At 34.7% G+C, this 129,793-nt stretch overlaps 9 protein-coding genes and 1 pseudogene across 13 annotated transcripts; 6 read left to right on the plus strand and 4 right to left on the minus strand.

Annotated features, from left to right (window-relative positions):
• Window positions 1-3,154: 3,154 nt before the first annotated feature.
• On the minus strand, window positions 3,155-4,126 carry LOC126695756 (serine/threonine-protein kinase ZRK1-like). Its single transcript, XM_050392576.1, has one exon. The coding sequence runs from the start codon at window positions 4,124-4,126 to the stop codon at window positions 3,155-3,157; it is 972 nt and encodes a 323-aa protein (XP_050248533.1).
• Window positions 4,127-7,160: 3,034 nt separating this feature from the next.
• Window positions 7,161-8,918, minus strand: LOC126694354 (uncharacterized). Its single transcript, XM_050390588.1, has 2 exons — window positions 8,416-8,918; window positions 7,161-8,262 (listed from the first exon to the last, which is right to left on the minus strand). The coding sequence occupies exon 2, from the start codon at window positions 8,170-8,172 to the stop codon at window positions 7,435-7,437; it is 738 nt and encodes a 245-aa protein (XP_050246545.1). The 5' UTR covers window positions 8,173-8,262; window positions 8,416-8,918; the 3' UTR covers window positions 7,161-7,434.
• Window positions 8,919-14,044: 5,126 nt separating this feature from the next.
• LOC126694355 (uncharacterized) lies at window positions 14,045-17,395 on the plus strand. The gene is made up of 3 exons (XM_050390589.1): window positions 14,045-14,384; window positions 16,759-16,859; window positions 16,964-17,395. The coding sequence occupies exons 1-3, from the start codon at window positions 14,330-14,332 to the stop codon at window positions 17,243-17,245; spliced, it is 438 nt and encodes a 145-aa protein (XP_050246546.1). The 5' UTR covers window positions 14,045-14,329; the 3' UTR covers window positions 17,246-17,395.
• Window positions 17,396-43,982: 26,587 nt separating this feature from the next.
• On the plus strand, window positions 43,983-49,618 carry LOC126694356 (serine/threonine-protein kinase ZRK3-like). Of its 5 annotated transcripts, none has more exons than XR_007645746.1 (4): window positions 43,992-45,346; window positions 45,660-45,876; window positions 48,775-48,832; window positions 49,150-49,224. XR_007645746.1 is itself a non-coding variant. In XM_050390590.1 (3 exons), exons 1-2 carry the CDS (start codon window positions 44,178-44,180, stop codon window positions 45,814-45,816), a joined length of 1,326 nt encoding a protein of 441 aa, XP_050246547.1. In that variant the 5' UTR covers window positions 43,992-44,177; the 3' UTR covers window positions 45,817-45,862; window positions 49,353-49,618. The 5 variants fall into 5 exon arrangements, 2 of the variants coding, with proteins under 2 accessions (XP_050246548.1, XP_050246547.1); XR_007645744.1 differs by having other exon boundaries at window positions 43,993-45,346; window positions 48,769-48,832; XR_007645745.1 differs by lacking the exons at window positions 48,775-48,832; window positions 49,150-49,224 and adding an exon at window positions 49,366-49,618.
• A 2,747-nt stretch (window positions 49,619-52,365) lies between these two features.
• LOC126695757 (cysteine synthase 2-like) lies at window positions 52,366-53,606 on the minus strand (annotated as a pseudogene).
• Window positions 53,607-62,719: 9,113 nt separating this feature from the next.
• Window positions 62,720-67,869, plus strand: LOC126694358 (meiotic recombination protein SPO11-1-like). The gene is made up of 15 exons (XM_050390592.1): window positions 62,720-62,850; window positions 62,967-63,066; window positions 64,273-64,346; window positions 64,450-64,551; window positions 64,957-65,030; window positions 65,266-65,282; window positions 65,917-65,986; window positions 66,058-66,094; window positions 66,297-66,344; window positions 66,433-66,491; window positions 66,555-66,586; window positions 66,707-66,812; window positions 67,011-67,131; window positions 67,214-67,277; window positions 67,367-67,869. Exons 1-15 carry the CDS (start codon window positions 62,796-62,798, stop codon window positions 67,491-67,493), a joined length of 1,086 nt encoding a protein of 361 aa, XP_050246549.1. The 5' UTR covers window positions 62,720-62,795; the 3' UTR covers window positions 67,494-67,869.
• Window positions 67,870-70,877: 3,008 nt separating this feature from the next.
• On the plus strand, window positions 70,878-74,577 carry LOC126695758 (meiotic recombination protein SPO11-1-like). The gene is made up of 15 exons (XM_050392577.1): window positions 70,878-70,882; window positions 71,013-71,086; window positions 71,190-71,291; window positions 71,521-71,601; window positions 71,698-71,771; window positions 72,007-72,023; window positions 72,671-72,740; window positions 72,796-72,847; window positions 73,050-73,097; window positions 73,187-73,245; window positions 73,308-73,339; window positions 73,460-73,565; window positions 73,769-73,889; window positions 73,972-74,035; window positions 74,125-74,577. The coding sequence occupies exons 1-15, from the start codon at window positions 70,878-70,880 to the stop codon at window positions 74,249-74,251; spliced, it is 1,032 nt and encodes a 343-aa protein (XP_050248534.1). The 3' UTR covers window positions 74,252-74,577.
• A 7,088-nt stretch (window positions 74,578-81,665) lies between these two features.
• Window positions 81,666-83,651, plus strand: LOC126694359 (serine/threonine-protein kinase ZRK3-like). Its single transcript, XM_050390593.1, has 2 exons — window positions 81,666-82,981; window positions 83,184-83,651. The coding sequence occupies exons 1-2, from the start codon at window positions 81,840-81,842 to the stop codon at window positions 83,338-83,340; spliced, it is 1,299 nt and encodes a 432-aa protein (XP_050246550.1). The 5' UTR covers window positions 81,666-81,839; the 3' UTR covers window positions 83,341-83,651.
• Window positions 83,652-89,054: 5,403 nt separating this feature from the next.
• Window positions 89,055-90,326, plus strand: LOC126693900 (uncharacterized). Its single transcript, XM_050389960.1, has 2 exons — window positions 89,055-89,204; window positions 89,746-90,326. The coding sequence occupies exons 1-2, from the start codon at window positions 89,180-89,182 to the stop codon at window positions 90,228-90,230; spliced, it is 510 nt and encodes a 169-aa protein (XP_050245917.1). The 5' UTR covers window positions 89,055-89,179; the 3' UTR covers window positions 90,231-90,326.
• Window positions 90,327-99,377: 9,051 nt separating this feature from the next.
• On the minus strand, window positions 99,378-100,398 carry LOC126694360 (uncharacterized). The gene has a single exon (XM_050390595.1). The coding sequence runs from the start codon at window positions 100,252-100,254 to the stop codon at window positions 99,526-99,528; it is 729 nt and encodes a 242-aa protein (XP_050246552.1). The 5' UTR covers window positions 100,255-100,398; the 3' UTR covers window positions 99,378-99,525.
• Between the last annotated feature and the right edge of the window lie 29,395 nt (window positions 100,399-129,793).

Here is a 129,793-nt window from a genome sequence, read left to right on the forward strand (position 1 = left end):
TACAAAATAGGACACTAAATATTACAATTTTTTACTAGAAAAAGTATTGAAATATTGGAGAAAACTAATAACAAAATACACAGCACATAGTAGTAGCCTTCTAAGGAGATTTTTGCCATTGCTAGCTAGCCTTCTTAATCTCCCTCTCCTTCCTTAATAAAAGTTGGGCTAGAAGCTATGATTGTTCCAAGTTATTGCATCAAATTGCAACATTTTTTTAGATATAAACTGTTAACATTTTTTTAGTTATGTTTTCAATTCTTTTGGAGGAAGAGTTACCTTATCAATTGTCTACTTGGTCTTTGTTACATTGTTCATATGAACTCTTACTTTAGAGAATTTTATTTCCTCTAAAGCACATAAAAATAATTCAATATCCATGATTTTAGATATTACAATTTTGAGAGCTATATATTTTTTTAACAAATTTGGATTTAGAATAGGTGCTCTCAACCCAAACATCTTTTTGACTTTTCCCTATATGTAAGTATACAAAAATGGACCGAAGTGGACACAAATGGATCAAATTGGACCAAATAGAATGAAGTGGACCGAATGAACAGCATAGGACCGAATTGGAACAAGGTGAACCGAATTGGACCAAAGTGGACCAAATATGACAAAGTGGACCATATAGGACTAAGGTGGACCGTATAGGATAGAGTGGACTAATGTGAACCGTGAATCGTATAGCACTGAAGTGGACCGGATAGGACCAAATAAGAAAGAATGGATAAATTAGGACCAAAGTAGACATAATAGACTAAATAGGCCCAAATCAAACCAAATAAGACTAAAGTGGACCAAATAGAACCAATGTCAACTGAATAGAACCAAAGTGGGCAAAATGACTAAATAGGACCATAATGTGGACTGAATAGAATCAAAGTGGATAGAATGCACCGAATAGGACCAAATTGGACGGAATAGCCCGAATAGGATTGAAGTGGATTAAAGTATGGACCAAATTGGACTGAAGTGGACAGAATAGGACCAATGTGAACCGAATGAGCTAAATAGGACCACAATGGACCTAAGAGAACCAAAGTGGACCAAAAAGGACAGAATAGACCAAATAGGACCGAAGTGGACTGAATAAAACCAATATAGACCGAATAGAACTTTTGAATATTTATCATTTTATTGCATTTTTAGTACTCATATTTTTAATTTCTAATGTGTTTTTTTTTTTTTTTTTTTTTGTATTTTTAACTAGAAACTAAAGAATTTAGTCCAAATATAATAAAATTTCATACTTTTCAACCCAAAAATTAAGGAAAAATAAAATAAAATTTTGAGTTAAACTTGAATAAGCAACCTACAAAAAGAATCAATTTAATGCTCAATTAGTCCAAAATGAACCAAAGAGACCGACATTGATTGTGTAGATTCAAGTAAACCTAATTAGACTGAAAAGAAATTGCTTAATTTTTAAGGAGAACAAATTATCTTCAAAAAATTTACAAAACAAATAATACATTATATTACAATTACAAAATAATTATTTATTCCTACGCATCACATAGGTCTGCAACTAGTAATAAGTAACAACAAGATCTAATTTTTCCAACGAAACATAAACAGAACCAGCTATTACCCAATTCCAACACAACATTTTGATTAAAATTGAATTCCTAACTCCCTTACAAAACTTAGAAAATTATTAGGTAGTTTGGGAGTATTCTCCCTCCCTCTTACATGGGGCCCACCTCTATGTGAGAGGGAGAGAATATACTCCCAAAGCACTCAATAACAACCACAAAAATCAATACGAGAATTCTAGTTTCAAACACTGCAATATTGCCTCTTCAGATGTTAACATTGCCATTGTGAACTCTTGCACTTCTCTGTTCCAGATGTGATAAACCATAGCAGCCAAAACTAATTTGAGAATAAATTTGGTCCAGAGCTGGTGTTTTACGCCAGCCAATGAGATCACGCCACATCATTATTTCAGTAAAAGCCAAAAACACCTTAACGCAGACGATAACAGCACTCTTAAATCCCAAATCACAAACACTGATCAGACCAAATTGAAAAATCTCCTTCGCAGCTCTGCTTCCTCTTGCCCAAACCTCCACCCCACCACACACCGATGCACACCATCACACAAGTCACCGGATTCATTGCTGGAGCTTGTAAGCATGCCAGAGCTGCTGTGAGCATGGTTTCACGATTCCAAGGTTTGTTTTTCATGATTTGCCATTTTTCCCAGTTTGGATTTCGAATTATTGATGGTTTGGATTTTTTTTGGGACATTAATAACTTGATTTGTTATGGGTTTTTCTATATTTTGGTATTTTGAGCGGCGGAGAAGCTGTGACTACACAACAAAGATAGCGGAATGGATGGAGCTCCAGAAGCGAATGCGGATCTACAAGCTGGGTTCTTTGCCACCACTTTTGTTGGTTTTTACTGGAAACATAGCCCCAGTGGACCACAGGTGGAACCAGCATGGTCTTGGTGGGGACAACTTTCATGGGTTGTGTAGAGATTTGCATCCTGGTCCAGTGGGTCTCTTGCATTAGATTGGGAAAGGCAAGCCATGGGCTCGACTCGATGCTAACCGGCCTTGCCCTTTGGATGCAGTGTGGGCACCTTATGATCTGTTACAAACTCAGTTCGCTCGAGTCTTAGAAATGGTATAATTTTTTTTTGCCTTGGAATCGTGAAACCATGCTCACGGGCACGGCACTGGTTTTAAAAGAAGAATTGAATAAACAAGAAGGAAAGTATTTCAAAAAGCAAAGAAACATTGGCAGACTTGATATTTACATCATTGGAATATTTTTTTTTTTTTTTTAATTTGCAAAAGAAATACTGATTTTATTGAAATAAAGACGTGGCGTGGTCTCATTCTCCGGCCCCAATATATTCTCAACTAATTTACATATCGTTGATAACAAGACCTTGAAACTTCTCACCTTCAAATATCTTATGCCCCGTTACAAGCCCTCACAACAACAGCCTACATTATTTTCCAAGCATAACAGAGCTATCATACAAGACCAAATCCTTTTGGTAAATACGACACGTCAAATATTTGATAGTTGGAAAGGAACTTGGGATCAATCAAGTGAGAAAATAACTTATCATGGAACTAACCTCTCAATCCGCCTGAGTGCTTTGGTGACATCTACCATTGTTGGCCTTTTCATGGGTCTTCCTCTGTACATGTTAAGGCAAGCTGCAGCACAGCTTGTAATTGCAGCTCTAAATTAGCACCTCCTTCTACTGCCAAGATTGTAGGATCCACAATCTTGTTTATGCAATAACCTTCAGCACGGTTATGCATGTAGTCTATTAAACTAGATTTCTTGTCAATTGTCAATCTGTTTATATTATAAGAATCCTCTCCGGTTAAAAGTTCTAGAAGAAGATTACCGAAGTAATATACATCAGTTTTTTCTGTTGCCTTACCTGTTGCTTTAATCTCAGGGGTTTTGAACCTCGAATACCAAACATTGCCATTAGTTTCCACATCAGTTTCACCCTCAGGGATTAATCTAGAAGCCAAAAAGTTGGACAATTTGGGAACATCATGTTCATCTAATAAGATACTATCCATATGTATACCCATGTGAATGACAGGTCTAGAGAAGCCAGTATGGAGATAGGAAATTGCATGAGCAATCTGCCTTCCAATCTTTAACCTGCTTGCCCACGCCATGGACTGATCATGGTATCGTTGAGTGACACGAGAGGCATAAATTCGATCTGAAAGGATACCATTTGCAGCAAATTCATACACTAAAATGGGACATGGAGTGTTGAGACAACACCCTATAGGCTTTAATACATTACTGTGAGCACACATCTTTGCAGAGATTGCTAAATCATTGATGACACAATCGGTCAAAATTTTCGAGTTAGGAAATTGCCTAACGAAAACAACTCTTCCTTCAAGAGAGCCCTTGCACCAACGTATTCCACAATGATTATTGTAGTTGTTGGTAGCTAGGCAGAGCTGTTGAGCGGAGAAGCTACGGACGGGAATAGGCTTGCCATTGCAAGAGACAATCAGCTTCTCCAATAGCTTGCTTCCATTCTCAAAAAACGCTAATCTTTCTCTTTCTTCTCTTTCCTTAATCCTTGTAAAGAAATGATTTCTCAACCAACTCCGCATAGCTATTGAGGGAGGCTCAATGGCCAGTTTTTGAGGATTGGGATAGAGTGCAAGAAGGTTTCGTCCAAACCAAGTGGAGCTTTTCTCAACAGACTTCCTAGATATTACTGTATTGATCGTAGACTGCACTCTTGTTTAGTCCATGGAGAGCCCCACCGATGACAAATGCATTGAATTTACGCGTATCGTGTGGTATACTATATACTTGACTAATTCAAAGTCATATGGGGCCAACGCTTTGACCAAGATTCATTCCAATATCAAGACTTTGTCATCCATGCATGTCCGACTCTCCAATCTCCATGTCGTGAATTAGAGCACTCACATATAATAGGAAAATATCACATTTTCTCCGATTATAAGCCCAAAATTTAACAACATTAGACTATACAAAATTATGTAAAAATATATGTAACTATATAAATTTATATTGGCATTTAATTATTTATTATTTTTTTACATATTTTGAGGAGAGTGAATGGTGGCGATTGTATATAAAGAAAGAAAAATAATTAAAAAATTAATATTTTAATAAAATATAGTGTAAAATAGATAATTTGACATGGAGTGTTTAAAAAAGTGATTATGTAAAACATAAAAAGAAGTAGGTTTTAATTTATACTAAAATAGACATAAATTTTTGCACGAGCTGATATGAATGTTCACATTTCAAATATCAATAGTCACTTTTACAATCTGTTAATGAAATACAGTGTAAAATGAATAATTTGACATGGAGTGTTTAAAAAAGTAAGTATCTAAAAAATAAAAAGTAGGTTTTTATACTAATATAGACATGAATTTTTGCAAGAGCTATTGCAAATGCTCACATTTCAAATATTAATAGTCACTTTAGGGCATTTGTTAATGGATTATTTTAGGAAATTTTTTATACCACTTTTATTGGAAATACAAAAAAATTGTAAAAAAAATATATATTTCTTAGATCAATGCCACAAGCAGAACATTCATTAACTTTTTTTTCATATATCAAACTCATAAAATAATTATTGTATATGAGAGTCACTATCTCATTAAAAAAAAATAGTGTTGTGGATACGTACGTGTGTATGTCTCAAAGTTAACATTACTAACTGTTTCTTATTTTTCTTCTCAAAAAAAAAAAAAAAAAAGCTACTTATTTTTAGTGAGACAAAGGAAAACTAAAAGAATTGTGAGAGAAATAATATGTATTCGAACCCGAGTGTGATAGAGAAGGAAAATGAGAAGAAGAAAAAAATAAAAAATATCCAAAATCCTTTCAGGTCAAATTAAAAGGTCATTTCAGCTTTTTGTTATTGTTAGAATCCGCATTAGTTTGAATGAATATTTGCTGTAATCTAAGAATGGTTAATTCTTGATATTTTGTTAGCATCTAGGGTTTATCATAGAGATGATTGATGTAAACTCATTATTTGATTGTGGAAGTTTTTAATGGATTAAAATGGTTTTCCCTTGTTGTAGAAGGTTTTTCCGCACAAAAAATTAATGTCCTAATTGTGGAATTTTATTGGTTTTTATTTTATTTTGTTTATATATTTTTATTATGCTTGGCTAATTTATTTGGAGTGTCCATTCAATTTGCTTGCACAAAGAGGGATGATGAAATATTTTGTGGCCTTTTGTTTATATTAATTGATTCCTTTTTTTCTCAACAAGTGATATTGTTGAGAAAAAAGGAATCAATTTACAGTTTGGTGTGAATATTTTTGTGTAAATTATACGGAGAAATATTCTAGTACAATGATAAATTTACAGTTTCGAAAAGGCTAGAAGAGAGATTTTTTTATATAAAACAAATTTATAAAGAATTGTTTGAGCCTATTAAGTCGAATGGAATGAAAGTGAAAGCATCAACTAAAACCGGTGATGAATGTGTTTTCCACCATGTGGCCAAAGAAGTTGATACCTATATAATCTTTGGATGAAAAAAAAAAAAGTCTTTATGAGAGCAAGAACGAAAAATAAAGCCTTGATGGTAAGGACTCTGAATATGGAGTATATGAATAGGCAAAGGGTTGCCGAGCACTTAAGTGATTTCAAAGAGGTGTTACATGAGTAGTCTATTATTAAACTTGTGTAGATGATGAGGTAAAAGCATTACTTTTGTTGAGCTTATTGCAAGATAGTCGGAAAAACTTAGTTGTGTATATTACAATTCAGCTCCTAATGGTGTGATAACCGTGAGTATGATAAAATACAACATGTTCAATGAAGAGTTAAGGAAAGAACTAGGTATATATTTAGTTGGAGTTGCCATTATGTAAATAGTGTAATTGGTTCAATCATATAGCAGCTTTGGAACAGCTCAAAAAAGAAAAGGGAAGGTTGTTGCCAACCTTATATGTGATTGAATCAATTACACTATTTATTTCATCAGGGTAATTCCTACTAGAAGATCAGGATTAGATCACTTTCATCTAACAAGTAAAGAACATAGATAATGAAAATGTTTGTGACTAGTGAAAGTAGATTATAAATGTTACACAGTCTCAAGCTTCTTTCAAATGATTCAAGGACCAATTCTGTTTCCAAAGTGTCACTTGCTGGGTAACATGACAAACATACCAACCTCATTTGTCTCAAACACTCATGGTTAATTTCTTCCACTATGTGGCTCACGACATTACATTCTTAATGATAAGCAACTGCATCCAAGATCATAGCCTGGGTCCTTGGTGCCTATGCACATAATGGGAAAGGATATGAAAAAAGTGAAAATGAAAGAACAAAAGAAATTGATACCATTCAAAAGCAAATGCAAGTGGGGCTCCTTGCCTAGCAAAAGTCTCCACAGACAAGATTATTTTGCTTTGTTTATGTCTAGTGTCCGTTTGAAAACAGAGTTTTCTTCTAACATTTTAGCTTATTTATTTATATACAACTTCTTATTTTTAATGTTTCCTAAAAATAAAAATAAAAAAATTCTTATTTTTAAGCTTCACATGTTTATGTATAATTATACTTTAATCTACTTCTAGTAAATAAGCTTTTTGTCAAAAAGCTACTTCCAAAAACTCTAACATATACAACAAATACATAATGAAATGGAATTTTGATATATAAACTTTAAAGGGGTTACAAAAAGGCTGTGGTAGGCATGCTTTACTAATCAGAATTGAAGCCTTCAGAGAAAGCCAAGTTAATGAAAACGCAATATTTTCATAAGGTTCAGCATTAAATAAATAAATAAAAATTAAAAAAAGAAGAGCAACCCTATCCATTAATCTAAGCATCATTCATGGAGATCAAAATTTAGAACATGTTGACCTCTTGAGTCTTGATAATGACAACTCATTCTTCAATCTCTAACCTTGGAACACTTGATTGATGGAGCCCATTGAAAGGTCAATCTCTATCAAATTTTCTTCCTCATTCATCTCATTAATCTCTGCTAGGAGTTCCATTAAGCCTTGCTGCTGAAAAATAGACTCTGGCAAGAGATCTGGCAAATTTGATTGTGCCTTTTGCTTTGGCTCTTCATCTAGGCCACCAGACTTGCTGCCTGGGAGGGAGATTTCAATGAGGCTATCATCATCTTCATCAGAAACTGAACCATCTGAGATTGCTAGATCTTGATCCATATGGTTGGAACACATCAAATTGACCTCAAAATTTTCACCAACTAAGGAATCATTGCTGCTTTCACTGTCTGAAGGAAAAAGAGTATCTGGGGGTGACTCAACTTTGTACTCATGCATCACACCAACTTCATTTTGTTGGGTAACCTCAGGTTGGATTGCTGTTTCTAGAAGTGGCTGTGGTGTCTGAGTCTGACCAACTTCCTTTCCAAGTAGGTGTTTCTGGTCACAGATGTGACCCTCATCTTGGACTGGATTCTCATCCAAAATCACATTTTTCTTTCTGAATGTGACAACAAACAAAGTTGATAGAACCAAAATTGGAATGGTAACAAGGGAGGGATAGAACCCAAAACTGAGAAAGTAAGCAAAGACTGGAACAAGGACTGCAACACATAGCAATGAGGTTCTGGAAAACCACATTAAGGAACAGATTTGATTCTCAGCTGGTTTTTCCATTTTCATATACTCATCAAAGAAGATGAAAGAGAAGGACCTAACCAAGTAGAAACTTTTAGGGGTAGCAAAAGAGACTTTCCAGAGCTAAAAGATTTTCTGGAGCAAAAAAGTAACAAACTTTAATTTTTCTTATAAACTAATATTGTTGCTCATATATCAAGAAATGAGCAACAGAAATGGGAGTGAGTTGAACAATCAATCCCAAGTAGAAAGATGACATGAATATAGAACAAGACCAGCTGCATTTACCTGACTGAGCTTCCAAGGAAAAATGCAAGTAACCCTATGGTAATGAGCTCTGGTAAGACTTTGGCACTGAAATTACTAGCCCCTTTAGTTTCCCTCCCTTGCACAGCCTTTACTTTAAAGACCTAGTAAATATGGTATTTTTTTTGTTTTCTCTTACACCAAACAGTCTGGTCTTATCTGCAACTGATTCTCTTGAAAGAAGCAAAACCCTTGTTTTCCATTATCATTTTACAACCTCAAAGCCTAGGAATTACCAAATCATGTACAACACATCTGTGCTCCCCACATGGCACGATGAGACCCTTCAAAACAAAACCCATTAGCAGAAACGAGATATCCATATACAGTACTTCAAGGTAAATAAATAAAATAATATAAAAAGGAAAATCCTTACTAGTCACTTTAATCTTTTTCACAACCAAACAAAAAAAGTCAATATACTCAAAAGGGTCACTTCAAAGTCAATTTTCCTTAAAGATTACCTTTTGTGTACAACAAATTTTCCCAGTAAACAAACATCAATTAATCAGTTTTTATTTTTTTATTTTTTTGGGGTTTCACAACACTATTCTAAAGCCGGCCAAATATCTGTAGAAATGAAAAATTAGTGCTTGACTCGAAATAATAGCACCCTGCAGTTTTGTCAGAACTCAGAAATCCAATTATAAAAGAGAACTGTGCCCACTGATTATGACCCATTTTCTACTGTCTGCATTAAAAGCCATCAATTGGAGGTACATTTCTATTTCTACTTATCCTCCAAGTTTTTAGTGGAAGCCCATTTCCTTGAAGAGACCTTTCGGCTAGTTTGGTCAGGTTCCACTACTCCTTTGTTCTCACAAGCAAACAGAGCTGATAAAAGGGGCAGGTGCAAAGTATCCGCTGCATTAATTTGAAAATTTCATGCATTCGATAATCTATTTACGAGGTGTCATCTAGTTAGTTTGATACAAATATTCCACTAAATTTCATCCCAAAATATTGCTAAATTGGCTTCACAGAACAAAACAGGAAAAAAGAAAAGAACAGGTTCTCTCAAAATGTGACCAAAACATAATAAACAAAGCAATTCTATGTCATGTTAAGGATAATGTATATATTTCATGCACTTGATATAAGCATCTTTCCTTTTAAAATGACCGAGTTCTGCACAACTATGAAATTCACACACCCTGAAAGGGGAAGAATCCATACATTGAATGCATAAAATAAATATTGCATGTCAAGGTTCCATCTAAGGTCCAAAATATTTTGGAAAGTGACAAAAGAAAAAGGGAAAGTAGATGGGAGAAATGCATAGGAGAAACAAATTTTGACAGCAAAAAGGTTCCACTATAAATGTCATCACATAAAATGTCAAATTTGCTTCTAAAAAAATCTTCATAAAAATATATTTTTTTTATTAAAAAAAAAGGTGCTTTCCAAAATGTGACCATAACAAAGCACTCATAAGCTTATGTTATGTTAAGGATCGCATTTGAAATTGAAAAAATTCTTTAGAAGTTTGAATTGTTTGAAGTGAGTAGGCAAAATTATGGAAAAAGACGAAAGGAAAAGGTAAAAAAAAAAAAAAGTAGATGGGCAAAAACGCATAGCAAAAAGAAAAATTGACAGCAAAAAAGAAGTGTCCCTATTAGATTTTTCCACTTTATTTTGTTGAAACATTTCCTCAGCCTAATCATTTTCCCGTGCAAGAAAAGCAATTATGATTATTAAAAATAAAAATAAATAAAAATTCAAAATATATGCTGTCAAAGTCTTGTTAATCCATGTCCAGGTAACAAGGCATCACTAACAACATGGGTGCTTTTTTTTGTGGAGACTTGGGTGCATTTTAACTGTGACTCTCTTAACGCAATGACAAAAGCTAGTGGAAGGTGACATTACCCTAGTTTAAAGATAAATTAAAAAGGTATGCACTCTAATATTTATGTTCCAATTAAGATTCCTCTTCGTTTCTCAAAAAATAAATAAATAAATAAATAAATAAGATTCCTCTTCATTTATGAGAAACTGAGAAGAATATGTTTTTGATATTATAAAATAGGCTAAATTACAAATTAGAACCCTTGACTTTGAGTGGTTTTAGGTTTTTAGAGTCAATTTTTTAAGTTTCATATTTTTTATTCTAGTCCTTTAATTTCTATTCTTTCTTTCTTTCTTTTTTTTTTCTTTCTTTTTTCCTTTTTTCTTTTTGGTTACGTAACTTGTATTCATTTTCAATATAGTCTTTTCATCCAATCCGCCCTAGCTATTACATCCACTAAAACGACATATTTTAAAGTAAAAATTACTAAAACTAACGGCAAATAGAACTAGATAGAATAATTAAATTAAAAAAAATTAAAATTAAAGAACTAAAATGAAAATAAAATAAACTTAAAAAACTGAATTAAAAATATTTCATAATTAGAGGAGGTAATTTGTAATTTAATCTATAAAATATTGTCCTAATTTGGGGGATAGTGTAAAATACTATTGAATTACCAAAAAAAAAAAAAAATTGTTCATGATGTTAACTAAAACGCCTCACGTCACTAAGGACAATATAAAGTAAGATGAGGCAGCAGCATTTGTGGACATTTTAATATGTCATTCATAATGTAATAATAGTATTTTTCCTTATAGTTTTACTCTTGTCATTTCAAGCAAAAAACAGCAGTAATGATCCATTAGATGAATTTTTACCACTCAGAACAATTTGCTTGACTCATGCTGCATTCTCAAGTTTATGATTATAGAATATGCAAAAGAGAAATCCTAATAGGGACAAGATAATGACTTTAATTATTACCATGCGTAACAAGGAATAATACTATAGAAATCTAACCCACTTTTTAACACACTTTTTTATATATAAGATTAGCTTCTTCTTCTCTTTCTTTTAATCTTTTTATACTATGGGTGCATTTTGGGTTAGGATTAAAAATTAAAATTATTTCACTATTCAGATTATTTTGTTACTATTCAGGGGTTTCAGTGCACTTTTTAGTACTATTTATAGGTCTCACTATACTATTTCAACTAACTTTTATCTTTATCTATAGTATTTTTAGCAATAATTTTTTAATTTTAGTAAAATAAATGGTATTTAAGCACACACTATATATAAGATTAACTTGATTCCTGTTCGAGTCAGGTTAAGATATCTTTAAAAAACAATTGAATCTTTAACGTGTCGGTGGCCACACAATTAATTTACTCGAAACTCACATTCCTTATTTTCCACCGAAGGAATTAAAGTAGTGAGAATCACTAGGTCCCACTTAGATATTGACCTCCACTGAGGTTTCATTATCAACTTTTTTTTTGAGAATCTGGTTTCATTATCAACTTCATCTTCTTAATCTACTCTATTATAATTTGAGTAACATTAATTAATGCTTACTTCTTAAATATCTTATACTAAAACAGCTCCTAACGATTTAGGGTTTGGCAATTCTATGTGCTCTGACTTTGTCACTTGGGACTGATCGTCAGTATTTCTGCATTATGTTCTAAGGGTTGGGAATTTAGGATGTTTACTTGTTTAGAGTTTACCCATTAAAAATTTAAAACTGTACTAAATTGGGTTTAAACGTCATGACATAGATTTGAGGCGAGTTTAGATTGTTAAAAGTCTTAAGTCTTGTACCTCAACAATTGGTTGTAAATAAAAAACATTTGTTTATGTTCTACCAATTATTTTGCTGATAACAAATGTTGGGTAGTCAAGTCCCTTCTTTTTCTTTTTTCTTTTTTGTCGAGGAAAATCAAGTCCAATTAAAATGATTACTCTTTCTTTTTCTCTTTCTTTTTTTTGATAAGTAAATGAGTACTCAATACCACAGTTAAAAAAATAAAACATAAACTTTAATTTAATAAATAATAGTGTGTACGCATCAAGGGAAAATGAAGTATCCAAATAGATAATTCAGCTAAGATAATTAAATGAGGATATTTATCCCATATTGGTTGTGTGTATTTAGTGTCCGTTGTTTATAATCATAGTCTACAACTACAAAGGTTAAACTTTTTGTAGTTGTACTCTGGTTATGTAATGTATTATAAATTTTGTTTAAAACACTATTATTAGTATTTTCGTGTGTGTTCTAATAAGCATTACTGTTTACTAAAAAAAAAAAAACTAAGGTAATTAAATATTGAAATATAAAATCAACATAAATATTATTTTAAAATTTGATATTAGTATGCATTGAGATTAGTTTTTTGTTGATCTGATGAAAGTGATAGTTGTAACTAAAAATAATGAGAATTTAAAAGGTTATACTTAAACAAATAAGTTAAAAATTGAAAAAAAAAAAATTAATCTAATTCAAATGACCATTTATTTTGATCAAAAAAACCTTGAATTGTATCGCATAGACAATACACCGTGTTTAGTATGTCTACTCTTGGTAAAATTTAGAATTTTGATAAAGAATAATGTCAAGAGTTAAAAAATTTTACAAGATTTTTTTTGTAACTTGTTAAGGATACAAGTTTTGATTGGTTCACCACTTTTACATGATTCCACAATTGAAATTAATTATATTATGCACCAATCACAAAAAAGGCACATCATCAACTTTATGAAAAAAAATTATAGAAATTTGGCTAAAATTCAATTTAGTACATTGACTTGTACTTCAATTGTCAAAATAGTTCTTAAGGTTTAATTTTTGTCAATTTAGTTTCTTACTTTGTTAAAAATAATTAATCTAGCTATTTTGCCCAAATCTATTAGCAAATAAAATCATTTAAATTTTTTTATTATAAATTTAAAATAAAGATATTTATGAAATTCATCATTTAATAAATCTCTTTTTTTATGAGTATTTAAAAAAAAAATAGAAAAGAAAAAAATAAATTAACCTTATCATATAGACCATAAACTACACTTAACATGTCTACTCGTACTTAAATCTAAAATTTACTTGTTAAGAGCTTTATTAGTTAACTAGTTGGCATCTTCAGATGTTTTTAATAAGGATATTCAAGATTCAAATTCTCCCACTCTAACTATCAAATTATAAAATTAAAAAAAAAATCTAAATTATGATAAAGAAAAACATTTTTTTTTTAAATTTAGAAAACAATATTATATAATTAAAAAAAGAATGTTATGAACACAATATTTTGCACAACTTGTTAGTTTTGATTGATGCATCATCATTCTCATAGGTTATTTTATTTAGAATTTTTTTTAATATACATCAATCACACTAAATTACCTAAACAATTTTGAAAACAAAAATAATAAAACAAACATCTTGTGTTGCTGATTTACTTTATGGGTTATGTTAATCGATATCCTTAAAGTAATAATTAATAAACCATTTTAGAAAAATTTTAATATCACTTTTATTAAAAATATAAAAATCATATTTTTTTCTTTTTCCATAAAAAGTTTTTAAAAATGTTTTTTAAACTAATGTACTTAAAATATCCGTTAACACTTCCCTTGCTGTATTAAATTAATCTCCATGCAGATGTATCAATGCCAGGTGCTCCATATTCTCTCATCAAGCCCAAATCACCACCACTAATCAAGCATAAAAAAACCAAGTCAACTAAATTCCAGCAATCCCTGAAATGACGAAATCACCCTCAGTGCCTTCCAACAACGTAAACCAAAACTATAGGGGCATATTCGGTGATAAGAAATTAAAATCCAAATTGGGACTAGTAGGAGCAATCTAGGGTTAGGGTTTAAAATCGAATTAGTACAAAGCTTCCAAATTTGGGGTTGGGAGTGATTGATTCTTTGGGGTTTTTCACTATAAAGCTCTGAACTTTGCGTTGTGTAGTGAATCGGACGGCTCAGAAGCTCGCTCTGAGGTTTTTTGGTTTCTTATTGGGCGTGAGATTGTGATTCTCTCTCTGGGCTTTAGCGCCCTGAGGCACCGTTGAAATCCATGATCATCAGCGTCTCATGGATCCGTCTACAGTGCCAACCACTCCTCCAGTTGAAGAAGAAGATGAGTGGGGTATCACTTTTTTTTTTTTTTTTTTAATTTTTTTTTAAAAGATTTTGTCACTAACCCATTATTTGGTTGCTGAGAAAATGTGGGAAAGAAGAGGAAAGTTTTTGTATTTTGGGTTTTCTGGATTTATGTCTACATGTCTTGACGTAATTATTCAATTATGCTATTGTGTTATGAGTGTAGTATTTCATTTGAAAATTGTTGGTTTCACTATGCTTTTTTTTTTATTACACTAACACGCCACAACCAAAACTGCATGCAACAGTTAGTTTCACTATGCATGGTTTTTGGTGATGGCGTTGCAATTGGATGTGTTAGTGTATAGTTGTTGATGCGCAGGGCTTGTGATTTGGATTTGGATTTGTGGGTCTTATTGATTTTTATTGGTGGAGTTATGAGTTTGGTGTTGCATGAATATTTGGAATTGGGCATGTTTGTATTGTGTGATTTCTCAGTTTTGGACTGCATTGTGTTAAAGTTTTTCTTTTTAACCCATCAGTGTTAAATTGGGTATGTGTGGGCATTAGAGGTTTTTTTTTAAAAAAAATGTATTTAGTATTTGACTTTGTCTCAGGAGCTGTCTGCACATTTCAAATTGCAGAAAAGTTTTGTTCTGACAAGAATTGTAGATAAGTTGAAATACTTTAAGGGGTTTTCTTTAGACATTAGAGTTGAAGAGATTAAATTGTTGTATTAGAAAGATGACCATCTCTAATGTGTCAAAAATGTCTTTTACTTGGCCAATAAATAATTTCTTATCTATTGATATAGCTAAATCATGGAACCTGGGAAAGAAATAGGGACCTGAAATCAGAAGTTATATATTACCTAAAATTTATGAAGGGAATGAGTATATGCCTAAAAAGTTGTTTATTCATTGTCACGAAAAAGAAATTGAGAATATGTGGCCTACTGATTTGATATCTTTCATTCCTGATGTTATTATGTTTATTTGATGGGAATAAATATAATACTGTTAAATAAGTTTCCATTCTAATGAACATGGGTGAATATAGTTAGCTGAGGATTAAGTTGTTAGTGTGAGGGAAACATCATAAATGCAATGTTTCTTGCTTACATGCATGCGCTGAGCTATAGTTGGCACTATATTACACATAAATGTCAGATCATCTGTTAATATATGGTTTTTTGCAATGCAATTATGCTTGAGTTTCCTGTCAAAGTGGAGGCTGTTATGTCCCCGGAAGAGTTTATTATTGTTTCAATGGGCCGTTTCCACATATTTTTACTAACTCATGTCCTGTAGTTCATTTAGTGGGTTTAGTAGATTGACCATAAATTAGACTTAGTGATCTTTAAGCTTTGTTTGCACATACATCTTACATTAGGATGATTGGAACTCCATGTGTATGAGCTTGGTCCTTTGAAGTTTATAACTACCTAATGTTCATAACTCTAACGTATGATTCTGAATTTGTTTGTTGTGTCTTGGGGTCACACATGATGATTATTATGTGATTAATCATTGACGGGCTAATCTTTTCACAAGGACAATTTGTATCATCCATTCCTGTGCTTTTTCGCTTTCACTTTTTCCTAAGCAATTAAATGAATTATTCATTATTTACTATATATGTATATGTTGTTTCCCATTTTCATTTTTTTCTTTTTTTTTGTTGATATGGCTATGCAGTCTCTGTCTTTCCATCTTTTAGAAGACATAGTAAGAATATGAGTAATTATTCAGTAGAGAATGTTATGAGTAGAGGATTCAGCATAGAACATAATGCCTTTCATGTGGCACTTGATAAATTTGGAGTCTTTGTAATCTTTGAATTGCTCTAATTTGTAGTTGAGTTTGATATTTTTTTAATTGTTAAAATCTCATTTATCCTGTTTACCAATTGAAGTATAGTAAATATTAAGTTTCTTTCTTTGGCGTTAAGTATTGTTCATTTAGATGGGAGTAATATGCAGCCTTCTCACAGGCCATACCTGATGAATTGACATGTAACTAATTAGGTGGACCGTTTGTGGTCTGCAAGAGTGGAAGGTGTAACATCTATCACTGTCTCAAGGAACAATGTCTTTAGTAGTGTCATTACTTGTTACATCATTAGTAATTATCATATTGGAGAGAGAGAGTGTTTTCATCTTGTTATAATATCCCTTGTAGTTTGTATTCACAGATTGATTTGGTAGTTTAACCTTATATGTTAGTGTAATAGTGAGTAGATGTGATGGTAACTGTGATCATGATGAATATGTTCTTTCACTTTTCAGTGACCTTTTTTTGTGACTAATCAATTTTTAAAAAAATTGGGTTTGTGTGGGTGTCATCAGCTTTAACATCTCTAAATTTTTTAAGGTGTCTCTTATTGTGCTGACATTAATCTATGGCCTTTATATGCATCAGACACTGATGGATTCGTGATTCCAAGCTTGGAAATAGGAGACTTAGATCGGAGTAAAACTGATGTTTCAGAAGTAGAAGCCTCAAAACCTCCTTCTCCAAAGGTCATCCTACACTATTCATTACCAAAGAAAAGAAAAAAAATATTGTCTATAGATTATGTATTTAAGTCTGTATTTTAAAATCTGTGTTTTGTTCACTTTTGCAGGCCAAAAAAGAAGAGAATATCTACCTAGGTCCACACGGAGCACCTCCTTCGCAGTCAAAGCAGCAAGAGCCAAATTCTGCTGGTCGTAAGCAGCGGTTCAAGCAAAAATTGAAGGAAGCAGATGAGAGGACCAGTGGGACAGGTCGGGAGAATAAGTTAGAGAGTCTCAGAGAACTTGTGGGTGGTGGCAAAGCCACCGGCAACATGACAAAGGGCTCTACCAGGGATTGGCTGGACCCACATTGTCATGAGTCTCAGTTTGAGAAGTGGAATCCCCAGTGAGTGGAATATTTGAGAGCTTTTTAAACTTGGTACACAGGGTTATCTTTGGAGACTGAATTTATATAAGGTTATGTATTTTGACAATAAATTTTCAACTAGGCCTTTGAGATTTGCGTTTGCTGCAAAAGATTCTTTCGGTAGCATTTCCGATGTTTGGGTTGTATTTGCTGCAGTTGGTGTTCAGCCCTTCTCTTATTTTGGGCTCCTTCCACTTTGAGTTTGGATCACTGTTGGATCTTGAAAAAAAAAATGATGATAATAACCTCAAGCGGAATTTTGCTTGTTCTTTAAAACCCCAGGATTATGGCTTGAAAACCTTGAATGAGGTGGCCCATGTGTGGTAATGTCCAAATGTAGTCAGTTAGCAAAGCTGAAGCCAACTATACTTTGAATTAAATCTTGAGTAAAAGCTTAATTGACTGGCACCCTCTTGCCTCTAACTATCAAATTATCAAAACTTTCACCTAAAGCTTATGCTGACCTTGTGGTGCGGACACCACATGATGGCACATCTATGGAGGTTATCTTTATCATTTATATTATTTTTATTTGGGTTTATCTTGAGTATTTGAGATTGTTAGGATTATCGTATTAGTATTTGAGATTGTTTAGGATTTGTTTAGAAGAGTTTATCTTTATCATTATGATTCCTGGAAGCTGTATATAAAGCTCCAGATGGTTCCTTTTGTATTTTACAGACTATTATTATCATTATTGAGATTATTTGCATTGATTTGTTTGGTGGTGATTCCAAACACCTTAGGTGGGAAGCCTAAGGTTTTACGATAGGACTAATCTAGGTGAGAAGCCTAGGTTGTCTTGCATCAACTTGGTATCAGAGCCAAACCTGATCTTCCCTTTCAGCAACCAAAATCATGACTGACATCCCACACCCACACTCACCATCAACAAACAAATCAACCTCCAAACATGCCATTACTCAAATACTTACCCCCATGAGATTTGCAAACCAAAGCAACCCAAGTCCCTGCCTCACGAGATCTGCAAACCAGAACTTGAACCAATCTATACCATATACCCGCTTTGGCCACAAGAATTCTTCATCCCAAAACCAACAGAGAAACCCACTACTCCCTCCAAGCCTGTGACCCCCATTCGTGCCCGACTTTAGGACCACCACCGGAAAAAAAATAAATAAATAAATAAATTAGATCCACAACTTCAAACTGCTAGATTGAGAACAAGAAAGTTGAAAGCCACCACCAAGTCGCTGATCCCATCAACGGAATGACGCCATCACACAACCCGCCATCGACACGCTGTCACCTTCGCTCCCACCATGCCGCTTCACGGGTTCTGAGATCTGACTCACTAGTTCCGATCTCCACCTTCGAGTGCCGCTGACAGTCATCGCCGACAAGCCCAGCCGCCTCTTCGCTGTCAACTCCAAAGATGTTTTGTGTTTGCTCCGCTATCTCTTTTAGTTTTCCGTTGTTTCTATTTTCTCTAGTTTCAGTGTTTAGTTTTGTTTGAACTTGGCAGATAAGGACTTTAGCTTTATATTCTAGTTCTTTCTTTATTGTATTATTATATTTAAAAATAAAATTTAAAAAAAAAAATATATATATATATATATATATTCAAGTCAGGTCAAGCAGAAGCTTCAAGAAAGTCCCAGTGAAGACCAACAAGCCAAATTTCCACTTCCACTACACTACACGTGAGGCCCAATTTCCCTATTGATTAGTAGTGTGACCCACTGTCCAGTGAGGCCCAGATTGTTAAGTCAGCCCAACCAAGGTGTGGACTTTCCAAACTTAATGGATTGAAATGCACTTTCAGATTTAATATCATTATGTTTACTATGTGCCTCAACTTTACCTTAACATGCTACTGCCTTTGTCCTTTGTTTTGCTTAAATTTTCACATGAATTTATTATTTTAGCTGCTGGTTTATTTTCTTTCAACATTTTATTTTAGCCAAAAAAAAAAATTCCACAAAAAAAAAATATATATATCCTTTAAAGTAATTACTTCTCAGTATTAGTGGTTGAACTAGCCTAATCACATTGTCATAATTAGGTCCTTTTTAATTTAATTCTTGTTGAAGCTAGTACTGCTTGAATGCAACAACCTATGGAATTCATGACTTCTCTTCACATATAATTTAACTTGAGTATTATCCTTACTATTCACTTGCTGGAATTAGTTTGTTGATCTCTTTGCATGCATTTGCGTAGTAGTCGTCTAGTAACTAGTTCTGAAGAACAATCTAATTCCAAATCAGAGTCTAGTTCTGAATCCCAGTCTGGTCCACAATCCCGCCTAAACATGGATCCTCCTCCCCAAGATGAATTAAAACAAGCCATTGCAGAGTTTACTGCCTGTCTAGGCCACTTAAAGGCTAGGTATGATGAGGAAAATGCACATAATGACAGAAATAATAATAGGCATGGCCCTTACCCCAGGCAAGACCATAGAGACAATGAAGATAACTCCGTTAAGCATATCAAAGTAGAGGCTCCTACCTTCGATGGTGTTAGGAACCCTCTGGTCTACAATGATTGGGTGCAAGAGATGGAGCATTTTTTTGAGTGGTATGACCTGTCTGAGGATAGAAAGGTTAGGTTTGCCAAAATGAAACTTGTAGGAAGAGCAAAACTCCATTGGGATAGTGTTGTCAACCACCTCCGTAAGACCCGCCAATCACCCATAACTCTTTGGGAAGAAATGAAGGCCAAGCTCAATGAAAAGTACTTCCCAGTCTCTCATCAAGGCAACTTGTTGGATCAATGGCATGATTTGAGACAAGACAATAGGTCTGCTATTGAGTACGTAGAATAATTTGAAGAGTACAGGATACGTAGCAATGCAACTGAGGATGAGCCAATTACCTTGAGTAGATTTAGGAAAGGTCTCAATTATGATCTTCAAAGAGAATTGGTGGCTCGACAAATCTCAACTCTTGATGATGCTTATACCTTAGTGCAAGATTTAAAGCTGATCCTTAGGCCCCAAGGTGGAAGGAGATTTGACAATCGCATGTTGCCTCGCAACAATTTTGATGGTCCCCAAGGTAGATACCTTCAAGGTACCTAAAATAGGCCTTATCTCAACAACAGACCCTTACACTTAGAAGAAAATCCTCAGGGTAAATACCAACTAGGTCCTCAAACTAGACCCAATCCCAACAATAGGCCCTTACGCCCAGAAGACAAAGGGAAGAGTGTGGTTAGAGAGACATTTAGGCCAAATTCTAGAATCCAGTGCTTTAAGTGTCAAGGCTTTGGTCATATGGCTACCCAATGTCCTAATAAGACTTTGTTGATTGAAGAATTAGATGGAGAGGAAGAGGTAGAAGAAGTAGTCTATGAGCCTAACACTGAAGACATTGTAGAAATAGGAGAGGATGATTCCACCCAATTAGCTTCATTAGAGCCCTACCATCTTTTGATAACCTCAATGAAGGTAGTCTTGATACTCCTATAATGAGTGTTGTTAGGTGTGCTCTAGCACAGTTCGAAGAAAGTGATGATTGGAAAAGAAATACTATCTTCCAAACCTTTGTCAAGTGTGGAACCACAAATTGCAAGGTTATCATTGATAGTGGAAGTTGCATTAATGCAGTTTCTTCTAAACTTGTCTCCCTCCTAGGTTTGAAGTTAGTTGCCCATCCTAAGCCCTATAAGGTTTGTTGGGTAGATGATTCATCTATCACCATCAAGGATAGGTGTCTTGTTCCTATTCATATCCTTTCATACAAGGCTCAGATTTCATGTGATGTGATTCCAATGGATGTAGGACACATTTTTGGGACGACCATGGGTCTATGATTTAGATGTCACTCTTTATGGTCGCTCGAACTCTTGTTCCTTCATGCACAATGGACAAAGGATTAAGCTTAACCCAGTCAAAACTAAGTTTGTTAGTGCAAGTAAGGCTAGAGAAGAGCCCAAAAGGCAAAGTATGAACCTCATTAGTCCAAAAGAACTTGAAAGAGCTGTCAATCAAGACTCCATCATCTTTGCTATGGTTGTTAAGGAAATTGCACTAGATAACTTTGAAGAACCAAGAAAAGAAGTATGGTCAATGCTTCAAGAGTTCCAAGATGTTTTCCCTAAGGAGCTTCCAAATCAATTGCCTCCTATGCATGATATTCAACACGCCATAGGTCTTGTCTCGAGAGCAGCACTCCCAAATTTGCCCCACTATAGAATGAGCCCTCCTCAACATGATGAGATGGTTAGACAAGTGGATGAGCTTTTGCACAAAGGATTTGTGCGTGAAAGCTTAAGCCCATGTGCAATCCCTGCACTCTTGACCCCAAAGAAAGATGGATCCTGGAGAATGTGCGTGGATAGTCGCGCAATCAATAAGATTACTGTGAAGTATCGTTTTCCTATCCCTAGGTTAGATGATATGTTTGATATGATGTCAGGAGCCACAATCTTTTCGAAAATTGATTTGAAAAGTGGATACCACCAGATTAGGATTCGCCCAGGTGATGAATGGAAGACTGCTTTTAAGACAAAGGATGTTCTATATGAGTGGTTGTGATGCCTTTTGGGTTATCAAATGCTCCTAGTACTTTTATGAGAATGATGACACGAGTACTAAGGCTTTCATGTGCAAATTTGTGGTAGTGTACTTTGATGACATCCTCATTTATAGTAACTCAAAAGAGCAACGTTTGGACCATCTTAAACAAGTTTGTTCCACTTTGAGGAGAGAAAACTTGTATGCCAACCTAAAGAAATGCTCTTTCTTCATTGATAGTGTCATTTTCTTAGGTTTTGTGGTTTCATCTAAAGGAGTTTCTGCTGACCCACAAAAGGTCAAGGCCATAATGGATTGGCCCGAACCCAAGAACATTAATGAGGTTCGCAGTTTTCATGGGCTTGCAACTTTCTATCGCTGCTTCATACGTGGATTTAGTACAATCATGGCACCAATCACTAATTGTATGAAGCAAGGCGAATTCCAATGATCAAATGTTGCTGGTAAAGCATTTCAAGAAATCAAGAAGAAGAAGACAGAAGCACCGGTGATGCGCCTACCAGACTTTGATAAGGTCTTTGAAGTGGAATGTGATGCGTCTGGTGTAGGCATAGGAGGAGTTCTTAGCCAAGATTGTCACCCTATAGCTTACTTTATTGAGAAATTAAATGATGCTAAGAAAAAGTATTCAACATATGACAAAGAACTTTATGCTGTGGTACAAGCTTTAAGATATTGGAGCCATTATTTGACAACCCATGAGTTTGTCATTTATTCGGATCATGATGCTCTCCGCCACATCAATTCCCAAAAGAAATTAAATGCTTGACACGTCCCTTGGGTTGAGTTTTTGCAAAGATTCTCTTTTGTTTTGAGACATAAATCTGGTGTTGAGAATAAGGTAGTTGACGCTTTGAGTCGCCGAGTCACCTTACTTTCTGTGATGAGCACAAAAGTCATAGGGTTTGAAAAGTTGCAAGAGGAGTATGAATCTTGCCCAGATTTTGGAGAAGTGTACACTACACTTAAGACTGAGCATCTTCAGGTTGTTGATGATTTTATCCTCCGAGATGGCTACTTCTTTAAAGCTAATAAGCTTTGTATCCCCCGCACATTAGTTAGAGACTTTTTGGTTTGGGAAGTGCACGCGGGAGGACTTTCAGGACATTTTGGATGTGATAAGACAATTGAAGAGGTAGAGAGGCAATTCTATTGGCCAAGTCTTAAGAGGGATGTTGCCAAGATAATTGGTCAATGTCGTCAATGTCAATTGGCTAAGCATTGCAAGCAAAATACTGGCCTTTACACTCCTTTACCAGTTCCATACCGTCCTTGGGAGGATATTAGCATGGACTTTATACTAGGTCTTCCCCGTACCCTTAGGAAGTTTGATTCCATCCTTGTAGTGATAGACCGGTTCTCTAAGATGGCTCACTTTCTTCCATGCTCTAAGACTTCTGATGCATCCAAGGTAGCCAAGATTTTCTTTGATGAGATTGTTAAGTTGTATGGGTTGCCTAAATCAATTGTGTCAAATAGGGATGTTAAATTCATAAGCTATTTTTGGAAGACCCTTTGGCACATGATGGGAACAAAGTTGAAATTCTCCACAGCATACCATCCTCAAACTGATGGTCAAACTAAGGTTGTCAATAGGAGTCTAGGAAATCTTTTAAGGTGTCTCATAGGTGAGAATGGTAAGACTTGGGAATCTATACTCCCTGTAGCCCAATTTGCTTACAATAACTCAATCAATAGGTCCATAGGTATGAGCCCATTTGAAGTTGTTCATGGTTATACACCTAGGAGACCTTTAGACCTTCTCCCAATGTCTTTACATGATAGGGTTTCTGTGTCTGCAGTAGAGTTTGCTAGTCACATGCATGAGTTGCATAAAGAGATCAACAAACGAATTCATGCTAGTAATCTTAAGTATAAGACTCAGGCTGATTTACATCGACATCATGTAGACTTTGATGTAGGAGATTATGTTATGATTCATATCAGGCCTGAACGGTATCCTTCAGGAACCATTAAGAAACTGCAGGCCCGCAGTGTTGGCCCATTCAAGGTATTAAAGAAACTTGGACCTAATGCTTATGTGATTGATATACCTTCAGATTATGGTATTAATTCTACTTTTAATATTGCTGATTTACTTGCTTTTAAAGGTCCAGTAGTTATTCCCTATGACCCTTTTGATGATCCTTTCTCTTCTTCTTTGGCTAACCCTGTCCCTAGCCCTACACCATCTTGTTTCCAAAAGGCACATAAAGATATTATTGATGTTATTTTGGATGAGCAGTCTCTTTTCACTAGGGATGGAACAGTTTAGCGCTTCTTGGTTCACTGGCGAGGACAGCCTGATTCTGACTGTACATGGATCACTAGAGAGGAGTTGCAGCAGCTTGATCCCGCTCTTTTGGAGGCTTACTTGGATACACTTGCTACCACCTCATCTCTACCTCTTATCACTCGCACATATGAGCGTCGATGGAAACGCCATGCTGATCCAGTGAGCTTGTGGCTTGATGGAGTTTATTTTGATGTCACTTGATCCTTATAGGCTTTACTCGACGGGGTCAAGTTTCTCCCACCCCAGGGGAGTTAGTGCGGACACCACATGATGGCACATCTGTGGAGATTATCTTTATCATTTATGTTATCTTTATTTGGGTTTATCATATTTGAGATTGTTAGGATTATCGTATTAGTATTTGAGATTGTTTAGGATTTGTTTAGGAGAGTTTATCTTTATCATTATGATTCCTGGAAGTTGTATATAAAGCTCCAGATGGTTCCTTTTGTATTTTACAGACTATTATTATCATTATTGAGATTATTTGCATTGATTTGTTTGGTGGTGATTCCAAACACCTTAGGTGGGAAGCCTAAGGTTTACGGTAGGACTAATCTAGGTGGGAAGCCTAGGTTGTCCTACATCACCTTGGAATATCAAAGCATCTTCAATAGGCTCTCTAAGAGCATCTCCAATGGTGTAGCTAAATACATAAAAATCTCTATAATAGCGAATGGCACCATAAAAATAGTCTCCAATGGACTCGTTATACTCGAAATTTTTTTTTTTGGCTCATAAATAGTAGCTCATCAAGTTTGACGGGCTATTGTTCATTCTTCAAATGTTTTTTTTTTTTAATTACAATAATCAGGTATTGAATAAAAAAATGTTGAAAAATGTGTAGTTAAAAAATAATTAAATAATGAATGAAGAAATAATATTTAAATGAAATTGAGAATGGGAAAGAGAATTTGTTGGAAAGTGTATTTGAAAAAATGAGTAGTTAAAAAGTAAAAGTCACTGTTTATTCTCCAAATAGTACCAAAATTTGCTTAATCTGCTGGAAATGCTCTAAAACTAGTTTTGGAGAGCAAACACACAAAGAGACCTCAAACAGCCTCCCCCAACGCCAAATTTATTTTTAGAGTTGCTATAGTACCTCCTTGAGTCTTGACCTGGAGAGCACTGTACCTACTCCAAACCATTTTTTCCTATTAAAAAAAATATCCCACTGAATAAAAGAATGATTCTTTCTCTCTCATCCCTTTCCCTTTCTCTTTTCTCTTCTCTTTATTTCTTCACTCTCTCACTTCTCATCAGAGAACAAGGCAACTCTCTCTCAGAGCCTTGAAGAAAGAAAAACCAAAGACAGTTTTACTCACAAATTGAGAAAACGAGAAAATAAATATCAAAATCTTTCTAATTTTTGTAATGCATGCATTCTCTTATTGAGATCAGAATCAACGGATTTTTTATCCTAGAAAAAATTTTGAAGGCAAAGATCTCTCTCCTCCTCTTCTTAATCAAAACACACCACAATCTTATTCTCATAAAACCAATTAAATTAGAACAACAAAGCTGAAAATCTGAACAAAGAAAAAAAAATTACAAAGAAGACGATCTGACCAAATCCGGTCACATGCACAGAACTAGCAAGTCGAACCATCAGCACATACCTCCACATCTATGAAAACCTTCTCAATCTACCGTTGGAACTAGGACAACTTGACGAAACCAGAGCTCCAAGACTTCAAGATCGATGCGAAAGGCTTTGGGCAAATGGTCCTAGATGCTCTGAAATTATTTTAGATAGAAAATTTTTTACAATCAATACAATGGTATAGAGGCTAAAGAGGAAGAATCGGCTGGAAACAAAAAAAGGAAGGGGGTGGAGAAAAAAAGGAAAATGTGTGGTGTGCGCCTATGTGGTGGTATTGTTTTTAATAATAACCCGTAACGTTGACAATGCAATGCACAGATAATTTTGTGATATCTAGGGTCCGTTTGGATACAGCTAAAAACTGAAAACTGAAAACTGAAAAATATTGTAATAAAATAATTTATAAATATGTGAATAATACCGTGGGACCCATTTTTAATGAAAAAGTGACTGAAAAGTGAAATTTGTGAGTCCGTGAACAGTGCATAATGTGTACTGTTCATGGGAAAAGTCAAACTTTTCGGCTGGAAAAAAAAAAATCTGAAATCACCAAAAATGCAAAACATGCATTTGGGAAGCGCAAAACGCGCTTCCCAAACGCACATGTATAGTATTATTTAAGGGGTTTTTCCTGTTTGGATTCCTCATTTTCATAGTTCTAAAATACCCTTATACCATTAACTTACAAGTTTTTAACTAACAAGGATAAATATATAAAACAAAACTTTTTTACATTAATAACTCACAAACCCACGTACATTTTGGCAGTTTACAACCCAATAACATCTACTCTCAATCTCATTCTCCCATAAAAAAAAATTTAAAAAAAAAAAAAAAAAAAAAAAAACATCTACTCTCCTTCTTCAAATTATACAAATTCGGTCTCAACGATACGACCTCTTCTTTCTTCTTTTTCTATTTCCAGATTTGGATTCTAAACGATTCAACATAATTTACACAATTCAAATGGCTTTTCAAGTTCTATCTTCTGCATCTCTAATCTAAATTGCAAGTTGTTCTTTCTTTTATTTTTTTAAATTTTTTTCATCATTGACTATTGTTTGAGTTCTTACCTAGAAAGCACGGACGCGGCTGGGAGAGTGCCGCACCCGAGTTCGATGCGGCATCTGACGTAGTTGCCCGCACGTCAATGCCGCGTCTAAGCTTTTTTTTTTCCTCAGATTTGCGTAGACTCGGCTCAATTCTCGTTGACGCGGCTTGATTCGTGCCGAATCGGGCTGATCCGACCAGAATTGGGCCGTATCGGCCATATCGGGTTGTATCGGCCGGCGACCGAAACGGCCAAAACAAGTCGAAATCGGCCTTGAATCTAGCCGAAACAGCCGAAATTGGCCTTGAATCTAGCCGAAACAGCCGAAATGCTCACCTCAGAGGCATAGTAATGTGTTTCTTGCCTTCTTCTTTCTTTGTTTTGTGAATCAAGGCATAATAATGTATTTTTTAAGAATATTTTAATAGTAAAAATATATACGCTCTGTTTGTTTCAGCATTAACGTTTTCTTGAAAATAGTTCATTTTTCATAGAGCATTTTCTAGAAAACTGTCTTATTTTCTAGTGTTTGGTAACAATCTTGAAAATGCGCTTGAGAATGTTTTCTGGTGTTTGGTATGCAATTTTTTAAAAATATTTATTGTATAATTTAAAACATGTATATTATGTAAACTAACTAATGTAATCATTATTGATAAAAACTAAGAATGAATTTGGTTTTCATGCTAATTAATCTAAAATTTTGACAATAGATACAATCAAAATTAATTAGTTGGCAAATTTTCATGATCTCTACCACTCATCTTGCTCATATATATAGACAGTAACGTACATACACACACACACACACACACACACACACACATATCAACCATTTGTCTACTATAGTCAACCACAAGTCTTCAATATTACTCTAAATTATGTCTTTACATAATGTATTGCATAATATATCATCACTACATAGTATCTTCCAAAAAAAATGTATTTGCCAACAAATGCAATTCTCCTAAACAATTATCATTCATTATATAACAATATTATTAGTCAACAGTAAAGATTGTCCCATGTAAAAGCAATTTAGAGCAATATAGGTACTATGTTTAAAATTTTCATCTTTTACTTTTTTCATTCTTTCTTCTTCTTCTTCTTTTATTATTATTATTTATTTTATTATTATTATTATTTTTTTTTTTGCACTTTATGTACGAAAAAGAAGTAACTTCTGCCGGGAATCCATCAAACCGAAAATTTCTTAGAGAAAAAAGAAAATCGAGCTTGAAATTCAAAGCAAAGAATTGGTATTTTGGTAAAGATGAATGAAATAATTACCACTGTAAATTTATTCTCCTTTGTAAGTCGGAGCTATTGATCGATAAATGAAGTAAAGAAAAATCTAATCAGAGAATTGTGTTACAGAGGGGAAGAGAAACATGAAGAAAAGAGAGAAGAGAGACAGTTAAAGAGAGAGATCTATGGGAAGAGGAGAGACCAGAGTTAGTGATGGTGAGGGTGTGAGGAGAGAAAAAGTAAAGGGAAGAGAGAAAAAGTGAGAAAACTTACCATGAGAGAGAGAAGGCACCAAAAAATTATGTTTCCCACGACTATAGACGAAAATAATATTTATAGGAGATGCAACGCATGAGAGAGAGATTGTTTTCCAAAAAAAAAAATTGGAAAACAGCTTATAGAAAATAAGCCTTATTTTTATTAGAGTTTTCCGTTGACCAAAGATAGTTTTCCATTGACCAGGTTTTTTTTGTGCTACCAAACACTGGAAAATGTGGAAAACTATCTTTACAGAAGGTTTTCCAGCGAAACAAACAGAGCGATAGAAAATATAAATAAAAATATTTTTATCAATTTTTTAATCGCCAAGTCCCGCCGCACCAGCACCCAACTTTTTCAAAAATTGCCGAATCTTGCACTTGCACCCGCACCCGAGTCCCGAAACGCACCCGTGCTTCATAGGTTCTTACCTTCCATGTTATCAATGATTTAGAATTTGAGGTGTACTTACCTATGGGTGAATGAGATTTTTATAGGGATTCAATGCTATTTGACTATTGATTATTACCTACGATTGACTTCAATATCACATGCCTCAAAATCTTTTTTCCTTCTTCTTTTTTGTTCCTTTGCACCAACGTGTATCTGTTTTTCTTTTTCTTTTCTTTTTTTCCTTATCTTTTCCTTCTTCTTTTTGTGGATATTTTCAAACTTTTCAATTTTAAGTTTTAACTCACACAAACTCTTTTTTTTGAAGTTGTCTATACGTCTAATAAAGCCCAAAAGTAATCACTTTGGCATAAAACTCTATTTGAGTGTTTGTTGTATACCTTTGTCATTTGTATCCACGTGTATCAGTTTTTTTCTTCTTTTTTTTTGCTTAACTTTTCCTTTTGTGTGTGGATATTTTCAAACTTTTAAGTCAAACACAAGCTCTTTTTAAAGATTTGAATTTGAGAAGTTTATCAATAACGAATTGATGTTTATCACTTTGTTTTAAATTCAATTATTTTTGTTTACTTGCAAAAAAAAAAAAAAAAAATCAATTATTTTTGTTTGAGATATAAAAAAAAAAAAAAAATTGTGATTTTGAGAGGAGAATTTTTTTTTTTCTTTCTTTCTTTTCTTTAAAGTAACCCAACATACTTCCCTAAAAAAAGAACTAAAAAAAAAAGATTAACCGAACAATTAAGAGTATTTGAGTTTAAAAAAATGAAAAAAAGAAAAAAGAAAAATGAAAAGAAAGTAAGGACCAAGAAGTAACCGAATTCAAATAGAAAATATACTTATCTGCATGTATCAAATCTCTTTTTTTTTCTTTTTTCTTTTTTTGCTTATCTTTTCCTTTTGTGTGTGTATATTTTCAAATTTTTTACTCAAACACAAACTCTTTTTAAAGGTTTTGAATCTAAGAAGTTCATCGATAACAAATTGATGTTTATCACTTTGTTTAAATTCAATTATTTTGTTTGAGATTTAAAAAAATCGTGATTTTGAGAGGAGATTTTTTCTTTTTGGACATTTTTGTTCTTTCTTTTCTTTAAAGTAACCCAACATACTTCCCTAAATGGTTCAAAAAAAAAAAGGTACTTCCCCATAAAAAAGATTTAAAAAAAAAGAGTAAGCGAACCATTAAGAGTATTCGAGTATTTAAAAAAGCAAAAAACAAAAAAAAAATAAAAAAGAAAAGAAAGGAAGGACTAAGAAGTAACCAAATTCAAATAGAAAATGTACTTTCAAATAGGGAAGAAGAGGTTTAGAAAAAAAAAATTTTAAATGTGAGAGTTAATGATATATTTTAGAAGAGGTTGAAATTTAGGATTTGATGAAAAAAAAAGAATAGTTTAATTTTATGTGGGAGTTAATGATATATTTTTGCTGAATTATTCTTAAGTTTTGTTTGTGTTTGAATTCCTATATAAAAATAAAAAGGGAAAACTTTTGAAAATACGTTAGTGAGAGTTTGTGTTTGAATTGCTATTAAAAAAAAACACAAAGTTTAAGTATAAAATTGGTTGTAACCTAAGGTTACAACTATACTCAATAAAATAAACACTAGCCTCTTTGAGACTCTTCTATTTTTTTGAAAAGTTAATAATTTGCATCTATTATAATTTGGAGTTACTACATTTTCCAAGTTTTGTTTAGGGATGTGATGAATATTATGAGTTTGTAGGTGAAATAATTTTTCATCACACCTCTAAGTTTTTTTTGTGATTGGAAAATGTAGTAATCTAAAATTGTAATAGATGTAAATTTTTAACTTTTTTCCAAAAAAATAGAAAAGTCTCTGAGCACGCGCTTGGCTTATTTTATGTAAAACAGTTTTGAATAATGTTGTACATAAATTATAAAGAAAAAATAAACTAAATTAGAGTAAATAAACATGAGTAATTCTACGGTACCCCCTCCAAAAAAATTGGGTACAGTACCCACTAGTAGGTAACCTGCTACACCAGGTTACTTTTTTCTCACATTTGATGATTCCATCCTTACATTGTGTAGTTCTAATATCACATGTGACATTTCTTTTCTCATATTTGGTGGTTCCCTTACTTTTTTCTCACATTTGATGGTTTCATCCTCACATTGTGCGGTTCCAACATCACATACGATAATTCTTTTGTCACATTGGGTGGTTCTCTTACTTTTTTTTCTCACATTTGACGGTTTCATCCTCACATTTTTGTGGTCCGAACATCACATATGACAGTTCTTTTGTCACATTGGGTGGTTCCCTTACTTTTTTCTCACACTTGACGATTCTATCCTCACATTATGCAGTTCCAACATCACATATAACAGTTCTTTTCTCACATTTAGTGGTTCCCTTACTTTTTTATCACATTTGACGGTTTCATCCTCACATTGTGTAGTTCCAACGTCACACGTGACAGTTTTTTTCTCATATTTGGTGGTTCCCTTACTTTTTTTTTTCTCACATTTGACGGTTCTATCCTTACATTGTGCAGTTCCAACGTCACATATGACAGTTCTTTTGTCACATTGGATGGTTCCTTACCTTTTTCTCACACTTGACGGTTCTATCCTCACATTGTGTAATTACAACATCACATGTGATAGTTCTTTTTTCATAGGGATAATTACAGCAAACTCACCTGAGATTTGGCCCGTTTACACTTTACCTACCCGTGGTTTAAAACTTATCACTTTGCCCACCTGAGGTGCATTCCGTTAGAGATCTGTTACCCACCTCTCCCTTTGCCGTTAGAAAAACACATTTTTAGAGAAAAACAAACATAACAAAGATCAAAAAGTTAGGGTTTTTTTTTTGCTTAAGAACTTCTTTTAGAACAAAACACAAACCAACAATATTGCTATTCTCTTGTCCATTGGTTATTCAAACATGTATTCAATCCTTCACCCTTGCATGGAGCTTTGCACCCACCTTTCCTCCCGTAATTTCCACACTACCCTCGTCATTCCCTCCATCTCCGGCACCACCACCACTCATATTTCCTCTTCCTTCTCTCAAAACCCACTCATCTCGGGTCCTCCTATGCACCCTAGATCTAATCCGACCCGCCAGCAATCTGCCCTCGAACTCCAAGCCTATATCACCACCAACCGCTCTCAATCCCAACCTCCCATCATCTGCACCATCGTCAACTTCCAGATCGGGTGGACCAAAGAGGTTTTCCAAAAATTCAACATCCCCATCGTCAGCTTCATCACCTTCGGCGCGTGCGCCGCTGCCATGGAGTTGGGCTCGTGGAAAGCCCAGGCCGGTCAGTTCAACCCAGGCGAGGAGGCCTGACTCATTTTGTCATAACTGGAATCATTTCCTGAGGGAGGTTTGCCCTTAAATTTAGTAACACTTGAAGTCTCTTACTGCAACAAACTATTTTCCCAGGGATTGTAAGATCTACACTCCCTCAGAGAGATCTGGATCCACGGCTTTAATTGCAAAGAAGTGGAGTCCTTTTCGGAGGAAGCATTGCTGCCTTCCACTCTCACAGATATCTATATTCATTATTTTCCAAAGCTAAAATCACTCAAGGGTTTTCAACATCTCACCTCTCTTAAAAAGTTGGATATTTCTGACTGCAATAACCTCCAGTACTTACCAGAAGAGGGCTTTCCCACCTCTCTTGAAAGCTTGTATATTAGTCGCTGCCCTAAGCTCTAGTACTTGCCAGAAGACCGCTTTCCTACCACTCTTTCTTCTCTAATTATTGATAGATGCCCTCTTCTAAAACAACGGTGTGAGAGAGAGAAAGGGGAAGAATGGCCAAAAATTGCGCACATCCCCAACATAGTGATTGACGACGAATTGATCACATAAGCTATGAGTCAACATGCGCTTCAGCCTCTTTATCTCCAACAAGCGCTTGGAGCCGCTTGGAGTTGGGCTCGTGGCTCCTAAGACTCCGACTCCAAGAACTCTCTTTATCTCTCTCTTTTGTCATAACAAATGATAGATTTAGAGTTTAGAGATTACAACACTCACAGAGCTCTCTCTCCTTTTCTTCTTCCTTTGATTTGATTCATAAGAAAGAGAGAGAGTTTGAGTTATGCAGTTTTAAGGCGAAGTTCTTAAGCAATAAAAAACCCTAACTTTTTGATCTTTGTTATGTTTGTTTTTCTCTAAAAATGTGTTTTTCTAACGGCAAAGGGAAAGATGGGTAACAGATCTCTAACGGAAGGCACCTCAGGTGGGCAAAGTGATAAGTTTTAAACCACGGGTAGGTAAAGTATAAACGGGCTAAACCTCAGGTGGGTTTGCTGTAATTATCCCTTTTTCATATTTGATGGTTCCCTTACTTTTTTCCTCACATTTGGCGGTTCCATCCTCACACTATGCAATTCCAACATCACATGTGATAGTTTTTTCTCATATTTGGTGGTTCTCTTACCTTTTTTTTTCTCACGTTTGACGGTTTTATCCTCAAATTGTGCGGTTCCAACATCACATATGATAGTTCTTTTCTCACATTGGGTGGTTCCCTTTACTTTTTTCTCATATTTGACGGTTTCATCCTCACATTGTGCAGTTCCAACATCACATGTAATCGTTTTTTCTCAAATTTGATGGTTCCCTTAATTTTTTTTCTCACATTTGACGATTCCATCCTCACATTGTGCGGTTCCAACATCACATATGACAGTTCTTTTATCACATTAGGTGGTTCCCTTACTTTTTTCTCACACTTGACGGTTCTATCCTTACATTGTGCAGTTCAAACATCACATATGACAGTTCTTTTCTCACATTAGGTGGTTCCCTTACTTTTTTCTCACACTTGACGGTTCTATCCTCACATTGTGCAGTTTTAACATCACATATGACAGTTCTTTTCTTACATTTGGTGGTTCCCTTACTTTTTTTCTCACATTTAACAATTCTATTATCAGATTGTGCAGTTCCAACATCACATGTAATAGTTCTTTTGTCACATTTGGTGATTTCCTTACTCTTTTTCTTTTCGCATTTGATGGTTTCATCCTCATATTGCGTGGTTCTAACATCACATATGATAATTCTTTTGTCACATTGGGTGGTTCCCTTACTTTTTTCTCACAGTTAACAATTCTATCCTCACATTATGTAATTCCAACATCACATGTGATAGTTTTTTCTCACATTTGATGGTTTTCTTACTTTTTTCTCACATTTAACGGTTTTATCCCCACATTGTGCAGTTCCAACATCATATGTGACAGTTCCTTTGTCACATTTGGCAGTTCCCTTACTTTTTTCTCACATTTGACAGTTTCATCCTCACATTGTGCAGTTCCAATATCACATGTGATAGTTCTTTTGTCACATTCGGTGATTCCCTTTTTTTTCTCACATTTGATGGTTTCATCCTCACATTGTGCAGTTCCAACATCACATGTGACAGTTCTTTTGTCACATTTGGTAGTTCCCTTACTTTTTTCTTACTTTTGACGGTTCCATCCTCACATTATATAGTTCCAATATCACGTGACTTTTTTTTTTTTTTTTTTTATATTTAGTGGTTCCCCTTTTTTTTTTCTCACATTTAATGGTTCCTTTCTCACATTGTGCAGTTCCAACATTATACGTGACAGTTTTTTAGTCACATTCGGTGGTTCTTTAGTCATCAATCAAGGCTACTACACCAAGTTTTATGTTTTTTAGGCATCTTCATTAGATTTGACTTTAATATTGTGAATTTTATCTAGGTTCATGTGATTTAGGAGAATGGAATCCCAGAAATTGAAATTTAATTGTTTATTGATTATTTGGGGGGATTGGAATCCTAATTTTTATTTAAATTTTTGTTTAATTGATATTTTCAATTTCGTAATTCAATGTTTTGTATCAAGGATAGGGAATTTTGAGATTAGAATCCTAATGTGCAACATTCATTATTTGTGTTGAGAGTTAGATACTAATGTGCAATATTTATTCACATTCACAAAACTTAATGATAGGTATCCTATGCTTTCTTTCTTTGTGAAAAAATTCAAACCCATTCCATGTGTTTGTCTCATGTTTTTGTTTTGTGCAAGGTTACTAAGTATAAGTAGTAGCTTAAATTCTTATTTCATTGTTAGAATTTTTTTCCCATTTGCTTTGATCGTAGAAAATAAACAATGATTAATTAATAATTCATATTCAATAGTTTTTCAATGTATCGTCACATTCTTATTCCATATTTGTACTTTTTTCACATTCAATGTTTCTAATTTTGTTTACTCACATTTGACAATTCCATCGTCACATTAAGCCATACCAACATTACATATGGGCATAGTCAACCCAACCCAACCCAACCCCACCAAATTACCTAATAATCGACGAATATATATAACAAAAATACTCCTAAAATCTCTAAAATTTTTGAAATACCCTTAAATATACTAAAATTACCAAAACACATCCTAACACTTTAAAATTTCCAAAATAACCCCAAAACTCGCAAAAATTATTGAAATATCCTAAAAACCTAAAAAATGACTTAAATACCCTATAAACCTAAAAAATAATTGAAATACCCTTAGATACTAAAAAAATGTCCTAAATGACCATAAAACCAAAAAAAAATGACTGAAATGACTTTGTAACTTAAAAAGTGACAGTAATGCCCTTAAAACCTAAAAAACGACAGTAATGCACCTTAAACCTAAAAAATGACCGAAATACCCATAAAACCTTAAAAATGACCCAAATGACCCTAAAACCTTGAATAAATTTCAAAAATACCCTTAAAACCTATAAAATGACTGAAATACCCATAGAACCTTGAAAATGACCCAAATGACCCTAAAACCTTGAATAAATTTCAAAAATACCCTTAAAACCTATAAAATTACCAAAATACCTCATCAAACTTAAAAATGACCAAAATACCCTCGAAACCCTCAACAATTACCGGAATACACTTAGAACCTTAAAAATGATCAAAATACCTTTAGAACCTAAAAAAAAAGATTAAAATACCCTTAGGACCTAAAAAATGACAGAATTACCCTAAAATCACACCAACATTACATATGACTGTACTACTATCACATTTGATGATTCCCCTATGTTTTGGTCACATTGGATGGTTCCAACATTAAATTGGCAGTACTAATATCACATGACAGTACCATGACCACATTTGGTAGTCCCTTTTTTTTGTCACATTAGATAGTACTAACATCAAAATGGTTAGTACCAATGTCATATTTGGTAGTTCATTTAATTATTTTTAGTCACATTGGATGGTACCAACTCAATATTCTCTCTCTCTCACATATGTCCTTCTAGCCATCTTTGCATTTGAGATATTTTACAATTTTTTGAAAAAAAAAAATTTCATATTTTGATTAAAAACAAAATTGGATTATATAAAAAGTCTAAGTATGTCCGTCACTCTTACACTCTCCACCTCTCCAAGTAACTCTTTGGAATTGGTGGCTATTCATCAATTTTAATAAAACCCATGACAATGATTTTTTATAAATTCCAAATATCACCATTAATATCTCAGAGTTAGAGAAATGTTTTAGATTATTTTTTTTTTATAATGAAATTAAAGGGAAATGGATCAAAGTACATCATTCTATGCCAGAATAGAAAAATCCTTTAGCAAACACAAGAGATTAAATCAAAATGATATAGAAGATAATTCATGACCTCGCACAACTTGTGAGCTCAACGCGCTTTGATGGTCATTTGAATTAATCTATGTGTAGCAAATGGAAAACTTGATCTACAAGTGGTCATTGGAATCTATTATTTCAATTTTGCATAAAGTTGCAGTTTTTCTAAGGGGAACACATAGGTCATGTCTCTCTTTTTTTTTTTTTTTTTTTTTTTTTTTGAGAATCTAGGCTGAAAGGCCCTTTTTTATTCATTGATGAAATAAATTACAAAGCATCTCTAAAATAGATGAGCTATATCATCAAGAATAGACTCAAACCAAACCTGTAGCTCATTGCCTAACTTAGCACTTTTGGCAAGAAAATGGGCAACGGAGTTGCCTAAGTGTTGGACATGGGTAAAGTTATAGACCCGAAAACCAGAAGCAATAAACAAAACATCTTGGATAACATGGCCATACTCTGGATGAGAGACATCCCTGACCAACAACGATTTGATAATTATCACCATTAGATTTACAATTCAGACAACAAGCATACTTAACCACACCTCTACACAATAGGTTATGTAAAGTTGGAAAAGTCTCACTAGCTGCTCTCCAAATCAGGTGCTTCACCTTGTAAGGAGCCTGTAGATGTCATATCTCCTTCCATAACTATGTACTCCTTTCCCCTGATGAGTAGCTTGGCATCGAATTTTTGTCATTCATTGCTAGTAGTTTATAGGCTGACCGAGTGGTGTATTCGCCATGGTTTAAGGGTAACCACACCTGTTTGTACTGTGATTCATAAACACTAAGAGGTATCCCTTTTCAAATCTTTGCTTCATGAGGCAGAAAATTATTGTCAATTAGCTCTACCTTCCACTCATGCTTGTCATGTCTTTAAAAGTGATAAAATCAAAGCTAAAATCAAAATTGACCACATGAGACTTTGAAATGTTGTTCAATGTTTTAATTGTTGAACAACTACAATTAAATAACAAGACATGAAATAGCTAAAACTAGCAATATTTTGAATAACTGATTAAAAGTACTCAACATCCTTGGACTACATTGTCTTTTATCTTAAAAAGAATTTTATAAACACAAAGATAACTTGATTATCTCTCCCTCTTATCTATTTTTGCTCCAGTGCACTATCTGCATCTCTCTGGTAAGGGGGGAAAAGAAGAAACAAGTAAAAACAGCCAAATTTATAAAGAAATAAAACCATAATCAAAATCCGTCAAACTAATTCTTCTTATTTATTCTTGAGCTATTATTTGCTACTCCTTGGAAACCCTAAATAATATGATAATGATTCTAAATTAACTACAAGCCTTTTTCATTTTCTTTGCTTTTAAACCCATGTGTATTTTTAATAGTTGGGGTTTTCTAGGAGTAGCATATAACAGCTCAAGAATAAATGAGGCTAAAAAGGAAACAAAGAATAAGGAACAAGTACTCAGTCAAGCACAAAATGAGGCCGAAAAGGAAACAATGAATAAATTATTCATATTGATAAGCTGAGTTATCTTGATAGGAAAAATGAAATGGTTATATATAAGCTAAGTTATTAAAATTAGATATTACTTTAAAAAACATGTTATAAGTGTTTGGACCCATTTACAAAAGCAACACACAAAGTAAGCAAATAATTAAACTTATTTAATAAACCCATCAATAAAGGATTAGTCTCTGGTCACACCACTGGATTAGGAGTAGGTTCTTAGAAATAACTTATAAATGGGGTAGATTTTTTATCAAGGAACTTAGTTCATTCCAATTAGGATAGTTTCAAATTTAACCCACCAAAACAAAGCTATTGAATGGTATGTTTCACAAGGTTTTCAGTTCAATACTGTTAGGATAGTTTCAAAAGCAAATGAATGGTAATGGCTACAAATTTTTCACAACTTCAATAGTCATCCCTCTACTCCCTTGCAACTTTCCCTGCTCCTTGACTCAAGCTAAGGCATACTTTACAGCTAGCATTTCAGTAGATAATTAGAAATTCCTCCATTTCTCAATATCAGACAGATAAACAAGTTCATAATCTATTGCATTTCACAAATCATCCCCTAAAGGTCTTCTATCACTATTGCTTAATTAATTTAACTTAAAAAAAAAAAAAAAAAAACACATTTTTTCCTGGTGAAATTAGCATAGTTCCATAGATAAATGTCATCCAAATACCCCAAACAAACCACATGGTTAGGTAGGATGAAATATAAGCAAAACTAGCTTTCTGTATGAAAAATGAAACAAAAAGGAAAAGGGCCAAACCATAAGTGAAGAACGGCTCTTTATGTAGTCTCACTTTACCTTAAACCCCAATATTCACCGTCAGTGATTCATTTCTTAACTCAATCATCGATCAAATGGGCATCTAATAATCCACAATTCAGAGCCAACAAATTATTGCTATTTACTCGTGCAAACAAAAGGCATAACCAAATTCTAGAGACAAAAACAAAACAAAACAAATTTTCAACTTGAATTAAGATAAGGAAAAAAAAAAACATACCCAGAATTGAAATGATATTGAAAAAGCTAAAAAAACCCAAAAATTTAGAGTCAAAATGAGAAAGAAAAAAAAAAGAAAAAGAAAAGAGAGACCCAATATCGAATACAAATTGATAAGACTAAAAAAAATATTAAGAGTAAAGAGAATTGAAGAAATCTCACAGGTCGATGATAGATATCCATTTGAGAGTGGAGTAGACAAAATCTAGGTCATTAGGTTTGAATGAGTTATTGACGAAGCACACGACCCGAGAGAATGAGTCCTTCTCTCTCTTGGGCCATTGGTGGTGAAGCCAAGCATTGCAAAGATGCATCGTTTAGTATTTTTAAGTAAAAGAAGGATCACCCACTAGGTTTTCAGTTTGAGAGAGAAGACACGAGAGAGAGAACATTAGTTTGTTTGTCTGTGTATTCTTGCTTTTATATATTACCTACTTAACCGGTAACTGGTTTTTCATTAAAAATAAATAAACAGTCAGGATACAAATGTGCAAAATCTATGGCTAAAGAGGGTACCGTTCCCTCCTAAAAATACAGGGGTACGGTAGAATGACCCAATATATTATGAGATATTAAAAATTGGTTTAATAGCTTCACTGCAAATTTGTAGCCTTCTTAAGGTGAGATTATTATTATTATTTTAAATCATGAAACCAAAAATAAATGCAAAATAGTAACGGGACCATGAAAATCAACTAATTTGTGCTGTGTTCATATATTTCATACTATGAAATAAAAGTATACTCAACTCTCTGATTGTCTTCCACTCATCGATAGTGCAACGTTAAGACATAGTGTGGGCAAGTGTATATGCATGTGTCTTATAGATGATTTAAAATTAAACCATGGTAGAATATGACTTTATATTGCGCACCAAATATTCTCTCTACTTATATACCAAAAACAAAAACTAACTAACAAAATTACCTAAACCTAAATCATATTTAAGCCCCTAATTTAAAAAGAAAAAATGATTACCTGTAGGGGTTTTGGTGTCTTGATGGTGGTGGGAGGCTAATATAACGAAGGTGGTGACCCCTCAGATTCCTCCTTTTCTCTCTTTCAAATGTTTTGTTAATTTCAGGTCTTTTATTTTGGTAATATATAGTGAAATGGTGCCTTTTATTTAACAATCTACAAAATTTTTGTGTCTCCCTGTCTCTCTCTAGAGTCTTATCTTGTTAGTTATTACTATTAGTCCTTACTCTTTCTTTTTCTTTTTTTAAATAAATATTAAAACAGTGGATATGCTAAAAGACATGAAGAATAGTGAAATGTGTGGTGTAAGCTTAGACAATTAATGAGATATTAATGAGATAACAGTAAAATAAGATAATGTGAACTTTTGGGTAACAATTAAAAAAAAAAAAAAAAAGCTTAATGAAAGAGGTAAAAAAAGGCTAAATGCAAAATTTGAGTGCCACTTGGCAGGACCTCATGCACTCTCGCATGAGGTCTTTGAGAGAGACATTTTGTAACAACTTTTATTCTACAATATTCCTCCAAAAAAAAATTTTTTACTCATTTCTTGAACTAAATAATTATAATGGTTATGTATGTGTGCAATTTATAATTGTTGTTTCACTACATATTTAAAGCCTTCTCAAGGTAAGATTATTATTTTTTTAAAAAAAATTATAAAACCAAAAAAAAATGCAAAAGAGTAACATGACCATGAAAATCAAATAATTTGTGTTGTGTTCACATATTAAATACTATGAAATAAAAGTATGCCATTTTGGATATACACCACTGTAAGTTTCTTTAAAAAAACCTTCTCTCCTCTCCTCGTGTGTGTGTGTGTGTGTTAAAAATATTTAGTATTCTCAAAAGAAAAAATAGTGGGTTAATCTCACATTGGAAAATGAGTGTGAGTAAAAGAGGTTTAAAGCCTGTGCTGTGTATCCAAGAGTTAGGCCCTTTTGGATATACATCACTGTCAGTTTCTTTAAAAAAACCTTCTCCCCTCTCCCCATGTGTGTGTGTATGTGTTAAAAATACTTAGTATTCTAAAAAAAAAAAAAAAAAAAAAAAAAAAAAAAAACCTCTCTTATTGTCTTCCACTCATTGATAGTGCGACATTAAAACATGGTGTGGGCAAGTGTGTATGCACGTGTCTTATAGATGGTTTAAAATCATGGTAGAATATGGCTTTACATTGTGCACCAAATATTCTTTCTACTTATATACCCAAAACAAAAATTATCCAACCAAACTACCCAAACCTAAATCATATTTAATCCTCTAATTTAAAAAAGAAAAAAAAAACCCGTAGGGGTTTCGGCGTTTTGATGGTGGTGGGAGGTCAATATGATGGAGGCAACAACCCCTTAGATTTCTCTTTTTCTCTCTTTCAAATGTTTTGTCAGTGTCAAGTCTTTTATAGTGAAACAATGCATTTTGATTTTGTAGTGAAATAATGCATTTTATTTAACAATCCACAATATTTTTGTGACTCCCTATCTCCCTCCAAGGCCTTATCTGGTTAGTAATTACTATTAGTCCTTAATTATTATTTTTTTTCTTTTTTTAAAAAATATTAAAATGGTGGGTATGCTAAAAGACATGAAAAAGAGAGAAATGTGTGATGTAATCTTAAGCAATTATTGAGAGACTAATGAGATAACAGTAAAATAAGTTAATGTAAACTTTTGGGTAACAGTAAAAAAATGCTAAATGCAAAATTAGAGCTCACTTGGCAAAACCTCATGCACTCCCGCATGAGATCTTTGCTTATATATATATATTGATGATTATTCCTTTATAACTCCTAATCACTAATCAACATGAGTCTCAAAAAACTTTATGATAGGACTTTATCATACATACAAAATAAGCACAGATTTTTTTTATTATTATTATTTTTTAAGGATATTGCTATTGTGTTCATCCTTATAAGAATATAAGCATAGATTAAATTTTCATTATTTTTGACATTTTTTCTTTGATTCCTTTATAATTTATATATTGTGTTAGTTTAAATGAATTTTTTTCTCAAGCTTTCAGAGGATGGACTTTAGATAAGATGTTCAACTTTTATACGCCAAGCATTGATTGTAAGTCTTGTACATGGAACAAATAGAGATAAGAAATTAAGAATATGGTCCATTTTGGTTGGCCTTAATTAGCTTGATTTGTCTAGACATCAATTTTCTCTCTTACCAAAAGTCCGACTTATTTTAGGCGGAAGTTTCCTTGATTATTACTTGTATACAAAATTCCAAGATCAGTAAATTGGAATAGGTCTTTACTAACCTAACCAATTGGAATAAGATGAAATTTCTTCCCATTCACACTAAACGTTGTGTACACTCCAAATTTTTTTTGTATCTCATAATGATATGTTGTTGATAGGTGTCATCCAAGTCCAACATGATTGAGAGTTGTAATTGAGACTATGGTCCAGAAGCTTTACTATTCAATACTTTGCAAGAAAAATTAAACACTCATTTGATGTAACAGGAGACTATGGAATTTGACAATGTATACATTGGGGTTTGTTCTTGATGTTGTGAAATTGCTATAGGTACTAAAAACTCTAGTTTGATTAGTTGGCAAGTCATGTTCTTTAATCGTGAAAAGTTTACAATGAAAAACTTTTATATTCCTACAATAAAAGTTTTGGAGAGAAAATTGTTAGCCCCCTCATCCCATGGACCCCCCCCCCCCCCCTATTTATAAAAAGAAAAAATGGTCCAATATTCCTAAGTGTGACTTAGTTACATGGAATTTTTGTGCAATTGTGCCTAGATTTCTTTTAAAAATTTAATTATAATTTTAAACTCTAATTTGGTGATTTTTATATGATTTTTGTAGTTTGATTTTGATTCAGTAAAAACATATTAGCCAAAAGAAACGAAGGTAGAGCTATTAAAGAAATTTGTACTTTTAGTTTTGCAATTACAAATGGCTAATACTGCATTGTCATTTGTGGTTGTGGTATGAATAAGCAGTATGTTGTTTGGGCGACTGATTGAGGCAAAACAATTAACCATATTAAAAGGGATTAGCAACTTTTTCTTTCTCCTTTACCATTTGTGGTATGTATATGCATTTTTCACATATGCTCAAGTGAAGTACCCATTAGGATTTCCCTTAATTATGATAAACATATTAATGAAAGAATATATTTACTTATGCATTTTATGAGTTTTATTTTATATAAATGTATTTCATAAAATTAACAAAATCTATCATAAAACCCTTCATTGTATTTTTTAAAATCACTACATAAAAATGAAAGAATATATTTACTACCAAACAGGCCTATTTATTTTTCAAGTTTGTAAAATATAAAGTTAATAAGAGATGAATAATTATTTATTATATAAAATGATAGTTTGGATTTTCTCTATTTTGAGATATTTTGCACTTTTAAATTATTCACTCGACAGAGGTTATGATCTATAATAAATGATAGTCAATTAACTCAAAGTTTGGCTTTCATGTTAAAAACTTTAAATTTTGGCGTTCATATTAAAAATAAACAGAGTGTGTAATTCAATAAAGAGATTTGCAATGTATTAATTCAACAAATGTTTATATATATATATATATATATATATGGGATTTGAGACCAAAAAAAAAAAAAAAAAAAAGCAAACAAACAAACAAATTTTTTGAGGACAATACCTTTTCGATTTCGATATTTTGATCGTATTTAAAATTTATTCTTTTAAGTTTTTATGACTTCATTTTGGTCTATATATTTTTTAAACTTCTTGTCATTTTGGTCTTTATTATCATCTCACTTACAAAAAATGCCTAAATAATAAATGAATTACTACTAGTTTAAATTACTTTTTTTTTAAAGTGAAATGCTGTCAGGATCAAAATATTGGTAAGTTTAAAAAATATAAGAACCATAATAAAATTATTAAAAAAATTGAGAACCAAATTTAAAACATGACCAAAATAGAGTCAAAAAAGGTATTTTCAACCCAAAAAAAAAAAAAAAAAAAGGCAAATCTGAAATCTCATAGAAGCCGGTGGCGGTCTCCCAAGTCGACAAAGTGACATGCTGTCAGGATCAAAATATTGGTAAGTTTAAAAAATATAAGAACCATAATAAAATTATTAAAAAAATTGAGAACCAAATTTAAAACATGACCAAAATAGAGGCAAAAAAGGTATTTTCAACCCAAAAAAAAAAAAGAAAAAAAAAAGGCAAATCTGAAATATCATAGAAGCCGGTGTCCCAAGTCAACAATCGCTATGTTTGGCATTGAAAGGCTAATGTGAAAAGCAAAAGCTGCACTTTCCTTTTGAAATTCCCAAAAAAAAAAAAAAAAAATGCAAATAGAGGAAGGACGTTCCATCCCTCGCTAGCAGTAGCAGAGTAGTAGTATTAGATTTAGAGCAGAAACAAAAGAGAGCAAGGAAGGACGTTCCACATTCAAGCTATTAATATTATGCGCTGGAGTTGGTTCACCGATCATTTCTTTAATAAAAGAAAGCAAAGAGAGGAAAGAGCGTTTTATGAGAATGGAAGCCTGTTACTTGAGAAGCTGATTGCCTCTTGCAATGCCAAGCCTATTCCCATCCGTACCTTCTCCCCTCAACAGCTCCGCCAAGCAACCAACAACTTTTCTTCTGAAAAGCTGGTATTGGAGTTCTCTATTTGGTACGAGGGTTCTCTTGAAGGAGGAATTGTTCTCATTAAGTGTTCTTTTGTTCGCAATGCCAAGCCTTTTCCCATCCGTACCTTCTCCCCTCAACAACTCCGCCAAGCAACCAACAATTATCCTGCTCAACATCTGGGAATTTATTGGTACAAGGGTTCTCTTGAAGGACGAATTGTTCTCATTAAGCGTTTAGGTTTTTGGACCGATAAAGCCATCAATGCTTTAGTGATTTCTGCACAAATGAGTGGTCACAGCAATGTATTAAAGCCCATAGGTTGTTGTCTCCACACTCGAATCCCCATTTTGGTGTTTGAATTTGCCGCCAATGGTTTCCTTTCTGATCGAATTTATGTCTCCCGTGTTACTGAACTACAACATCAGCCGATGGAGTGGGAGAGAAGGTTAAAGATTGCAAGGCAGATTGCTCATGCTCTTTCTTATCTCCATACTGCCTTCCCTAGACCTGTCATCCACATGGGTATACGAATGCACAGTATCTTATTAGATGAAAATGATGTTCCCAAATTGTCCAGCTTTTATTATTCTGTATCAATTCCCGAAGGTGAAGCTGACGTGGAAGGTTTTGATGGCATTCGATATCTAGGTTTCTGCGCCCCCGAGTTTATAGCAACAGGCAAGGTAACTGAGAAAGCTGATGTATATGATTTTGGTCGGTTTCTTCTAGAACTTTTAACTGGAGAGGATTCTTATAAAATATCCCGATTGACAATTGGTAAAGATTCTAGTTTAGTAGCATACATACATAACAGTGCTCAAGGTAGTTGCATAAACGAGATTGTGGACCCTGCAATCTTGGCTGAAGATGGGGATGGATGTGCTAGTTTAGAGCATCAATTACAAGCTGTGGTGGACCTTGCCTTGACATGTACAGAGGAAGATCCACAAACAAGGCCAACTATGGTTGATGTCACCAAACAACTCAGACGGATTGAGAGGTTCGTTCCGTCAGTAATTATTTACTCACTTGATTTCATCCAATCATATGTTATAGATAAACAGATTCACATTATTGCATATCCAATTGTTTTAGGCATGACAACAAACAAAATTTACTCACTTGATTTTCAAACAAATGGCCATGGATGGAATTTAGAAAAGTTAAAAAAGCTAATTTGATGGAGAGCCATTTAATGACATTATTAAATCCCCATTGCTACTAAGAAGCAGGCCTAATAAACTGGTATGCATCTTAAGTAATAAAGGAGAATTCTAAATGAGATCAGCTAATGGTATTTTGCAATCACACAGGTTCACACAAACGGGTGAAGAGCTTGGGGGAAATTTGCAGAATTTAAAGCTTCTTGAGAGTGTTGAAGAGCATGGTTCTGCATCATTGAAAAGGAACGCTTCTAGTGATGAAATCCAAGCAGTGAACGAAGCCTCTGAAAGGCCTCTTGAAGTTTAATTGTGATGCAACTGAATGATGACAAAGCTTGTATGGCAGTTTTAACCTGTCATTGGGAAGGTAAATTAAAAGTTTGGTGGGCCATGAAAATTCTGTGGGTTTCACCCATAGCAGTAGTAGTTCAGGCTATTTTTTTGGAGCATTTAATCCTATGTGGTTCACTCTATGGTTATTGCTTTAAATCATGGCAAACTCACCCTTAATTTTATGTCATTGGCTCTATGGTAGTTGCCTTTTATCATCAAACCAAGACATCAATGGATGCCTTTTTGGTGAAGAGAGGATTCGATTCCAGTCCCCTATTCGATAACAAGAGACTTTACCAATCGAGTCAATTGGAACCCACATTTTCTTTTTATTTGAATGGCTATGGTTTTAGGGACGTGGGTGATGATGGGTGTGGTGGGGTTTTTGATGATCTAACTCAGAGTGCAAAATGGGTTATAATTAAAGACTTTAGCTTTAATATATTTTTTACACATTTGGCTATGTTATTTGTCAAGTGAGGAACTAAATCAAGTACATGTGTTTAAGGTTTCGTGGGTTCAAAAACATTGGGTACATGTGTAACTTACCAATAAAAAGAAAAATAAAAGTGTTAAAGATTTAGATACTCTTGTTGATTTCTGGGGATTTATTGTGTGATAGTGATGTACCATTGGCTCTTTGACTTTACTTCTTTTGTTCGCACTTGGAATCTCCCAGGATTTGTTTATAGTTTTGTATGCCTTTTAGAATTTTGTAGAACTTTTCCAAAGTCTTATTTGCAACATTTTATAGAGAGAGGTGAATAATTTCATAAGTGGTAGGTTGCTGTATGTGGTTGTGGATGGGCATACATGACTTGGTGCTTGTGCTCATTAGCAATGCTAGTAGTGGAGGCAGTGAGTGTAGTCTTGTCATATCTCTATGGATTGATGGTGTATCAACTATTCTTATAATGGTTAGGATGTACATTCTGTGGAGCAGTGATGGTACCATGGCACATGGAGCATTGTCTGGTGGTGGTTGATATGAATTTGTATATGATAGGCATCATGAATTTGAACTTGCTTATGGATTATTATTGTGGGCTAAATCATGTTTCGTAGAAGCATTAAGGGATTGGATTTTGGTACCTTGTTTGTTGATTCAGACATGGTTCTTGTGACTTCTCACCTATCTGCAGGTTACATGGAGCTGCTTGCAGTAAGGAGTGATGGTATAGAAGTGAAGAGAAGTTCAGATGGTATGCCATGTATGGCAGGGGGATGGGTAGTGTTGATGTTGGTAGTGGCAGGGTTATAGCAGCAGTTATTGTGCTCTGATGGCTGGCTTCATTTAGGAAACTTAATGAATAAACTATTTTAGGTTAAACTTTAGTACGGACTAATGTGCCCAACAACAATTTATTACAAACTAAAATGTGCTTATTATTTTGATAAGAACCTACGTCTAGAGGGAACTTGCTTGTACTCTACTGTTCTGATCCTTACAGCAGTGGCTGGCAGCTATTTAGGCTTGCCTTCATATGTACAAGCTCAGGAATTCCCTAACTAGATAACTAATCTACTAACAGCTAGCCTAATTGATCACATGGTAAATGCTATTGAGCACACGGGTTCTAACTAACATTACTTAGGCAACTATACAAGAGAGTTACAACCAATAGGCTAGTGTATCAAGGCCACAAGACTAACTACCAACTAACATAACTAGTGCTGCACTGGCATGCTTGCTGTTACTGCCTAAGCTTTACTTCTGCAGTCTCTAGACACTACTGTCTGCTGCTTCCAGCTGCTTGATAGACTACCCTAACTGATTAGTTGAGCTCTTCACTGTTACTATACTGAGTGAGATAGCTGCTTAGTTGCTAATTACATAGTTCACTGCGTATCTTGATAAGCCACATAACTCTTGTCAATGCATACCCTGCTGCTGCATCCCTCAAGGCTTCTACTGAAGGCTTCTGTATAACAACTACCAGCAGCACCAATATTAAGTAGGCAGGGTAGACAGGGTCTTAACATATTTGGGACTATTATGGCTGTTCAAGCCTACTTCAGAAATGCCTTTTTTTTTTTCTTTTTTCTTTTTTTTAAGCCAACTTCAGAAATTGGTCCTCAAGTTGATGTTATTAATAAGTTGGGTTTTGGATACAAAAAAAATGCAGTCTCTTTTTGGTAGATTCAATTGGTTGGATGTTTTTCATTTCACTCATCAAATTTCCTTGATGATCCTGATTCTGTTCTTATTAATTGGTAATCCGTCGAAGATTATTTTTTGATAGGTAGCAGAGCTGTTCTATTAATATTAAATAAACAATTTATGTTCACAATGTTGAAACGCAAAGGATCGACAAAGTACAAGAATATCATGTGAAAGATCTAAGAGAAGCTAGGAACTCAAAAACGGAAGAACATTGTGTTAGACCCCAAGCTTTGGACCAATCAAAAAGAGTGATCTTTTAAAGATGTCTTACTATTTGTTTGTATAAGAATTATTTTATTATATTGGGCACTGTTCAGCCTTACTAGTACTTCATCTATTTTGTGGGAGGAAGAGATGCCATTTGTGCTAGGCTCATTGGCTAATTCGTGAATGTAGTTCTAAGTTACAGTTGACAAGATGTTGAGCCAATTGTAGAATAACAGCCATTGAAGTGGAAAAAATTGATGCCCTCTCAGAAAGAATAAAACTCAGTGATTACTAAATATATAAGTGCAACTTAAATATAGAACTCTGTTACTAATTTTTATAATAATACATGCATATTTATTTCTACTTCATTTCTTTAATGAAGCAGTCTTCTCTTAATACAGTTTTTCCTACTTATAAAAAAATACATACATACTGGTTATTAAACTTGTAGCTGCGATACTTTTCTTATGAAATAGACTTGATGATGTATGTTGCACTGCATGTTACCAATACTATCAACTTATATATCTAATCATGCCTTAACATGTACAGAGGAAGATCCACAAAGAAGGCCAACCATGGTGGATGTCACCAAACAACTCAGGCGGATTGAGAGGTTCGTTCCATCACTAATTATTTACTCACTTGATTTCATCCAATCATATGTTATAGATAAACAGATTCACATTATTGCATATCCAATTGTTTTAGGCATGACAACAAACAAAATTTACTTGATTTTCAAACTAATGGCCATGGATGGAATTTAGAAAAGTTAAAAAAAAAAAAAAGCTAATTTGATGGAGAGCCATTTAATGACATTATGAAATCCCCATTGCTACTAAGAAGCAGGCCTAAAAAACTGGTATGCATCTTAAGTAATAAAGGAGAATTCTCTATGAGATCAGCTAATGGTATTTCTCAATCACACAGGTTCGCACAAACAGGAGAAGTGCTTGTGGTAAATTTGCAGAATTTAAAGCTTCATGAGAGTTTTGACGAGCATGCTTCTGCATCATTGAAAAGGAATGCTTCTAGTGATGAAATCCAAGCAGTGAACATAGCCTCTGAAAGGCCTCTTGAAGTTTAATTGTGATGCAACTGAATGATGACAGAGCTTGTATGGCAGTTTTAACCTGTCATGGGAAGTTATCATTATGGCAGACCCTTAAGGTATGTATTGATGCTATAAGAACTGGAGGATAGGTTGTTATTGGCAAAGGAGTTTGATAACTGTTCTTTTGTTTGAATAAAAGGAATGCAAACTAAGCAGTTCATGGTCTTAGTAACTGGCTATGTATAGTGGTTTGGTGAGGGAAAAAAAAGACTTTTGTATTGTTTAGTTGGTTTGTAAATTTTCTATTTCCAGAATATATATGATTTCTCAATTTAGTTTGGCAAACCTTTTTCTTTTTGCAAAATAGTCTAAAATTTTAATCATTCATGTGAATTTGGGTCGAAAATTCATTAAATAACTTATTGCTCCACAATTGATCTTCTAATTGGTATAATTTCAGTTAACACCTTCCCTTTGAATGAGATAAATATTGTTGTCCTAAAAAGTATGAAACAAAAATGTCATTATCCTAACAAACAGAGATGTGCTTAATCCTTCTCTACTTTTACTGCTCCAGTTCATTTTTATCCTCTTAAATTCAAAAGGCACCTTCTGATGGAACTCTGCTGGAGAAATATAGTTGCATAGGGCTGTTTAAACTTAGTACCATAGTGGAGAGAAACATCAAAGACAAAACTCTGGGTCACACACCCACACTAACTCATTTGATGTGCAAAAACTCTAATCCAATTGCCTTAGGTATCAATCTATGCTAAGACAGATATTTGGCATTGAAAAACATATCCAGATGCCTTGTCCCACAATCACAAAGGGTAGTCACAATAGCACCAATACAGTTTGCCAAAAAAGCAAGTGTTGTTGGTGCAAACACTAGGCCCCTTGATGATGGAGGATTGATAATAGGTTTTATTTGATTTGGTTTGAATTCTGATTTTATTTCTGAATTATGTGTAATTGACTGTTTTGTTTCTTTCCTTCTTGATTCTTGCTTTGGAGGTCCTACTTCAAAGGCTCCAAAAAAGAAAAAAAGGCAAATCATTTTGGCATGGTGAATTTGATAATAGATAATATTGAATTGAAATTTTTCTCTAACTTGGTGGTGATTTCAAGCAGCCTTAAGTGGTGAAGCCCTATGTTTGTTATGGTCTTTCTTTATAAATCCCTAGACAAGTTTACGAATCTTGTACTGCATCAAATACGGTAGCAGAGCAAAATTTGATCCATGTACTGAAATTCACAACCCAAAATGACCACAACTTTATGCAGCTTTGGAAACCAAACTCATCGAAGCATTCAAAAACTACCACCCTCCTCAGTCAATCATACTAATCCACATTAGGATCTCATCTAAAACACCATTGCCAAGTCCAAATCAAGTTGTATTGTTCCTTGCCTTGACATGTACTAAGGAAGATATAGAGAAAACGCTAACAATGATAGATGTTACCAAAGATTTGGGGCAGATTGAGGGACTCGTTCCGTGGTTGATTATTTCTAATTTTGTTCATCAAAGTACCTTTCCAACTAGAATAGCCTCTTATTTAAGCATTGAAAATTCAAATTTTACTATTAAATCAAAGTTTCCAAAAACACAATTTCAATGTAAAATGTATTTATACTGAAGTTGATTTTTCAATTTAGATTGGCAAGCCTTGTTCTCTTTACAAAATAGTCTTAAATTTTAATCATTCATGTGAATTTGGGTCAAAAATTCATTAAATAACTTATTGCCCCACAATTGATCATCTAACCAAAATAATTGTAGTCAACACCTTCCCTTTTGAATGAGATAAATATTGTTGTCCTGAAAAATATGAAATCAAAATATCATTATCCTAACAAACAGAGATGTGCTTAGTCCTTCTCTAGTGTTTCTGCTCTAGTTCATTGCTATCCTCTTAAATTTAGAAGGCACCTTCTAAGGAAACTTTGCTGGAGAAATATAGTTGCATAGGGCTGCTTGAACATTGGATAGAAGTGGCGAGAAACAGCCAAGCCAAGACTCTAGATCACACAAACTCATTTGATGCCCAAAAACTCTAATCCAACCTTGGGTATCAATCTACGCTAGCTGAGACAGATATTTGGCATTGCAATACATACACAGATGTCTCATACCACTATCACAGAGGACAGTCACAAACAATAGCATGAACACACACACACACACACAGAGTTTAGTTGTTGTGGACACTAGGCCATTGGATGATGGAGAATCAAGGGTGGACATTAAGAACCACACTAACGAGTTTTATTTTTGAATTATTATATGTGTGTGATTATAACAATATTCTCAATGTTGAAAAATTCAACTTGCTTTCGCCAATTGCTTAATAACAACGTAAATTTTGGTTGGTATGTTCATTTAGCCATGCAAAAGCATTGTGTCCTTTGTCTTGTCCATTAAAGATGATTTGCATTTGATGAATAATAGGAGAGTGGGACCAGTTAATAATAAACATATTCACATTATCGCATATCCAAATGTTTCAGGCATGCCAACAGGTTGATTTCAAGTCTTCCTAGTTCACAATGACTCAAAATTTAAGAGATTAAAAGGAAGAGATTAGAGATTAGAAGGCAAAGCCAAGGAAAATAAGTATTCATTGTTAATATCCTTCTACAATGATGCTCTAAGAGTTTTATTCACAATAAAATGAACTAACCACTCAAATTTGTCTGGCAAACTTATTTCCTCATGACATTACCATAGACAATAATAACTGATACATTGGCATTAATTCATTCAACTTCTCTTGAAAAAATTATTTCAATCATCCTTGTACACAACTCTGAATGAATTATATATTGTACACCTCTTAAAGAAAATACATATTGATGTCCCGAATAGAATGAAACAGAAAATTGACAATATCCTAACATAGATGTGTCTTATCCTGCTCAAGTGTTGCTGCTCCAGTGTCTTTTTAACTACAAGAATTCAGATGGATAAACACCAATACGAATTAGAATTAAATACAGAATTTTCTTGGAGAGATATAGTCGCATAGGCCTGCTCAAACTTTGGATGGAAGTAACAATAAACATCTAAGTCAAAGCTCTAGATCACATTAACTCATCTGATGTCCAAGAGGCTCTAATCCAGTAGCCTTGGGTGTCAATCCATGCTGAAACAGATATTAAGCACTGTAAAACTTACTCAAATGACTCATCCCACCATCACAAATTATAGTCACGATTCACAGTAGTCACAAATTATAGTCACGACTCACAGTAGTGTGACCTGGGCCTATGGATTGTGTCATCAATCGTCTGACGGCTCTGACACAATTCATGGCCGATGAACTTCCAAGAAAGAGCCCATCATTCTTCAAAAGAAACCTGATAAAAGTTCAAGAAGCATAGCATTAAAACACAAAGTATTTATGTTCCAGCAAAGGAAAATGGGTGAAAGAATGGATTTTTATTTTTTATGTTTCATCATCTGACAAATATTAATGGTGGACCAAAAAGGGAAGAAATCCGCAGTAGAATCAACAAAACAACAAACTGGTAGAATTGACAGAATCTTTTTCCCATTGGTTTTATTCTCATCCTATCAGAAAAATATATCACTTTAAAAAAACAAAGGCATGCTCTAACCAAGACATTTCAACACCTTTCAAATCTGTGCCTCTGAAAGTCCCATCAAGTTTTTCCATCATGAAATTCTATGCTAACCTATATTTTCCAAGACCTTCTGTTATTGTGTCAAATGGATTCTTCAATCGTCGTCCTTCAGCATCGTCTCTAGTCGTCAACCCCCCCCCCCCCCTTGTAACCTTTTTGATTAAACTAGAACCGAGAGGATCTATCAAGAAGCACTTAATGTTTGGATTATTTCCTGTTGAACACATACGGTCATATGCTAAGGGATTCATTGACTAATCTAATATGAATGTTTAAATTAATGGAGGGAAAATAAATTGACCTGGAGAAACCTGGAAAGACCAGCCACTGTCCATCCTGTGCCTGCAGCTACAAAAATGCATCTAAACCACCCTGTCTGTTGCCAAATCTCAGCCCCAGTACCATCATAGTGTGCTCAGAAGTTTGCTAGATTTTCAAAATGATCAGCAAAGAAGCCACCTTTACAATTATGTGGTAGAGCCAAACTTTGATTCTCTTCACCAGTTGTGTAATCAATGGTTTGCTCCAGGGGTTTTCGATTCACTTAATCAGCTTCTCTATGCTTTGATGCTGCCTCATTTTCTTCCAGTGCCTTTTTCTGTGCAATACTGGCAAAGTGGTCCGTGTCTATGATTGAGACAGGTCTCAACCTTTCAAAAATAGCTCCAAGGGGTTCAAGTATTTGAGACAGACAAATTTGCAATGAGAAAAAAAATCAAGTAGGTTGCAGTACATAATAGAGGGACAGAGAAAGCTAAGGGGGAAAACAGAGGCTATGTCATATTTGAGTACTTAGAAAGGCAATCATTGATATCCTGCAGCTTTCCTCACGAAGCCAACATTTTTGTAATCTAAAATTCTTCACTGTTCAGTCTTCAAACACGTACAATTACTGGATCCTACCTCTCAAAAATGGATGTGAAAAACTGGCTACAAAAATAATCCTAGAGATGATAAAAGACAATTGTTGCTTTATCTTGCTTTAGGCCTTATCTAACAACTAAATTGCATATGGAGTGGTCAGTGTGGATATTCTTGTGCAAGAGGTTAAAGCTAAAGAAATGGTTTAAGCATGTTGAACTGGAAGCAAGACATAATCATCATTTTCAAAAAGCTTTATATATTTCAAGAATCAAGTTTATACAAGAATCATCATTTTCTATTTCATTTATCAATAATATTCTCTTATTACCTATGAAAAAAAAAAGGTTTGATATTTCTTAAATGTTAAAATCTGATTATTCTATTTATTTGGTATCAGTTTCCTATTGATATTGAAGCATAGTAAATATTAGTCGCTAACCCGTGCGATGCATGGACAAATTTGAATATAATGTTTTACTAATTTCTTCCTAATGCAGTTTTTGAAATAGAGTTGCAGCATTTTCCCCGTAATCAAATATTTTCTTTACTGTTCTAGCATTTTTGCAGTAAAGGTTATTTATGAATTTCAACCTGTTTGTTTTGTAACACCCAATTTTGCTATTATTAGTAAAAATCTTAACAACCCAAGAGATTCAATAGAAACAATTATAAAACAACATTCTTCTCAATGAGTTTATAACCAGACATATCTACCTATATCTATCATAGAAGCAAGCATATATGATGTTCTGGACATCAAATCGATAACCTTCCTCATGGAGGTGCAAGGCCCTAGTTTTTTGGGTTTTACATGTTGCTAAATATATAAATATTCTTAAGGATGATAGAGATAAATCATTATGACTTTTTGAAATTTAGAATCACTAGGAAGTGACTGTTTCTTACATTGAATTTAAAAATCATAAAATTATACATAGATAGATTGGATATTGCACTTCCTTGCGGACATCTATCAGTTTCACTAATACAAATCTGCAATCAAACAACAGGACAAAGTGTTATCATACAACCACGATTAAAAGATAGACAAACTAGTATGTTGTGTCCCAAGATGTATAAGTGTAGTCAAGAACTCATCACAAAAGATAAAGGGATGTCCGTATATCACACATACATCTCTGCTATTCAATATTTATAGTTTAGTTCCATGGAAAAATAGAAAGAGAACTGAGATGAGATACCTTTGAGGGCATGAGTTCAAATTGTTTTGTTTTTTTTTTTTTTAAGAGAGATTCAACCTATGACATCAGCTTCTAATAATAGCTCTTTATCATCAGATCAAGACACCAATCGGTTTTTTATGTAGGCATGAATTAAACTTTAGATCTCTGGAAAATTATTAAATACTCCGAGAGTACCATAAATTAGGGGTGTCAATGTTTGATCCAACCCGCGAACACGACACGAACCCAACACGGGTTTTTCCGGGTTAGGGTTGGGCCTTAATGGGTTTGGGTTATAAACGGGTCAACCCGAAAGCGACACGATAAGAAACGTGTCATAAGCGGGTCAACCCGTGTAACCCGCAATAGACACGTTTGACACGCCAATTTATTTGTATCAACTCGAAATGACCCACTTAACACAACCCGTTTAACTCGTATAACAAATAAATATTCATTTTATTTTAGATTTGTCAAATACCTTTTATATCCAACATATATTTTAAATTTAAAAAGCAGAGTAATTACAAAAATTTACAAGGGATATAATTAGAAATTGAAACTTTTAGATCCTAGAACTACTAATACTTTTTTTTTTTTTTTTTTTTTTTGTGGCATAGAACTTGCACAAATAAAATTGGATGAGCTTGTGGAAGATGTTATGAATTTTGACATCAACAAAGAATCTATGGATGATAATCGTGGTCATAGTCAGGATTAGTCTACTGTTTGCTCAAATTCTTTCAATATTGATACTTAGCATCTGGCGAGTTCCGAGGATATTATATTTTTGTTGAACTATATTATTTTATTTTTGTTAAACTTTATTATTTTGAATTTGAGTTGAAGTGTATGCACCTCTTTTGGAGTGTAAAGAATTTATTTCTAGATAAATGTTATATTTTTGTTGAACTATATTATTTTGAATGTGGGTTGAAGACTTAAGGTGTATGCACTGCTTTTTGGGATGTAAAAAAAAAAATATTTCTAGATGGATGTTATATTTAATATTATGCAGGTTGAAATGGGTTGTGTTACATTCGTGTCAACCCAACACGACTCGTTTATTAAGCATGTCAAATGGGTTGGGTCAGGTCAACCCGCCTTATTAATAGGTCGGGTTAGGGTTGAAGGATCATGACACGATTATTAAATGGGTCGGGTTAGGGTTGAGTCATTTAGTCGAATACCCCTACCTCGACACGACACGAACCCGACACGCTAACCCAAATTGACACCCCTACCATAAATGCATACTCTCCTCTCTCACATGAATTGTGGGTCACACCATAAATTTAATTAGTGAGACCCACAGTTATGTAAGAGGAGGAAGTACGCATTTATGGTACTTTGGGAGTACCCAATAATTACCCCATTACCCAATACTTTTAGGAAAGAACAATTTTTAAAAAGATTGTAAACCCTCTTAATTAGCATGGATTAAACACCTCAATGCCTTTAATATAAATGTAACAAAAACTGGTAGGGTAAAAGATAAATTAAATTAACAATTTACTACCTCAAGATTAAAGCATACCTTGTTGAAAAATCGCCTCATGTCATTTCTAACTCAATCGCTCCAGGAGTCACAATTGTAATTCCAATATCGTGTCCAACTTCAGTCCTCAATGTCTCAAAAAAGGAAATTTTGGCTGCCTTGCTTGCCTGAAACCATCGTAGATTTACAAGCAATTGGTGGGAAAGAAAATGTGGTAGTAACACATATACGGAGTTTTCTTACATTGTAGAAGCATAATCTTGTAGTACTTAACCATTTTGCAATTGAAGCAATCACAACAATCTTTCCTTTGCTTTTTCTTAAGTGTGGAACCGCATAATAGGTAAGGGTGTGTAGAAAACCCGTCAAAACGGACCCGACCCGACCCAACCCGCCGGGTTTGGTCGGTTTTTAGGGCTTGGTGGGTTGGGTTGGGTTACAAAAATTTTTTTTATAGCGGGTCGGGTTGGGTTTGGATCATAAAATTACAAACCTGCCAAACCCGACCCGACCCACCCATATTTTAATATATGTTTAAAATATATTATATATTTAATAAATTAAAAAAAAAAAAAAACCAGTTGTAGAGCATTTCCTCGATTCCTACTATCATATATAATATAAAATCCTATTAGTTCTTCTAATATATATTTAAATATATTATATAATTAATAAAAAAAATTAAAATTTTAGATTTATTTTGTTTATAATTGAGTTAGGAACTCTTGTATATTTTGTTTCTAAGTGAATTAAATTACTAGTTCATTTATATTTTGATTATCAACTCAGTTGGATACTTAAACATATTTTGTTTACAACTAAGTTGGAATATTAGTTTATATATTAATGTATATTTTGTTTTTAACTCAGGTGGCAAGTGTGATATTTTTTTTTCCACTCAATTTAATAAAAATAGTAATAAAAAAAATTGTTCAACCCATGGGTTCAACCCGATCCAACCCGACCCATGTACACCCCTAATAATGGGTGTTATATACTAATCCCCAAAAATTTATATCATAAAAAAATAAAGTTAAAGCCAGTTAATGCAAGTATATATGCAACTTAAAAATAAGACAAAAAATGAGGTTAATTCTTGGAACTGTATAATGGGTACAGAAAATATGTTGTGTTGCTAATCTATCGTTTGCAAGGAAAAAAAAAAAAAATTAACTCTTTAAGTCTAAGGTTTTCAATTTTGCTAGGTATTTGTGTCTTTAGATGTGAATAGCTAGTGGGATTTAATTTGAACCCCAATGCCTATTTCATACTAACAAACACATCAACACTGGGCCTAGAAATGCAATAATATACCTTATTTTAGTGTTACCATACCCTCAGTGACATTATATAATAAACATTTGTTTTTTAATTCGATTTACAATTATTGTCACAAGCTAGTTACAAAAGTAGGACAGAATGCAATCATGCATGCCGGTTTTATTACCATGAGTGAAACAACATAAGAGAATTGGGCGAAATCTTCAAACATGCGTATTTCTCCAACTCCAGCGTTGTTCACCCCCACCAACCATGATACGAATTACAATTTATTTTTCCACAGAAAGCCATATAAAAATCAAAATATGTTGCACAATTTTCTTCATTTGATATGTTACGCCCATACTCAATAAGTCTTAAATTTATCCTCTACCTTCCTTTTACGAGAAAAAGAAATGTCATTTTAGTTAAAACACACACACACTTACAACGTCCAAAATGGTTCACTGCCTCGGCAACAAATTGCTTACATTCTTCAACCTTAGAAACATCTGCACATACCAAAACAACTTTTGGGGATCCTAGCTTGTGGGCTTTATCCACCACTGTCTAAAGATGGTCCTCTCTTCTTGCAATAAGGGCTAAACGAGCACCTCTCCTAGCATACTCGTAAGCAATATGCTTCAAAGTTCAAATTCCCTAAGTTAATATGTTACATTGTTAATTTTCTTACAAATGATTTACAAGTTTACATGATAATGAATGTAATTAAATCAACATCAATAATGTAATAGATTAAATTTTTTGTTAAAAAATGCTAGCTATCTACGCTTAAATCTTAAAAGAACTAGTCTAGTTATAGTTAGAGCTACTAGTAATTAGTTATATATAACTCAATTTGACTTGGTAAACTACAAACACTTGATCTAGGACTCGTCACATATCCACATAGTTTACATTTATCTAATCCCACACATTTATCCAATTTAATCTTTGTAATCTGGAGTATTACAATTTCCTTATATATATACAAAATGCGCGCGCACACGCACACACATAATAATAATAAATATCAATCTAGACAATAAAATGCCACTTATATTAATATTTTTAATGTTAAATAACCTATAAAAAGATAGTATATAAATTATATTAAGGGTATTTGTTAGGACTTTTTATATGTGAATAAACCATGTTATATTTTTTTCATAGTATAAATTCCACTATAATTCTCATGTAATGGTTTTAAGTAATTTGATAAATATTAATTATAACTTATGACTGCTTTTGTTAATCTCAAAAAATTATTAAATTATAACAATTTACAACCATATAGATATAGTGACTATTTATGCATCTAAAACCCTCGAGATTAGCTTGAAACCAATATCAAATTATTAATGCTATATTATTAACAAATTTATTACAAAACGCTCATTTTTAGGAAAAATAATAAATTATTACCTAAACTATATGTGGTCTTTGCACTTTTTAAAGATAACAATACTTTTTAAATAATTTTCTATTCGATTAAAACATTTGCTTCTTAATTTTTTTTCTTCATTTCTTTTTTTATATCTTTTGAATTTTTAAAAACATTGATAACATAGGATGAGGCTTGACACACAAAAAAGATATTTATAAAAAATATAAAATTTAGTTAGAAAAAAAATAATGAAAAAAACACCTATGATGGGGGTGGGGTTGTTTTGAGTGATAGGGGTGTGCATAGGTTAAATTGAGTGGGTGGAGGGCAATATTTTTAACCAACCCTCTAATGGAAGGTTGGAAAAATTGCAATTCACTGCCGACACCAATCTATAAATACGACGGATCGGTTGAACATCTTTAACAGTTTTAACTTGGTAGGTTGAGCAAATTAGGCAGGTTGACAAATACAATAATCTAAATGAAATTATTTCAATTAAATTGAATAATAGTTTCCCCCCTCAAATAAAAAAGGAATGAAATTTTTTCAAATTTTATTAAAATAATCACAAATACTACATTATTTTTATAAAAATGATTGAAATTTTATCACACTTTAAATTGGACATGTACATAGATTAAGAATAATAATAAAATCTTAGAGAGAGCCACTAGAGTTTATTAGGGAAGATAAATGTGAAAATGAAAAAAAAAAAAAAAAAAAAAAAAAAAAAGAGATAGAGATGAGGGAAATGAAGTGGATGTGTATGTAAGGTAGAATTTTGCAACATAATAAAGTTTTATATATATAGGTGGGCGGGTGGAGTTGTGGCGGGTTAGAAATATCTCAACCCGTTATTCAACCCAACCCACTAAATTATTTGTCAAACCCACCCAACTTGACCCGTCTCACTTAATAAACCTGCATGGATTGAGTTGGGTTGATTCGGGTTGGGCAAGTTAAAAGGTTTATTGCACGGAACTATTTAGAGACTGCAAATTTTTTCACATACATGGTTTGGATCCAATCCTCTTATGCAATGGACTTGTCACATGTCATTATTTTGTCCAATACACGAGAATTGGACCCAATCTTTGCCAATTTCCAACCATTTTGGATTAATGGTCCGAGTATCATAGCCAATCGATGACCTTGTAGTTAAATTGACATCTCCCCATATACTAAGTACTTGGGAGTTGAGGAGAAAAAATGTTCAAACTGCAGCAACATATTATAATTATCTCTATGGAAACCCAAAAAAAAAAAAAAGAAGTCACAAATGATTTGGCAAATAGATATTAAATGGTAATTAATAATTTTGGGGAAAAGAAAGAAAAGAAGACTCTTTTGGTTGGATGGAAATGCCTCAATGCAAATTCTCCATAATCCTTACCTTATATAAGATCTCGAGCGTGTTATGGGATTTTAAAGATTCAGCTTAGGTGAATTTATAGAAAGATGAATATAATCATAACTTTTAATTTATGGAGGGAGAGATTTTAGGACAATCTCAACGCATGACAACTCAATATGGTATTGTATATTTAAGGAATATATTTTCATAGTAACCCTTTTTTTGAAGGTCAAGGCACACAATTTTTGAAGCTTAGTCATAGCTAAAAAATCACTCTCGTTTTCCTTCATTCCAGAAAAACCCATTGGAAAAAAGTTGAAAAAACTCCAACAAAGTTGGTTACAATGGAATACTCCTCCGCAGAAGTGGTTAGATATTAGAAACAAAAACCTTTTTCTCGTCTAATCGTTGTTTTATTTTAATAATTAATAATCTTTATTTTTGGTTTTTGTCTTTTTGTTTAATTTTCTTGGATTGTTGTCTTTGTAGACTTGTGTTCTGAAAGTGAATTCACAGTGTGAGACTTGCAGGAGAAAAGTGATGGAAGTCTTGCAGAATGTCGGTGGTATGTTTTTTTTTGACGAATTTGTTGTACTTATTTGATAATTTATTTTTGATACTCATCTTGTTTAATTTCATAGTGTTTTTTAGTAAATAAATAAAATAGAAAACTACAAGAAAATTGTGTATGAACTTATAATGACAATAATAACAGCACTCATTGACATTAATGGGATGATGGGTGGCCCTTTTTTGTATATAATTCCATAGTCAGTAAAAGGGGAATTTGATCCTTCATCTTTTTTGTTAAAATTTAAAAATAATAGGAAGTTTCAGTTTTTTTTTTTTAATATGAAAAGGAAGTGTCAGTTGAATTATAAAACTCGTGATGATAATATGGCTACTTTAGTTTAAATTACCAAGTTTGTATTAATTTTCAGAACAAATTCTTCACTCATATTTCAATGTTTCTTTTTTTTTTTTTCATTAGAAATAAACCAGAGGTTGGTTTGTTATTGCAGGACAAGTTGCAATTCCTAAACACTTTTCTTTTAAACCTTTTCTATTGTTAGGAGTGTATAATATTTCTATAGATGCTGAGGAAGGGACAGTGAAAGTTACTGGGAGAGTAAATCCGAATACACTATTGAGGGTGCTAGAAAGGTATGGGAGACACATGCAGAGGTCAAATGGATTCGGTTTGATGGTGAGGTTAGGGAAAGAGGTTACTATTATTATGGTGAAAATGGATATGTTCCATCTCCATATGCTCCTGCTCCATATGGGGTGTCATACCATTATCCAGTATCAGCAGGGTATGAATACCCACCATATGGAGGCCTTGATTACCCATGGTATGACAGCTGCCGCCACAATTATTTGGTGATCATTTTTTTCTTTTAATGTTTTCTTTATTTTGTGTAGTCTATAGTTTACACACTAGTTTTTGGACTGAATTTACTCCAATGTGAATTTCCTGACTCAAAAATGCACCACAAGGAGGTTTGCCTTTGATGTCTTGAAAAATGCTACTCTCAAAGCCATAATTGATGGTGCAATTGAACCAATATTGACATCTCCTTTGGAAACATTATGCGAGTAGTGTTACATAGTCACAAGGTGCTTGGCTATTTTGGTTCTTTAGGTCGTTGGTTGTTTACTTAATTCAATTTACGCTTAAGATGTCTCAATTTCTACTTCTTATTATTTAATATTAGTGACCATACCAAGGTTTGCTAGCATTCGTTAAAGTTCAAAACTACAAATTGCACTCTCTAAATTTGGAGTAATTTTTTTTTTCTAAACTTTTAATTTTGTTAATTTCATCATTTGTAAATGTTACTAATGTGGTACTTTCATCCACAATCTTTTTAAAATGTTGTTGCTATAATCCCAAAACGATGTAGTTTAATTATTAAGTTTGATAAAAATTCATTTTAGTTCTTTAATTTTACTTTTATTCAATTGAATCCTCAAAAAAAAATTATAAAAGAAAGAAAATGATGAAATACCTTTTCATTTATATACTTTATAGAGTAAGATATACAATTAAGTTGTATCGTAATTCAATAATAAACGACTAATGTTAGTGATATTATTTTTCATAATTATTCATGATTAAAACAAAATTACTTTCATTTTTTTATTAAAAAAAAGTTGTTGGACTTAGGATAATAATAACAAAATAAGTAACCAAGCTTTAAACCGGGTCGACCTGAAATTTTTACAACATGATTCCGGGTTGGAACCTACCTATAAATATCCAGAAAATGAAAATCTAACATTTGAAAAAATCGTACACACAGTCACAGAAAGAAAAAATGGAGGGAAACCGTGGGAGCTCACAGCGCTGCGCTTTGTTACGAAAAATCAGAGGTCAGAAAATTAAATTTCAAATTCAAAAAAACGCATTGAAATACATTCACATTCTTCAATCACACTCTCATCAACAATTCAAATTCTTATCATTTATGGTTTCTTTGAATTTTCAGAGTTCACTCGAGCTATAGTACAAGATCTGAGCATCGGACGGTCACCGATCGTTCTCATCGATCGGTTCAGAGTTCACTGCACGAATCCTCAAGCAAACTGGTTCGGTTTCTTCTCTTTCAAATTCTTTCAAAAATTCTTGTTCCTTAATTTTTTTTAACGGAAACATGTGCGAAGAAAATGTAGCCATGTAGGTTTGGTTATTACTCGTAGCAAAATAGTAATAATTATTATTAATTAGTAATTTGATTTTTTTTTTTCCATTTGTTTCAATAACATTGACGATCGTATTTAGGTTTTCGAAAATTGATTCGAAAATCAAACACCACTGTTTTGTAGAATTTCTAAAAGCTTCATTAATTTTCAGCGCGTAATTGATTCGCTAAAGACCTTTAATTTTAAAATATTTTTTGCTTTTAAAAAAAAAAATTGTTCATTAGTTTATTTAACGGAATTAGGCTTTATTTATGGTTGAAATGAAAAATGCGTGAAGGAATTGTAGGTTTAGATGGGAATTTGGTTATTGCTCTATAGCAAAATAGTGATTATTAAAATTTAATGAACTTTTATAGTAGGCTAATCACTATCCAACTGTTATTTGGCTATGAAGGCTGGTTATAGCAAATAGTATTGGAACTAAAGGTTTTTTTTTTTTTTTTTTTTTTTTTTTTTTTTTTTTTTTTTTTTTTGTGGAGAAACGGACCTAAGGTGTTAGTTGGAGAAAATAACACATTTAACACTAGGAAGTTGGGAGCACAGGCACCACTAGGAAGTTGTGATTACGGCACTGGACACAAGATGTACACGCCACGTGTCCATCTCTTTACATTCTAGTGTTCATTGAATGCATAGGATTTGGCTTGCATCCAACGCCTTTGTGCAATGGATGTAAGATGGATGCGCCACATGTCCATCTCTTTATATGCGGTGCATCTATTGTTTGTCTATTGCTTGGGATTTGGTTTGGCCTGCATCTAGTGTCTTTGCACATTAGACACAAGATAAACACGCCACATGTCCATCTTTTTATATGTCGCATGCTTCACAAGATTTGGCTTGCGAACATGAGATAGACATGCCATGCGTCCTTCTCTCGTATGCGGTGCATCCAGCACATTGGATGCAAGCCAGACCTTTGAATAAAAATGGGATGTAGTTGAAAATGTTACTAGCATGAGGTAACTAGCGTTTGTCATTAAATTCTTCAAGCATGATTGGGATGGAGTTGAAAATGTTACTATTGTTGTATGCAACTTTGCTGATCCCAAAATTTTGGAACTAAGGTTTAATTTTTATTGTTTTATGCAGCTGTTGCAGCTCTGTATTGCCAAATGGGAAGGAAATTCTCACACTTCAAAGGGAAAACCATATGCATAGGCTCAGTGAGTGGGTTTTGACCTTAATCACTTATGAGAACCTTACAATGAGTCCTCAATTGTATGGAATACTATCCAACTATTGATGAGTTATTGAATTCTATTTCAGATGTCTTGCTAAGAGTGCTATTGATTGTTCAGCAACTTCTGCAAGAAAACCGGCATGGGTCCAAGAGAGATATATATTACATGCATCCATCTGTATTTTCAGGTAAATCTGAATTAAGCTTCAGTCCCAATTTCAAATGATATTTCTTTTTATATTCAAGTTTCCCTATTACTGTGATAGGAATCTGAAAAATGCATGTTCAGTGGAACAAATTTGAGTATCTGCCCTTAATTTATACTTTGCGCAATCACTTTATGTTAAAGAAAGTCACAATCTTGATCATGGGGAGAACTTTATGAGAGATAATTTGATATCTTTGATTGTGCTCAGGTCTCCATTTGTCAACATTGTCAGTTATTTTAAAGGGCATAAGTCAGCACTTAGATATTTCGGAGAAATCTGAACTTAAAAGTTAGATAGTATTAAATTTTCTTCCACAGATTTCAGTCCTCGTCTGCTTGAATGACATTGCTTTCTTAAATATCTTCTGCTTATTCTGCAATCCAGAACAGTCAGTTGTAGACCGGGCAATCAATGACATTTGCACCCTTATGCAATGCAGTCGCCACAATCTAAATGTGGTAGGTGTTTTCCTTATGCTTTCTTTTTCACCTGAATATTGCTAATTCGTTTTTGGTTCTGCTGGAGTGTATAAAGCCTTTGTGGTTTAAACTGAACAAATCAGGGGAAGGCTTAAGAAATTTCCAAGTGCATGGCTGCACTAGCCTCAAATTTTTGTAAAACCTGTGTCACTTTGTTGTCAATTACAAAGAACTTACACTTATTAAGACATTTATATCTTGTCTCTTTTGGCAGGTTTCTGTGGGCAATGGGTAGGTACTTGAGATCACACTCAGACCTTTTAAGATAAGTAGACAATCATTATTTTTTTCTGTCTGAATTCTCTTTCTAAGATTGTACTCAAAGTGTTGTTTGCCAATAGCATATATGTGCTACTGGGTGAATATATCATATCTTTCCATGTCATAGGATTTTTATAGCCACTGAAATGTAATATACGTTTAACTGAATGATTATCAACATGAGTAGTTTATAAATTTTTGGATATATGGCATTCATTAGGCATAGCTAATAATTTCTATATGCTGAACTAATTATTTCCAGTGATCATAAAATTTTCAGATCTACCCTCAGTTTATGTACTTTCCATTGGACTCCAACAAGGCAGACCTTTCTTCAAGTAAAAATAAAAATAAAAATAATAATTAAAAAAAAAACCCTCTTTTGTGACGGGATTAAATAGTCCTTTAGAGGGGGGGGGGCTCTGGATGAGCGATAGTACTTTACTACTTAAATAGTTCTCAAACTCTGTTTTTTCATTTTTGAGTTTTCTCAACTACATAGCTGACCCTTTGACCCATAATATGCTGTGTTGATTTTTCTGTAGCATCCTTAGCCAATGTGCTTAACTGTTAAAATTTGTTGATCCCAATATTTCTGTTACAGGTTGGTGATGGGCTGGATAAGATTCTTAGAAGGTGGAAGGAAGTTTGATTGCATAAATCGTCCTAACACGGTAAGAACAGGAACTGGTATGGTTATTTAATTGTCTTCAATTTATATATGTCTGAACCGGTTCTATTGCAGGCCCACCCCATCCCTGTTCAAGTTGAAGAAGTCAAAGGTATCCAATTACTAAGATAATATGCAGGACAATTTAGGACAATCTATGTTTATAATTGATGCAGGCATTGGCAATAAGATTTATCTATTTTTTTCCTATGCATTAGGTTCAAGGATTTTTTATGGTATTCCTCACTTGGTGTCACATATTGTCTTGAATACAGAGAGTAGATAATTGAAATTTTCCTAATTCTTGCATGTAGACATTGTTAGTGTTGCTGACTACATTCTAGTTGTGGAGAAGGAATCAGGTGAGCAATTATACTGGTAATACCTATAGGAAGCACAACTTCAAGTTCTAAGATTCTTCCTTTTGACTAAATTATTAATGATATGCAGTATTTGAGCGATTAGCTAATGACCAGTTCTGCAATGCAAACCGTTGCATTGTCATCACTGTAAGCTCTTCCTTAGGTCATTAGGCTCATCTCAAAATCCTTTTTGACCATTTTTTTTCACAGGGAAGAGGCTATCCAGATATCCCCACCAGAAGGTGAAAACTTTCACTTTCAATTTACAATGTTTCTCACCGTATTGCCATATAAGTCACTTATCATTTTGTTTTCATGTATCTATTTGGGGTTTCTGTGAATATATGTGTTTGTACCAATAGGTTTTTGCGGCTGCTCATTGAAAAGTTGTGTCTACCTACCTATTGTTTGGTTGATAGTGATCCCTATGGCTTCGACATTCTGACCACATATCGGTTTGGTTCAATGGTTAGGTTTATTAAATTGTTAATGATATTGTTTTTTATTTATCATCCACTTGAGCAAGCTATACAACATATATACTGGCAACTAGGAGTCTAGGAATATGTATATGAAACTCTAAGAACTATGTAAATTTCCAATTTTTTTGAAAAGTTGACAAGTTTTTTTATTTTTTATTTTTCTCTTACACTTCTATTTTGTTAGCAAATGGCCTATGATGCAAAGCAACTGCGTTGCCCAGAGGTATGCTGGCTTGGAGTTTTTCCTTCAGATTCTGAGAAATACTGTCTTCCACAGCAATGTTTCCTTCCTCTGACAGCAGAAGGTGATAGATGGTACTTGTAGTGTTTCAGATAGGCTTTCTTATGTACGTAGTCTTCTGCTAATGTTCCTGATATTCCTGCCAGACCAGAAGAAAGCTGAAGCTATGCTAAATAGATGCTACCTGCAAAGAGAAGTCCCAAGATGGAGGTAAAATTCTGTAAAATAACCTGTCATTTTTCTGTTATCCTTGTTTGCCTGGACTTCACAGATTCTGAAGTTTTACTTCATCATGAAAGGTTGGAACTAGAGTTGATGCTGCAAAGAGGGGTGAAATTTGAGATTGAAGCATTGTCCGTGCATTCACTATCCTTTTTGTCAAAAGAGTACATAACATCTAAGATTCAAGGTGGAGTGCACATTTAACTCGTCTGAAAATTTTCAGTGTACCTGCTACCATCTGGGAGAACATTTATATGATATCTGCAAGATTTAAAAGTTTAAAACATAATCTTTAAACAATGTTCTACAGTCATAGGAAGAAGTCCCGTCAAATAGAGCCCAAGAACTTTCTTTTGGATCCAAGAAATGGCTCTTAGAGATCTTTTTTCCTTTTGGAAGATACAAGAGCAAAACACAGCCTATTGATATTGGAAGAGGCAAAAGTCTTGCAATGTATCATTTTTGGGTCCAGTGAAATTCTTAGATATAGGAAGAAGTCTTATCAAATGGAGATTTTTTCTCGCAACCATCTTCCATTTGTTAATGCAATATATAAGAATCAATGCTAAAAATAGTACTACACTCTTGATCGTGAACTATCAATTTCTTGTTGAACCCTATGAATTGAAAATAAGATGCTTCAAATTTGAGAGTCCAAGAGTTCTACAAAACGTTCTTGATGGGGAAAAGAATGTGAATGAAAGATCCCATTCATAGTTTTGGAGCATCATCTAAAAATGGTCAAGTAAATTGCTAACAACTTTCAAAGGAAAAAAAAAAAAGGATTTTGGAAAGGGTTTGGATGTGGCAAACAGAAATCATTATTTGAGTAAAGCATCGAAAACCTTCAAAAGTTGATGCTAGTAGGCTGCTTGATTTGATTTTTTTTTTTTTAATAATTCAAGAATTGGGGGTGGAGGATTTAAATGCTGGTTGTCTTTGTTGAAACATCATCAGGTGCTAATTAGTTTGAGTTATAAGGCTCTTGACAGTTTGCTAGTTTAAATCAATAAAATAACGTGATCGATCTTTGGTTTAAACCAACTGGTTCATCCAATTGAAAAATGGAATAAGGAATGGGTAAAAAGAAAAAGCAATGGATTTTTTTTTTTTTTCCTTTTTGTGAAAAAAATTATTGGTTTTCATATGGATCCTATTTACATGTTGCTTGGCCATGTCAAAAATATTGGATTTCAGTATTTTATTTTAATAAAATAAAATAAAAATGCGACAGTGATCACTTTTTGTGGGTGAAAGGGTGATCTAAGACCTTTTTTCTTCATTAGAAGGACCAAATTCTTGAATTTCTAGGCGATTGGGCTTTAGGAAGGCCTGCTGTGTTTCTTACAATCCACAGCTCTCACAAACATTCATTGCCTGGATATGGGCTTTTAGTCCTGGGAAATTCAAGCTTATTCCAATTAGGCCCAAATGTCTTCTTGAATGTTTTAGAAACACACAGCGAAAAGCAGAAAATCAAAGTCCATTTACAAAATTTGACATTATACAATTATATATATATATATATATATATATTGATAAATCACAGTATACTACAAATCTACAATTCACCATCACGGACGAATGCTATATGAAACCTAACAAGTTGGTAGATTAAAGACAAGAATCACACAACCACATCATGGTCCGCGTATCACAGCCAGCATCACAGCTGATTTGGCTAATAGAGGCAAGGAATGATACAATAAAACGGTAAATAGTAATGATTTTGGGGGGAAAAGAACGTAAAGAAGATTCTTTTGGCTTGATGTAAAAGTCTACGCTTACAAGCTTATTCACAAGAACATTATTGTGTTTGAGTTTTGGTTGTTTAGTAGTCGATTCTAACCTTGACTTGAGCTTCGTTCATTTGCTAAATAAACAAACAAAAACAAGTTTTTTTTTTTTTTTTTTCATAAACTAAATCCACTACAAGCACTATGTAAAATGCCTTTGTGCATTCTTCAGTTTACTCAACTGGGATCCAACTAGATTGAGCCTAACCAAACATTACGTTAAGAAAATGAAAAAATCCCTCTTCACTTTAAGAATAGAAGTGTACATAATAGGGTACAAAAAGGTCAACACAATTATTGTTAGGCATAGGTGCTCATAAACATATCTAGTTCCCAGTGGGCTTTCAAACAACAACCAGTTTTAGTTTCAAATTTTAAATATGGTTATGGACAGTTAATAGAAAAATTAGGCCAAAATTAATTTGGGAAAATGGGCATTTGTCCCTAATTTATATACTATGTAGTAAAATGTCCTTGTTTTGAAACTCATTTTAACAAAATTGAGTTATAGGAGGAACTCGATATTAGCAATGTTGAATTCTATGCGTACTCCCCCCTCTCACATGTATTATGGGTTCCACCATAAATTTAATTAGTGAGACTCACAGTTATGTGAGAGAAGAAAGTACGCATTTATGGTACTCTGGAAGTACCTAATAATTACCCTTGCATTAGCCCTTCAAAGCCAATCCATACCGTGTGTTGACTTTGGAGGGCCCCAACAGTTTCTAGAGTATTTGCTTTTATTTATTTTGGTCATATTTTTAATTTGGTCCTCAATTTTTTATAACTTCATTTTTTTTCTTATATTTTTAAACTTACTGATATTTTGATCCCGACATCATCTCACTAACAAAAAAAAAAAGTTATTTCAAACTAGCAGTGCATTCCATTTATTACTTAGGCATTTTTTGTAAATAAGTCCATTTACTACTTAGACATTCTTTGTAAAATGAGATGATAATAGGGACCAAAAGGACAACAAGTTTAAAAATATAGAGATCAAAATAAAGTTATAAAAACTTAAAGACCAAATTATAAATATGACCAAAATATAGAAAGCAAAAAGTATTATCGTCAAACTTTTGGTTTTTTTTTTTTTTTTTTTTTTTTTCCTCAACATTTTTTGAAAATAATCCATCTTTTAGCTTTTTATAACAAATTTAACATAAAATTACCAGATACCATATCTTTTGATAAACACTAAAAAAAAAAAAAAAAAAAAGAGGGTGCTATGTCCATAATACACTCTAAATACAATGGATTTATGCAAAATTAAAAAAAATTATTATTAATTAGTAATTTGATTTTTTTTTCCCATTTGTTTCAATAACATTGACGATCGTATTTAGGTTTTCAAAAATTGATTCGAAGATCAAACACCACTGTTTTGTTGAATTTCTAAAAGCTTCATTAATTTTCAGCGCGTAATTGATTCGCTAAAGACCTTTAATTTTAAAATATTTTTTGCTTTAAAAAAAAAAAAAATTGTTCATTAGTTTATATAACGGAATTAGGCTTTATTTATGGTTGAAATGAAAAATGCGTGAAGGAATTGTAGGTTTAGATGAGAATTTAGTTATTGCTCTATAGCAAAATAGTGATTATTAAAATTTAATGAACACGCCTCATGTCCATCTTTTTATATGGACATGAGATAGACATGAGATTTGGCTTGCGAACATGAGATAGACATGCCATGCGTCCTTCTCTCGTATGCGGTGCATCCAGCACATTGGATGCAAGCCAGAACTTTGAATAAAAATGGGATGTAGTTGAAAATGTTACTAGCATGAGGTAACTAGCGTTTGTCATTAAATTCATCAAGCATGATTGGGATGGAGTTGAAAATGTTACTATTGTTGTATGCAACTTTGCTGATCCCAAAATTTTGGAACTAAGGTTTAATTTTTATTGCTTTATGCAGCTGTTGCAGCTCTGTTTTGCCAAATGGGAAGGAAATTCTCACACTTCAAAGGGAAAACCATGTGCATAGGCTCGGTGAGTGGGTTTTGACCTTAATCACTTAAGAGAACCTTACAATGAGTCCTCAATTGTATGGAATACTATCCAACTATTGATGAGTTATTGAATTCTATTTCAGATGTCTTGCTAAGAGTGCTATTGATTGTTCAGCAACTTCTGCAAGAAAACCGGCATGGGTCCAAGAGAGATATATATTACATGCATCCATCTGTATTTTCAGGTAAATATGAATTAAGCTTCGGTCCCAATTTCAAATGATATTTCTTTTTATATTCAAGTTTCCCTATTACTGTGATAGGAATCTGAAAAATGCATGTTCAGTGGAACAAATTTGAGTATCTGCCCTTAATTTATACTTTGCGCAATCACTTTATGTTAAAGAAAGTCAGCAATCTTGATCATGGGGAGAACTTTATGAGAGATAATTTGATATCTTTGATTGTGCTCAGGTCTCCATTTGTCAACATTGTCAGTTATTTTAAAGGGCATAAGTCAGCACTTAGATATTTCGGAGAAATCTGAACTTAAAAGTTAGATAGTATTAAATTTTCTTCCACAGATTTCAGTCCTCGTCTGCTTGAATGACATTGCTTTCTTAAATATCTTCTGCTTATTCTGCAATCCAGAACAGTCAGTTGTAGACCGGGCAATCAATGACATTTGCATCCTTATGCAATGCAGTCGCCACAATCTAAATGTGGTAGGTGTTTTCCTTATGCTTTCTTTTTCACCTGAATATTGCTAATTCGTTTTTGGTTCTGCTGGAGTGTATAAAGCCTTTGTGGTTTAAACTGAACAAATCAGGGGAAGGCTTAAGAAATTTCCAAGTGCATGGCTGCACTAGCCTCAAATTTTTGTAAAACCTGTGTCACTTTGTTGTCAATTACAAAGAACTTACACTTATTAAGACATTTATATCTTGTCTCTTTTGGCAGGTTTCTGTGGGCAATGGGTAGGTACTTGGGATCACACTCAGACCTTTTAAGATAAGTAGACAATCATTATTTTTTTCTGTCTGAATTCTCTTTCTAAGATCGTACTCAAAGTGTTGTTTGCCAATAGCAGATATGTGTTACTGGGTGTATATATCATATCTTTCCATGTCATAGGATTTTTATAGCCACTGAAATGTAATATACGTTTAACTGAATGATTATCAACATGAGTAGTTTATAAATTTTTGGATATATGGCATTCATTAGGCATAGCTAATAATTTCTATATGCTGAACTAATTATTTCCAGTGATCATAAAATTTTCAGATCTACCCTCAGTTTATGTACTTTCCATTGGACTCCAACAAGGCAGACCTTTCTTCAAGTAAAAATAATAATAATTTTTTTAAAAAAAAACCCTCTTTTGTGAAGGGGATTAAATAGTCCTTTAGAGAGGAGGGGGGGGGGGGGGGGGGAGGGGGGTTCTGGATGAGCGATAGTGCTTTACCACTTAAATAGTTCTTCACACACTGTTTTTTCATTTTTGAGTTTTCTCAACTACATAGCTGACCCTTTGACCCATAATATGCTGTGTTGATTTTTCTGTAGCATCCTTAGCCAATGTGCTTAGCTGTTAAAGTTTGTTGATCCCAATATTCTACAGGTTGGTGATGGGCTGGATAAGATTCTTAGAAGGTGGAAGGAAGTTTGATTGCATAAATCGTCCTAACACAGTAAGAACAGGAACTGGTATGGTTATTTAATTGTCTCCAATTTATATATGTCTGAACCGGTTCTATTGCAGGCCCCCCCATCCCTGTTCAAGTTGAAGAAGTCAAAGGTATCCAATTACTAAGATAATATGCAGGACAATTTAGAACAATCTATGTTTATAATTGATGCAGGCATTGGCAATAAGATTTATCTATTTTTTTCCTATGCATTAGTTGCAAGGATTTTTTATGGTATTCCTCACTTGGTGTCACGTATTATCTGGAATACAGAGAGTAGATAATTGAAATATTCCTAATTCTTGCATGTAGACATTGTTAGTGTTGCTGACTACATTCTAGTTGTGGAGAAGGAATCAGGTAAGCAATTATACTGGTAATACTTATAGGAAGCACAACTTCTAAGTTCTAACATTCTTCCTTTTGACTAAATTATTAATGATATGCAGTATTTGAGCGATTAGCTAATGACCAGTTCTGCAATGCAAACCGTTGCATTGTCATCACTGTAAGCTCTTCCTTAGGTCATTAGGCTTATCTCAAAATCCTTTTTGACCATTTTTTTCACAGGGAAGAGGCCATCCAGATATCCCCACCAGAAGGTGAAAACTTTCACTTTCAGTTTACAATGTTTCTCACCATATTGCCATATATGTCACTTATCATTTTGTTTTCATGTATCTATTTGGGCTTTCTGTGAATATATGCATTTGTACCAATAGGTTTTTGCGGCTGCTCATTGAAAAGTTGTGTCTACCTACCTATTGTTTGGTTGATTGTGATCCATATGGCTTCGACATTCTGACCACATATCGGTTTGGTTCAATGGTTAGGTTTATTAAATTGTTAATGATATTGTTGTTTATTTATCATCCACTTGAGCAAGTTAAACAACATATATACTGGCAACTAGGAGTCTAGGACTGTGTATATGAAACTCTAAGAACAATGTAAATTTCCAATTTTTTTGAAAAGTTGACAAGGTTTTTTTTATTTTTTTATTTTTTTTTTTTACACTTCTATTTTGTTAGCAAATGGCCTATGATGCAAAGCAACTGCGTTGCCCAGAGGTATGCTGGCTTGGAGTTTTTCCTTCAGATTCTGAGAAATACTGTCTTCCAGAGCAATGTTTCCTTCCTCTGACAGCAGAAGGTGATAGATGGTACTTGTAGTGTTTCAGATAGGCTTTCTTATGTACGTAGTCTTTTGCTAATGTTCCTGATATTCCTGCCAGACAAGAAGAAAGCTGAAACTATGCTAAATAGATGCTACCTGCAAAGAGAAGTCCCAAGATGGAGGTAAAATTCTGTAAAATAACCTGTCATTTTTCTGTTATCCTTGTTTGCCTGGACTACACAGATTCTGAAGTTTTACTTCATCATGAAAGGTTGGAACTAGAGTTGATGCTGCAAAGAGGGGTGAAATTTGAGATTGAAGCATTGTCTGTGCATTCACTATCCTTTTTGTCAAAAGAGTACATAACATCTAAGATTCAAGGTGGAGTGCACATTTAACTCGTCTGAAAATTTTCAGTGTACCTGCTACCATCTGGGAGAACATTTATATTATATCTGCAAGATTTAAAAGTTAAAACATAATCTTTAAACAATGTTTTATAGTTATAGTAAGAAGTCCAGTCAAATAGAGCCCAAGAACTCTCTTTTGGATCCAAGAAACGGCTCTTAGAGATCTTTTTTCCTTTTGGAAGATACAAGAGTGAAACACAGCCTATTGATATTGGAAGAGGCAAAAGAGTCTTACAATGTATCATTTTTGGGTCCAATGAAATTCTTAGGTATAGGAAGAAGTCTTATCAAATAGAGATTTTTTCACGCAACCATCTTCCATTTGTTAATACGATATCTAAGAATCAATGCTAAAAATAGTACTACACTCTTGATCATGAACTATCAATTGCTTGTTGAACCATATGAATTGAAAATAAGATGCTCCAAATTTAAGAGTCCAAGAGTTTTATAAAACGTTCTTGATGGGTAAAAGAATGTGAATGAAAGATCCCATTCATAGTTTTGGAGCATCATCTAAAAACGGTCAAGTAAATTGCTTACAACCTTCAAAGGAGAAAAAAAAAAGGATTTTGGAAAGGGTTTGGATGTGGCAAACAGAAATCATTATTTGAGTAAAGCATCGAAAACCTTCAAAAGTTGATGCTAGTAGGCTGCCTGATTTTATTTTTTTTTAAATAATTCAAGAATTGGGGGTGGAGGATTTAAATGTTGGTTGTCTTTGTTGAAACATCATGAGGTGCTAATTAGTTTGAGTTATAAGGCTCTTGACAGTTTGCTAATATAAATCAATAAAATAACGTGATCGATCTTTGGTTTAAACCAACTGGTTCATCCAATCAAAAAGTGGAATAAGGAATGGATAAAAAGAAAAAAAAATGGATTTTTTTTTTTATCCTTTTTGTGAAAAAATTTATTGGTTTTCATATGGATCCTATTTACATGTTACTTGGTCATGTCAAAAATATTGGATTTCAATATTTTATTTTAATAAAATAAAATAAAAATGCCACAGTGATCACTTTCTGTGGGTGAAAGGGTGATCTAAGACCCTTTTTTTTCATTTGAAGGACCAAATTCTTGAATTTCTGGGCGACTGGGCTTTAGGAAGGCCTGCTGTGTTTCTTACAATCCACAGCTCTCACAAGCATTCATAGCCTGGATATGGACTTTTTGTCCTGGGAAATTCAAGCTTATATCAATTAGGCCCAAATGTCTTCTTGAATGTTTTAGAAACACAGCGAAAAGCAGAAAATCAAAGACCATTTACAAAATTTGACATTATACAATTATTATTATTATTATTTTGGATAAATCACAGTATACTACAATTCGCCATCAAGGACAAATGTTATATGAAACCTAACAAGTCGGTAGATTAAAGACAAGAATCACACAACCACATCATGACTAGATAAGTCTCCACCCATTTGGGATTAATGGTCCACGTAGCACAGCCAGCATCACAGCTGATTTGGCTAATAGAGGCAAGGAATGATACAATAAAACAAAACGGTAAATAATAATAATTTTGGGGGGAAAAGAAAGTAAAGAAGATTATTTTGGCTTGATATAAAAGTCTACGCTTATGAGCTTATTCACAAGAACATTATTGTGTTTGAATTTTGGTTGTTTAGTAGTCGATTCTAACCTTGATTTGAGCTTGGCTCATTTACTAAATAAACCAAAAAAAAAAAAAAAAAAGGTTTTTATCATAAACTAAATCCACTACAAGCACTATGTAAAATTGCCTTAGTGCATTCTTCAGTTTTCTCAACTGGGATCCAATTAGCTTGAGCCTAACCAAACATTACGTTAAGAAAATGAAAAAATCCCTCTTTACTTTAAGAGAATAAGAATAGAAGTGTACATAATAGGGTACAAAAAGGTCAACACAATTATTGTTAGGCATAGGTGCTCATAAACATATCTAGTTCCCAGCGGGCTTTCAAACAACAACCAGTTTTAGTTTCAAAATTTAAATATGGTTATAGACAGTTACTATAAAAATTAGGTCAAAATTAATTCGGGAAAATGGGCACTTGTCCCTAATTTATATACTATGTAGCAAAATGTCCCTATTTTGAAACTCATTTTAACAAAATTGAGTTACAGGTGGGAGATAATGTCGAGTTCTATGCATACTCCCCCCTCTCACATGAATTGTGGGTCCCATCATAAATTTAATTAGTGAGACCCACAGTTATGTGAGAGGAAGGAATACACATTTATGATACTCCGAGAGTACCTAATAATTACCCTTACATTAGCCCTTCAAAGCCAATCCATACCGTGTGTTGACTTTGGAGGGCCCCAACGATTTCTATAGTATTTGCTTTTATTTATTTATTTAAATTATTTTATGGTCCTTTATTTTGGTCATGTTTTTAATTTGGTCCTCAATTTTTTATAACTTCATTTTTTTTCTTATATTTTTAAACTTACTGATATTTTGATCCTGACATCATCTCACTTACAAAAAAAAAAAAAAAAAAAAAAAAAAAAAAAAAAAAATTTATTTCAAACTAGTAGTGCATTCCATTTATTACTTTGGCATTTTTTGTAAATAAGTCCATTTACTACTTAGACATTCTTTGTAAATGAGATGATAATAGGGACCAAAAGGACAACAAGTTTAAAAATGTAGAGATCAAAATAAAGTTATAAAAACTTAAAGACCAAATTATAAATATGACCAAAATATAGAAAGAAAAAAGTATCGTTGACAAACTTTTGGTTTTTTTTTTTTTTTTTTTTTGCCTCAACATTTTTTGAAAATAATCCATCTTTTAGCTTTTTGTAACAAATTTAACATAAAAATTACCAAATACCATATCTTTCGATAAACACTATAAATAAAATAAAAGGTGATACATCCCTAACACACTCTAAATATAATGGATTTATGCAAAATTTAAAAAAAAAAATGGAAAACATATATATGTGAAGCACAAAATTTATGTGGATTGACCTTGGATCTACGTTCACAAGTGGTGTCGAGGAAAAAGTTTAACTAAAAAATTAGATCCACGATTTGGTTTTTCTAAGTGTCATGAGGGTTGTCATTCTACTCTTTTGTCTTTCTATGTCATTTTTTTGTTGCATTATTTCTATAGCACTAGCTTCTTTCTTTTCTATCAAAGTAATTTTATAGTGTCTTCAAATCTTCTTTTCTTTAAGTCATCTTTTTCAAAGTCTTTCTTATTGTCTTTATATGTTATAGCTATAGGTCTTTAGGTTGCTTTTAGTTTTCTATCATCTTTTCTACTATTATTTATATGCCAGTTTTCTATTGCACTATTCCTTTCGTCATGCCAATTGTCTGTCATGGTTTTTACTGAAGGTGATCATACACATGAGGAATTTGAATATAATGATCATAACATACATGATAGAACTAAGGCTGAGGAATTTTTAGACCACCTCTGTGTTTTGCTTGGGCTTGCAATTTTTTCCTAATTTTCAAGCCCGAGTATCACTCTAATATATATAGAGTACTGTATTAATTAGGTTTATATAGAGTTACTACACAAAAAAATATGTTCATTTAAATTTAGATTCTAAGTAAAACTCACCATCAGTTTGGATAGAACAACCCAACACCAATCAAATCTTGAATAAATTTTTTTAAACAGAATCTAAGTATTTGTAGCTTATTGTCGAATTTGAGGGACAAAATGGGCTTCTGCCCTTTTCGGGCAAATTAATTAGTCTTTTGTCCTTCTTCCCAAACTAAATAGGGAAATACCCCTCTTTTGAAAATCGAGTTTTTCAAAATCGATTTAAGCCCTATAATGACGTTTTCAAGGACTTATAGTGACCTTTATAAAGACCTATAGTGGCGTTTTTGTAACTTGATATCCATGAAATCGAGTTATAGGCAATTTATAGGTTCTTAAAATGTCACTATAGGTCCTTAAAAACGTCACTATAAGGCTTCAGAATTTTTTTTTTAACTCGATTTTGAGAAACTCGATTTTCAGAAGAAAGGCATTTCCTTATTTAGTTTGGGAAGAAGGGCAAAAGGCTAATTAATTTACCCAAAAAGGGCAGAAGCCCATTTTGTCCCGAATTTGAGTTCTGATTGGTGTACCAATAGCTTAGGTTACAGTCAAATCTTAGCCTCTCTGTTGGGCTGGAATGCAAATGTTCACTAGAATTGTGGTTAGGCATCAATTATTATAGTCAATCCAATTTATGCCGTAAACAAGTGAAATTGTGGGTTCAAGATGCACCAAATATCTTTGTAACTTATCAATTAAAAATTTTCTGGAGTTACTTTCAATAGCACGGCCTAATAGGTTAACTCTACTTTATTCTTTTAAAAAAAAATACAGAAGTTTCCATTGGAAACAGAAAAATATAGTCACCATAAAATTGAGACATTATAGGACTTTAGCCCAAGACATAGGGCTTATCTCTCATGCCCAAAGAACACCGACATTAATAATTAGCAGTTTTAACAATATAGCAAGCAGCCATGACCAATGACACATCAATGATCACTAAATATCATAGAGAACTCACTAGAAAGTTAAGATGACTCAACTCTTCCACTATTTTTTATTTATTTATTTATTTATTTTTTGCCTTTGGAGTGAGTACAACCAATAGGACAAAATTGCCTTATACTCTTTTCACCCAAATTATATAGCCTTGTGCCCCCTTTCCAAACTAATTAGGAAAATGCCCTTCTTTTGAAACTCGATTTTCTCAAAATCTAGTTAAGCCCTATAGTGACGTTTTTAAGGACCTATAGTGACATTTTGTAACTCGAACTCCATGAAAACAAAATGTCACTATAGGTCCTTAAAACGTCATTATAGGTCCTTAAAAACGTCACTATAGGGCTTCATAAATTTTGTTTTTTTTTTTTTAAACTCGATTTTGAGAAAATCGAGTTACAAAAAAAGGGCATTTTCTTAATTAGTTTGGGAAGGGGGACATAAGGCTATATAATTTGGGTGAAAAGGGTATAAAGCCATTTTGTCCCAATATATATATATATATATATATATATATATATATATGGGACTTCAAGAGGCCCTGCACCTCACTTCTTTACGAATTTCAACATGTCGCCCATAAGATGTAAAGAACCAGTTACAAGGACCTGATGAATCAATTTAAATAATATTAGAAGACAGCCAAATGAATGGAGCGAGATCGTTCTTTACAAAGATGCTATATGACCATAAAGAACAAAATGCAAAGACAAGCAGGGAACTCGTACGTAGATGAAACAGAACAGCATTACAACAGTCATGCTTTTACTCATTGAAAGGTGGGCTTGCAAGTTTTAGCAATTTACTCAATGCAGGTGTTGCAAATTGATGCAAGTTGATCGCATGATTAAATTAATCAGGCCGTAGGTCGAGTAAATAATTAAATTTGTCTAATCATGGTTTTCAACTGGGCCTTGAATACACTGCCCATTCAAGTAACTTTCTAAATTTCACAAGCACTCAAAACAATTCTGTCAAACTCCTCGGTATCAGGTTGCAGGAAATATATATATTTCCAAATTTGCAAGTATAATTCGAAAAGTTGTCTGGTGTACAACTACATTCATTGTCACATCAGTTTGTGAGATTTTTTAAAAGTAAAAACATGTAAAAAGTACTACAAATTTTACTACATAATACTTAAAAACTAGTGCGGCAATAGATGTGATTAGTGAGTTATAATCACCTCATAAATGATTGTTGAGCTGTCTCTTTGTTATTAGTGACACATTAGTTAATAAGCTTAATGTAGAAAAACTTTTAGTACCGGTCACACTACTCTTTGTAGTAAAACTTGTAGTATTTTAGCATTTTCCTTACTTTTGATGACACATTAGTGTGTAGAAATCTATATAGTAAAAATTGTAATACACTTAATATAACTCTTAAAAAATTTTAGGAAGTTTTAAAACTTAAGTCAAACTTGACTTGAGTTAAAATTTCATAACACAAAGATTATTTGTATTTCTTTCAAAAAAGTATATGGACATAGGGTAAATATATCTATATTTTTGTTACTAATTTCTCAAAGATGAATGTAATATACTCGTACTATACACATACTGTTCTTTTTCCGTTTCTGTATTTTTATGCCGAGCTTTTGACACGTACTTTTTAAAAGATGCCGAATTGCACCCATTCGTATACCTATTGTATTAAACACGTACCGTATTTTATTAACTAGAGGGTAGACAAATATAAAAATTTTAAATTATTGTCATTCTGATTTTTTATTTAAACTTTTTCCTCGACCCCACTTGTGAACATAGTTCTAAGGTCAATCCACATAAATTTTGTGCTTCACATGTATTTGTTTTCCATTTTTAATTTTTTTTTTTTTTTTTGCATAAATCCATTATATTTAGAGTGTGTTAGGGACGTATCACCTTTTTATTTATTTTTTATTTTTTTTATAGTGTTTATCAAAAGATATGGTATTTGGTAATTTTTATGTTAAATTTGTTACAAAAAGCTAAAAGATGGATTATTTTCAAAAAAAAAAAAAAAAAAAAAAAAACCAAAAGTTTGTGTAGAAAATTTGAAGACACTAAAAATTACTTAGAAAAGGATGACTTAAAGAAAGATGATTTGAAGACACTAAAAATTACTTTAACAGAAAAGAAAGAAACTAGTGCTATAGAAATAATGCAACAAAAAAATGACATAGAAAGACAAAAAATTAGAATGACAACCCTCATGACACTTAGAAAAATCAAATCGTGGATCTAATTTTTTAGTTAAATTTTTTCCTCGACACCACTTGTGAACGTAGATCTAAGGTCAATCCACATAAATTTTGTGCTTCACATGTATATGTTTTCCTTTTTTTTTTTTTTTTTTTTAGTGTTTATCAAAAGATATGGTATTTGGTAATTTTTATGTTAAATTTGTTACAAAAAGCTAAAAGATGGATCATTTTCAAAAAATGTTGAGGAAAAAAAACAAAAAACCAAAAGTTTGATGACAATACTTTTTGCTTTCTATATTTTGGTCATATTTATAATTTGGTCTTTAAGTTTTTATAACTTTATTTTGATCTCTATATTTTTTAAACTTTTTGTCCTTTTGGTCCCAATTATCATCTCATTTACGAAGAATGTCTTAGTAGTAAATGGACTTATTTACAGAAAATGCCTAAGTAATAAATGGAATGCACTACTGGTTCGAAATTACTTTTTTTTTTGTAAGTGAGATGATGTTGGGATCAAAATATCAGTAAGTTTAAAAATATAAGAACGAAAATGAAGTTATAAAAGATTGAGGACCAAATTAAAAACATGACCAAAATAGAGGACCATAAAATAAATAAATAAAAGCAAATACTATAGAAACCGGTGGGGCCCTCCGAAGTCAACACACGGTTTGGATTGTGAGGAGGGAAGCTCCACTTTACTTTACTTTACTTTCGATGAAACTTCCCTCCTGAAATGAAAATTTACCATAAAAATGCCCTCATTGTCATTCAGTTGAGCCTCCATCCCTCGCTAGCAGTAGCAGAGTAGTAGTATTAGATTTAGAGCAGAAACAAAAGAGAGCAAGGAAGGACGTTCCACATTCAAGCTATTAATATTATGCGCTGGAGTTGGTTCATGCCATTTCATCATTTCTTTATTAAAAGAAGAGAGGAAACAGAGGAAACAGAGAGAGCGTTTTATGAGAATGGAAGCAAGTTACTTGAGAAGCTGATTGCCTCTTGCAATGCCAAGCCTATTCCCATCCGTAGCTTCTCCGCTCAACAGCTCCGCCAAGCGACCAACAACTTTTCTTCTGAAAAGCTGGTATTGGGGTTCTCTATTTGGTACAAGGTTTCTCTTGAAGGACGAATTTTTCTCATTAAGGCTTCTTTTGTTCGCAATACCAAGCTTATTCCCATCCGTACCTTCTCCCCTCAACAACTCCGCCAAGCAACCAACAATTATCCTGCTCAACATCTGGAAATTTATTGGTACAAAGGTTCTCTTGAAGGACGAATTCTTCTCATTAAGCGTTTAGATAATTTGGCCTATATAGCCATCAATGATTTAGTGATTTCTGCACAAATGAGTGGTCACAGCAATGTATTAAAGCCTATAGGTTGTTGTCTCCACACTCGAATCCCCATTTTGGTGTTTGAATTTGCCGCCAATGGTTTCCTTTCTGATCGAATTTATGTCTCCCGTGTTACTGAACTACAACACGAGCCGATGGAGTGGGAGAGAAGGTTAAAGATTGCAAGGCAGATTGCTCATGCTCTTTCTTATCTCCATACTGCCTTCCCTAGACCTGTCATCTACATGGCTATGGATCTGCACAGTATCTTATTAGATGAACATGATGTTCCCAAATTGTCCCACTTTCATTTTTCTGTGTCAATTCCCGAAGGTGAAGCTGGCGTGGACACTCCTTTTCTTTCAGCGTTCAAATCCCCCGAGTTTAAAACAGCAGGCAAGGTAACTGAGAAAGCCGATGTATATGATTTTGGTCGGTTTCTTCTAGAACTTTTAACTGGAGAGGATTCTTTTAAAGATTCTACTTTCATAGCATACATACATAACTGTGCTCAAGGTAGTTGCATAAACGAGATTGTGGATCCTGCAATCTTGGCTGAAGGAGGTGCTAGTTTACAGTACCAATTACAGGCTGTGGCAGACCTTGCCTTGACATGTACAGAAGAAGATCCACAAAGAAGGCCAACTATGGTTGATGTCACCAAACAACTCAGGCGGATTGAAAGGTTCGTTCCATCACTAATTATTTACTCACTTGATTTCATCCAATCATATGTTTAAAAAAGCTAATTTGATGGAGAGCCATTTAATGACATTATTAAATCCCCATTGCTACTAAGAAGCAGGCCTAATAAACTGGTATGCATCTTAAATAATGAAGGAGAATTCTCTATGAGATCAGCCTAATGGTATTTCACAATAACACAGGTTCACAAAAATGGGTGAAGAGCTAGGGGGAAATTTGCAGAATTTAAAGCTTCTTGAGAGTTTTGAAGAGCATGCTTCTGCATCATTTAAAAGGAATGCTTCCAGTGATGAAATCCAAGCAGTGAACGAAGCCTCTGAAAGGCCTCTTGAAGTTTAATTGTGATGCAACTGAATGATGACAGAGCTTGTATGGCAGTTTTAACCTGTGATTGGGAAGTTATCATTATGGCAAACCCTTAAGGTATGTATTAATGCTATAAGAACTGGAGGATAGGTTGTTATTGGCAAAGGAGTTTGATAATTGTTCTTTTGTTTGAATAGAAGGAACGCAAACTAAGTAATTCATGGTCTTAATAAATGACTATGTATGGTGGTTTGTTTAGGGAAAAAGGACATTTGTATTGTTTAGTTGGTTTGTAAATTTTCTTTTTCCAGAATATATGTGATTTCTCAATTTAGTTTGGCAAACCTTTTTCTTTTTGCAAAATAGTCTTAAATTTTAATCATTCATGTGAATTTGGGTCGAAAATTCGTTAAATAACTTATTGCTCCACAATTGATCTTCTAATTGGTATAATTGCAGCTAACACCTTCCCTTTGAATGAGATAAATATTGTTGTCCTAAAAAGTATGAAATGAAAATGTCATTATCCTAACAGAGATGTGCTTAATCCTTCTCTACTTTTACTGCTCCAGTTCATTGTTATCCTCTTAAATTCAAAAGGCACCTTCTGATGGAACTCTGCTGGAGAAATATAGTTGCATAGGGCTGTTTGAACTTAGTACCGTAGTGGAGAGAAACATCAAAGACAAAACTCTAGGTCACACACCCACACTAACTCATTTGATGTGCAAAAACTCTAATCCAATTGCCTTAGGTATCAATCTATGCTAAGACAGATATTTGGCATTGTAAAACATATCCAGATGCCTTGTCCCACCATCACAAAGGATAGTCACAATAGCACCAATACAGTTTGTGAAAAAAGCAAGTGTTGTTGGTGCAAACACTAGGCCTCTTGATGATGGAGGATTGATAATAGGTTTTATTTGATTTGAATTTGATTTGGTTTGAACTCTGATTTTATTTCTGAATTATGTGTAATTGACTGTTTTGTTTCTTTCCTTCTTGATTCTTGCTTTGGAGGTCCTACTTCAAAAGGCTCCAAAAAAATAAAAGGCAAATCATTTTGGCATGGTGAATTTGATAGTAGATAATATTGAATTGAAATTTTTCTCTAACTTGGTGGTGATTTCAAGCAGCCTTAAGTGGTGAAGCCCTAGGTTTGTTATGGTTTTTCTTTATAAATCCCTAGACAAGTTTACAAATCTTGTACTGCATCAAATATGGTAGCAGAGCAAAAAATTTGATCCACATACTGAAATTCACAACCCAAAATGACCACAACTTTATGCAGCTTTTGAAACCAAACTCATCGAAGCATTCAAACACTACCACCCTCCTTAGTCAATCATACTAATCCACATTAGGATCTCAACTAAAACACCATTGCCAAGTCCAAATCAAGTTGTATTGTTCCTTGCCTTGTCATGTACTGAGGAAGATATAGAGAAAATGCTAACAATGATAGATGTTACCAAAGATTTGGGTAGATTGAGAGACTTGTTCCATGGTTGATTATTTCTAATTTGGTTCATCAAAGTACCTTTCCAACTAGAATAGCCTCTTATTTAAGCATTGAAAATTCAAATTTTACTATGAAATCAAAGTTTCCAAAAACATAATTTCAATGTAAAATGTGTTTATATTGAAGTTGAGTTTTCAATTTAGTTTGGCAAGCCTTGTTCTCTTTACAAATAGTCTTAAATTTTAATCATTCATGTGAATTTGGGTCAAAAATTCATTAAACAACTTATTCAAATTGATCATCTAACTAAAATAATTGTAGTCAACACCTTCCCTTTGAATGAGATAAATATTGTTGTCCTGAAAAATATGAAACCAAAATGTCCTAACAGACGGAGATGTGCTTAGTCCTTCTCTAGTGCTTCTGCTCTTGTTCATTGCTATCCTCTTAAATTTAGAAGGCACCTTCTAAGGGAACTTTGCTGGAGAAATATAGCTGCATAGGGCTGCTTGAACATTGGATAGAAGTGGAGAGAAACAGCCAAGTCAAGACTCTAGATCACACTAACTCATTTGATGCCCAAAAACTCTAATCCAACCTTGGGTATCAATCTATGCTAGCTGAGACAGATATTTGGCATTGCAATACATACACAGATATCTCATCCCACTATCACAGAGGATAGTCACAAACAATTTCATGAACACACACACACACAAAGAGTTTAGTTGTTGTGGACACTAGGCCACTGGATGATGGAGAATCAAGGGTGGACATTAAGAGCCACGATAACGAGTTTTATTTTTAAATTATTATGTGTGAGGTTATAACAATATTCTCAATTTTTGAAAAATTCAACTTGCTTTCGCCTGTTGCTTATGAACAACGGAAATTTTGGTTGGTATGTTCATTTAGCCATGCAAAAGCATTGTGTCCTTTGTCTTGTCCATTAAAGATGATTTGCATTTGATGAATAATAGGAGAGTGGGACCAGTTAATAATAAACATATTCACATTATCGCATATCCAAATGTTTCAGGCATGCCAACAGGTTGATTTCAAGTCTTCCTAGTTCACAATGACTCAAAATTTAAGAGATTAAAAGGAAGAGATTAGAGATTAGAAGGCAAAGCCAAGGAAGATAAGTCGTGTACATTGTTAATATTCTTCTACATTGATGCTCTAAGAGTCTTATTCACAGTAAAATGAACTAACCACCCAAATTTGTCTGTTAAACTTATTTCCTCATGACATTACCATAGACAATAATAACTGGTACATTGGCATTAATTCATTCAACTTCTCTTGAAAAAATTATTTCAATCATCCTCGTACACAGCTCTGAATGAAATATATATTGTACACCTCTTAAAGAAAATACATATTGATGTCCCAAATAGAATGAAACAGAAAATTGACAATATCCTAATTCCTAACATAGATGTGTCTTATCCTGCTCTAGTGTTGCTGCTCCAGTGTCTTTTTAACTACAAGAATGCAGATGGATAAACACCAATATGAATTAGAATTAAATACAGAATTTTCTTGGAGAGATATAGTCGCATAGGCCTGCTCAAACTTTGGATGGAAGTAACAATAAACATCTAAGTCAAAGCTCTGGATCACACTAACTCATCTGATGTCCAAGAGGCTCTAATCCAGTAGCCTTGGGTGTCAATCCATGCTGAGACAGATATTAAGCACCGTAAAACTTACTCAAATGATTCATCCCACCATCACAAATAATAGTCACAACTCACAATAGTGTGACCTGGGCCTATGGATTGTGTCATAAAACGTCTGACAGCTCTAACACAATTCATGGCCAATGAACTTCCAAGAAAGAGCCCATCATTCTTCAAAAGAAACCTGATAAAAGTTCAAGAAGCATAGCATTGAAACACAGAAAGTATTTGTGTTCTAGCAAAGGAAAATGGGTGAAAGAATGGATTTTTATTTTTTATGTTTCATCATCTGACAAATATTAATGGTGGACCAAAAAGGGAAAAAATCCATAGTAGAATCAACAAAACAACAAACTGGTAGAATTGGCAGAATCTTTTTCCCATTGGTTTCATTCTCATCCTATCAGAAAAATATATCACTTTAAAAAAACCAAAGGCATGCTCTAACCAAGACATTTCAACACCTTTCAAATCTGTGCCTCTGAAAGTCCCATCAAGTTTTGCCATCATGAAATTCTATGCTAACCTATATTTTCCAAGTCCTTCTGTTATTGTGTCAAATGGATTCTTCAATCTTCGTCCTTCGGCATCGTCTTTAGTGTGCATCGTCTCTAGTAGAAATTTCACTATAATTCTCATGTAATGGTTTTAAGTAATTTGATAAATATTAATTATAACTTATGGCTGCTTTTGTTAATCTCAAAAAATGATTAAATTATAACAATTTACAACCATATAGATATAGTAACTATTTATGCATCTAAAACCCTCGAGATTAGCTTGAAACCAATATCAAATTATTAATGCTATATTATTAAAAAATTTTATTACAAAACACTCATTTTTATGAAAAATAATAAATTATTACCTAAACTATATGTGGTCTTTGCACTTTTTAAATATTTTTTCTATTCGATTAAAGCATTTGCTTCTTAATTTTTTTTCTTTATTTCTTTTTTATAGTTTTTGAATTTTTAAAAACATTGATAACATAGGATGAGGCATGACACACAATAAGGATATATATAAAAAATATAAAATGTAGTTAGAAAAAAAAATGAAAAAAAAAAAAAAAAAAAAACCTATGATGGGGGTGGGGTTGTTTTGGGTGAGAGGGGTGTGAACAAGTTAAATTGAGTGGGTGGAGGGAAATATTTTTATAACCCCCTAATGGAAGGTTGGAAAAATTGCAATCCACTGCCGACACCAATCTATAAATACGACGGATCAGTTGAACATCTTTAACAATTTTAACTTGGAAGATTGAGCAAATTAGGCGGGTTGACAAATACAATTATCTAAATGAAATTATTTCAATTAAATTGAATAATAGTTTCCCCCCTCAAATAAAAAAAGGAATGAAAATTTTTCAAATTTTATTAAATTATCACAAATACTACATTATTTTTATAGAAATGATTGAAATTTTATCACACTAAAAATAAAAACATCTAAGAATCTTAAATTGGACATGTACATAGATTAAGAATAATAACAAAATCTTAGAGAGAGCTGCTAGAGTTTATTGGGGAAGATAAATGTGGAAATGAAAAAATAAAAAGAAAGAGATAGAGATGAGAGAAATGAAGTGGATGTGTATGACAAAGTTTTATATATATAGGTGGGCAGGTGGGGTTGTGGCGGGTTATTCAACTTGACCCACTAAATTATTTGTCAAACCCACCCAACCCGACCCGTCTCACTTAATAGACCTACATAGATTGAGTTGGGTTGGTTCGGGTTGGGAAAGTTAGAAGGTTTATTGCACGGACCTATTTAGAGAGTGCAAATTTTTTCACATGCATGGCTTGGATCCAATCCTCTTGTGCATTGGACTCGTCACATGTCATTATTTGGTCCAATACAAGAGAATTGGACCCAATCTTTGCCAATTTCCAACCATTTTGGAGTAATAGTCCGAGTATCATAGCCAATCGATGGCCTTGTAGCTAAATTGGCATCTCCCTATATACTAAGTGCTTTGGTATTCATTCTCAAAAAAAAAAAAAAAAAAGTGCTTGGGCGTTTATAAGGAAAAAGGTTCGAGTTACGGTATTAATAGCATATTATAATTATCTCTATGAAAAAGAAAAAAAATAGTCAACTGATTTGGCAAATAGATATTAAACGGTAATTAATAATTTTGGGGAAAAAAGAAAAGAAAATAATATTCTTTTGGTTGGATGGAAATGCCTCCATTCAAATTCTCCATGATCCTTACCTTATATAAGATCTCGAGCTCGTTATGGGATTTTAAAGATTCTGCTTAGGTGAATTTATAGAAAGATGAATATAATCATAACTTCTAATTTATGGAGGGAGAGATTTTAGGACAATCTCAACGCATGACAACTCAATATGGTATTGTATATTTAAGGAATATATTTTCATAGTAACCCTTTTTTTAAAGGTCAAGGCACACAATTTTTGAAGCTTAGTCATAGCTAAAAAATCACTCTCGTTCTCCTTCATTCCAGAAAAACCCATTGGAAAAAAGTTGAAAAAACTCCAACAAAGTTGGTTACAATGGAATACTCCTCCGCAGAAGTGGTTAGATATTAGAAACAAACACCTTTTTCGCGTCTAATCGTTGTTTTATTTTAATAATTAATAATCTTTATTTTTGGTTTTTATCTTTTTGTTTAATTTTCTTGGGTTGTTGTCTTTGTAGACTTGTGTTCTGAAAGTGAATTCACAGTGTGAGACTTGCAAGAGAAAAGTGATGGAAGTCTTGCAGAATGTCGGTGGTATGTTTTTTTTTGACGAATTTGTTGCATCTTTATTTGATAATTTATTTTTGATACTCATCTTGTTTAATTTCATTGAGTGTTTTTTAGTAAATAAATAAAATAGAAAACTACAAGAAAATTGTGTATGAACTTATAATGACAATAATAAGTAACGCTCATTGACATTAATGGGATGATGGGTGGCCCTTTTTTTTTATAATTCCATAGTCAGAAAAAGGGGAATTTGATCCTTCAACCTTTTTGTTAAAATTTAAAAATAATAGGAAGTTTCAGTTTTTTTTTTTTTTTTTTTTAATATGAAAAGGAAGTGTCAGTTGAATTATAAAACTCGTGACGATAATATGGCTACTTTAGATTAAATTACCAAGTTTGTATTAATTTTCAAAACAAATTCTTCACTCATATTTCAATGTTTCTTATTTTCTTTTTCATTAGAAATAAACCATAGGTTGGTTTGTTATTGCAGGAAAAATTTGTTATTGCAGGAAAAGTTGCACATTCCTATAACATTTTTCTTTTAAACCTTTTCTATTGCTAGGAGTGTATAATATTTCTATAGATGCTGAGGAAGGGACAGTGAAAGTTACTGGGAGAGTAAATCCGAATACACTATTGAGGGTGCTAGAAAGGTATGGGAGACATGCAGAGGTCAAATGGATTCGGTTTGATGGTGAGGTTAGGGAAAGAGGTTACTATTATTATGGTGAAAATGGATATGTTCCATCTCCATATGCTCCTGCTCCCTATGGGGTGTCATACCATTATCCAGTATCAGGAGGGTATGAATACCCACTAATACCATATGGAGGCCTTGATTACCCATGGTATGACAGCTGCCGCCACATTCCGCCATTACCACCACCTATGTATCCACCAGGGCCTCCACCTATGTTTCGGCCACCAGGGCCACCGCCTTTGTTTCCACCACCTATGTATCCACAAGGGCCACCGGCACTACGGCCAATGGCCCCCCAACCAATGCCCAGAAATGGTGGTAATTATGAATCTTGTAGGATGATGTGAGTTACTGGACTATACGGTATATGTACATCATGTATGAATTTCATTGCACAAAAAGTTTACTTGCAAACCGATGTAAAGGAAAATTTCTCCAAATCACTACATAATGGTCGAAAAAGCTATTCATATATGCTTTGTCACATAACATTTTAAATGCGTCATGTGACTTGTTTAATTAATACATGCCGATGGTCTTATGAATCGTCACGTAGTTGGTTGGAGAAATCTTTATTCGACTTGAAAGAATTTTTGATACAGGATTCTAGGTTAATGAGAGTTCAAATACAAAATGATACTTTGAATTGAATCTCTATGTTTGTTCTTTATTGTCTTTGATTTTTTTTTAACGCCAGGGCCGTAAGTTTGAATTTATGAAGGTTCAATGACATGCATTGTAATAAGGAATGCAATACAAAGATAAAATTGCTTTTTTTTTTTTTTTTTTTTTTTTTTTCTTTGTTGCCTAATTTGACTTAAAACTGAAGTAGTGAATTTTTAGTCTGTCTTCATTCTTAATGTAATCTCATTTCAGCGGCTCTTGGAATAGAACAAGTATAGCAGAATAATGTATTTCTTTTTTCTTTTTCTTTTTTGAGATAAGAATAATGTATTTCTATTTCTTAACTTTTCACATCTTTTGTTAGGTAAATAGCTATTATAGTCGATTTTGGACAGTTGAAGATATTAGAAAATGCAAAATCATTGGCCATTTACAGCCATTTACATAGGCTAGTAATAGCAAATTGTGTTGGAGCAGTAGGTGTTAAAGGAGATAACACATTTAACACTTTAAAAAGTTTACAATAATCAGCAGTGTGCTTGAGTAATCACTGTTACGTGCATTTTAGTATAATAATTTGAATAGATTATTCGGCTTATATCCAATGCCTTTACACACTGGATGCGATATAGATGTGTCATGTGTCCATTTCTTTATATGTGGCAGATCTGCGTTCAGTGCCTAAGATTTGGCTTGTATCCAATGCCATTGCATAATAGATGCAAGATAGATGGACCATGTGTCCATCTCTGTATATGTAGCTCATATAATGTCCATGCAGTGATCAAGATTTGGCTTGAATAATGGACACCAGATGTGTCACATGTCCATATCTTTATATGTGGCACATCCAGTGCAGAATTTGGTTTTGCTTGTAGTGCTTCTTCGCATTGGACACAATATAGATGTGTCACATATCCCCCCCTTTTTTTTTGTATGTGGCACATTAGTACACAGGATTTGTTTTACGTCCAATGTATTTGCAGAGTTTGCACACTCAATCCTGTATCTAAAACGAAAGATTAGTGCCTGATTTTCCAAGAATTTGAAGATAATTTAGAAGGTATTGTAGGTAGGACTTGTCCAAGGTTGCATTGTGGCAACTTTTTCTTACCTGGGAAAAACAAAAGCAGCAAATATTAGGAACTTTTAAAGGTATCAATGGGACAATGGCCCCGATTTATGTGGCTATAAACCATAAATCACTATGGCTTCAGTTCCTACTTTTCACACTTCAAACGCATAAATTGGAAGAATGTCTTAAAAGTGCTAGTTCCCTGTTCCATTCTTTTTTCTTTTCTTTTTTTTAAATTTTATTTATTTATTTATTTTTATGGTTCATTTCTTATTTACATCTTTCATTGATCTATATATTTTTTGAGTATGTCCACTGCTTCTATTTCTCTTCTTAAGGTATAGTTGGAGACTTGGAGTAGTCTTCTCTGGACCATCTCTTCTTCAACTTACTAGAAATGTACATAAAAACACTGCAATTTGAGATGAACTTTGATGTCACATTTTAATGAGTCAAGCACATCATTGAATTCAATTGATGTTGCCCACTGCTCTCTCTATACCAATTCCAACTACGTACGTAATGATGCAGCATTCGGTTCTTACTAGTGGCTCAGGTTTGAGAAGGGAAATCAAAGCTTTCAAGAATATACTAAGACTTGTACAGACATTAAAGAACTGACCAGTCATACCTTCACATTTGTGGTGTAGTTGTGAAGGATGGAATTGAATAAGCGGTTGCTACCATATCCTGGTTATAAATTTAATCATATGAAAGTGACCGCACATTTAGACAAATCCCTTTGTAGGAGGGTACTGGAAGCTCTGGTTTGAAAATGGTTGATCATATTTTGTATTTTATATCATCACATTTACCTAAACTTCCAAAAACTGCTGCATGTGACAAAGATTCTTTTTTTTTTTCCTTCTTCTATAGAGATTTTCTTTTGGGTTCAGTCATAATACTACTCAGCTCCTTGTGACAAAGAAGTTTTTTTGGCTTTCAATGTAAGAGGTTATGCTTTCGTTCCAAATAAAATAAAATAAAATATTTATTAAAAAAAAAAAAAGAGGTATAAGGCAACCAGTTGATGGAATACTCTGTTTGAGTGTGATCATCATAGTTCCTACCATCATTTTTGTGACATAACAATGGTCATTCAAATTAAAAACTCTCTCTCTCTGGAAAAAAATAATCTCACTCTGTCTGTATTTTTCTTTAAAATGGTACTGTTGGATTTGGGATTTTTAAGATAAAAGGTTAAGTTCAAGGCCTTTAGGTTTACCACATTTTGGAGGTTGAATTAATTTAAGATTTTAGGACCTTCTTAGAGTCTTTAATTTTAAGTGAAAAAGAGCATATATTAAAATCAATATCACCCTCATGCATATGTGCATTATAACTTCTGGGTCCCATATCATAATTGATTCTAGAGAAGGGAATTGTACCTATTGCGCACACACTTGCACCAACAACTTACACACGCGAGGTTTTATACCGAAATCAAAGATTTGTGTCAGTATGTGTGTAATAAACAGCAAAGGGTAGTGTTTATTACACACATTGCTCAAAATAACTAAAAATGTGACTTTAAGTCATGGTTTCAAACTTAAAAATCACATTTTCAGTTGTTTTGGGCATGGTGTATGTGTGCAACGAGTTTTTTCCTATACCAAATGGTTTGTTTCATTCCACCAATTTTATTTTCAGTGTTGAGCTCATTCATAGGTCACCAAAGCACAAATTTAAGCACACAATCAGTCTCCTATTGATATCTTGAAAAATGATAATGCTACCTAATTTGTGACACATCAATTTATAGTTTTTGTGTAATCATACAAAGTTGAGAGAAAATTCAATTAGATTTCAAATTGGATTTCAATTGTAATCTAATTTTGCATGACATATTTTATATAATTTTTGTGCCAAGTGATTTATTAGTGCAAAAGTCGAAGAGACAAAAAATAAAATTAAAAAAAGGTTTGGTTTGACAAATAGAGGTTTTCTATTATTATTATTATTGTGTAAATAGTGGTTGAACAAACTAAAATTAAGATTTTTGTAAGAAGAAAATTGAGAATTTCATGGATAATAATTTAAATGATTTTTTTTTTTCATTTTAGAATTAGATATTTTATATTTTCAAATATACAAACATTATATTTAAATTATATATAAACTTGGTAAAATTTTAAAGGTCATGTTAACAAGTGCCCTTAGATTAATTGTTAATAAACCATATTAAGAATTTTTTGACACTTCTTTTTTGAAAAACATAAAAAACTGTCAATAAAATTAATTACTTTCTCATTTTCCCATAAAATATTTCTAAAAATAATTCCTAAACCAATGTTCTTAGGGAGAAATTATTTACATCGGGAGGACTGCTGATGTGCTCCTCCCTAACTAATGAGATGATATTATCTATATAAATGTATGTGTGAGCTTCCTAATCAGTTAATCAGGACAAGGAATAAAAAATAAAAATTACTAGATGAAGTTACATTTACATAAATAACAACATTTTATTGATTGAAAGGTCAGGGAGGACCATGTCAGCCGTCCTTCTGATGGATCTAATAATTTCTTGTTCTTAGAGCATTTGATAACATTTCCCAAATTTTAATTATGTTTATTTGTAAATAAATCTCATGTATATGCTTACGATTATAAGTTAGTAATATTTATAGTATCTCTAACGTCAATCTAATATCATATATGGAACCCTCGTGAAAACAGTGGCTCGTTCTTCTTCTTGGTCGTGGATTTGTTTTCTTTGAATGATTGATATCATAGATATTATATGGTATCATCATTAAAACAATGGCTCATGCTTCTTCTTTGTCATGGATTTGTTTTCTTCGAATGATTGTTATCATATATGCATGGTACCCTCATCCTCATGAAAACAATGGCTCATTCTTCTTCTTCGTGGTGGATATTTGTTTTCTTTGAATGATTGTTAAACTGTCCGGTACAATAATGAAGATACATATAAGACTTAGGTAGTTAAGTATTTGCTTCCAATTCAAGGCATCTAGAGAGTTAGTCATTCCAATTATGTTATGTCTCTCTCCTCCATTAGTCCCACCAAGCTTAGAGGAGTCCTATTAGATCTCACCGACCCTATTCATTGATGTGCTAAGCCTAGGCCAACGGAGGGTGAGAAATCAACCATGCTTCATTTAAAATGAGACCGACTTCACTCTGAAGAAGACTAGAAGAGGACCTATTTGGATGGAAGCTGTCTTCTGATGTAAATCTATACATATATGATATATGGGCGGTGAAATGTGAAAATGAAAGCTCCTAAGTTGCTAACCACAATTGTAGAAGGATTCGTGGATTCCTCAGCCATCTCTATTAACCAATGCTAGTAAATGCCAACTTTCATATCTAAGTAGTGAAAAATAAAATATCTAGATATATGCTAAAATTATTTTCAATTTTATTAATAAAAGACTATACAAATTAACATGAAAAAAAATGTGATAGATCATTTTCATTTCATTAATATATAATAAATAATATTTGAATTACTATTTTTTTTTCATGATTTATGATACATTAGTTAGTTTCTCAATGTCTCACGCATTAAACCACGACGGTTCCCAAATCTTTTTCTTAAGAAACTACGTAGTGATGGTTCTCACTTTTAATTTTTGAATTGCAATGTCTTTCTAGGTATGTTGGTTCATTGATGCTATTCAAGCAGGGGTGGTCGTTTATTTTAGGCAAATTTCTTCTCATTGTATTTGCGATTCTTGTATTTATGTTTGTTAAAACAATTACAAGTCTCACCAAAGAAAAAGAGGCATTTGTTTCGGCTTAGACAAATGCCTATTTTATCTTTTTCTCATTGTACACATCAATAATATTATTTTTTATTTTTTATTTTTTTAACTTATATTGTTCTGCTATGATTTAGATTTTAGACTAAGACTTGATTGCATTATCACTGCATGAACAGTGACATGAATTATTGATTATAAATTGAGACCTATTTGCCCTGACAATGCTGGAACTGTACGTGAATCTTGAATAATTGTGGCATTATGCAACAAATCCAGATTGAAATTATATGGAGCTGCGTATTTGACACATGGAATTGGTAATTAGTAATCCTCTTAAGTCTTAATCAAGAAATGGGGCAGATAGAGTTTTCACTTTCAGGCCATGAAAAGACAAAATGTCGGCTTGTTCGATTGACAAATGATTTTACTGGGTATTTTTATAGCTGAGTTGCGTTACTTTTTTTAGGGAAGCAGATCTTGTTCATGAATATGTGTGGGAATTATTAACCAAAAAAAAAAAAAGAATATGTGTGGGAACTGGGAATATTGAAACTATCATGTCACATCTGAAGCTTCATTTGTGTTCCCCACAATATGTGGATCAAAGGATTTGTATATTGTCAATATTGGGATATATGAAAGGGGGTGTTTGGCTTCCATAAAATAGAGCACGTGGAAAGTCTTACCAAGTGAGTCTAAATCCTAAGTATCACTTCTTGTGTATATTATTTTATGCTCTGTTAATTATAACTTACCATATATTCTTTTTAATTTTCTTATATAACACCTAAAATTAAAAATTGAAAAAAATAAAATGAAACACAAAAAAGTGGTAGAAGATTTGTATTTCAGCCAAGTTGTGGCCTGTGGATATCAAATGGGTAAGTAAAGTAAATTTACATAGGAATATATGAAAATTATTGATATTCATAATTTTATTGTTATTATTTTTTTTTTTGAATATTGCCATTCATAATTCACCTAATATGTGTTTATTGTTTTGATTTTGATAGGTGTAACGGCATAGCCATGGATTACATTTAATTAAAAAAAATGGTATTTGGTTTTTTCCATTAACGGGGCTCTTTCATTTTTTGGAGTCACTCACTTATCCTTTAAAAAAAAGGAAAAAAGACTAATTGTTTGATTTTTTTAGAGACTAATTATTTGATTAAGAAAGGGTTTTATTCCATATAAAATGCATAAAATCTATTGCACATCTTTTTTTTTTCTTTTTCTTTTTTTTGAGGAAATCTACTGTACATTTAATTTAAAAAATAAATATTTTGCATAAATTTAAATCTAATAAGAACGAAAAATTTCACCTAAATGGTATATGGTATAACGAATATAAGTAACCACCCTCTTACATAGAAGTGGATTCTATGCTTGATACGCAATACCATTATTCTTAAACTTAACACAAATGTAATTAAATGGAACTCAACCACATTGTGATAAGAGGTGGGAGTTTCACCAACCATAATGGCATAATGTGCTCAATAAACATGTGGTTGTGTCTTGACAATTAATCTTAGTTCGTACTTCTTATCAAAAAAAAAAAAAAAAAAATCTTAGTTCATACTTCATACATCCATACCCACTTAACTTGACTTTATTCTATAATGATGAGGAGGGTTTTAAGTCACGGACAATTACAAAAGCTTAAATTTCACGTATATATTGAGCTTACAGGCTTATAGCACTCATGCATTAATGCAAGACAAAAGCCCAAGTCAGATATTTAAGCTTAGAAGTCGGTAATCTGTGATTTTGTTTTTGTTTTTGGTAATTTGTGATATTTAAGTTATTGGACGCATATTGAGGGTCATTTTCATATGGGGCCTCTTTGCCTAACATGACATAACGTTATATTATTTCTTAAATTATTATAGGAGGCATAGCCCACCCACTCCTTTCAAATCCATCAAAGTAAAGACTCTTCATACAATAAGAGCCAAAAAAATATATATGGACACCTACCATACTTTGTATTTGAAAACAGTTTATCTAGCTTTTTGTTAAAAGTGTGTTGAAGAATACTTGTATTTTGTAAAAAGTGAGGTTTTAAAAATAACAAAGTTTAATTACAAAATTAGTTGTAGTCTAAGATTATAACCTTACTCAATAAAATAAAAATTATTACATATTTTGAAAATTTAATCGTTAAATTGCATGTTCTTTACGCTCTTAATACACATGTCAAATTTTGTGCTAATCGGATATTATTTATTATATGATTTATAAGCTTATATTTTATGCATAATTTTAAACTATAAAAACTTGCAATTTAAATAATTTATTAATAATATAGTTATTGATCTTTAATTTTCTAGAAATTTTGCAAGCATGAAGGATATAAAAAGAAGATATATTCCAATAATGAATTTATCAAAATTCACTTCCAATAAAAAGATATTAAGTAAGGTTGTAGCTTAAGGCTACAACCAATTTTGTTGCTGAACTTTGTTATTTTAAAAAACTGTAAGAGTTAAAAGCTAAAAGTTGATGTCAAACTCATCCTATGTCTTGATCTTTCTTATCAGCAATATAGATCAGATTCTATAAAAAATAAATAAAAAATAAAAAATAAAAAAATAAAAAAGGAAGAAGAAGAAGATCAATAAGTAGTTTCTGATTGGTTAACTTGTGCCAATCTGGTCATGAATCAAACGGTGATCTATCCTATGTCTTGATCTTTCTTATCAGCAATATAGATCAGATTCTCAAAAAAAAAAAAAAAAAATAATGAAGAAGAAGAAGAAGAAGTTCAATAAGTAGTTTCTGATTGGTTAACTTGTGCCATTCTGGTCATGAATCAAACGGTGATCTATCTCAATTACCATGACACATTTTAGATTTTCAAAAAATCTGCCAAATTATTGAGACATTTTAGCCACATATCACTTGATTCTCTATCCAATCTGAATGTTGTTTGTAATTCTTTGAGATGGATATCAACTTTCAATTCGATTCTTAATTATATGAATACACAATTTTTTTTACAATAATTTTCACATTTTGTTAAGGTGGTAAACTATAATTGAGGCAACATTACTTTAATAATACAGACCCATTATTGACATCCTTTTTTTTTTATGTACCAATTACAAAAAAAAAAAAAAAAAAAAAAAAAAAAAAAAAAAGGTCAATAAATTTTTTTTATTTGTTTTTAAATTGGGTGAAAAATGGTATGTTTCTAGATTTAATATTTGAACATATCTTTCCGCTTCTTTGATATATATATTAGTAAACTGAGTGCGGCTGGAGAAATGGATGGAAATCACCAAACGGACTGTGTCCCACTTCAATTATTGATAAATTTATTGTACGGCTTTCTAGGCCATTATTGACATAGTGCATAATGTGCATTGCTTATTGCAACTTGAAACCAAATTTATCTATTTGAATGGGGTTTGGAAACAGAATTATTTAGACATATCTAGTGTGCTTTTGGACCTTTTGCTATATATCATATGAAAGATTGGCCATAGATTCGGTAATGAATGTCATGTTTATTAGAGGACAAATTGCAGTGGTTAACTATGAATTTTTAACAAATTGATTAGAATCATCACGTGTATTCTTTTTCTCCATCACTATGTAACTTTTATCATGCTTTATTTTGAGATTTAGGCATCACATCATAACATAATTACATGTGCAATGCACTTAGGCCGACATGGACACATCTAATTTTGCTCCCCATTACCAGAGAATTGTTGTGGAGGATGAGATTGCTTTATATGTAAGAAATATAATAACTTAACTAATAAAGCAAAAGAGTAAGGTTAGGGATACACATTTTTTTCTTCTTCAAATGATTAAATTGATAAATTGTAATTGGAGTAATATGTATGTGTATAGACTATAGGCAAAAGAAGGTTGTGATATGACTGCGGACTAAATGTTCAACGAGCACATATCACAACCTTCTTTTGCCTATAGTCTATACGTATACAATATTACTCCAATTCCAATAATGTTCAAAGAGCACATATAGTATATAGTACAAGTTTATAACCACGAAAACAAAAAAGACTAAACAATAGAAAGAAAAGTAACAAGGAAGAAAATAGTTTTCCTCGATTATATTTACATATATAGAGGTAGCATAATGGTGAACAAACATTGGAAAGTTATAATTCACTAGCATGATGATAAGTGGTATCATAATTTTGTGAAATAAAAGATAATTCAAAGGGACTACTAAACCATGACTAGTTGTTGTTGAGCTTCAATCCTTATTTCTTCCTTCATCCTTCTAATGAAATCATCAAACTTCTTGTTTAATTCTTCTGTGCTCAACGTCCCATTTCCTTCTTCTTCTTCTTCTTCTTCAATTAAAAATTCACTCACAGATTCATTTTGTTCCTTTTTCTCTTCTAAGACAAATGAACCAGTTTCTTCTTCTTCTTCTTCTTCTTCTTCTTCTTCTTCTTTTGAAAAAGAAGACCTGCTTTCTTCTCCTCCTCCTGCTTCTCCTTCTTCATCCCCAGCTGGCTTTCCAGTTTCTTCTTGTACTTCTCTGATCAAATGGTCAATTTCTCTTCCTTGTTCCATTGCAACATTTTCTGCAGAGGCTTTGCTTTCTGTCACAGCCTCCTTTTGCAAACCATCTTCACTACTTATGAAAGATTCCTCATTATGATAAGCCCCAGACACAGATCTTATTAGGCCAGAGTATTTTGCAAGGAAAACTAGGAGTCCATTGCAAAGGAGGAATATGCAGTTTTTGTCTATTGTGTGGCTAAATAATTGGGAAGGAAATGCAGAGAAGTAGAAGTTAAAAGACTGGAAGCAAGAAAGCAAGGAGGAATGAGTAAACAAGAAAGAAAACACAGAAACTGAGAGTAGTAGTTGAGTGACCCTTTTTAAAAACACAAAGTTCATCAACTTTTTCAAGGTTTGTAGCTTGTGGTACTCAGTTTGATCCATTTTTTTTCTGTCTACTCTGGCTGAAATGGTAGCTCTTAGGAAGAGGAAGTTGTGGGATTGAAAAGGAGTTTAAATAAACTTTCAAGGGAGTTGATACTTGAAAGAGTTTTAGGCTCTGTTGTGGTTTCAGTATTTCTCATATATATAGGATGGTTTCAGTATTTCTCATATATATAGGAGTTAAATTACTTAAATCTTAATGATTTGCATGGTATAGTTGGCTTACCCAAAATACCCTTGGTGTAAGTTGTGTCAATTCTCAAGGTTGACAAATGGAGGGGCTATTCCTATTTACTTAACTTTTTTCAACTTTCTAGCTGTCTCTTATTAGGTAATAGTATTCTTTATATGCTTGTAGCTTTCTATAGAGATAACTGAGAGGTGGCATTTTCTTGTACGTTGGGGTTTGGGACCATGAATGTGACTTTTTCTTCGAGGTTGGACCGAGAGCCATTAATATGAGAGAGTGGGTTTGTGTAGTATTTGATGTATCCACGTATATATACCATATGGGGTACGTAATGTTTTATTTATCGGTTACATAAAATAAAAATTTGTATTAAGGGTTCTTAGAGTACTTAATTTTTATATTCTCTGTCTCAAACCGTGTATAATTATAGAGAGGAATTTTTTTTGAAAGTACAAAATATTAGCTAAAAGACCTTAATTAGGACCTTATAAATCACATATGGTCTAAAAGCCTCAATACCAACCCTTTAAGTTGAATGTGTTACCATGTTCACCCCAAAATAGACCCATATATAAATTGAGAGTGACTGTGAGCGCAAAGGGTCAAATTTTATGTATCAGTCATGCTCATGCATGGTCCATAGAGCACTCTCACTTTGGCTGAAACACTAAAACTTCTGCTTTGTGGGGGCGGTGGTTGGAAATTAATCAAGTGACACTATAGAATTCTGGTTGGTCTTGATTTTGTGTACTAGGCTTGAGCTTCAAGCATGTTAGTTATCCTTTTGTTTATTTTGTCATTATGGAAGCTTAGAAAAAAAAAAAACAAAAAATTTCAACTAATGGTAACTTATCCATAATTGTAATTACCATCTTATAACTACAATCATATGCACCCTATAGTCATGTTCAGATGGCATGCCTTCCTTGTTGCATGCTTATGGGCTCTCTATGAGCTTTGTGTTCAATCATATACCATTTGATACCTAAACATTTTTATCCCCAGAAACATTTTTTTTTTCAAGATTTTTTACCATTTGAATAATTGAGCATCCTTGGATAAAACAAAATGTTATAAAACATTTACAAGTTCCCAATGGATCCTATTTCCTACACACTCCCCCCATCACTTGGTGCATTACATTTCTTAGAGTACCAAGCATGTGTTAAAAGTAGTCAAAAACTACTTGAGCGCATGAATTTATTTTCTTTAATTCCTTTTGGGGGGTAAATGAGTACTGCATGAATCATGAGAGAAGCAATTAATGGCACCCAATTTCTTTTTCTTCTCAAGGAAGCAAAACCAACTTTAGAAAATACTTAACGAAATGAACCAAAAAAAAAAAGGTGAATAAATTTGGAGTTACTCTTATCTATGAATCTCGAATATTAGTCACATTTTTATGATAAGACTGTTAACTGATAAAATATTTAAAATGGCAAGCTGAAGAAGTTATCTTTTCTTGTGATTTGGATTCTCTTCACTATCATCATTTTTCTTTACTTTCTGGTGTCCGTGAAACTATCAATTATCAAATCCCCTTTCGTTTTGGTGGGCACAACCTGAAAGTATGTTTGTTCTATGCCTAACAACAAACCTTTAAAAAGGTTTGATTTTACTCCATCCATTTTTTTTTTTTTTGAAAAAAGATAGAATATTCTATTTCTTTTTCGCCTTTCACCATGAAAAAGCAAATATAAAAGAACGTACGTAGATGAGGTTGAGTGGTGGCTGGTAAGTGTTCAGTGATTATGCATCAAAAAACTCAGAAATTATGAATGGTTACTTGCAATTAATTATGTTATGTTAAGTGGTTCAGGGTTTAATTCCTGCTTATACCAAAAAATCAATTAGTATCTTAATCTAATAATAAAAACAATTATTAAAAACGGATGTTAAAGGTTAAAACTATCTCTAAAAAAAAATATGTTAATATATATATATATATATATATATATTTTTTTTCCTTCTTTTAGTCTATATGCCTCCTTTGGCCTCCCAAACCTTATCACAACAGTGTTGTACATGCCTAAAACAAAAACATTTAGCTTGATCAAATGAAATACGTTTTGCACAACTTAATAAAAGGCAAGGGTTTATAAACAAAGACATTGATTATATATATTCCTATAATTTTAATCTTTGTCAATGAATATGTATTTTGAAGTATTGTCATTATTAATATCCAATTGTTTATTCGTTAATGAAACTAAATTTTCTTTTTAAACTAATATTCAAATTATTTATAACTTTATTGATTTCAAATGAAAAGTCATCTATAATTTTAGAGTTGTGATCTATTCGGAAAAAAAAAATCATAAGATAGTATAAAAATTAATAATATTCCTTTTTAGTTTATGTTCATGAATTTGACCAATACATTTTAATAATCGTACTCGTAGTCTCTATATGTTTGTGACTAATGTTTATTCTAACGAACATATATGTTTATACTTCTTTTTTATTAACATAATATGTTTATACTTATATTATACTTTTAGTTGCAAAGACTTATATTATTCTTCACTAGCTTCTAAGTATGCTATATTTTATAAAATTATAGACAATAAATAAAAATTTCACCCAAGGCTATCCATACATAAATAAAAATTATTTCAAGTATAATTATAATTATCATACCATTATCAAAAGTGAATTACAATTTATATGCCCCTATGAGTCATAAGTAAATACAAGTGAGCACACATAAAAATTCAATTAGAGTATCAAATGTAAAGTATGTGTGCATTTAACAAGATATCTAAGTTCAATATTTTTTTATAGAGAATTTTTTTTTTTTTTCATTTCTAAACCATTACCACCACCCATTAATATGATCTCATTGAATTACCAAAATATCAATGACTTTAACAACTCAACAAAATATATAAATTAAAATTTATACATTTAAAAAAAAAAAACTTTATTCCGGCTTTGGTAATTGTAGATGCATATAGTAATTATCTACTATTTTTGAGAAAAATAAAATTAACTTTCATTTTTTATTTATATAGTATTATTAGTTTTTTAGTAATATATGTTAACAAATATAAAAATTAAATCTTAATTTATGCATAATTTGCATAACTATCTGTTTAAAAATAATACACTTTTAGATATATATTCAACAATTTTCTTTTTGTTTTCATGTGTTCTCTAGCCTCTTAACTTAGTTGTTCACTTCTGCTTCATTAGACGCTCTTCATAAGTCTAGGACAATGCGTTAATTGTTTGCTTGAAACTATACCGTCAAATTCAAGAGGTGGAGGAGACTTGACACGCGATTTCTCAAACCATTTTATAAATAAAAAAGGTAAGTGTTTTGATTGGATGTCTATATATAGTATATTATTATTAATTTTCAAATATATTAATGTGCACAACTCAACTATTTATATAGATATGATTTAAATTTTTATAATGTGTGAATATCTATTTTCAATATTTCTTATATTAATATCCATGAAATTGTTAATGAAATTTAATTTCATATTAGAAATAATCATTAAATTATCTTCAATTTTGTAGTTTCTATTTATCAGAAATAAAATATTTTTTTAATAGATAGTATAATAATAATTAGATTTAATTTTAGTTTAGGCTTATATATATTCTAGAGTAGTTCAATAAATATATTTCAATAAACGTACACTATTTGTATCTATTTGTTTGCAACTACTACATTATTGTATATATTAAAACAATACATATGTTTACGCATAAATAACATGATATGTTTACACTTATATTTATATTATGTTTTCACTTGCAGCATTCAATTTTAATTATTTCATTCTTCCCTTTATATTTTTATTTAATCTTTTTTAGAAAGTTTTAACAACTTATAACATTAATTTCTAATAATTACTCTTTATCATCGACCAAAACACTAATTATTATATTTTCTAATCATAGAAACTAACAAGTTAACGAAAATTAAAAACCTGGAAAGGCATTGGTTGGGCCATGCGGCTCGTTACATTAGCTTGTAATTACATTATATTTTATATGATCATAGATAGCCTGCAACAACCTTCAAGGAGGCCAATATTGTAAGGCTTGATTCTAAGAAAAGTGTTGCAGGTCAACTATTTTTCCATTTTGGTCATTGTTCACATGGGTCTTTCCTTTTTATAATGGACATTTTGCCCTAAAGAAAGCCCTTATTTTTCTTACGATACGAATTTGACTTTATTGTTGTATTGCATGTCACTAAAGATGATTCAGTTAAATATACGTTATAATGTAATACTATTCATGAGTAATTATCATTGAATTGTTAAAAGTTGTGTTTTTATTAAAAGGAATAGTTATTTATCAGGAATAGCTATTCTTTAATGCTTTGTTTGTTTCACTAACATTCTATGTATTTTATTGTGTTGTTTCATTGTAAAATTTAGTCAAATTTGAAAATATTTTTCATTAACGGTAAAATGTTTTACAAACAAAAATTTGGAAAAAATTTACTCTTTACAAAAACACAAAATGGCTCCCTCTCCCCTTCCCCTCCATCTAATGACTAGGCCACCAGTCTTGTGGACCAAGCCACTGGTCTGGTGGCTAGAAATTATAAAATACCAATTTTGGTGGTTTGTACTTGAAAATTTATTTGTCACACAAAATATTTGAATTTTTTTTACTAAAAATGTTTTCAAATGTAAAATGATACTACTAGAAACATTTTATATTTGAAAATATTTTACAGCTGTGAAATAGAATATAAAATGAAAAATAATTATTTCTTACCAAAATGGTCACAAACTCGTAATATTTATTCCTTAATCCAAGCAAAACATCTCTCTCTCTCTCTCTCTCTTAGATGTGAAAAGATATGCTAGATGACATTTTTTTTTTTTTTATAAAACTAATGGAATATTTCTTTTATACACTTTAGTTTTGTAAGTATCTAAAGTTACATGTTTTTATACCACTTTATTTATGAGAAGTCATGTTTTATGTTGGCTTTATTTACTGAAAAGTTTCGTTGTAATGCATGTTATTGGTGATATATTATTTTCTGGGTTTTCATGTAAGTTGGAGTATTGTACCTGAGCCTCTCCTTGAAGACTGGAAGCTACATCAACTAGAGATCTCGCAGCTTGGAGGCGACCTTAGCTACCCGTGAAGTCTACGTGTCAAGTGTTTGTCTGATAGTGCAATTGTACACCTCGCAACCATCTTGCAACCTTAAAGGGCAAACAGGTCGTGAGTTGCAAGATCTATGTACTCTACAATTGCACCTGCCACTGCCAATTGCCAACACACACACACACACACACAGAGCTATGAAACATGGCAAGGGGTTTTAGATAAGTATTGACCAAACCCTAGAAACCCAAAGGGTGCCAAGAGAGTGAAGCTATTCCTTTGTATGAAAAGAGAGAGCTTTTTCCTTAGAGAAAAACCAAGTGTTCATCTCCCTTTTCCATCTCTTAAATTCCATTGATAGAGATTTTGTAAACACATTCCTCATCAACAAACACATACTTGTGAGCGAATGAATAGCTAAGGAAGAGTGAGAAGCCACAACGTAAATCCAATTTTCATTAGTGGTGATTCCATTGGAGCTTTAATGGAGGGTCTTTGGTAAGCTAGGAAGAGAAAGGGCTTGGTGAAGTCGGTTGCCAGCTAGAGCTTGGAGGGCTCAAGCACGTGTAGGAGCTTGGGTTTGGAGATGGTTCATTGTGACCTTATGTACTGCAACTATCTTGCCTAGTGGAGATTTCTGACCGGTGGTCAAGGGAGAGAGGTTTTTACGCCCGAGGCTCGGGTTTTCCTCTTCCATAACACTTGTGGTGTTATGTGTGGGTTGCTTGTCTTTTTCCCTATTTCCTTTAGCTTACTATATTGCCATGCTTGTGTAGTGTAGTTTGTGTGTTTGGAAATTTGCTAAATCACTTACACTTTAACTATTGTTTAGTTTAGTGTTAAAACCAACATAGCTGTAAAATTTGGTATTTAAGGTTTTAAATACTTGCTAGGTTGTATATAGCATTTTTTCAGTTTATATGTACTGTAAGATGTTATAAATTTTTTACATTTATGAAGATTTTAATTTTTGAAAAAAAAAATATTTTAATTATATTTCTCATGAAAAAAAAATTGCTGCTACTAGATTGGTACTTAATTAATCTTGTGAATAGATGCAGCCATTCAAGAATAATGACAACTGTGGGGACAATTTTTGCCTAGACCAAGTGTTGCACTTGTAGTCATTTTTGGCTTTGGAGAGTCCCAAAATTATATTTCTCTGAAGGGCTTGGCTTATGAGAGGCTTTGGGAGGAGGGGGAGGGTCAGACTGGACAGGATGAACTATTTGGACGGGCTCCACGTCCACAGGTTCGTCCAAGTTCACTGTTGGTGGTACGAACTTAGGAACCTTGGGAAGGGAAGTCTTACTTGACTTTTGCTTCTTGTGGCCACGACGACTGGGAAGGTCGTCCAGGTCCACATTGCTTGAGATTGGCTTAGACTTCCTCTTCCCAGCCTGGACGGAAGCCACTTTGGGAGTTGGGGCACCAACATCCTCGTCCCCACTAGCCACTGTCTTCTCTTTGTTTTCCCTCATTGTGCTTATCCCTATGACGAGAAAAATTAATCAGAAAAATTAAAAAGAAAACCAAAAGAAAAGAGAGCTGAAATAATAGAATATAATGGACGACACTTACTTCGACGAGTGAGCTCTTCGTGACTTAAGTTTTCAGCAGTTGGGACTGGACCAAGTCCCCAAGTAGCTAGACGACTAAGGGTAACTAAGTCGTGGAAAGTTCTTCCTGGAAAAGTGCGAACCACGTCTATCCGGTCCAAGAAAAACTTGTCCAAGTGTGGACGAACAACAGCTGCATCACCAAGATAAAGGGTTAGACGAGTGACAGATAAGAAATTCTAAAGGACAAACAGGATAAAATGGAAAGAAAAACATACCCTCAGGACGAAAACGACCTAGAGGGCTGGTAAAAGGTGGGAAGAGGGGAATACCCACATCAGCTGGGTCCCCAGCCCAATTTCCAGAAATAATAAAAAATTCTTTTTTCCAAAGCCGGTCAGACGAACTACGGCCCGTTATTAAACTGTAATATGAACCTCTGGACGAGAATTGGTAGAACCCAGCAGATTTTTTGATCTCTGAGGGCTTATAGCAGTAAAGGAACTCGTCCACTGTAATTGGACGGTCCCCTTCCAATGCCTCACGCCATAATATTTGCATGGCAACAATCGTCCTCCAACCATTGGGATTGAGCTGGTTAGGCCCAATACCCAACCTTTGGAAGAGGTCTCTGCAGAAAGAGTTTAGGGGAAACCTAAGGCCTGCTAAAAGATAAGAAGTATATACCCCTAAGCTAGAGGAAGGGGAACAACACCATTCTCCAACCTTGGGTAGACGAGGGTTAAGCTCTTTAGGGATTTGATATCTATCTACAAGAGTTTTTAACTTAGCACCGTCTAAGGTGGATGCTACCTCTGGGGCACAACTATAGATTACATCTTCTTCGTCCTCTTCCTCGTCTTGAGGAGGACTAGATGGCTGTCTGGACGAACTAGCCCTAGATCCAGAAGCTGCCCTACGTCGTTGTTCCTGAAATTCCTCTAAGGGAATGCCAGGAACCCCAGATGAGTAATGCTTGTCTGAGGAATCACTATAGGACGAACTATCTACACTACCCTCACTTTCAGAGCCGTCCAGGTAGTCGTCTATCTCTCTCTCTAAACTAGAAGATGAAGACATATTTGAAATGTAGAAGACTTAAAATGAGAGCCTAAAAAAAAAAAAAAAAAAAAAAAAAAAAAAAAAAAAGAGGAAATACCTGATGAAACTAGGACGAGAGCTAGACGAGAATCTTGGACGAATTGGCAGAAGAGAGAATGAGGAAAAAGTGAGGGGCATGAAAGAGAATGCGCTATTTATAGGCCCCAGCAACAGGGTCAACAAAACGACACTCGCCACTCAGAAAGTGACACATGGCGATCCCTTTGGGAAACGAGATCGATGCAACTGGCTAACCAACAGTTTCGCGACACGTGGCGTACGAAAAAGCGAAATTTTGTTAAAATCACGACAATGTCCTGGACGACCCTTTGAACAAAGGGGCAACTGATAGAGAAGTGGAAAACAATCCATCTCCAGATCGTCCAAATGGATCGTCCAGAGCCTACAGCGCAGGTTGATCCAAGAGTTTATCCAGAAGAAGGAGAAACATCCAAGAATAATAGCACCACTCCATAAGTTTAAGTCTCCCACGGACGACAGGATTGTCCATGAGCATTCGTCCATGAGGTTCGTTCATGAGAAGTCGTCAAATATCCTTGGACGACTAAACCACCCTACACCAGACGGACGAAACCTCAACACTTAGACTTTCAGCAACCCTCAACTATCTCAACAAACCCTTCAAATAAGTTAACTTCCATTAGCAGTTACCATTTTATATCCGTTGAGGTAGTTTACTCCGGCGTTGTTGGATTCCACAAAACCTGGGGAGGTTATTGGACAAATAACCGCCCCAGGCTCCCTATATAAGGGACCGGTCTGAACCCGACAGAGGTAAGATTTTCTCTCAGACAAATTTCCAAAACACTTGGAACTTCTTTCTCAACGAGTCTAACTTCTCCATCGGAGGGGGTTCGACCGGTCTTCTCCGGTCTCCTCTTTGATCGCGTTTTCTTCCTTGCAGGCCATCAACCGTTTGAACAGCCCACCGAAGCCAGACCATTCCACCTTACTGATTCGGAGCAATATCATGGGTAACGCTGGAACTTGTTGTACTTCGACTCTTAAAGTTCTTAAAGTTAATTAAGTATGCAATCTTAGTTGCGATTAGAATTCAGAAGTATACGTATAATTGGTGTGCTATTTTGATGCTAGATGACCATTCAAAGCTTTGGATATTGCAGCAATTAGAAATATTAAAATCAGATTTCATATTGCAATGTTTTGTCAATCTAGATGTAAATATATATATATATATATATATTTCTTTTTTTTTGAGAAACAAACACACACAGGGAGAGGGAAATGAGTTCTAACACAAAATAGCACACCACAAATCCACTCAAAAGCCATTAGAGTAAGTGGGCTTGTATGACAAAGCTTTCTATATAATTTTGTTTTGGTAATTATGGCATCATTTATAAAGAACTAATTATTGGGTAATTCATACAATACATGCAAATTGAAAGTTTAACATAATGACAATAAGATTTTTTTTTTCTCTTTTTTTATTTATTCTAAATATGAATTGTGTGATAATTATAGTAGTTATTAAGAGACATTTATTATAATTGTGTATATATATGACATATATATTCTAACGTTAAGCATCCCTCTTGTGAAAAAATATATTTTTATTTGTTGGACTTTTTATAGCAGTTTTCAATATGGCTCTACTCAAAAAGGTTGTTGTGGGGACAATTTTTTCCTAGACCAAGTGTTGCACTTGTAGTCATTTTTGCTTTGGAGAGTCCCACATTGGAAGGAAAGCCATGGACGAGTGATCTGGCTCCCGAATGGTTCTCGCATGCTCCTTCGTGAACCTCCCTCAACATGTAATTTGCCTCGTCCGGAGCCAAACATCTTAAGAGAGGCTGGGAAAAACCTCTCTTATATAACACCTCGTCCATAAGCACATACCTGGCTGACTTGACCCTAAGCTTCCTAGCTTCGTCCTTCTCTTCTGGAAGCCTTCCGTCCTTTAAGTATGACACTATCGGGGTCATCCAATTTCCTTCTCCCTCTATCTGCATCAGTTCTGGAAGGTCTATGCTTGGCATGTAGTGTACATCATTCATTTCGTCCAAGGCCTCATTCGTAGATGCTTCCTTCGCCAGAATATCTGCCTCCACATTCTCTTCCCTTGGGATTTGAACAAAATCTGCTTTTTTGAATTTCTTCACAAGGCGTACTACCTTCCTTAGATATTTCTTCATTCTGTCTTCCTTGGCTTCACATGTCCCATTGACTTGGCCTATGACCAATTGAGAATCTCCCAGGACAAGTATTGAGTCTGCTTCTACGGACTTGGCCAGTTCCAACCCCTTTAAAAGGGCTTCATACTCTGCTTCATTGTTAGTAGTCTGGTATTGCAGACGGGCCTTGTATTTCAATTTGTCCCCTTCTGGCGACTGCAAAACAACTCCTATTCCTCCAGCATATAATGTAGACGATCCATCAACATGGACGACCCATTTGTTGTTGTACTCGCCTTCCCCCAGGTCTTCGTAACATGGAGTGAACTCCGCAATGAAATCTGCCAAGGCTTGAGCCTTTATTGCACTTCTCGGTTGATACCGAATGTCGAATTCACTAAGTTCAACTGCCCACTGAACGAGTCGTCCTGCGGCTTCCAGCTTGTTCATTGCCTTCTTAAGCGGATGGTCCGTCATGACATTAATGATATGAACTTGGAAGTAATGTCTTAACTTCCTAGAAGCCGTTATTAGTGCGAAAGCCAATTTCTCCATGAGCGGATATCTTCCCTCTGCTCCTCTAAGTGCCCGGCTAGTGTAGTACACCGACTTTTGTATTTTCCCTTCTTCTCTGATTAAAGCTGAACTTACGGCATGTGGGGACACCGCTAAGTATAGGTACAGTTCTTCTCCTTGCACAGATGGACTTAATAATGGGGCAGTTGTGAGATAATCTTTCAGGTCTTGGAAGGCCCTTTGGCATTCGTCCGTCCACTCAAATGCCTTCCTGAGGACTTTAAAGAAAGGTAAACACTTATCTGTGGCTTTCGAAACAAACCTGTTCAAAGCGGCAACTCGTCCTGTGAGGGATTGGACTTCCTTGATACTCTTCGGTGGCTTCATGTTCAATATAGCCTGGATCTTATCCGGATTTGCTTCAATTCCTCTTTGCGAGACCATGAACCCCAGAAACTTTCCCGACGACACTCCGAATGCATACTTGCTTGGGTTCAACTTCATCTTATATCGCCGAAGTGTTTCAAAGGTTTCCTGTAGGTCGTCTAGATGGCTTCCCTCGTCTATGCTCTTCACAAGCATGTCGTCGACATAAACCTCCACATTCCGTCCTATCTGTGGACGAAACATGTGATTCACTAACCTCTGATAAGTTGCCCCTGCGTTCTTCAAGCCGAAGGGCATCACTTTGTAGCAAAACAAGCCTTGGCTGGTAATGAAGGAAGTTTTCTCCTGATCAGCTTCATCCATCTTGATCTGATTATATCCTGAGAAGGCATCCATGAAGCTCAGCAACTGATGGCCGGCAGTAGAGTCCACCAATTGATCAATGTGTGGTAGAGGATAACTATCCTTGGGACATGCTTTGTTCAAGTCAGTGAAGTCTACGTACATTCTCCACTTTCCATTAGCTTTCTTCACCATCACCACATTGGCTAACCAATCCGGGTAATAGACTTCCTTAATGAACTTTGCCGTGGTCAGTTTTTGAACCTCTTCCTTGATAGCTTTTTCCCTCTCGGGAGCGAATACCCTCTTCTTCTGACGGATAGGCTTAAAAAAGGGGTATACATTCAATCGATGAGTGATCACACTTGGGTCGATTCCCGGCATGTCGTCATGACTCCATGCAAAAACGTCGATACTTTTTCTCAGGAACTGGATGAGGTCTTCTCTTGCCTTCTCCTTCATACATGTTCCAATTCTGGTAAATTTCTCTGGATCATCTTCTTGCAAAAGAACATCTTCCAACACTTCCGTGGGTTCTGCAATAACTCTTCTTTCCTCGATGCTCATTGTCTGCACCTGTTCGTCCAAAGCCATCATAGCTAAGTAGCATTCTCTAGCTGCCAACTGATCTCCTTGTGCTTGTCCTATCCCGTACTCCGTAGGGAATTTGACTGATAGATGGTAGGTCGAAGTTATCGCCTTCCAACTATTAAGAGTGGGTCTTCCAATAATGGCGTTGTATGAAGATGCACAATCTACCACAAGGAAATTGACTTCCTTGGTTATCTGTTGCGGGTATGACCCTACCACAACTGGTAATGTAATGGTACCCACGGGCTGCACCTTCATTCCTCCAAATCCTATCAGTGGCGAGCATACTGGACGAAGTTGATCTCGTCCAAGCCTCATTTGTTGGAAGGCGGGGTAGTATAATATGTCTGCTGAACTTCCATTGTCAACTAACACTCTCCTGGTTGTATAATCTGCAATGAGCAGTATAATGACGATCGCATCATCATGCGGGTGATGGATCCTCTCAGCATCTTCGTCGGTGAAGGAAATGGTTGGCTCGTCCATTGATCTCGTCCTTGGTGATCGTCCAGAGAGCTGGACGTTTTGTACCGCTTTAAGATACGTCTTCTTCGACTTGGAAGATTGCCTCATCGAGTTCCCTCCAACGATAATCCTTATCTCTCCTAGTGGGGGCCGGGATGATTCTTCTATTTTGCCTTTCAGCTTCTCATCTGTACGATCCCTTCCAACGAAGTGCTTCAACTTTCCTTGTCTGATTAGGTTCTCAATTTGCTGTTTTAGGTCATAACACTCATCCGTGTCATGCCCATGGTCCCTGTGAAAGCGACAATATTTGTTCTTATTGCGCTTGTTAGGATCCCCTTTCATCTTCTCTGGCCATTTCAAAGAAGGATTGTCTTTGATTTGCATGAGCACCTGATTAAGTGGAGTGTTTAGGGGCGTATAGTTCTGGCTTCTTCCCAAGGGACCTGTCTTCCTGTTATCTCGTTCCTTCCTATCTTCTGTCCGTCCCTTCTTTGGATGAGGGGCTTGTTCTGAGTGTCGAGCTGGGTGCGCTTCCATCCTCTCAGCTCTTTTCCTCTTCTTGGCTATGATCGCATCCTCTGCATTCATGAAGTTCTGAGCCGAATGGACGAGCTCGGCCATGGTTTGGGGCTCCTTCTCATATAGCTTGTGGATAAACAAATCTGAATTAATCCCATTGTGGAAGGCTGCTAGCAGAAGCTTGTCGTCCACCTCGTCCACACTAAGGGCTTCTCTGTTGAAGCGAGTGATGAATGACCGCAGGCTTTCGTTCTCCCCTTGTTCTATGGTCAGTAAGCTAGACGAAGAGCGCTTGTGCCTCTGTCCCCCGATGAAATTGTTAACAAACAATTTGCTTAACTCTTCGAAAGAACTTACGGAACTTGGGGGGATTTTACTGAACCAAACTCGTGCCGGGCCTTTAAGGGTAGTAGGGAAGGCTCGACACATGATTTCATCAGGGACCCCTTGAAGGTGCATTGTTGTCTTGAATGTTGCAATGTGATCAAAGGGGTCACGCGTCCCATCATACGAGTCTAGGGAAGGTAGTTTGAACTTTGATGGTAGAGGGTGACCATTGATGGAAGCCGTAAAAGGAGAGTCAGTCCTGTGGACCAAATCCTCTATAGGATTCGTTCTCCTCATATTCTCCTTCATCTCCTCCATGACTTTCTTCATTTGGTCCATCTCCTCTTTCAAGTGTGGCACTGTCCGTGAAGTGGTGCCTCTAAACTGACTTCCAATCTCAGTATTCTGTGTATCACCATGGCCTTGTGTCTGCCCTGCGTGTTCCTCTCGTGTCTGTCTCCTCTGAGTGATCTCCATCCTTAACTCCTGGTTTTGGCGAGTCAATTCCGCCATTGCAGCCGCCATGGATTGCATATTCTGAACGGATGACGTCTGCATGACTGGTGCAAATTGGCGATCACGCTGGGGATCACTTGAAGCGCCTCTGCTTCCCTGACGGCCAGGGCTAGTAGCCCTCGACCTGGTCCTAACCATCCTAACCCTTTTGTCGCAGAAAAGAAAGTCGCAAAACAACCTTCGCTTCCCACAGACGGCGCCAACTGATATTGCTCCGAATCAGTAAGGTGGAATGGCCTGGCTTCGGTGGGCTGTTCAAACGGTTGATGGCCTGCAAAGAAGAAAACGCGATCAAAGAGGAGACCGGAGAAGACCGGTCGAACCCCCTCCGATGGAGAAGTTAGACTCGTTGAGAAAGAAGTTCCAAGTGTTTTGGAAATTTGTCTGAGAGAAAATCTTACCTCTGTCGGGTTCAGACCGGTCCCTTATATAGGGAGCCTGGGGCGGTTATTTGTCCAATAACCTCCCCAGGTTTTGTGGAATCCAACAACGCCGGAGTAAACTACCTCAACGGATATAAAATGGTAACTGCTAATGGAAGTTAACTTATTTGAAGGGTTTGTTGAGATAGTTGAGGGTTGCTGAAAGTCTAAGTGTTGAGGTTTCGTCCGTCTGGTGTAGGATGGTTTAGTCGTCCAAGGATATTTGACGACTTCTCATGAACGAACCTCATGGACGAATGCTCATGGACGATCCTGTCGTCCGTGGGAGACTTAAACTTATGGAGTGGTGCTATTATTCTTGGACATTTCTCCTTCTTCTGGATAAACTCTTGGATCAACCTGCGCTGTAGGCTCTGGACGATCCATTTGGACGATCTGGAGATGGATTGTTTTCCACTTCTCTATCAACCCAATTACAAACTCTGCTACAAAATCCCTCTAAAAATAAATTTATAACACATACAGCCTAATTGTATAGAACAAATGACAATCACTAGTTTCTTTTAGTCATAGCATACTAAATTCTAATTTCATTATTGAAAGATAGATAACTAAAGCTAATTTGGCCAGATAAATGTTCCAATGATAAATGATCTTTTTGCATAAAGTGCACCCTTAACAGTAAGTCCATATTCTTTCAGAACCATGTCCAACTTCCAGTCCTCCATCTTTTCATAATCTTCGATCCTTTGTGTACCTTGGGTAATGAAGAGGCATTTCAAACCCATTTGCAGAGTCTTCCTTGCTAACTATAATCTGGGCAAATCCTTCTTCCTTCGAGTCTTTTGATTGAGTCTGCCCTTCATCTGAGCTTGCTGATATGTGGTTGCACTGCATGCTACTATTGTCCACAAGCCCCAATACTTGTGTAAATGCATAGTTTATAAACCATTTCAAAGAAGTCAACCCTAATGTCAAAAAAGAGATTAAAAATGAATCAAAATAACTCAAAGAGCTTTTAAGAGGAAAGTGTTCATAACAAGCTAGAGAAACCTACTGCTAGCATGAATATATATAGGAGTCTAGAAACTACAATAGATGCATCAATTATGTGAAGGCCTTGAAAAAAATATCTTTGTTGTAACTTGCAAGAGATATCCTTACCATGGAGGCAAGCTAAAGCCATTGTCATATTAATTGCAGTAGTTGCTAGTCGCTTTTGATCTTTGAAATCACAACCACATACTGAGGCTAACAAAACACTAGGATATTTTAGCTATTGAGATGGTTTTCAAATATATTTGCTTTGAGAGGCTTCACATTATGGATTTTGAAGGTATTATAAAATACAGGTGCTGGTATGAGCATGCTATTTAAGTGATGTGATAGAGAAAAAATTGAAGTTTAGAATAGATGGTTCTTTAAGATGTGCTAATCAAAAAGTTACGATTTCTAATGAGGAAATTTAGATAAATAAAGCAATGATAATTGTGGGAGAAAGAACTATAGTAGACTACTAGAAAACCATGAGTGGATTGCTTATTTAGGCATTGTTGATAGATTTTTTTTTGGAGATAACATTGTTGATAGATTTTGATTGCCAAATGATATGCCTCATGTATTTTCAATTAATAAATGCAAGTAATAGTAGCTTTGTTTGTGGAACGATTGGTTTTTAAGTGCAAGTAATAGTAGCTTTCTTGTGGAACGATTGATTAAGAAAATTCTCAGTAAAGTGCATTAAAACACAATAAATTGCATGAAAAGAGTTTTTTATCAATTTAGAAATCTAATTTGTAAAATTCAAAATATAGCTTTTGATTTTTGAAATTTGGTTGAGAATTGAGATAGAACAAAATTTGAAATTAGAACCGATTAAGAAAACAAAAAGAACTCACTCAAAACTGGCCCAAAAGACAACTAATGCAAAACTATGGGACCTAACATGCTGGGTTAGGATTTGGGCTTGTTATATCTCTAAACTAATAGAAAACAAACAATTGCCAGATTAACTTTAAGTAGGCCCTCCATAAAAATTAAAAAAAAAAAAAAAAAAAAAAAAAAAATAGGCCCTCCATAAAAAAAAAAAAATAAAAAAAAAATAAAATAAAAATAAAAATTTATGTAGGCCCTTCTTAATGAATTCTTTGAACCGCCTTGAAGTTAGTCCAAGTTCTAAACTCTTTTATCAAGCCCAAGTTCCTAGGGTCCCAAAATATTTGCTTTTTCTATCAGTGCAAAACTACAGAAATTCAAGTAAAACAATTGCAAACAGATCATGCTTTTAGCTCTAACCCAGATTCAATCCTAAAAATCAAATAGAAACAAGAATTAAAGGGCATCATTGATTAAAAAAAAAAAAAAAGAAGATAGATAGAATTTTTCTCCATCCAAGGTGTCAAGGTTTGATTTTTCTCCATCCAATTTTTTTTTTTATAGAATATTCTATTTATTTTTTGCCTTTCGCCATGAAAAAGCAAATATAAAGGAACTTATATAGTTCATATGAGGTTGAGTGGTGGCCGATAAGTGTTCAGCAAACTCAGATATTATGAATAGCTATACTTGCAATTAATTATGACATGTTAAGTGGGTATATCTGAGTTTCAATTCCCATTTACACCAAAAAAGCTAATAAAGGTTTTAGTTTGATAATAAAGAACAATCATCAAGAACCGTTAATAAGATACCATAAGTTAAAAATGTCTTAGAAAAAAAAATTATGACATGTTAATCATCTTTTCATTTAGTCTTTATGCCTCCTTTTGCCGCCCAAACCTTATCACAACGATGTTGTAGCCTTGTAGGTGCCTAAAACGAAAACATTTAACTTGATCAGATGGAATACGTTTTGCACAACTTAATAGAAGGCAAGGGTTTATAAACAAAGATATTGATTATATAGTTTCGATATAATTTTAATCTTTGTGAGTGAATATGTATTTTGAATTATTGTTATTATTAATATCCAAATGTTTTTTCGTTAATCGAAATTAATTTTCTTTTTGAACTAAAATTCAAATTATTTAAAATTATATTGATTTCAAATGAAAAATCATCTATAATTTTAGAATTGTGATTTATTAGAAAAAAAAAATCATAAGATAGTATAAATATTCATATTATTCCTTTTAGTTTATGTTCATGAATTTTACAAACACATTTTAATAATCCTACATATTGGGTCTCTATATGTCCGTAACTAATGTCTATACATAAACATATATATTTATACTTCTATTAATATATGTTTATACTTATATTATATTTTTAGTTTCAAAGTCTTATATTACTCTTCACTTTACATTTTGGCAGAATTTTCTAATCATAGATACAAAAAAATTATATATAAAAAAAAAGAACTTGTAAAGGTATTAATTGGGGCATGTAGTTCTTTCACTAGCTTTTAAGTATGTTATATTTTATAAAAGTATAGACAATAAATAAAAATTTCACCATAGGCTATCAATACACAAAAAAAAATTTATTTCAAGTATAATTATATTTATCATACCATTATCAAAACTTAACTACAATTTATATGCCCCTTTGAGTCATAAGTAAATACATCTCTAACACACATAAAAATAAAATAAAATAAAATAAATCAATAAGAGTATCAAATGTTATTAAATATTTGCATTTAACGGGATATTAATTTCAATATTTTTTTATAAAAAAATATTTAATTTTTCAATTCTAAACCACTGCTATAACCTATTTATATAATCTCATTAAACTACCAAAATATCACTAACTTTAACAACTCAACAAAATAAATTAAAATTTATACATTTTTTATAAACCTTTATTCTTGCTTTGGTAAATGTAAATGCATATAGTCATTGAAAACGCTTTTTTCTAAGTTTATTATCCACTATTTTTGTGAAAAATATAATTAAGTTTCTTTAGTTTTTTTCTTTCTTTAATTAAGTAAATCTTAATTTTTGCATAATTTGCATAAATATTTGTTTAAATTTTTTTTAAATATATATTCAATAATTTTCTTGTGGTTTTCATGATTCCCTTAGCCTCTCAAGTCAATCATGCTAGTTATCTTAGACTAATTTCCTTAGAATGCTAACCTCACTAAGGCAATTGACATTCTTGCTTGAAATTAACATCAAATTTACTAATCACACATTTTCTCATGACCATCCTATAAATTAAAAAAAGATAAGTATTTTTTACTAGATGTCCATAGCATATTTTTATCATTCTTAAACATATTAATGTTCACAACTCAACCATTTATATAAATACAATATGATTTTAAATTTTGTAATTATAAACAGGCATTTTCAATATTGTTAATATTTATATCCAAATAATCGTTAATGAAATTTAATTTCATATTATAAATAATAATTAAATTATCTTTAATTTTACGGTTTCTATCTGTCAAAAATAAAATGTTTGTTTTAGTAGATAGTATAATAATAATTATATTTATTTTTAGTTTAAGGCTTATGAATTCAATAAATAAATTTTTTTTGAGCAATTCAATAATTATATTTTAATAAACCTAAACTATGTGTATCTATTTGTTTCCAACTACTACATCATTAATTGTACATATTAGAAAAAAAAAAGTATATATATATGTGGGGCCCGGCCCAAAATAATGGGCTAGTCAAACTACGGGCCCATCCGAGAAGCATCCTGTCCGAGGAGAAGTCACAGCCAAAACCTTATTCAAGCCCAATTGCGGTAAAAGAAACCTGTCCGAGGAGTAACTCCTCCTCGGACATTACGAAGTTCGGACGAAGAGCTCGCCCCAACCATTGCAGTTCATCCTCCAAGCATATAAAAAAGAATAAAACTCAAAATATCTCATGGAAAGCTGCCACCACCACATTAAATGTGTCACAACCACCCTCTTGGCCGCATTAATGAGGAAAAGACCCCTGAACAGTACTACCTTGGCCACTGCAACTCACAAGGGAGTGATAAGGGTGTCTGATATGACAGGTGCTCAAGTGGGGGCTTAGATGATCAACAAGTGTAAGGTTCATATAAGAATGAGAGAGCTATATAATGTAGTGGAGTCCCTCAAAGAGGGGGACGAAGAAATGTATTCGGCACTTAGGAAATAGAATCTTCTGTTAGATCTCCATTCTTGTGTTTTTGTTCCTGTAATAATATTGTCCATGCATCAGATCGACTAAGCTCACTGAGACTAAGTTCTTTGACCCATCATCTACAAATATTTATTGTGTGTTGCGCATTGGGCCAAGGCCTGATCAATAGGGTTTGGACCAGGAAAATCATGCAACTACAATTGGCGCCGTCTGTGGGAAGAACTAGGGCATCAGCTAGCACAACGGTCGAGCATGGCAGAACTAGGTCCACATTAGGAGAATCCTCACCAGGCTAACTCCCAACAGACACTACCCGCCGAGTCCCAGAGGCAAAATAACCCCGCCAACCCAGGCGGCAGGGGGAATCGTGAGGGGAGTGTGCATACTATCCGGACAAGCCAGAGTCACACTCAGATAGGTAGTCACGTGTCCCAGATAGGTAGTCATCAGGCCATGCAGCGAGAGATAGATGACCTGAAAAGGAAATTACGACGTGTGCAGCGAAAACGATCTCCCTCTGACTCAGACGAGTCTTCTAATGCGGAGGATGCGAGTTACCGACGGAGGTCAAGGACCCCCCCAAGTGAAACCTTTTCCTACGAAAGGGAACCACGCCCTGTACGGAAGTATGAGAGCCCATCCAGCAAGGGTTCGGGGAACGATGCTATGAAGAAGGCGCTGGACCAGGTTTCAAGGTCACCCTTCACGTATAGAATTGAAGGGGTTAAGCTGCCTCGACGCTTCAACCAACCGACGTTCGCCATCTATAACGGCCGAGCAGACCCGGTAGAGCATGTGAGTCAGTTTAACCAGAAAATGGCAATCTACTCACAAAATGAAGCCCTAATGTGCAAAATCTTCCCATCCAGCTTGGGATCAATGGCGATGAGGTGGTTCAACAGCCTGAAGACAAACTCCATAGGCTCCTACAAGCAGCTCACTCAGGCTTTCTGCTCCCGTTTTATCACAAACACCAGAGTCCCTCGACCCCTCAGTTCGCTATTGTCCTTATCCATGCACGAAGGAGAAACCCTGAAAGCATACTCGGATAGATATTGGGAGGTGTATAACGACTTAGATGACAACTATGATGATGTTGCTATCAGCACGTTCAAAAGCGGTCTCCCCACCGAGTATGGCTTAAGGAAATCCCTCACTGGTAAACCAGTTACCGACGTTCATCAGTTGATGGATAGGATCGATAAGTACAAAAGGGTGGAGGAAGATCAGCTGCAAGGAAGGGGAAAAGAAAAGGTCATCCCCCCAAAGCAAATGATTTTAGGTCGGAACGGTATAACCCTAGCCAGCCGATGAGAGATTTTTCGCAACAGGCTGGACAGAGCAACCCGCAGACAGTGAACGCCGTATTCAGGGAGCCAGTACAACAGGTGCTGGAGAAAGTAAGGAACGAGCCCTATTTTAGATGGCCAGGAAAGATGGCTGGAGACCCTTCCAAGTGTAACCAGAACCTGTACTGCCACTATCATCAGGACCATGGGCATACCACCGAGGATTGCAGGAATCTATGGAATCACCTAGATCAGTTGGTCTAAGAAGGGAAGTTACGTCACCTTCTGCACCCCTCGAGCGGCCATCCCGGTTAAGCAATATAAGAGTCTCGAAAGGATGTGTCCTTAAGACCCCCCGCCGGAACGATACATGTCATCCTCGCCGCACCAGGAAGAACTGGGCCACCCATCCCCAGGGTACTGGCTGTTGATCGGCTCCCTTCCGAGGACAGGCGAAGGGAACCAAAAAGGTTAAAAAAGCGAAGCTCTTTGATACTGGGATTCTCGGACGAGGATAAGAGAGGAACTATTCAATCTCACGACGATGCCTTGGTGGTTACGTTAAGAATTGGAGGTTTCGATGTGAAAAGGGTGTTAGTAGACTCGGGAAGTGCGGTAGAGATAATGTACCCCGATCTATACAAGGGGCTGAACCTGAAACCGGAAGATTTGACAGCCTATGACTCCCCCCTTCTCAGCTTTGAAGGGAGGATTGTTATGCCAAAGGGGCAGATCCGACTACCCAAACAGACTGGGTCGGAGGTGGTGGAGGTAAATTTTATCGTGGTCGACGCTTACTCACCCTACACCGCAATAGTTGCCAGGCCATGGATCCACACCCTAGAAGCCGTATCCTCCACACTTCACCAAAAAGTAAAATACCCATCCAGAGGACAAGTAGAAGAGATCCGAGGAGATCAGGTCGTGGCCAGGCAGTGTATGGTGGCCGCCATCTTACATCGGCCCCGTGCCGAGTCCTCAGCCCTTAGAGCTTATAGCAACCAGCCACCTCGACAAAGCAAGGCGATGGGCTAGCCGAGGAGATAAGGTGCGAAATTTTAGATAAGATCGCTGTCAACAACGACCCGGAGAAGTTTTTTCAGGTCGGCTCTGAGTTGCCTTCTCAAGAAAAAGAGGAACTGGTCAGATTTCTCAGAGGGAATGTCGATGTGTTTGCATGGGACGCCTACGACGCCCCGGGAGTTGATCCTAGCCTTATTTGTCACCACCTGAACGTCAACCCCTCTTCCACTCCGAAAAAGCAGCCACCCCGACGCCCTTCAAAGGAACATGCTAGTGCCGTAAGAGACGAAGTGGCAAAACTGAAAAAAGCAGGGGCTATTAAAGAGGTCTTTTACCCCGAATGGTTGGCAAACACGGTGGTGGTAAGGAAGAAGACAGGGAAGTGGAGAGTCTGCGTGGACTTCACGGACCTGAACAAGGCGTGCCCAAAGGACCCATTCCCCTTTCCCCGAATCGACAGATTGGTGGATGCAACCGTGGGTCAACCTCGAATGAGCTTCCTGGACGCCTTCCAGGGCTATCATCAGATCCCCCTTGCGCTAGAAGACCAAGAGAAGATGGCTTTCATGACGCCCATCGGAAATTATCACTATAAGGTGATGCCGTTTGGGCTGAAGAACGCAGGCTCAACCTACCAAAGGATGATGACCCGGATGTTCGAGCCACAGCTGGGCAAGATCATTGAGGTTTACATAGACGATATGGTTGTGAAGAGTAAAAGGGTGTCCGAGCACGTGAAAGACCTTGAAAAAATCTTCGCTATCTTAAGGGAACACCGGTTGCGGCTGAATGCTTCCAAATGTTCATTCGAGGTCGGGTCTGGGAAATTTTTAGGGTACGGTAACCCACAGGGGAATAAAAGTAAGCCCCGATCAAATCAAAGCAATTAACAGCCTACAGGCTCCTCAGAATCCGAAGGAAGTGCAGAAGCTCACTGGCATGATTGCAGCATTAAACCGGTTCATATCGCGATCAGCGGATCGATGTCGACCTTTTTACCTCCTGATAAACAAGTGGAAAGGGTTTGAATGGTCGGAGGATTGTGTTAGGGCTTTCCAGCAGCTTAAGGAATACCTGTCTCGACCACCCATCATGTCCAGCCCTGAGGCAGACGAGGTGCGGTTTGCGTACATCGCTGTAGCTCTCCATGCTGTAAGCCTTGTACTGATACGGGATGATAATGGGGTGCAGCGACCGGTTTACTATGTGAGCAAATCATTACATGAGGCCGAGGTGCGATACCTACCTTTGGAAAAGACAATTCTGGCGATAGTACATGCCACCCGGAAGCTCCCTCATTACTTTCAGGCGCATACGATCATCGTTCTAATTCAGCTCCCCCTTCGAGCAGTGCTTCGAAGCGCTGACTACACAAGAAGGATCGCCATGTGGAGTGCGCTTTTGGGGGCCTTCGATATTAAATATATGCCCAGATCCTCCATCAAAGGTCAGGTCCTCGTAGACTTGGTAGCGAAGTTTGCTGAACCCTCTGTAGAAACAATAACCGAGCAAAAAGACATGGATGGAAAGTCAGTTGGCACAATTTCAGCAGGAGGAACCTTGCATTGGAAGGTCTATGTGGATGGCGCAGCCAACCAGAGAGGATCCGGAGTCGGAATAGTTTTAGTATCGCCAGACGGTGCTGCCATTGAAAAATCACTAAGGCTCGGGTTCTCAGCTACGAATAATGAAGCCGAATACGAAGCCTTACTTCAAGGGATGACGATGGTTCAAAGATTGGGCGAAAGAGTAATAGAAGCATTCGCGGACTCCAGGTTGGTCGTCGGACAAGTGATGGGTGAGCTGGAAGCCAGAGATGCTAGGATGCAAGAGTATCTAGGACAAGTCAAACGCCTACAGAAGAGTTTTGAGTCCTTCAATCTGACGCACATTTCCAGGATTGTAAACACCTATGCAGACTCAGTGGCCACTCTCGCCACGTCCTCGGCACATAATCTGCCGCGAATGATCCTTGTTGAAGATCTAGTCCAGGCAAGTCCCATTAGAAGAAACCCGGCCCAAGTCCATCAGATCACAAAGAGTCCCAGCTGGATGGACCCCATAAAGAACTTCCTCCAAAACGACATCTTACCGGAGGAAAAATTAGAGGCGGGAAGATACGTAGAAATGCTCCTCGGTTCTGGCTATCAGAGGACCACAAACTATATCGGCGCTCCTACTCTGGACCGTACCTACTTTGCGTACATCCAGAAGAATCCGAGTCTCTACTTGAAGAGTTACACGAGAGAATTTGTGGAAGTCACACCGAAGGAAAGTCGCTGGCGCATAGGGCACTCACCCAAGGATACTGGTGGCCGAACATGCAAAGAGAGGCCCAAGAATACGCTAAGAAGTGTGATCAGTGCCAAAGATTTTCCCCAAATATCCACCAATCTGGAGGGGTTCTCAACCCCCTCTCTAGCCCATGGCCGTTCGCACAATGGGGTCTTGATATTGTCGGACCTTTCCCCAAAGCTGCGGGGAACAAGCGATACATAATAGTCGGAACCGATTACTTCACTAAATGGGTGGAGGCTGAACCTTTGGCCAACATTAGGGACGTGGATGCCTAGAAATTCATCTGGAAGAACATTATCACCCGCTTCAGAACTCCACGTACACTCATTTCCGACAATGGTCTTCAATTTGACAGTAAGAGCTTTAGGGTGTATTGCCGCGAGTTTAGGATCATTAACCGATATTCCACCCCCGCCTACCCCCAAGGAAATGGGCAAGTCGAGGCCGTGAACAAGGTCATAGTGAACGGACTAAAGAAAAGACTGGATGAGGCAAAGGGGAGATGGGTAGAAGAGCTCCCGCACGTCTTATGGACCTATCGGACAACGTTGCGACGGTCAACTGGTGAGACCCCCTTTTCGTTGACTTATGGGGTTGAGGCCGTGCTCCCAATCGAGAACAACTTTTCCACACTGAGGTCTAACTCGTTTACCCCAAACGGTAACGACGAGTTGTTGGGAAGAAGTCTAGATCTAGCCGAGGAAAGAAGGGAAAAAGCAACGATCCATATGACCTATTATCACCAGAAGCTGAGACAAGGGTATGATGCCAATGTTAAACTGCGACCTCTAGGTCCGGGTGATCTCGTGATGAGGAAGATTCTCGGCAGCGCAAAAAACCCCTCTTGGGGCAAGCTGGGGCCTAGTTGGGAAGGACCATACCGTGTCACATCCGTGGCCAGGATACGCGCCTACTATCTAGAAGATTTGGATGAAAAAACTGTACCTCAACCATGGAATGTAAATAACCTCAGAAGATATTATTATTAATGAAAATGGCTTATCCCATGTTTTGTTTCGTGATTATCCTCTCCCTATTGGTCTATTTACAACTATTCATAATTTTAAACAGAACCTAAGTCCTGCATGGCTCCTCGGACCACAGACTTAGGGGAAATTATTACTCATGACAATTTCTACAAGTTTTAAACAGAACCTAAGTCCTGCATGGCTCCTCGGACCACAGACTTAGGGGAAATTATTACTCATGACAATTTCTACAAGTTTTAAACAGAACCTAAATCCTGCATAGCTCCTCGAACCACAGACTTAGGGGAAATTATTACTTATGGCAACTATTCATAGTTTTAAACAGAACCTAAGTCCTACATGGCTCCTCGAACCACAAACTTAGGGGAAATTATTATTTATGACAATTTCTACAAGTTTTAAACAGAACCTAAGTCCTGCATGGCTCCTCGGATCACAGACTTAGGGGAAATTATTACTTATGACAATTTATACAAGTTTTAAACAGAACCTAAGTCCTGCATGGCTCCTCGGACCACAGACTTAGGGGAAATTATTACTTATGACAGATTGGGAAATTATTACTTAGGGGAAATCATTTTAAGGCGTGCGCGCAGTCTAGCACCATTGCAACCCTCATTCAAATTCGCTGCCCAACATCCTTTTTATCTCAACCGTTTACATTTATTTATGTCGTTGCAAACGTTAAAAAAAAAAAAAGAGGGAGCGGTACTAGCATACATCCATAGAAAGTAAGGCAAACATTCTATATTAATATTCCGAGGTCAATACAAAGAGAGGTCCTTACAAAAGAGCGTAAAAACAGGACGACTCTCATTCAAAAAAAAAAAAAAAAAAAAAGGAAGGGAATACAGAAATTAAAAGCCTAAAGGCTAAGCCTTAGCAGGAGGATCTTCTTTCTGCTCTGGCTGAGGAGGAGGAGCCTCGATGGTAGGGTCCGTGGCAGGATCCTTTGCTTTATCAGGCACAGGGACGGCATCAGGCACCGCCAGATCCTGCTCCGAAGCCGCTTGGGCGCCATCAGGATTCTCTCGGATCTCCTGAGGATAGAAGATGTTCTCGAGCAGTCTCGGCGCCGATTCCGCAGGAATTCCTACAGCATCAAGGGCATGAGCCCATGAGATGTTGCAGTAGTCCCTGCACACCTCGGGGATCTCCTCGGATAGCCTGGCCTCCGTTTCTTGGACCCCGAGCTGGCGAGAAGCACTCTTTTCAGCCTCTGCAGCCTCTCGGATCAGCTGAGCCTTCTCTTTGACCCGCCGCAGCTCATCTTCGACTTTCTGCAGGGTAACCTTGAGATCCAGCACTGCCTGCTTCTCGGTGGCAAGGTTGATCTGGGTCGAGTACAGCTCTTTGCGCTGATCCTCCGCCTGGGTCTCAGCACTTTTCAAACCGGCCTCTGCACTCTTGCGCCGTTTCTCCGACTCCTTGAACTTCTCCGTGAGTTCAAGGTGATCATGCTTAAGGGACCCCAAGGCTTTCTCCATCTCCGTCCGAGACTGGGTCTCAGCCTCAGCCCGACTGCGATTATCACGACAAAACTCCTCCGCCACAAATACTTGCTGAGTAATCTGCGAACGAAACAAGATTGGTTTAAAATTTAACGGGGTTAAATAAATTAATAAAACAGTAAAAGGGTCACTTACCATTACGAGATCCCTTTTGAGGGATAGGAAAATCTCGGGCTGAGAGAACCGCCTGTAGGCCTCCATATCCCGAGGAAGGAGTAGGGGTTGCTCCAAGGCATCAGCTACGTACCCTGCTCGGCCCTGGTTATACTCTCAGATTGACGCATTGTAGGGAATGGCAACCCCATCTAGCTCCAACTTGGGGCTCCATGTGCGCGGGGTGGCGCGCACCTCAGCACGGTTCTCCTCATCCCGGCTTTCCGCGGAGTCACCCCTTCTGCTCCTTGGCGCCCGGGTGGTCTTTTGCTGCTTGGTCAGCTGGGCAACCACCTCACCCTCCTTAGGAGTGTCAACCGGCCTTTTCTTCTTCAGGTCCGGATTAACCTTAAGGCCTAGGCCTGAGGGAATCTGAGAGACCACAGGGGGAAGGGTCTCGACCTGTGACTGAGTTGGTCCTTTTGATGACTGACCTTTTGATGATTGACCTTTCCCTCGGGAGGCCATCAACTCCCGTAAAGTTTTTCCCTTCTCGGCCATGGGTTCTATCTCTTCGTCCGAGGGGTCGTCCGAGCAAGTTATGATTATGGGAGCACCAACTGCGGAGTGTTGGTCCTGCTCTCCTTCAGGATCAAAAAGCTCAACCAAGGGGGCTTGCTAAACCTCCTCCTCGAAATAAAACTCGTCTATCTCTTCCTCAAGGGAAAGACAAGATGATTCGGCTTCCCCTTTAACCAGAACAGCAACGCCAGGCTCGTCTGGCGGAGGTAGTTGCTCTGCTAAATAGGGATCTCAAACACCGGGTAGTATGACTGGTGGAAGATCACGTTAAGCTAAGAACCCGATCTTAGACACGTCAATCCTAGCCAACCTCGGACTGCCAGCCCTTATGGCGTGACCGATAGCTTGGAAAGAGCGGCTTAGAGGTTGATAGCCCAGAACCAGATGAGCCGCACGTAACTGTCCGTCCTCGGTAACGTAAATTTCCGACCTTAGAAGGTAGTTCAACGCCGGCACATTCACGAGGTTTAGCCGAGGAGCGACATGAACTTTATTTGCAAACGTCCAAGAAAAGTGGGATTAGTTCATGAAATTTTCCAATTGTAAAGAAAGCGAGAAAAATAACCCCCCAATACCAAACCCTTTCCCGAAAAGGATTGGCCCTAAAGACGCCGCACCTGGGATTCCTGCTCGAGTTGGACAATGAATACCATCGAACCACTCCCCCGAAGCAATAAGGAAATCGTTCTTCATGGTCTTATTGGATATTGGGAGACAAGAGATCAACCTAACGACCTCGGATCGGGATTTAAGATAATACCCTCCGTTCTCGATGTGGTGACACTCGTACAGATAAACCACATCGTGCCAGGTAAGGCCTAGATTCATCCGCTCGTCTAGGACATCTACACAGCCTAGTATCTTGAACATGTTTGGGGCACACTGATGCGGCGTCAACCTATGGTTGAACAGCTATTCCCTTGTAATCCTACGCATGGGAAGTGTCATCCCTCCCTCTATGAAAGCAATCATGGGGATAACAACTTCTCCCTCGCCTCTATCTGTCAATACTCCTTCAAGAGGACAGTACTGCAGCCCCACCCCTGGGGGAATGTGGTATTTTGCCTTAAAGGCCTCCATAGCGGCCGGAGTTTTTACTAGTTTTTTGAATCTACCCATCTGAGCTGAACTGGAGGAATGAAAATAAAGACCGAGGAGAAAAGTAAAGTCCGAGGAGGGAATCGAAACGGCGAAATGAACGAAATTTACTGATACCTTCACAAAACGCTCAATGGGATGCCTGGAAATCTCTCTTGGAGGAGACGCTTCACGAAAAATGGCTATGGAGGCTTAGCGGACGCAAGTATTTGTAGATCTCTAGAGTTCGATGGAGTTCTCTGGAATCCTCTAGGGTTTATAAGATGCAGATAAAAAGAAAATTGAACCCTTCTGACATCTTATATAGCCGGGAGGAGAGAGAAAAGATTGCTCCTGCCTAAAAATTCGAGAAAAAATGATGGCCGTTCGATCCACGCCTCACCGTTGGATGAAGGGGACAGAAAGCCTTCGGAAGTAAATGGCCGCGCCTCGTAAATTGTAACGCGTCCAAAGTAACTGCCCGCACGCGCGCCCCAAGCCCTCCTTACTTCCATCCTCTCACTAACATCAAAACCCCGCTTTTCTCCTCGAAAGGAGATAAAAACCAGAGTTTTGAGGGGCTATTGTGGGGCCCGACCCAAAATAATGGGCTAGTCAAACTACGAGCCCGTCCGAGAAGTATCCTGTCCGAGGAGAAGTCACAGCCAAAACCTTATTCAAGCCCAATTGCGGTAAAAGAAACCTGTCCGAGGAGTAACTCCTCCTCGGACATTACGAAGTTCGGACGAAGAGCTCGCCCCAACCATTGCAGTTCATCCTCCAAGCATATAAAAAAGAATAAAACCCAAAATATCTTATGGAAAGCTGCCACCACCACATTAAATGTGTCACAACCACCCTCTTGGCCGCATTAATGAGGAAAAGACCCCTGAACAGTACTACCTTGGCCACTGCAACTCACAAGGGAGTGATAAGGGTGTCTGATAGGACAGGTGCTCAAGTGGGGGCTTAAATGATCAACAAGTGTAAGGTTCAGATAAGAATGAGAGAGCTATATAATGTAGTGGAGTCCCTCAAAGAGGGGGACGAAGAAATGTATTCGGCACTCAGGAAATAGAATCTTCTGTTAGATATCCATTCTTGTGTTTTTGTTTCTGCAATAATATTGTCCATGCATCAAACCGACTAAGCTCACTGAGGCTAAGTTCTTTGACCCATCCTCTACAAATATTTATTGTGTTGCGCCTTGGGCCAAGGCCTGATCAATAAGGTTTGGACTAGGAAAATCGTGCAACTACAATATATATATATATATATATATATAAGTATATGTTTATACATAATTAACATGGTATGTTTATACTTATATTATGTTTTCATTTGCAAAATCCAACGGTTTTAATTATTTTATTCTTGCGATTATATTTTTATTAAATTTTTGGATCATAAAATCTAACAAATTAACGAAAAATAAAAACTTTTAAAGACATTA

Source organism: Quercus robur, chromosome 8 (genome assembly GCF_932294415.1).
Source record: "Quercus robur chromosome 8, dhQueRobu3.1, whole genome shotgun sequence".
Taxonomy (NCBI): domain Eukaryota; kingdom Viridiplantae; phylum Streptophyta; class Magnoliopsida; order Fagales; family Fagaceae; genus Quercus; species Quercus robur.

What these genes read in the sequence shown, in the direction of transcription:
- LOC126694360 (XM_050390595.1), bottom strand. Translation starts at nt 100,254, where the DNA reads ATGGATCAAACTGAGTACCACAAGCTACAAACCTTGAAAAAGTTGATG.
- LOC126694355 (XM_050390589.1), top strand. Translation starts at nt 14,330, where the DNA reads ATGGATCCGTCTACAGTGCCAACCACTCCTCCAGTTGAAGAAGAAGAT. An exon ending in TGAAGAAGAAGATGAGTGGG is followed by an intron (nt 14,385 to 16,758) that starts GTATCACTTTTT and finishes TATATGCATCAG; the next exon opens with ACACTGATGGATTCGTGATT. An exon ending in CAAAACCTCCTTCTCCAAAG is followed by an intron (nt 16,860 to 16,963) that starts GTCATCCTACAC and finishes TCACTTTTGCAG; the next exon opens with GCCAAAAAAGAAGAGAATAT.
- LOC126694354 (XM_050390588.1), bottom strand. Translation starts at nt 8,172, where the DNA reads ATGAAAATGGAAAAACCAGCTGAGAATCAAATCTGTTCCTTAATGTGG.
- LOC126695758 (XM_050392577.1), top strand. An exon ending in TCAAGTTGAAGAAGTCAAAG is followed by an intron (nt 72,848 to 73,049) that starts GTATCCAATTAC and finishes TCTTGCATGTAG; the next exon opens with ACATTGTTAGTGTTGCTGAC. An exon ending in CCAGATATCCCCACCAGAAG is followed by an intron (nt 73,340 to 73,459) that starts GTGAAAACTTTC and finishes TTGTACCAATAG; the next exon opens with GTTTTTGCGGCTGCTCATTG.
- LOC126694359 (XM_050390593.1), top strand. Translation starts at nt 81,840, where the DNA reads ATGCGCTGGAGTTGGTTCATGCCATTTCATCATTTCTTTATTAAAAGA. An exon ending in CAACTCAGGCGGATTGAAAG is followed by an intron (nt 82,982 to 83,183) that starts GTTCGTTCCATC and finishes ACAATAACACAG; the next exon opens with GTTCACAAAAATGGGTGAAG.
- LOC126693900 (XM_050389960.1), top strand. Translation starts at nt 89,180, where the DNA reads ATGGAAGTCTTGCAGAATGTCGGTG. An exon ending in AGTCTTGCAGAATGTCGGTG is followed by an intron (nt 89,205 to 89,745) that starts GTATGTTTTTTT and finishes TTCTATTGCTAG; the next exon opens with GAGTGTATAATATTTCTATA.
- LOC126694356 (XM_050390591.1), top strand. Translation starts at nt 44,178, where the DNA reads ATGCGCTGGAGTTGGTTCACCGATCATTTCTTTAATAAAAGAAAGCAA. An exon ending in CAACTCAGACGGATTGAGAG is followed by an intron (nt 45,347 to 49,149) that starts GTTCGTTCCGTC and finishes TCAATCACACAG; the next exon opens with GTTCGCACAAACAGGAGAAG.
- LOC126695756 (XM_050392576.1), bottom strand. Translation starts at nt 4,126, where the DNA reads ATGCGGAGTTGGTTGAGAAATCATTTCTTTACAAGGATTAAGGAAAGA.
- LOC126694358 (XM_050390592.1), top strand. Translation starts at nt 62,796, where the DNA reads ATGGAGGGAAACCGTGGGAGCTCACAGCGCTGCGCTTTGTTACGAAAA. An exon ending in TCAAGTTGAAGAAGTCAAAG is followed by an intron (nt 66,095 to 66,296) that starts GTATCCAATTAC and finishes TCTTGCATGTAG; the next exon opens with ACATTGTTAGTGTTGCTGAC. An exon ending in CCTTCCTCTGACAGCAGAAG is followed by an intron (nt 67,132 to 67,213) that starts GTGATAGATGGT and finishes TATTCCTGCCAG; the next exon opens with ACCAGAAGAAAGCTGAAGCT.